The sequence below is a fragment of the Eptatretus burgeri genome, chromosome 17, assembly GCF_056783735.1.
Source record: "Eptatretus burgeri isolate ZD-2024b chromosome 17, Ebu_testis_v1, whole genome shotgun sequence".
NCBI classification, from domain to species: Eukaryota; Metazoa; Chordata; class Myxini; order Myxiniformes; family Myxinidae; genus Eptatretus; species Eptatretus burgeri.
In genome coordinates, this window is record NC_140977.1 from 18,199,552 (window position 1) to 18,343,730 (window position 144,179).

The 144,179-nt window shown below is 43.2% G+C and overlaps 2 protein-coding genes, 1 long non-coding RNA gene and 1 pseudogene across 8 annotated transcripts in view; 1 reads left to right on the top strand and 3 right to left on the bottom strand.

Moving 5' to 3' along the window:
* Nucleotides 1–4,974: 4,974 nt before the first annotated feature.
* Nucleotides 4,975–47,908, bottom strand: LOC147009453 (uncharacterized). Of its 5 annotated transcripts, XM_085861704.1 has the most exons (5): nucleotides 47,605–47,908; nucleotides 38,667–38,743; nucleotides 37,427–37,565; nucleotides 34,240–34,350; nucleotides 4,975–9,326 (listed from the first exon to the last, which is right to left on the bottom strand). In XM_085861704.1, the coding sequence occupies exons 2-5, from the start codon at nucleotides 38,694–38,696 to the stop codon at nucleotides 6,430–6,432; spliced, it is 3,177 nt and encodes a 1,058-aa protein (XP_085717830.1). In that variant the 5' UTR covers nucleotides 38,697–38,743; nucleotides 47,605–47,908; the 3' UTR covers nucleotides 4,975–6,429. The 5 variants fall into 5 exon arrangements, with proteins under 5 accessions (XP_085717830.1, XP_085717832.1, XP_085717831.1 ...); XM_085861706.1 differs by lacking the exon at nucleotides 38,667–38,743 and having other exon boundaries at nucleotides 37,427–37,621; XM_085861705.1 differs by lacking the exon at nucleotides 38,667–38,743 and having other exon boundaries at nucleotides 47,605–47,907.
* Nucleotides 47,909–63,073: 15,165 nt separating this feature from the next.
* On the top strand, nucleotides 63,074–64,730 carry LOC147009454 (uncharacterized). Its single transcript, XR_015052877.1, has 3 exons — nucleotides 63,074–63,456; nucleotides 63,552–63,738; nucleotides 64,309–64,730. It is a non-coding gene; the product is annotated as an uncharacterized LOC147009454 (long non-coding RNA).
* A 21,791-nt stretch (nucleotides 64,731–86,521) lies between these two features.
* On the bottom strand, nucleotides 86,522–125,655 carry LOC147009455 (uncharacterized). Its single transcript, XM_085861974.1, has 5 exons — nucleotides 125,424–125,655; nucleotides 120,360–121,539; nucleotides 119,811–119,979; nucleotides 115,013–115,123; nucleotides 86,522–88,950 (listed from the first exon to the last, which is right to left on the bottom strand). Exons 2-5 carry the CDS (start codon nucleotides 120,459–120,461, stop codon nucleotides 87,677–87,679), a joined length of 1,656 nt encoding a protein of 551 aa, XP_085718100.1. The 5' UTR covers nucleotides 120,462–121,539; nucleotides 125,424–125,655; the 3' UTR covers nucleotides 86,522–87,676.
* Nucleotides 125,656–136,827: 11,172 nt separating this feature from the next.
* Nucleotides 136,828–144,179, bottom strand: part of LOC147009456 (uncharacterized) — a 30,493-nt pseudogene continuing 23,141 nt past the window's right edge. Inside the window, exons 6-7 of the transcript XR_015052865.1 lie at nucleotides 137,405–138,613; nucleotides 136,828–137,241 (exon numbers count right to left, since the gene is read on the bottom strand). The product of XR_015052865.1 is annotated as an uncharacterized LOC147009456 (transcript). The remainder of the gene's footprint in view (nucleotides 137,242–137,404; nucleotides 138,614–144,179) is intronic.

The window sequence follows — 144,179 nt, forward strand, 5'->3', positions numbered from 1 at the left end:
TTGAGATTTAGGTTGGAAAAATGGGACATTTTGAGGACAGTGACAGACTGTGAGTGTGTAGTGGGGACGTTGCTTAGCTACGTAGATTAAAAGGGACATGCTGTAGTTTAAGGGACAACGTGGGAGCACGAGGAAGTTAGGGGATGTAGTGAGAAGGATGGCCGAGTTCAGCGATGTGTGTAAAGAGAGTGGAAACTGTACTTGATGGGTGAGTGAGGCCAGCGACCCTGTGTGAATGGAGTGAATGTGGAATGCATGGTGCGATGAGTGATTGGGGGGAGAAGTGATTCCCGCCCAAGGGACCCCAGGGTCAGAGTAATGTGAGCTAGTGAGTTAGACAAATTGGAAAATGGAGGTCGTTTTGCTGTTGGTGGGGAAGTAGGCTGAAAACCTGTTTTGGACGGGTGCAGGAGCCCTGTTGACAGGCTGGGAGCGTGGCTACGAACGGTGAGTATCGCTGAGTGGGTACCCAGGGCACCGGGCTAGTCGGCAGTGGTAGGCCAAGGGTCCATGGGGGGCCGGGATAGCGTAGTGGGCACGGGTGCGCCCGCATGATGCGAGGGCCCGGGGCGCCATTGGCCGCGTGGGCAGTGTCGTGGGCACGGGTGACCCTCGGAAAGGGGCCCGGGAAGCCAGCCTGCCACGTGAGAGTTTCAGGGGAGTCGCCATGGAGGGCACTCCCCTGTGTTTTGGGAGCTGGTAGGCTCGGAGGCAGTGTAGTGCCCGGGGGTGCCATTGTTGGGGAATCGGCAGAGGGTAGTTCCTGCCAAGGGAGCCATGCGTCCCAGCCGTGAGACCGTGTGAGGGCACGGGAAGAAAATTGGAGGGCATGGCCCGGAACTTGCGAGGACACCAACACAGGCGACGGGAATTTTGGTTGTTAGAACTGATAGTTTAAGCGAGACGCGCTTGTTGAAAGCCCCTGGGTATTTTAAGAGTTAATGGTTAGGGTAGATAGGAAGTGAACCCCTCCGCACCATCCATCCCTTCGCTCTCGTTGTGGGTCGCTGGACCCACTTTGGGTAAAGAGCGCCGAGCTCCGAGGAGGCCATCCTGAGTCTTGAGTTGGGCCTCGACACAGGACGCGAGCTCTCCCTTATTCCCCTTCAGGAAGGGAACGTAGGGGTTGGGAGTAGGCTAGGTGACAGGATAGGTTAGCTGAACAAAGACGATAAAGGGGGTTAGGGGACGAGTTATAGTAGTGGGGAAGTGAAAGTAAAAATAAAAACAAAACAAAATAGGTTGGGGCGAAATTGGTTTTTGACAAATTAAGGGAGTGGGTATGGACCGAGACAGGCAAAGGCGATATGTTGGGAGGGAGACAGTAGGTCTGAGCCCGCCTTCCGATTGGCCAGCACCACCGCACTCCCTCCGCCAACCTCCATCTCAAGGCAAGGTGCCAGCCCAATTTCGTCTGCCAGCTGTTTTTGCTGCAAGGCCTGTGCCGGCCACTTCATTGGCTGGCTGTTTGATGCAAGGCCTGTGCCGGTCGGATCGTCTGACCGCTGTTTGCTTCAAGACCTGTGCCGGTCGACCGTCTGCCGGCTGTTTTACTGCAAGGCCTGTGCCAGCTGCGTTTGCTACAGCGGCCCTGTTTTGCCATGCCTTGCCTGCTACCTTTGCCATCCATGCCTACTGCCGTTGTCATCTTTTGCCCCCGTTCTGTTTTGCATTCCCCCCCCCCTTGTTCAATGCCATGTGCGCTAGGATCGTCGCGCAGTTTGCGAGGACCACCCTGTTGGCAGCTACAACATGGGCCTGCAGTGGCGGCCCGTGCACTGTGTTTGCGTCCATCCATCCATCCATTCATCCATCCATCCATCCATCCGTTGTGTTCATTGCGTGTGCCACTTGAGCTGGCACGGAAACCGCGTTGTGCAGCTCATGTGCGGTTGCGTTCATTGCGTGTGCCACTTGAGCTGGCATGGAGACTGCGATTGCGCAGCTCATGCACCGTTATGTGATTCATTTGGGCTGCGACGCTTTAGTTAGCCGTTTTTCTTTATCTATCGTTATTTTGAGCCACCATTGCCACAAACCTCCACGCAAACAACAACTGCCACCAACTACGCCACAACGCCCACCACGCTCACACTACCCCCACAACAATCACCACCATCTTCGCCACTACGCCCGCTTACGAACGCCATCCTCCGCGGACCACGGTAAGACGGTTTCCACACCACGGAAACCGTCCGAAAAGGATTGGCAGAACAAAACCACTTGTGAAGCCTGTGGGTTTTTTTCCCACCATTTTTCCCCAAGCTTGGTGTGAAGGGGAAGGGTGGGACAGCTCGCTCCCGATTGGTAGACGCACGGTGTGACGTGGATGGGAGTGAGGAACATCCCTTTTTGGGAGACTCTCAGAAGGGGGTGGAGCCCGAAACGGGGCGGAGCGAAGGGCGGAGCCCCGCTCCAATAAGGACGGACACGGACAGGGCGCGCTCTCTTCTCTTCTCTTCTTCGCCCCTTGGTGAATGCGTTCCTTCCTCTTGGATATCTCTATGGTCCTCCCGTATGCTCTCTCCTCGTGACGGTTGATCCGCAAACCAACTCGCGTTCCCTTCCTCCTCATTCGTTCCCGCGCTCGTGGCCCGGCGAGGCGTATTGGTGGGAGACGCGGACGGAGGGCGCCGTAGGCGGCCTGAGGTGGACCTGCGAGAGTGGACACGGAGAGTGCCGGAGATGGTTCACCGGCCGCAACAAGCGAGGTTCTTCTTTTCTTTGGGCTTTTGTATGTGTTTGTGGCGCCAGTCCGACAAGTTAAACTGACTACCAAGGACCCCAAAAACCGCAGACTCAAAGGACCTAAAACATCCAGAAGACCACATAGACCACATAGTTGAGGAGTTATCAGAATTACATGTGTAAATTTACTTAGTAAAAATGTCATTGACCAAAGTATGTGTGTGTGTTTCTCACTGTCAGGGAGTTGGGGTATGGGGTATGGGGAAAGAGAGGGGGGTGGACCCTGAGCACCTAAAGACCCTGAGGAACCAAAAGACCAAGAGGACCCAAAAGACCCAAGCCCTGAGAACCCAAAATACCCAAAACATCCAGAAGACCCAGATGACCCAAAAGTCCTGGAGGACCCAAAAGACCCCTAAAACCTAAAAAGACCGAGAGGACCCAAAAGTCCCAACACATCCAGAAGACCCTGAAGACCCAAAAAACCTAAGGACCCAAAAGACCCCAAGCTCCAAAAATACCAAGATAACCCACAAGTCCCTGAGGTTCCAAAAGACCCCCCAAAGATTCAAAAGAACGAAAAGACCCAGAGGACCCAAAAGAACATGATGACCCAAAAGAACCAGAAGATCCAAAAGTCCTCAAGGACACAAAATATCCAGATGACCCAAAAGACCTCGACAATCTAAAAGACCCAGTACACCCTTTAAGACTCTACATTCTACAAAAATGGAGGTGTGTGTGTGTGTGTTTTCTTCATAAAGCAGAAAATATTCTCTTTGCTAACTCACATACCCCCACCCCTCTCTCTTTGTCCCATCCTTGCTCTACTCCCTCCCAATACAGTGCAGAACCCTCCTCCCACACCTCTCTCTGTCTGTCTGGACGTATCCGGATGGTGGTCATCTCCTTACGTGTCTGGACGGTGGTTAGTCCGGGAGGTGTTTGTCTCCTCATGTATCCGAATGGTATTTATCTCTGGACATGTCCGGATTGGAGTTTGTCTCTGGACATGTCCGGGCGGTATTTATGTCTGTAAAGGAGTTTGTCTCCGAATGTGTCAAAGTGGTGTTTGTCTCTGGACAACTCGGCTCCAGACGGCGTTTTTCTCTGGACGGGTCCAGGCGGTGTTTGTCTTCAGATGTGTCCGGGCAGTGTTTATGTCTGGATGGGAGTTTGTCTACAGACATGTCCAGATGGGAGTTTGTCTCCGGACGTGTCTGGATGGGAGTTTGTCTCTGGATGTTTCCGTTTGGAAGTTTGGCTCTGGACGTGTCCGGACGGGAGTTTGTTGCCGGACGTGTGCGAGTAGTGTTTGTCTCCGGACAGCTTGGCTCTGGACGTGTCCGGGTGGTGTTTGTGTCCAGACACGTCTGGGAGGTGTTTGTGTCTGGAAACGTCCAGGAGGTGTTTGTGTCCGGACGCGTCCAAGCGGTGTTTGTGTCTGGACGCGTCCAGGCGGTGTTTGTTTCAGGAAGCGTCTGGGCGGTGTGTGTCTCCGGATGCGTCTGGACGCATCCCGGTGGTGTTTGTCTCAGGAAGCATCCAGGCAGTGTTTGTCTCCAGACGTGTCTGGGCGGTGTTTGTGTCCTGAAGGGAGTTTGTCTCTGGATGTGTCAGGACGCAAAGGTTTCTTTGTTAAAAACAATATGGCTGCCGAACCACACGACTGATGACATCATCAATTTTTCCCCTCATACAATTTAGCCCGAGATGACCCTCAAAAAATTTCATACAGATTGGATAAAGCATTTGACATATGCAATTATGATGTCATAACGAAGCCACCTATGACATCAAAAAATCGTACTTGTGTGGTGATTATTCTTTCAGTATGCTGGTTAGGATGATGCTGCTAAACCAGAACAAAATTAATTTCACTCACATTTAAAATGCAATGATGTGTTGTAAATGAAGTCTGGCTGATTACTTCTTTGTCGTCTCTCCAGCGGTTGGTGAAGAAGGAAGGATTTATTGGTGTTGAGCCCCTGCAGCTTTAAAATAGCATCGAAGATGGCAAGCAGAAGAGACTTGTTAGTTGTCGTCATGGTTGTTTAGCCAAACAAACAAAATCCACTTGACTCAATAGTCTTGGTTCTGACGAACAAAAAAGTCACTATTAAATATTGACGTGTTGTGTGACGAGTGAATAGGGATGAAAAAAATGCTTGTGAGTAAAGGCGCACAAGCTTCTAACATGTCGTGATGACGAGCTCTCATTTGCACTCGCCTTCCAGCATCCCCTACGTTGATTGGCCCTCTTGAAGGATGCAACTGATTGGCTACTAGAGTTCACATGTTCGCTTTATTACAAATCTACGCAAAATAAAATATAAAAATTAATGAATGAGAGTAAATAAAAATTCATGAGCCACTACACTTGTTTCACATGAGCCAAGTTTCAATTTTTTTCCATGCATCAGTTTCAAAGATAAAGAGGTCCAAAGTTTTCCTTTTTTCCAACATGGCTGCCACACCACGTTATCTATGACATCATAATTATCATTACTATATTCCATGAGTTGTCACACCTATGATGAAAATTTTGTATCAATTGGATAGGCGGTTGCAGAGAAAACAGAAAATTAGCATGGACAGATAGACATACATATGTACGGACGGACAACCCGAAAACATAATGCCACCGGCGACTTTGTCATCTGAGGCATAACAATGTGTTCCCGGTTTTGGAGGAGGGAGCCACGTTTGAAAGTTCATTCGTGATGTTGGACAGATGTTTTCTGGCTCTCCTGAGAATGGACACACTTGGTGCAGGCTTTGCGGAATGCACCGAGATTGCCTCTTGATTGGATTTGTCTTCCAGGAAAAGGCAGATTGTTTCAAAGAAACTTCCTCACAAAAGGATTATTTTGTGCATGGGAGAGAGCGAGAGCAGGTTTCTGTGGAAGAATTCAAAGGCTGAGTTAACATCAGTTGAGGAGTTATCAGAATTGCATGTGTAAATTTACTCAGTAAAAATGTCATTGACCAAAGTATGTGTGTGTGTTTGTCACTGTCAGTGAGTTGGGGTATAGGGTATGAGTAAAGAGAGGGGGGTGGTAATGTGCTAGTGTGTTTTAATACGAAATGATTGAGTGAAAGATTTTTCACAAGTTGTGCATTGCTGTGGACATTGTTTCTGGTGACTTTTCAAATGAATTTTCATGTGCTGTTTATGTGGGATTCCTGATTGAAAGATTTTCTTCAAGTGGTGTTCTGGGCCCAGTTATATTCTTGATCTTCATAAATCACTCTGGCTCTCCCTAACTGGAAAATCCTCTTTATCCAATTCCTCTTCCTTCCAAATTTCCATTTTTTCCTCCTGAGATTTTCTTCCGATATCCACCTTATCCACCCGATGCATCCACTTGCCTCTTATTCCTCCCCACAGACATTACTTATCCAAGTCTACCTTGATGGTTGCCTTCAAATCTGTTGTTGGTGTTTCCCTCCTCTATTAACTGCTCCTTTTGTACTGTTCTGTCCTGATCCTATCAGAGTACAAATACTAGCTCGTTCAAGAGGCTCGACTACACATAAAAAAGTAAAATATTAAAGTGTTTCATCAGCTCGCACAATTTAATGAAAGATTTTCCAACAATTTTGCATTTGTATAGACATTCTCTTTTTGACAATCTTTTTCTTGTCCATTGTGAATTTTCACGTGCTTTTTCAGGTTAGTTAAACAATTAAAATATTCTCTAAAACTGTGCATTTATAGTCATTCTCTTTTGCGTATTGTCATGTGTGTTTTAAGGGTGGATGGCTGATTACAAGATTTTCCACAAAAGCTGCATTGGTTTGGGCATTCACGTTGGTTGTTATTTCCATTTGCGGGTTTCTTTCGATGCGTTCTTCATCATTGTGAATTTTCAAGTGTGACTTTAGGTGATATGACTGATTAAAAGATTTTTCACAACTTATACATTTGTATGGGCGTTCACCATTGTGAATTCTCACGTGTCTTTTCAGGGCGGATGACTGATTAAAAGATTTTACACAAACAGTGCATTTGTATGGGCGTTCTCCATTATGAATTAGCAAGTGCGACTTTAGGTGAGATGACCAATGAAAAGATTTCCCACAAACTGTGCATTTGTATGGGCGTTCACCATTATGAATCAACATGTGCTTTTTAAGGGTGGATGACTCATGAAAAGATTTTCCACAAACTGTGCATTTGTATGGGCGCTCACCGCTGTGTATTTTCATGTGTGATTTTAGGTGAGATGACCGATTAAAAGATTTTCCACAAATTGTGCATTTGTATGGGCGTTCACCATTGTGAATTCTCATGTGTGATTTCAGGGTGCCTGACTGATTGAAAGATGTTCCGCAAACTGTACATTTGTATGGGCGTTCACCATTGTGAATTCTCATGTGTGTTTTAAGAGTGCCTGCCTGATTAAAAGATTTTCCACAAACTGTACATTTGTATGGACGTTCTCCATTGTGAATTGTCATGTGTGTTTTACGATTGGATGATGGATCAAAACATTTTCCACAACTTGTGCATTCGTATGGACGTTCATCATTGTCAAATGCATTGTGTGTTTTAAGGGTGGAACACCATTTAAAAGATTCTCCACAATTTGTGCATTTCTCCGGGCATCCTCCATTGTGTATTCTCATGTGCCTTTTAAGGTTGGATGACCGATTAAAAGATTTTACACAAACTGTACATTTGTATGGGCATTCTCCATTGTGAATTCTCATGTGTGTCGCAAGAGCGAATTGCTGATTGAAGGATTTTCCACAACTTGTGCATTCGTGTTGGCGTTCTACATTATGAATTGTCATGTGCCTTTTCAGGGTGGCTGATTGATTAAAACATTTTCCACAAACTGTGCATTCGTGTGGGAGCTCTCCACTGTGAATTGTCATATGCATTTTGAGGGCGAATGACCGAGTAAAAGATTTTACACAACATGTACATTTGTATGGCCGTTCTCCACTGTGTATTATCATGTGTGTTTTTAGGGCGAACGACCAATGAAAAGATTTTCCACAACTTGTACATTTGTATGGGCGCTCTCCATTGTGAATTCTCATGTGTGTTTTAAGGGCGGATGACCAATGAAAAGATCTTTTGCAACTTGTGCATTTGTATGGGCGTTCTCCATTGTGATTTCTCATGTGTATTTTAAAGCTGGATGAACGGATGAAGGATTCTCCACAATCTGTGCATTTGTATGGGCGTTCACCGTTGTGAATTCTCATATGCGTTTTAAGGTTGGATGACTGATTAAAAGATTTTCCACAATCTGTGCATTTGTATGGGCATTTACCATTGTGAATTTTCAGGTGTGATTTAAGGGTGGATAAATGATTAAAGGATTTTCCACAAACTGTACATTTGTATGGGCGTTCACCATTGTGAATTCTCATGTGCTTTTTCAGAGTTAATGGCTCATTGAAAGATTTTACACAAATTGTACATTTGTATGGGTGCTCACTGTTGTGTGTTCTCAAGTGTGATTTTAGGTGAGGTGACCGAATAAAAGATTTTCCACAAACTGTGCATTTGTATGGGCGTTCTCCATTGTGAATTCTCATGTGTGTTTTCAGGGTTGCTGACTGATTAAAAGATTTTCCACAAACTGTGCATTTGTATGGGCATTCACCATTGTGAATTCTCAAGTGTGTTTTGAGGGTGCCTGACTGATTAAAAGATTTTCCACAAACTGTGCAGTTGTATGGTCGTTCACCATTGTGAATTATCATGTGTGTTTTACGGGTGGATGACTGATTAAAGGATTTTCCACAAACTGTACATTTGTATGGGCGTTCACCATTGTGAATTCTGATGTGCGTTTTAAGGGTGGATAAATGATTAAAAGATTTTGCACAAACTGTGCAGTTGTATGGGCGTTCACCATTGTGTATTCTCAAGTGTGATTTGAGTTGAGGTGACCGATGAAAAGATTTTCCACAAACTGTGCATTTGTATGAGCGCTCAACATTGTGGATTATCATGTGTCTTTTCAGGGTGGATGACTGATTAAAAGATTTTCCACAAACTGTGCATTTGTACGGGCATTCACCGTTGTGAATTCTCATGTGTGTTTTAAGGGTGGATGACTGATTAAAAGATTTTCCACAAACTGTACATTTGTATGGGCGCTCATTATTGTGAATTCTCACGTGTATTTTGAGGGCAGATGACTGATTAAAAGATTTTCCACAAACAGTACATTTGTGTGGGCGCTCACTGTTGTGTATTATCAAGTGTGATTTGAGGTGAGGTGACCGATTAAAAGATTTTCCACAAACTGTGCATTTGTATGGGCGTTTTCCTTTGTGAATTAACATGTGTGTTTTAAGGGCAGCTGACCGATTTAACAATTTTCCACAAACTGTGCATTTGTACGGGCGTTCACCATTGTGAATTAACATGTGTGTTTTAAGGGCAGCTGACCCATTTAACGATTTTCCACAAGTTTTGCCTGTGCATGGATGTTCAGCTTTCTTTCCTTTGTGAGTCTTATGAAAATTTTTCTCGAAAAACATTTCATCATTCGGTTTATCTTGTTTGTATAAAGTCCTCTTGCTCATTTCAGTTGGCGAGTCCTGCGGAGGCATGGTTGAACCATTCATAAAAGCAGTTGCAGTCTCTCTTGTAGATTCAATGGAACCACCTGTAAATACAACATCACATGACCTGTAAAAAAACAAATTTTTCATCAAATTCTGTTCAATACTCATATCACTCAGACAAACGGACCCAAAAATGTCCAAGTGGTGGAAAAAAACAAAACAAAACAATGTAAACACCTGGGTAAACGAGGGACACCAATCAAAGGCTTCAAACACAGGTGTGGCACATCTGTTAATTATGCAAATGATATTCCAACATAGTTTGGGTCATGTATAAAATGCTGCACAGGCGTTGTTGCTAATAATTATGGCTTGCATGGCTGCAAGAAGGAACCCCCTCCCCAACCTCCACAAATACAGAGCACGTGTGGTCACCCAATGGTTTAATGAGCATGACACCGATATTATACAAATGTCCTGGCCTCATCAGTCACCAGATCTGAACACAATTAAGCATTTATGGGTTATTCTGGAATGCTACCGGAGATTTACACTTCCGTCAAACAGGTGTGAGTTGATTGACTTTCTCAGGGAAAAAATGGTAACTCATCCGTCCTGCAGAATTCCAGATGCTGGTGGACTCAATACAACGTCCAATACAGGCTTCCACACTTAAACACTACCTTATAGTGGACTCCCACTCCCATACATACATACACATATGCACAGCACATGTATTTGCATATATACAGACAAGCCGGTAGGCGGACATGGGCAGTCGATCAAGTCGAATTTAGTCGTTTTTCAGCCGTTACTAGCCAACAAAAGCGTCCAGAGCAACGGTTCTTTCTCACACATAACTAGGACATACCATGAACCTACCATACCAGTTTCATGTAGATCTGACTCATCGTCTTTGAGATATAACGAACTTCGTTTTTTTATTATTTTCGACCAGGGTTCATTCAAAGTCTATCTTCTCCGACAGTTTTCATAGGATCCGGCTGGAAATTTTTGACAATATGGCTGAATGTACTGCCCCAGGTCAATCGTAGCCCGATTTTTGATTTTCGAAAAAAAAAAATTTGAGATTTTTTTGAAAACTTAAAAGGTCCGTTGTGTAGCAGCGGATGGGTCCATAGCAACGGTTCTCATTTGCACACAACCAAGTCATGGTATGAACCTACCGACCAAGATTCATCGAAATCGCCATTGTATTAACGGAGCACTGGACCGAACAGACATACAAACATATTGACGGAAATACTGATAATAAAGGTAGACTAGATCGACTACCCAATATATATATATATATATATATATATATATATATATATATATATATATATATATATATATATAAAAAATGCATATATCCATGTATATACATACATATAAAAACATATATACACACATATATATACATATACATATATAACTATATATCTACACATACATATATGTATTTATATCTAGTGTTACGGCTGTGGAAATTCCCAGAACACCATATAGGTTCCTTAGATCAGTTATCCCGGTAAGTCTGTGTTCAGTTAGATTTTCCCCACCATTGTTTAATGGGAATTATTCATGTTCACCGGGCTGTGGCCCTTTGAGATAGTGTTTTTCTTTATCTATTGTTATTTTGAACCACCATTGCAACAAACCTCCACGCCAACAACCACGACCACCAACTACGCCACAATGCCAACCACGCTACAATCACCATTACAACAACCACCACCATCTTCGCCACTACGCCCGCTTGCGAACGCCATCCTCTACGGACCACGCTACAACTCCCTTTCCGCGTCGGAAACCATCCGAGAACGCGAGGAGGGAAGCAAGGAGGATCTCCGATGATGACGCGCGGCTTCTCCCGCCTGATTTTCCCGCCTATTTTCCCCGTGCTTGGTGTGGGGGAAGTGTGATCCGAGCCGGGGGTCAAAGGTGAGAAAAGGTGGGGGCATCTTTTTGGGGGAATAATTCCTTGGACCGGAGCCAAAACCGACTTCCCCCGTCCCCCGCACGGCACGCGGGGAGGGGGTGAGAGGGCACGCCCCTTTTCGGGAGGCTTCTCGAAACGCCTCGAAGGGAGGTGGAGCCGGAAATGGGGTGGAGCGAAGGGCGGAGCCCCGCACTATGAAGGGCGGAGCCCCGTGCTATAAAGGGCGGACCGTAGGTGAGGCGAGGCCTCTCTGATAGATCTCCCTGTGGTTCATGAATCTCTCCCCCTGTCTCCCGGTGGTCCATGCACTGCTGCTTCTTACAGCTCGTGGTACACTCGCCTGCCTTTGGTGGTCCGGTGCTCGTGCTTCCTGTAGTTCAGCGCTCCTAGGGTGGTTCAGCTGTTGCTGTGGTCAGGATCCGGTGGAGGGCCCGTGCATCGGGGACGCGGACGGAAGGCGCAGCTCTGCTGGCTGTGTGGTGTGGACCTGCGCGTCCGGACGAGGAGTGCCGGAGAGAGTTCGCCGGCCACGCGGGAGGCCCGGAAACCAGGCGCGTCCACGCTATCTGTCGGGGGAGCGGGACGTCACAACTCGACGACCACTAAGGGGGGGCAGGTAACCTGCGTGGTCTCGTGGGCCCATTCGGTCAGCCAAAGCCTACGTTATAAAGGTCCCCGGACCCCGTCTACCTCCCTGCGTATGGGGAGGTCTTTCCTTTTGTTTTTGTGTACATGCTGTGGCGCAGTGTCCTGTTAAGTAACGAATGTACAAGTGACTGTGCTTGTAAATAATAATTATAATCAGTCGTATTGCTTTTGCATTCTATTTATTAATTGTATATTGCATGACTGCCCTTGCTTGTGTTGTGCTGTATAGTGAACAAATGTCCTTGTGTGCAATGTACCCCATTCGTCGTGTCCTATTTCCCTTTTGAAAAGCCATCTTGCATCGTTGAATGAGTAGTGGGTTTTGAACGCCCGGCAAAGAGAATCGGATCCGTCGAGGTCGGCGATAACGCCGCTCGGTTATCACTGTAGTACGGAACGGACCGCTTAAGCGGTTCGTGTCCCAGGCCGACCTGCGGCGCGGTGCAGCCCCTCAGTAGGTTACCCGCGCGGGTACTTAGGTATATCGACATTCGGCGATTCACCCTATTTCGCGCGGGTAGAATGCGGACTGGGCTGTGGTGAGGTTAAACCCCCACCTGTGACTGGTTCCTGGCGGTAGTTCCAGGAGGGTCACGACTGAATTGTCCGTCCGGTGGGCGACGCGGTTGCGATTGGAGTTACGCGGCCGATCGCACGCCGGCGGGCGCGAATTCGCAACACTGGTGTCAGGAGTGGGATTCGAATCCACCCCATCTCCAACTAAATTAACGGGAATCGGACCAGGGGTGTGCGAAGCAACCCCCCCCCCCCCACCATTCCAATTAAATTTCGAGCTTTTAAATTAAATTCCACAAAACAAGATGGCTTTTCAAGGCGAACGGGTGCCGGGGGTATTAGGAATGTGTTATAATGTAGAATGCATGGCCGGGGATGGTTCTTCTATTAATAAACTCGCTGCTGATGTTGATCCATGGGGGAGCTCACCCTCATACACTGAGCACGAACTTTGCCGACAAATGAACTTGAAGTCGCACAATGGCGGCGCGATCGCACCTCGGCGCGGCACAGAGTGGGCGGCTATTTTTAGCGCAATGACCGGCGCGCCACAAGGCGAGTGCCTTCAGTCACCGCTTCAAACCACATGGTCATAGCAGGCAAGGCAGGCGGACATTGGCGGGCTTCGGAAACAATTGGAGGAAGAATGGAAAACCGAGCTCGAAATGGAAAAATGGAAACACGATTTGGAATTAAACAAAACTAAAGGAAGAGGTAAGATCAGGCGAACAGATAAAAGAAAGCCTAGAACGGAGGGTAAAAAGAGAACAGGAATATCAGGAACAACAAAGGGAAGAAGCAAGGTTGAAGTATGCGGAGATGAGCAAGAAAAGGGATGAAATGAGTGAGGAGGAACAGAGACAGAGAAAGGAAAAATGGAAAAAAAACTTTTGAGTTACTGGAATACCAAAGCAAAGAGAGGGAATTACAAAACGAGCTGAGGACGTTGAAAGAGGAAAGAACGGAAACAGAGAATGAAACGTTGAGGGACCACACTGAGCAAATCAAACAGTTAGAAGCCAAAGCAGGGTCGGAGTGTGCAGAGATGAGAAAGGAATGAGAAAAAAAAGCTTCTGAGTTTCTGAAACACCAAAACAAAGAAACAGGATTACAAAACGAACTGAAGATGTTGAGTGAGGAAAGAACGAGAATGGAGAATGAAACGTTAAGGAACCACACTGTACAGATCGAACAACTGGAAGCGAAGGCCAGATTGCAGAATGAGGAACAAGAGAGACAGTGGAATAAAAAAAACACAAAGAACAAGGAATGAGACAGGAGAGAGAAATCAGTCAATTGAAGGAAATAACGACATTGCAGAATGAAGAACAAGAAAGACAGTGGAATAGAAAACAAAAAGAAGAACGAATGAGACAGGAGAAGGAAACCACGAGATTGCAGAATGAGGAACAAGAAAGACAGTGGAATAAAGAACACAAAGAACAAGGAATGAGACAGGAGAAGGAAATTAGCCAATTGAAGGAAATAACGAGATTGCAGAATGAGGAACAAGAGGGACAGTGGAATAGAAAACAAAAAGAGTATGAATTTGAAACTGAACGACAAAAGAAAAAAATAGGTTGGAGTACGAGGAGAAAGTGAAGGAGCAAGTAAGGAAGCGGGAAGGAGAAATCAGTCAATTGAAGGAGACGAGATTGGAGAGAGAAAAACGAGAGGAACAGTGGGATAGGAAACAAAAAGAACATGAATTTGAGGTTGACCAATTGAAAGAAAAGGCGAGGCTGGAGTGCGAGGAGATAGAGAAAGAACAGTGAATGAAACACAAAAGGGAGATTAACCAAATGAAGGAAACTAAGAGATTGGAGAAGGAAGGACAGGAGAGGAAACAAGGAAGAGTAGTGAGAGAACAGCGAATGAAACACAAAAAGGAGATTAACCAAATGAAGGAAACCACAAGATTGGAGAAGGAAGGACAGGAGAGGAAACAAGGAAGAGTAGTGAGAGAACAGTGAATGAAACACAAGAAGGAAATCAGCCAATTGAAAGAAACGATGAAATTGGAGAGTGAAGAGCATGAGGGACTGTGGAGTAGAAAGCAAAAGCAATACGAGTTTGAAATTGGTCAACTCAGAGAGAGAGAGAGAGAGCAAAATTGGAGTCCACGGAGATCGAAAAACTCCGGAAAGAGAACGAACAACTCAAAAAGCTCCGAGAAAAAGAACGACTTAAAATAAGCCAGGAAGTAGAACAGCGCAATAAGGTGAGACGCATGATATCACCACAAGGAGTAATGTTAGGGGTGCAGGACTTGATCGACACCACTCGTCGGATGAAAGAACAATTATGACTAACCCTAATAAAAAAGACACAAATAAAACTGGACGAGAGAGAGGTATTGTCAGAGACACGGGAAATACACCGAATTGAGAATGAATTAAATGGAACGAAGGAGGAAACAGAGACGAGGATCCAGGAAGAAACTAATACACATGAGGTGACTGAGTTGGTAGAGACACGGGAGATAGAGGGTGAATTAGACGGGGTTAAGGAAGAGCACACACACATTGAGGTAGTGGAGGACAATGGGGGCTAGCTGGCGGACTGTTTCGCGACCCGGTGCGAGCATCTGGATAGCCTCCTTCAGGAACGGAGTGAGATGCTATGCTCCCTTGAAGCTGATCGCGACCAGGTGGGTCCGGTCGAGCTTTGCGAGTTAGAGGGGGCGAGTGCTGTGGACAGGTGCACGGGCAGCTTGGGGGGTATGGAGACCCCGGGACACCTAGTGGTGGCGCGAATCCCCAGTGTGATTGTTCAGGTGTGTGTTTGCGAGTGTGCGGGGATGCGTGCTTTCCAGCATGCATTGTGTGAGTGAAAGTCGATGTGTGACAGAAACCGTGTGTGTAAGAGAGCAGTACGTAAGGGAGATGGCAGTCGGCATGTGGGAACATGTAACTGCATGTCCCGGTGTGAGTGCCATCTCGAGGTGTGTGAGCCTCGTGGCACGGGGGAGTGTGTGTGCAAGGGTGCGACGACGACGGAGCCTGACGGTGGACAAAGGCCGAGTAGCGGCCGTAGATGCATTGGGGACGGTGCCGGGTATGCACGGCAGCGCGCACGGGGTCCGTGCTGTGCAACGCACGAGGCCGCAAAGTGCTCGGCTGCGGGAGTGAAACGCGGTCCAGAAAAGCCCGCGGTGGATGTTGCCGATCCCGCGACGGACAAAAGCTAGGCTGCGAAATGGATTCGGACCGAATGGGTTCTCCACACGGCGTGTGTTTGAAGCTCTGACGGGCAGAGCACATGTGTTCGTGTGGGGAACCCCTCGAAACGCGAGGCTTGCTTTTGAATGCGCAGGGTGACGTCATGGCTGCACGTAGGGTTGGAATCTGGCAGGAGGGGTATCCCTGCCGGATGGTACCGTCCAAGGAGGGACGAGGTGCACGAACAGCTGCCATGACGTCACAGGAGTAAAAGAGCGCAGGTTGCGAGTTGCCGCGCTTGTGTGCGCATTTATTTAAAAAAAAAAAAAAAAGCAAGACTCGCTTCGGGTGAACAGGATTACCGGGCAAGAGGTGGAAGACCCCCTTGGCCCAGGCACAGGATAGAACCAGTCAGGGGGAAGAGTTAGCTTAGCTAGAACGGCTCCATGGGGCAGGGATAAGTCCTCATGGGGCCCGTGGAATGGATTAGGTAGAGGCATGCAGTGAGATTTAGGATGGGAGATGGGAAATAATATTTGGAGACACTGACAGACTTTGAGTGTGTAGTGGGGACGTAGCTTAGCTACGTTGTGTTAAATGGAACGTGCTATCGTGTAATGGATGACGAGGGAGCACAAGGGAGTTAGGGGTTTTAGTGAGCAGAATGGCAGTGATCAGCGATGGAGTGAAATGGAATGGAAAAATGTACATGTGAGTGAGTGAGGCCAGCGGGTCTGTGTGCATGGGGTGAATGTGGTAGGCATGGTGCGATGAGTGATTGGGGGGAGGAGTGACTCCCGCCCAAGGGACCCCGGGGTCAGTGTAATGAGAGTTAGGGGGTTAGTCAAATTTACAAAATGGAGGTCGTTTTGCTGTTGTTGGGAGTGTAGGCTCGAAACCCATTTGGAGGGGTGCAGAAGCCCTGTTGAAGTGCTGGGAGCGTGGCTACGAATGGTGAGTATCGCTGAGTGGGAACTCCGGGCACCGGGCTAGTCGGCCGCGGTAGGCCAAGGGTCCATTGGGGGCCGGGATAGTGTAGTGGGCACGGGTGGCCCGCATGATGCGGGGCCTGGGGCGCCATATGCCACGGGGGCAGTGTACTGGGCACGGGCGACCCTCGAAAAGGGACCCGGGGCGCCAACACGCCACGTGGGCATCGAGGGGGAGTAGCCGAGGAAGGCACTCCCCAGTTTTTAGGGAGCTGGTAGGCTCGGAGGCAGTGTAGTGCCCGGGGGTGCCATTGTTGGGGAATCGGCAGAGGGTAGTTCCTGCCAAGGGAGCCACGCGTCCCAGCCGTGAGACCGTGTGAGGGCACGGAAATAAAATTGGGGGGCATGGCCCAAAATTTGAGAGGACACCAACACAGGCGACGGGAATCTTGGTTGTTAGAACCAATAGTTTAAGCGAGAGGCGCTTGTTGAAAGCCCCGGGGTAGTTTAAGGAATAAATGGTTTGGGTAGATTCGGAAGTGTACCCCTCCGCACCATCCATCCCTTCGTTCTTGTTGTGGCCCGCTGGACTCACTTTTGGTAAAGATCGCTGAAATCTGAGGAGGCCATTCTGAGGCTTTATTTGGCCGACACAGGATGCAAGCTCTCCCTTATTCCCTCCAGGAAGGGAACGTAGGGGTTGGGAGTAAGCTAGGAGACAGGATAGGTTAGCCGGACAGAGACAGTAAAAGGGGTTAGGAGACGATTTATAGTGGGGGAAGTAAAAATAAAAATAAAAACAAAAAAAAAATAAGTGGGGGCTAAATTGGTTTTTGACAAATTAAGTGAGTGGGTATAGGCCGAGACAGGCTAAGGCGATAGGTTGGGAGGGAGACAGTAGGGTAGGTCCGAGCCCGCCTTCCGAGTGGCCAGCATCACTGCACTCCCTCGACCAACCTCCATTTCCAGGCAAAAGGCTGGCCAACTTCGTCTGCCGGCTGTTTTACTGCAAGGCCTGTGCCGGCCACTTCATCTGCTGGCTGTTTTGTTTACTACGAGGCCTGTGCCGGGCCCTTCACCTGCTGGCTGTTTTTGCTTCAAGGCCTGTGCCAGCCACGTCATCTGCTGGCTGTTGCTGCAAAGCCTGTGCCGGTCGGATCGTCTGCCGGCTGTTTTTGCCTCAAGGCCTGTGCCGGTCACTTCATCTGCCGGCTGTTTGCTACAACGGCCTTGCCATGCCATGCCTTGCCTGCTTGCCTTTGCCTTGGCCCCATTCCCACCAGCCCCCGTTCTGTTTTGCATTACCCCCCCCCCCCTGTTCATTACCATGTGCGCCAGGATCATCGCGCAAGCCGCAAGGACTGCCCTGTTGGCAGCCGCAACATGGGACTGCACTGGCGACCCGTGCACCGCATTTGGTCACTGCATTCATTTCAAAAGGGGGAGGCCTTGGACTGCGTATGAGCAGCCGGCCACATGCCCTGTCACCTGCAATGGTTGTGACTTGTTTTTCTTCACAGAGTCCATCGATCCTGGGCCATGGTTTAGTGTAAATTTATATGTTAAGTTGTAATTGAACATGAGTGCACCCCCGGCATGTGTGTCTTAACGCCGGCAATGTATTTAAGTCGTCTGTATGAGTGGGTTTGTTTAGTTAGTTACTCAGCCCGTAGGTTATTTATTTTGGGGACACGAATACACTGAATGTCACACTCAGGGATCCGAAGGTAAATCGTACCAGGGGAGAACTTAGACATGATGGCACACGAAAATTCGATGACTCGGGATGAGTCTGTAAAAAGGGGAGGGGATAGTGTTACGGCTGTGGAAATTCGCAGAACACCATATAGGTTCCTGAGATCAGTTATCCCGGTAAGTCTGTGTTCAGTTAGATTTCCCCACCGTTGTTTAATGGGAATTATTCATGTTCACCGAGCTGTGACCCTTTAAGATAGTGTTTTTCTTTATCTATCGTTATTTTGAACCACCATTGCAACAAACCTCCACGCCAACAACCGCCACCCCCAACTACGCCACAACGCCAACCACGCTACAATCACCATTAAAACAACCACCACCATCTTCGCCACGATGGCCGCTTGCGAACGCCATCCTCTACGTACCACGCTACAACCCCCTTTCCGCGTCGGAAACCGTCCGAGAACACGAGGAGGGAAGCAAGCGCACGGCTTCTCCTGCCTGATTTTCCCACCTATTTTCCCCGCGCTTGGTGTGGGGGAAGTGCGATCCGAGCCGGGGGTCAAAGGTGAGAAAAGGTGGGGGCCTCTTTTTGTATACCTTGGTCGAGGCTCGTATGAGAGCTAACACACAACTCACAGCAAGGAGGCATGAGACAAGAGGGGCGGGAGTGGAAGGGACAAAACAGTGGGGAACAGACACATTAGGTGAACTGTGGAAGGGAGAGGGATGGGGATGGGACAGGGAACATGGCGAAGAGAAGATGGACATTTCAGGGACTTTCAGGAAGGAAAGCAGGAGAAATGAAGGAAGTGGGCTTGGGTGGATTATTGGGGGTAGAAAAGATCGAGGATTTGGATGGGGAAAGATAAGAGGTGGTGGTGAACAGCTGTTTTGAAAGCCTGCAGGGAAGAATGGGAAAGAATAGAGTGAGGAAGTTTATTCCAAAGGCGGGAAAAAGAGGAATGAAAGAGTGAAGATGAGCAGTGATTCGTGATTTTGGTAGTTTTACCAGAAGGGGGTTGTTGGCGGACCTTGAGCGCCCTGTGGAAATGTGGTGGGGACAAATTGCAGAGAGAGCAGGGGGGGCAAGGCTGGAGAGGAGTCGGTAGAAGACAGAAAGACCACCGACCAACCTGCGGTGATTGAGTGAGAGGCCCAAAGACTCAGCTTCATTGCGGGAGATGCCGATGATCTTAAATGCCCTGGTTTCGACAGCGTGAAGCCGAGAAAGGTGGGAGGCAGGAGCACCAGCCCAGAGGGGAGAGCAGTACTCCATCAGGCTACGGACAAAAGCTTTGTAAGTGGTCAGGAGCTCAAGAGGGCCCAGGAAGGACTTAGCACGACGGAGGATTCCCAGTCGGCGACTGGCTTTTGAGGCGAGGTTGGAAATGTGACTTTCCCAGGAAAGGTCATGGCAGATAGTGAGACCGAGAAGCTTGAAGGAAAAGACTTCTTCCAGAGGATTGTTGAGAAAGTGGATGGGGGGGTTTTGTAAACGGTCCTTTCGAAGAGACATAGTGAGAGTGTGAGATTTGTCTGGATTGAAAGACATGTTCCACGTGTTGGACCAGTTTGTGAATTTATCCAGATCTGCAGTGAGTGAAGAAGCTGCTGCTTGCCAGTCTGAGGGATGACAGATGGTACGGCAGAGGGTGGAGTCGTCGGCAAAGAGAAATAGAGGATTTTCCAGAGAGTCCGAGAGATCATTGATGAAAACCAGAAAAAGAACAGGGCCCAGAACGCTACCTTGAGGAACTCCAGCCTGCACAGGAAGAGGGGATGAAAGAACTCCATTTAGGGCCACACGTTGACTGCGACAGGAGAGGAAGTCTGCGAGCCATGAGTGGAGATGGCCTTGAATACCATGGGAAGAGAGTTTGGTGAGTAGGGCAGGGTGCCAGACTGTGTCAAAAGCACGTGATATGTCCAGGGATACGGCTCGGATTTCCTGTCTGGCATTGAGAACCTCCATCCATTGATTGGAGAGCAGAAGCAGCATATCCAGGGTAGAGTGACCTGGTCTGAAACCAAATTGATGATTGGAAATCAAGCCATTGGAGAAGAGGAAGGATTTCATGTCTGAAGCGATGATGGATTCCATCACCTTGCTGATGATTGGGAGAAGGCTGATTGGTCTGTAGTTACAGGGATCTGTTTTTGCACCTTTTTTATGCAGGGCAGTGATGTTAGCAGATTTCCAAGCAGATGGCAGATGACCTTGGGCAAATGAGAGGGTGAATAGAACAGAGAGAGGGTGAGCAAGAGCAGAAGAGCAGGCTTTGAGGACACGTGGGCTGATGCCGTCTGGACCGGTTGCAGAATCTGACTCGAGGTTTGAAAGCAAGCTCTCCACCTTGTCAGGAGAAAAGGATACAGAGTCCAGCGACAGTTGGGTGCGACTGGGTAAAGTGGGTAGAGATAGTGATGGGTTTAGGACACAAGATTTAGCTGCAAACACCGAGTTTAGACATTCAGCTTTATCACGTGTGGAATCAGCAGTGCGGCCATTTGAGGTAAGGGAGGGGATGGAGGGGGAACATACACCAGAAACAGATTTGATTAAACGCCACCAGGATTTTGAGGAGGGAGAGAGGTTTGAGAGTTCAGACTTGAGATGAGAAAGATGTTGTTTTCTGGCTCTCCTGAGGGTAGATACACACTTGTTCCGAGCTTTGTGGAAAGAACTGAGATTGCCCTCAGTTGGGTTTGCTTTCCATGAGGCAAAGGCAAGTTGTTTCAGGACAACTGCCTCGCCACAAGCTTCAGTAAACCAAGGGCGGGAGGAAGGGTAAGACAACTGAACACGAGAGGGGATAAATCTGTGCATGAGGGAGAGCAAGTTTCTTTGAAAGAATTCCCAGGATGAGTTGATGTTTGAGAAAGTAGTAATAGGAGACCAGTCTGTAAGTTTGATGGCTGCTCGGAGACCCTGCCAGTCGGCTTGAGTGAAATGCCAGACTCGACGGCGGTGAGGTGGTTCTCTGATAACAGCCAGAGAGATGTCCACTTTGACAAGGACGTGGTCAGAAGAACCAATTGGAGCGAAGGAAGAGCAGCAGATATTGTCAGGGAAATTTGTCAAAATCAGATCCAGAAGAGATGGAGTACCATTGGTTGAGATCCGGGTCGGGAAGTTGACCGATTGAGTCAGTCCCAATGAGTCGCAGAAAGCTTTTGCTGAGGTGCCATGGCAGGTGAGAGAGGTACCCACACCTAGCCAACTGGCGTGATGACAATTGAAGTCACCACACAAGAGGAAGAGAGAGTTTGGATGAGAAGATAGAAGATGGTCCATGTTTTCGGATAGTGAGGTGTAGATGGAGTCATCACTGTTCGGTGGACGGTACAGTACACATATAAACATGAGGTGGGAGTGGAGGGGAAGCCGAAGCCAGAGGTATTCCTGGGGGTGTGGGGGAGTGAGAGCAGTGCATGGAGAGTGAGGAATAGAGTCTTTGATGAAGAGAGCAACACCTCCACCAGGACGAGGCTCAGGTCTGTCATACCGTAAGAGGGAGTAACCAGGGAGAGATACTTGGGAGTCAGACACGTCTTGGGAGAGGAAAGTTTCTGTTAGGCAGATAATGTCTGGTTTGTCAGTGGCAACCTGTATGGAAAGATCTGAAAGGTTTGAGCGAAGGCCCCGGATATTTGAGGTCCACACTTTTAATGAAGAGGAAGGGGAGGAGGCTTTGGGTGCAGGAGGTGGAGGGGGAGGGGAGGGTAGGACAAGGGACGAGGGGGCAGGTAAGGAGGGTTGCTGAAGGAGTGTGGGGTATTGCAGAATAGCGAGGGGAGGGGGCCGAATGAGGAGGAGAAAAGGCTCTGTGGTGCTGGGGGAGAGGGGGGACAAGAGACAAGGAAGAAGGCAGTTGAGGATTTGAGGAGGTGGAGTGAAGAGATGGAGGTGAGAGGGCAGTGGAGGGAGGCAGGTTGGTGGATGAGAGGGGGACAACTTTGCGAAGGAACACTGAGGGGGATGAAAGGTGGGAGAAAGGTGAGGGGGGAATTTTTGTGAGAGGTGAGAGGGAGGCTTGGAGGGAGAAGAGTGGGATGGTTGCTTTGAGAGTGAGAGTGAGGGGTGAGGGGGGTGAGTTGGCACTGAAGTTGGAAAAAAAGAATGGTTGATGGAAAGCGAGCATCCATGGCAAACTGTGGTTTTTAAAAGTTTTAGGTCAGAGATGCGATTTAACACAATTCTTGATGGATGCAATGAAGGCGAATTCAGAGCATGGAGAGAAGAAGCGCTGTAATAGTTGGATTTTTTAGGCAAGGAATGAAGGAGAGGTCGAAATGAGAGCAGTCTGTTAAAATAGCAGAAGAGTAGTGCATTGTGAAACAGTAAAGAGTACCACATGTGTGAGAGAGGAAGATGAAGCATTATAAGATCGTTTTTGTTGTTAAAAATAATGTATGAGAGAGTTCAACAGATTAGGTCATGGAAGTGTAAAAAAAAAAAGAAGAAGACGAGGAGAGAGTTAAGAGGAAGAAGAAGAAGCAGAATCGGGAGAAGGTGAGCGTGTTGTTGTTGTTGTTGGGTGTATATATATATATATTTTTTGTTGTTGTTGTTGTTAATATTAATGTATGAGAGAGTTCAACAGATTAGGTCATGGAAGTGTAAAAAAAAAAAAAATCGAGGAAGAAGACGAGGAGGAAGTTAAGAGGAAGAAGATGAAGCAGAATCGGGAGAAGGTGAGCGTGTTGTTGTTGTTGTTGTGGGGTATTTTATTTTATTTTATTTTATTTTATTTTATTTTATTTTTTTTTTTGAGATAAGAAAGAGTTTAGTTGGGAGAATGGGGGATGTTTGGAAAGTGGGGAGGATCAAAATTGAAGGTAATGGGGAGGATAGAAATTGAAGGTAATGGGGAGAAAAAATAAACAACAAAAAAAAAACGATCGAACACTGAGTGGAAACGGTAGGCCTCAAGCCTAGGCCTCAAGCACCAGGTAAGAACGTCGACAAAAATACTCACAAAATAGCACGATTTTTGAAACAAAACCGAACTAGCAACACACAGTAACATGTAGGTGAGAAAATTAAACAGTTAAAACGGGACAAATAACAACCGGAAACTTAGCTTTGAGAACATCAGCAGGGAGCCCCGAAGGAGACTTCTCGCTGCTCCAAAACCGGAACCGGAAGTTGGGGGAATAATTCCTTGGATCTGAGCCAAAACCGACTTTCCCGGTCCCCAGCACGGCGCGCGGGGAGGGGGCGAGAGGGCACACGCCTTTTCGGGAGGCTTCTCAAAACGCCTCGAAGGGAGGTGGAGCCGAAAATGCGGTGGAGTGAAGGGCGGAGCCCCGCGCTATAAAGGGCGGACCGTATGTGAGGCGAGGCTCTCTCTGAGAGATCTCCCTGTGGTTCATGACTCTCTTCCCCTGTCTCACAGTCGTCCATGCCTTGCTGCTTCTTCCGGCTCGTGGTACACTCGCCTGCCTTTGGTGGTCCGGTGCTCGTGCTTCCTGTGGTTCAGCGCCCCTCGGGTGGTTCAGCTGTTCCTGTGGTCGGGGTCTGGTGGAGGGCCCGTGCATCGGGGACGCGGACGGAACGTGCAGCTCTGCCGGCTGTGTGGTGTGGAACTGCGCGTCCGGACGAGGAGTGCCGGAGAGAGTTCGCCGGCCATGCGGGAGGCCCGGAAACCAGGCGCGTCCACGCTAGCTGTCGGGGGAGTGGGACGTCACGACTCGACGATCACTAAGGGGGAGGCAGGTAACCTGCACGGTCTCGTGGGCCCATTCGGTCAGCCAAGGCCTACGTTATAAAGGTCCCCGGACCCCGTCTACCTTCCTGCCTATGGGGAGGTCTTTCCTTTTGCTTTTGTATGCATGCTGTGGTGTCGTGTCCTGTTAAGTAACGACTGTATAAGTGACTGTGCTTGTAAATAACAATTATAGTCGGTCGTATTGCTTTTGCATTCTATTTGTTACTTGTATATTGCATGACTGCCCTTGCTTGTGTTGTGCTGTAGAGTGAATAAATGTCCTTGTGTGCCATGTACCCCATTCGTCGTGTCCTATTTCCCTTTTGAAAAGCCATCTTGCATCGTTGAATGAGTAGTGGGTTTTGAACGCCCGGTAAAGAGAATCGGATCCATCGAGGTCGGCGATAACGCCGCTCGGTTATCACTGTAGTACGGAACGGAACGCTTAAGCGGTTCGTGTCCCAGGCCGACCTGCGGCGTGGTGCGGTGCAGCCCCTCGGTAGGTTACCCGCGTGGGTACTTAGGTATTTCGACATTCGGCAATTCACCCTATTTTGCGCGGGTAGAATGCGGACTGAGCTGTGGTGAGGTTAAACCCCCAACCGTGACTGGTTCCTGGCGGTAGTTCCAGGAGGGTCACGACTTAATTGTCTGTCCGGTGGGCGACGCAGTTGCGATTGGAGTTACGCGGCTGATCGCACGCCGGCGGGCGCGAATTCGCAACAATATATATATATATATATATATATATATATATATATATATATATATATCTTCTTTTTTTCATCTTTCATCATCATTTAGAACCATCTTATTTTTTTCCAGAGAGATATATATATATATATATATATATATATATATATATATATATATATATATATATATATATATGTATATATATATATTGTTGCAGCCATGGGTACCGAGACACCAGCTTGTCACTCAGGGGGATTAATCCCCGGTTGTCCTCGGTCGAGCCGGACCACTCACAATGAACGTTTTGGTACGGTGGGTTGTTTTAGAACCATGAACGCCACCCAGTCAACCACGAGTTCTTGTGTCCACCGTCAAATTATTCCGTTTAACTGGAGGTCACGTGGTACTTGAACAGGGAGCGCGCCCTCAACAAAGCACCAATGTTTTCTCGATTAGATTTTAATTAGGGCGGCCGAGCATTTTAACCGCTGGTGTGTGCCGACTATTTTTGGTCAAATCTGTGGTAATTACCTCCCAGTATATCTCGGTTCGGACAATGCTAGACCAATGGAAGGAAAGGACAAACACGGGCAGGTTGGAAATCGACAAATGATTTGTTAATAACAAAATAAATGAATAAAAAGAACTTTCTGGGGTAAATAAAGAATAAATTTCAAAGCAAAATCAATGAAAATGCTCACCCCGCTCCACTTGCTCACAGTTACCATGACGACCCGTGTGCTCTCAAAAAATGCGGCGTCGGAGCTCACAAAAGAATGTTGCTGAGGGAAAATGAGGGCGGGCTTCAGAGCTCGCGAAAGAACGTTACTGAGGAAAAATAAGGGCGGGCTTCAGAGCTCGTGAAAGAAATGTGTGTGAACGTGTTTGTTGTAAAGAAAAAAAGCTTCCCATAAGAGAGGGGTTCTATTCTTTACCCTTCTTAATGCATTCTATTTGTTACATATATATATATATATATATATATATATATATATACATATATATATATATATATATATATATATATATATATATATATATATATATATATATATATATATATATATATATATACATATATATGCTGGTGTTGGCGCAGTGGTTAGGGCAACGGCTTGGGATCCAAAAGGTCCTGAGTTCAAGCCCCGTTGGGCCACTGAATTAATACACCAGGGGGTTGACTCAGCCTGTCATCCTTCCGAAGTCGGCGAAATGGGTACCAGTATACTGGGCCGGTGTATACCCCGGTTAAAATTGGTGTACCATATCCCTGTGTCGTAAGAGGCGACCAGGGTTGCGTCAGGAAGGGCATCCGGCGTAAAACATGTGCCAAATCACAATGCGGATCATACGGATGATCTGCTGTGGCGACCCCAAACGGGAGCAGCCGAAAGAAGAAGAAGATATATATATATATATATATATATATATATATATATATATATATATATATATATATATATATATATATATATATATATATATATATATATTGTAATGGTTGTAGAAATTCACAGAACATCATTCAGGCTTCCCAGAGATCAGTTATATCGATAAGTGAGTGTTCAGATTAGATTTCCCCACCGATGTCTAAAGGGTATTATTCGTGTAACCGGGCTTTGATCTTTGAGTCAGCCATTATTCTTTTGCTATCTTTATTTTGGAACAACCATATCTGAACAACCGCCTCACAACAACCACGCCATCCCCACCACAGCGCCAACCACGACATCTCCTCAACAACATCTCCACAAACGCACAATATCGCCTCACCTTCATCTCCATTGCGCCGCAATCTTTTCGCCAGCCACGGCGAATCCCATGGACGAGCAACATCGCCGCTGACAGATGCGAGGGTTCCCTGTTAGAGCGGGAGCCAATGATTCCAGCAACGTCTGCATGGTTGATGATTTCACCCAAGTCCGCGCATGTCCGAGCTTCGCGAAGAGATCGGATCAGAATCACAAAAGGGGCGGAGCCAGCGGGGGGTGAGAGGTGAGTAATCAAACGCACACCCGACCCGATAAAAAGGCGCCAGAACGCCAGTCGCGCGGTGGAAGTCTGGAGTCGAGCTGGCGTCGAGTCGGAGGAAGCCAGCAGTCTGCCAAGATTTGACTCCAGTGGAGGGCAATCGGGGTCATCGGAGCGCAGCCAAGCCTGCCGTGCCGCGCAGAACTGCGGGAAGGTGGAGAAAGCCGGAGAGAGGTCGCCAGCCAGCGACAGAACGGTCCGGGCCAACGCTGAGGAACGGGCGGGCTCTTAAAAGAGCATCAACTCTTGAAAGAGCAAAGGCCCGATCGTTCCTCTGAGGCGTTGTCGGGTAGGCCGATCCACCAGGCCGCACAGCGGGGCCTGGACCAACCGAGCTGTCGTGTTTACGACGAAACGTCGAGGGTCGCTTAGCGAGTCACCACGAGGGTGACAGGTAACCAGCCAGTCCTCTCGGAGCTCTTGCGGTCTCCACAGCTCCGTGGATATTAAAGGCCTACGGGTCCAGTTCTGCCCCTCCCTTTCCTGGGGTTTCTTTGTATGAAAGTTGTGGCGCCATGTCCATAAGTAGAACTGTTAAGTGAATGTACAGTAATAAATTGAACGGTTGTAGTTCCTTGTCTTGCTCATGTTTTGTCCCTTACCTGCATTGCTTTACTGACTGCATGACTGCATATGTGTTTGCATGCATACGTGTTACAAATCAATGTCATTGTGTGAATGTTCACCTGTTCGTTGCGTCCTTTCCCTCAATTGAGCTGCCGTATTGCGTCCGGGATATTAGCTGGCTTTTAAATAGCCGATAAAGTAATCGGATCCGGCGAGGCTTGGCGATATACACTGCTTGGCAAATCGCAAACGGAGCGAGCTGCTAAAGCGGCTCGTTTCCAAGCAGGTCCCATTGAGGTGTAAATCCCTGGCATTTCTGTCTGCGCGCATACTTAGGTAAATCGACAATTCAGCGATCGGACCCTGTCGCACGTGGACAGAATAGTTGGCTGATTTACGGTGTAATTAAAAACACACCCGTAGCTGGATTTCGGCGTTGATCCGAAAGCTGCGACTAGGTTTGCCACGTCCGGTGGGCGCGCGGCCGCGATTAGCGAAAAGCGGTCGCTCACACGCCGGAGTGGTGAGAAGCCACAACAATATATATGCATATAAGTAAATTTTTTAAAATACAAAAACGAAACACAAGAACCCCCCCCCACCAAAAAAACCACTTTATTTAAAAAGAAAATCATTATTTAAAAAAAAAAAACATTTTGCATTTTCTTTGTTTGATTTTGTGTTGAAAAATTAGTGTGGTGTTGATGTGGCACAGGCATGATGGGCTGAATGGCCTCCATCTGTGTCTGATTTCATGTATTTCCTTGATGTATGCAACATTACAACTTTTTTTTTTGCAACTATTTTTTTTATTTGCAACTAAAATGGCCACCAGTTCGCCATCTTGGATCTGATGTCAAAAAAAAAGATGACATGCATATGTATACCATCATGTGTTGTCTTTGTGCCAAGTACGAATAAAATCTGTCCAGACATTTCCGAGATATGGTTGCGGACGCACGCACTCACACGAAAATAGAGACCAAATCCATGAACCCCCGTTTTGTACTGATTCTTAAGGGGGCTCAAAAATTCCTTTGGACTGGTATGGGAAAAATTATAAAAGCAAAAAGTGTGCTATCTTAATATTCGACAGTAGTGGGACTTCAAAATCCTAAATTCGGATTCTCTGCCAACAATATTGCTCATATGCTGCCAATATTATGTCTGGTTTGAGAAGTGCTCCAAAAGTAGATGTACTGAAATACGAACAAGAAGCTAGAACAGCCAGTGGAAGCAATAAATATCAGTGGTTGATGGAAAAATATATCCAACTGTTGAACTGGTCAAAGAGCATGCGGCTGGAGCAATAGTTCACCTTCGGATGAGTACAATTCAACATGAGACTCCAAACAAGGAATTCTTCAACCTCGAGAAGGTGGCCAAGACCTCTCAGCAGATTCACAGTCTACGCTCTTCTGACTTGTCAAAGAGACATTAAACAGTCATTGCAAGATTTTGACTCAAACCTGTTTACGCCAAGAACTGTGAATAAAATGATGGCACATGAAGTGATTTTACTTCTCCCATCTCCTTCTGAAGAGCACCAACAGCAACTTCAATGTGCCATTTCTCTTGAAGAGCTCACTGCAACATGAAAACAACTCGAAGAAGCCAAAGCCACCGGATGTGATAGACTCCCTGCTGAATTTTACAAAGCATTTTGGAATATTCTGGGTTCTGCTCTTATTGAGATTCTGCTTGAGAGCCCAGATCAGTGTGAATTACCCTTGAGCTGCAAGAGCTGCATTGCGTCTCCTTCCCAGGAAAGGGGAAAATGGTGGCTTGTGCCATTGCTAAATACTGATAATAATATTGCAGCGGGAAGCATTTTTTGACGTCTGGGGGTATCGCATCCCACTCCTGACACCAAAATGTACCAGGCCAGCATCGTGGGGGAACCACGAGGGAGGGGCTATTTTGGGTTCCTCTCCAGATTCACCAGAATCGCATGCCGTCGCATACAAACAACTTTGTGATGGGGCGGGTCGCTAATCGACTGCGAACGCCAATAACTCGACCACGTGACTTAAGATCCTCCGTCTAACAAGCCGTTTACCTCTGGGTCACGTGACCACCTTGCCGGGGAACGCGCTCTCAGTATATATTTGTGTTAACCAGATTACCTAACGGATCAGGTGCAGCGAAGCGGAACTGCCAAGTACGTACCGGCTACGAAGCAAGTCTTTGGGGAATAACGTCCCCGCGAAGCTAGGGTGTGGACCATGCTGGACCAATGAATGAAAAGACGAAAACAAGCTGGGAACATTTCCAAACCAAATGGTTATTTACAACCAGAATGCGAGAAAAGTTAAGTGGCATAGCAAATGTGGCTTAATGAATGCACAGCAGGGAAAGCAAGGAATTCATGGGGTGCGGAAAAAGGCAAACAATCTTACAAAAGCAGACACAGAGCACAGTTATCCCGTTAGATCTTATAAAGTCATAACTTATGTTATGACAGGCGCCATCACATACAAGTACACACACACACACACACACACACACACACACACACACACACACACACACACACACACACACACACACACACACGATTACAGATAGCCAAGAGAGAAAAAAGTAGGTGAGGGTAAATGACCTCTCAATACCTGATGTGATTGGCAGACCAATGCAACACAGAATGCTTAGGGAGAATCAGGTGGAAGGACGACTGGATGTGTTTAAGATGTGGGAGTGGGAGGCGCAATCTTCGTGCAATGTGGGGGTGCAGCGTAGTGCGAGAGGAAAATGTGAAATGCGAGTTCATTTCGCTCCTTCAGTTTCTGCCCTTAAAAAAGCAGTCGGGCTTCGCCCGCGTTAATGCTCTTTTATGCGTCCACAGTGGACAAGAGAGAGAAAGAGAGAAAGATGGTAGAAAAAGATGCGGAAGAAAAAAGTCCCTATCCTACGCGTGGGAGAATCTGTTTGTGTAAATGTCTGTACCAAAGGAAGATTGCTTGAAACGGAACGGCCCCACCTCGTGGCAGCAGTGTGTGACGCCCTCCACTCCCCAACCCCCACTTTGACAAGGCGACCCGCGGCACCTTTCGCTCTGCACCGACGTTCACCAGCTCGTCGATTGCCTGCTTGCCGATCCTGTCTGGCTCCGCATTCCTTCTGCAGCACCATCAACAGCCCCGAGCACGAAAGGCGAATAGCAGCAGCGACCAACAGGTGAAAAGGACAAACTCTCTGGATGAGCAAGGCGAACTGAACTGACCCAAGAGCAGACTGACTCTGATCGGCTCCGCTTTGCTCTGTTTATGGGCCCGGATGAAGGGAGGGGCCAAGAATCGGATCAAAACGAGGTGAATGCGAAATCACGCTCCTCTATTGGGCCATAGTAGCCGTAGCCATGTGCCGTCTGGCCCCGAAGATGAAAAATGGGTCAGTTGCTCACTGACCTTGCCACGAGTTGGAGCTCCAGGCTTTACATGGGGCCACGGTCTTTGGACGCATTATCCAGCCCCGAACGTGCGCTGATCTTCATTCCAACATGGAATTGTAGAGAAATCCTTGTGCTACCCATAGGTCCCTTCACGAGCCACAGTGCACATTCGCGCCTCTCGTTATGCCTTGAAAGAGCTCGACCTGTGTCTCCTCCAGATTCCTTGATGATATGGTGCGGATTTGGCGACCATGGGCAGTTGCGGCGGTTATAGAGTAGGGCGCTCTTGTTATGACACTCGTAGTGAGAGATGGTCATGTGGCATTTGTAGCGAGTGATAACTGCCACGTGGCATCTTTGGTGAGGGGTGAGTGCCACGTGGCATTCATAGTGGAATTGGTGAATAAAGGTCAAGTGTAAGCATGAGTTGTTGCGGGGATATTTTTACCAGTTATATGAAGCGGTTAAAGTGAACGTGGTAAGGTTTGGTGAGCAGAATGAAGTCTGAGGTGGCATTTGGGAAGTGGCATGCATATATTAATGGAGAACGGGTGCGCAAACTCCAAAGGAATGATGATGTATCCATGTGCTGTTGGCAGGATGCGTTCGCAGCGCGAACATGCTGGAGACACTCATAGCATGTTTGCTTATTCTTATTCCTTGGCGTGCGTGCTTGTTTATATGTTTCGTGTGACATAAAACAAAAGTAAAGACAAAGTAAAGGTTAAGGAAGATAGAAGAGGCTGAACTACAAGAGTCCCACGCAACGCATCTTTCCCCTTTTACCCACTAGACAAATGGAAAGGACTAACTAATACATATAATATTTAAATAACTGCCTTGGGATAACGGTATGTTGTGTGCCATTGCCTTGTAGGCATGCGGATTAACAGAACCACAACAATATGTCAAAAACATTTGCAATGAGTCTTAAAAAGTCACCTCTCTCCTCAATGGAAATGACCAAGCGTATTCCATACCTTCACAATCCATTTATAACACTATTGTTTTGGTTTGAGACTAAATTACCATCGGACAAACCGTGCCTCATGGTTTTGGGTGATTACTCCTGGATCAGGAAAAAAGCTTTTGACAGTGTGGATCATTCCTTCTTATTTGCAGTTTTTACTAGAGCAGGATATTGGCAAAAATTCATATCTCGCATAAAACTTTTATATAAAAATGCATCATGCCTGCTAAAAGTAAGCAATAGTGTGTCATCTTTTCCCCGTTCAGCATGGCATCTGTCAGGGTTGTCCACTGTCAGGCATGTTGTACACACTTTCCACTGAACCCTTACTGGCTTTCCTTCATCCTTCCTTAACTGTGTCGTCTTTGTCAAACAATTCTGAAATTGCTAAATCAGCTTATGCAGATGACTTGTGTGTTGTGTATAAAAACCAAAAAGACGTTTTTTAGCTATATCGTTGTCTTACCAAATTTGAACTTCCCTCATCAGCAAGAGTACATTGAAATATGAGTGCAGCTCTTTGGCTGTACCCAGATACCCTTTCCTTGTCACAGTCTTCATATGTGCTTCTCCAAACTCTTCCAGGAGGAATGTTATGGGAAACAGATTGGTTTAAATCCTTAGGGATCCATTTGGGAACTACAATCTGCATGCAAAAGGTTTAAGATGGGTTTAGATGACGTCAAGCAAAAACTATCAAGGTGGAAAGGAATGCTCCATTTCTTGTCACTTAAGGCACCTGGTTAAACAACAATAAATAACCTGGTGTTTCCAACATATGGCACAAGGTCATTGCACTCCAGCCTCCCCAAGCTGTGATCACCAATATTCAGAAGGATCTAAATGATTTTTTTCTGGGGTGGACACCACTGGCTTAAGCCAGAGGTGTTGTGCAGGCCACGCAATTCAGGTGGCCAAAACTTGGTGCACGCCCCAAGTCAAATAATGGCTTTTTGACTAATGACAATAAAACATCTACTATACAGCAAAGTTGTGTCATGGCTTGCTCTTATGAATACCTTGCTCAGGCAAACAGGTGGATTGGACTACGACCGGGAGATCTTCCTCAGACCTGAAGCAGGTCGGTAGTGCTCGGTTCCCTGCTTTTCATTAATCTCTTTTGAATGCCTGTCAAGATTTTTCAAGTGCAGCAATTAGGGATGTCAGACGATGCCAAGAAGTAGAGAGCCACTTTTCCAAAATTCATTATTCGCTGGAATAGCCATCCACCACCCAATCATTTCTGGAATACTTTACGAATAAGGAAATAAATAAAGTGCGAGATCTCATGGAGATTTCCTTGAAGCAATTGTTGCCTGCCAGTTGGGTTTCCGAAAAAAAATTGGCGAACATTCAATTAGAATGGTGAGCAAGTTCATGAGGATAGTAACCCAGACTTTTTTTTTTACATTTGAATATTTGGTGGAATGGGGTAAATGAAGAAGCAGATTTTCACCTCAGCTAACCTGAAATTTCAATCATTGTCCAAAAACAACATGATGTGTTCTCTTCAGTGACCGGTCCGGTGTGTTCCACGTCTTCGGGAAAATTTGGCTGGAAGTGTGTGTACTGGGCTGTACGGCACCTTTTTAATGTTTAAGGAGTTCTTCTGTGGCAGGGGAAAGAGTGTTTCTCTGAGACACTGAATTTTGTAAATACTTGTGCTTGTAAATACACAACTTTAATTGTGATATAAACTTTCCAAACCTGCTCAATTGTCTGTTTCCATTGGTTAGAAATAACATCTAATAAATAGACGGAAGGTTGTACCCCATCGATTCACTGCAACGGATTAACCGACATCCCACCTACGGTTTTGCTTGGCCGGACTAATAAAGGTGGGAAGTCAAAAGCACGGCCCCCATCTGGAAGAGGATAAATCACCGGGAAGGTAATACAAAATTTGGTGTGGGGACCATTCCAGATTTGGTCACCTCAGACGGCATTCGTGGTCGCTTCGCAACCCGTCGGGTCGTGGAGTTATCCATGGCTTGTCACATTCAGCGTTGGAGGATGGGAAGCAAGTCTGATTCACCCCCTCAGGAGCCCCATGCTCCCCCGAACCTGTAACAATATGTGTGCATGTGTATGTGTGTGTCTTTAGAAATGGTGGTCTCATAAGGCCGAATATGATTGAATTGTACTCTCCCGACAGGGATTCAAATTTCACCACTACCTCATGCCATGCACTTCCACACCGACAATATTTTCCACACCATTGAGCCACAACTAAGCCTGGTGTTGGCTTAACGGTTAAAGTGGCTGGCTTAAGATCTTAGGGTCTCGAGTTCAAATCCCTCTCTCCTGTTGAATTAACACCAGGGGGTTCGACTCAGCCTTCCATGCTTCAGGGAGCATCGCATCAGCAGCACAAGCACGCCCCCAGAAAATGATGCAGCCACAGGATGTGCATGAATAAATAAGCCACAACCAACCCAACCCTGTTATTACCAGATTACCGTTTCTCCCCTCTCTCCTCTTCCTGCTCCTCCTTCCTTACTTGTGTCCCACTGTGGCCTCACTGCCCAATTGTCAATTTGTTGCCTTTCTTCAGGATATAACAAGGTACATTATTGTTGGTTAAAATATTTCACCAAAGGATGAAGGAGATAATGGATGTTTGAGACATTTATCCAACATTGCCATTATTACTTAAAGCAATGAAATTGAAATGTAGGGTTGTTTTTCGAAACACCAGGGTTTATCATTAAAATGTCCAAAACAAAATGTAGAGGCATTGATAGAAACCTTCATGGGGATGGCTCTTGAAGAACGAAGCTTCAGAGTCATTTTGTTCAGGTCGATCCAGGTGGACATCAATGTCGTGCTCAGTTTTTACTTCCACTTTCACAAATAAATCTGGAAAAAGTAACATTTATTAAATGAAGGCAGTCTTGTGTTGCATACATTGCAGTCTTGTGTCACATTCCATACTCTTAAAATACCTAAATAAATGTTGCATTCATATTATTGAATTGAGGTCTTCCTTGAAGAGAGAAAACAAAACATTTCCCCACAGGAATAGCATCATGTCAAACAATTGTGATGTCAAAGCACTACATTCTGTACAAACTGCCTCAATGATAAGAAATGCTTGTGACCCGACCAGAACTTCAGTGGAAATTTCACCACCACCAAAAATCACCACCGTTCAAAATAGAGAAGGCAAGAAAAACATAGAGAACCCAACATAGAGAAGGCAAGAAAAACATAGAGAACCCAACATAGAGAAGGCAAGAAAAAAGTAGAGAAGCCAAAATAGAGAAGCTTTTCTCCCAAACCTGCATCGATTGGCAAATCACAAAAAATTGCAATCCAACATATGACAAGTTGGTTGTTTTGTGTTTTTTTGTCTCGAAAGTCAACCCTTATGGAAAACTAAATGACAGAGTGTGGCACTTTAACAGAATGACCAGTGCAGAAAAGGGAATGAAGATGGCAAGACATGTGACCATGTGATGAGTGGAGTAGAAAGGAGTAAAATAGTCAGCAAGTGGAAAAAAGCTCAGGAATGGGTTTGGAAAAAATGTGTTGATGAGCAATTGCATTGAAGGACTGGACTGGCAAGATACGGAATAAGAATGCACAGATGACTGAGCTCGTGAGCTAGCCTGAGTTCAAATCTCGACCCACTTTTTACTGCCATCCTGGTTTCTCACATGCAGTGAATTCATCCATGCATCTATCGCCGTTCCTCGGATGAATATTAACCTGTGTGCCATCTGTTAGCATTCGTTGGTGGACATTCATGATCCCACGTTGTCTTTCACGAAGAGTAGACGTGTTGATCCTGGAACCCTGAACTAATTTTTTTTAATCCTGCTCTAACCTGCATCAGCAGCAATCTCAGACTTACAACAATGCTGCAAACGAAGAGCGAAGTGCTGCACACAAAATGGAGATTGAAAGACCCGAGTTACCCCACAGAACAGTGTTCCGTCTATGCTGTCACTGACGATTCACCAATAAGTAACAAAACCAGTCCAGCAGCTGATGTCGGCTTGTGGCATTGCGGTTTTCATACTTGTGCTCCTTCAAAATGCCTGCACCTGTGGAAGAACTGGGGTGGAGCTTGAGACAGCAAAGGACTTATCTTGTGTAGTTTTTCTTCATCGTTTATTCAGCCTTCTTTGACTGGGAAGGGCTGAGTGTTGACCAACTATCTAGTCCTAGTCACAGCAGGGAATGATTGATGAAGTGAGAACCAAATGGTTCTTTCCTCAAATTTTAACAAACAGTATGTGAATTGTAACGGATATGGACTCCCAAACTGGCAGCATGAGGCCGCTGGAAAATAATTATCCACTACGATGCTATGGTTTTACTATTTCCATTAGGTAGCTGTTTCAGTGAGTGCAAGTGGCCTAACTGGGGGAATTTTTTCTAACTAACTGTTAACTGTACTAATTCCTAACTGGGGGAATTCCTGTGGAATTTTACCACAGGACGTAACAAGGGCTCAAAATACAAAGCAACTCATTTAAAAGTTCAGATTCAGACCAGGTCACTCGAACTTGAGACATGCTGCTTCTGCTCTCCCAACAAAGGATAGAGGTCCTCAATATCACATGTGAGACTTGGGCCATCTCTCAATACATACCTCGAGCTTTCTATCCAGTCTGGCACCCCACCTTGCTCTTCAAACTCTCTGCCTGTGGCATCCAAGGCCACCTCCACACAGGGCTTACCAGACTTCCTCCCACTCCCAGAGGTGACTCCACTCTTAACAATGGCATCCCTCATCATTCAGATAGACAGGCCTTGATAGAATCACAAGCTGCTCAAACACTTGGAATAAATCTTTCAAATCAGAAAAATCTCCATACATATATATATATATATATATATATATATATATATATATATATATATATATATATATATATATATATATATATATATATATATATATATATATATATCTGTCAGCAAAGACCAGCATCTGGCAAACCCTCCCATCGCCTCTCAACAATCCTCAGGAAGCAGTTCAGAGAGTGAAATATTTGGGTCTCACCATCAGCCCTGATCTTTCTTGGGGAAACCACATTTCTGTGTTGGCCTCCAAAGCCAGAGTGGGCATCCTCCATTTTGGAAAGTACTTACTTCGTACACCTGACCCGTTATCCAGCAACAAGGTCTTCATTGGCAGCATGATGGAGCACTGCTCTCCCCTCTGGGCTGCCACCCCTGCCTCACATCATGCTCAGCTTGATGCTGTGGAAACCAAGGCCTTTGAGATGATTGGAATCTCCCGCAATGAAGCTGAGTCAATGGGCTGATCACTTTCACACCGCAGAAAGGTCAGTGGCACATCTTTCTTCTACTGTTTCCCTTCTGGTTTTGCAACCTCTGATCTTTCCAAGGTTTGTTCCAACATCCCCTCCCCCTTCAACCCCCGTCTGGCAAAACTGACAAAAATCTAGAATCACTGCTTGCCTCCACACTTTCATTCCTCTTTTTTTCCCAGCTATGAAAACAACTTCCACATTCTCTTCAAACTCATTATTCCCTCCAGGTGTTCAAGATATCTGTTCACCACAATCAGAGATCATCCCCCATCCAATCATGATATTTTCCGACCCCAATGACCCCTTTCTAAGACACTCACTTTTTCCAGGTCATTGTGATTTCCTGCCTCTCCCTCACCTCAACGTTTGTTCGTGAGTTGTTGGTTGATTTGTTATTTTTCTCTTTCATCCCTGCTTTCCTTTTCCTTTCTTCATATGTTTCATTCAACTTGTGTGCAGCTTGTTCAATCTGATGTGTCGTTCTTCCCTCTTCTTCATATCATTCTCACTTCCAATCTACTATTGTGGTTTCTCCCTTTTCATTCTGCTCTTGTTCTTCCACAAGCCTCTACAATATACACAAAAAATAAAACTCGGCACAAACAAACACAGATCTCATCAGAAGTGATCTAAATCAAACAACTCACCATTCAGCTGGTTACTTTGCTCCTCTTCCAGCCCAACGGAGTTCACATCCTCTATTTTTATCTGCAGAATCTCATAAGATCCTTCCAGCTCCTCAACCTTCATTTCACACCCGAGCACAGTCTGCTGTTCCGATTCCGGCTGCACACGACAGGAATCCTTCCATGAGCCAACTTCAGCGTATATGATGGGTGAAGCTTGAAAGAGGCAATAAACATACCACTCTTCATGATGTTTGCTCCACCCTGAGTCCCTTGTTCCCATACAGCACCTACATGTGAAGTATCTCTGAACTTGAGATCTTACCCTCTGCCCAAATCAGTTACAACACCTTAAACCAGTGTTTCTCAACCTTTTTTGTTCCACGCACCACTTTGATTTTCAAAAAAAAATCGTACGCCCCACCATGATTGGAGACACTACAGAGTATATACTACATATGTATTCAAAAGGCTTTATTAAAACTTGATTGCAAATTTTATTCAATTGCTACTCACTTCAATGGGAGCCCTGCCCTTGACGCTGGCTGCAGATTTGTTTGATTCGAGGAATCAATTTTGAGCTTCGCCTTAAATCACCATGTTTCGTGATTTCCAGTCGATTTCTCTTAGCTTGCAGCAAATCGGAAACAACACTAAATCCACATTCGACTAAATAAGATGATGGAAAATTTATCAAAACTTCCCTTGCCAAAGTAGTCGAGTTTGGGTATTTCTTTTCACTCTCCTCAGACAGCCACATCATGGTTCCTTTGATCTTGAAAAGAGTTTTTCACAGACTCATCTTGTTGCAACTTGCATAACTCCTCTTGGTATTGCTCTGGTACTCAGATAAATCCACCAGAAATGGCTGAGTCAACCAAGAAGGGAACTCATAGCAAAGCTATGAAAGCGATCATATATTGATTCATTAATTCTGAATCCTTATGCCCCACCAAAATATTGCCACGCCCCACCTTGAGAAACACTGCCTTAAACATTCACCACACACATACGTGCACCCATCGACACCCTGAAAAAATAAATTGTACATGTTGCAGGTTCTTAACACAATACTTTAATTGTATAACTATAACACGTTGATGTAAATTTTGATTTGGCCACATTCGCATCATTCAAAAGTTGACATTACTTTCAAATCTTAACCCGTTCAGCAATTTTAGGATGAAGACAATGTTGAGAAAGCCTTACACCCAAGCACAAGGGATGACCACTAGCTTTCAGGTAAACATAAGGAACCCACTTTTGAGAAAATTGGATGGCACATGTCCATGGTAATTCAGTTCAAGTTGTTCACACTGGCAAGCAGTACTGGGTCATCTGTATGAAAGATTTAAAGGCAAGACCATTTGTATCATTCAATAGTTTGAACAACAGCAGAAAGGTAATTTTCTTTGTTAATTCAATGAGTATATTTGCATAGGAAAGAGCAAGAAAGAATCATCAAATTCCAAATGTTCAGCAACAGACAAATGGGCAGGATTGTGGGGTTTTACCATTCTCCTGTACAGCAGGCCCATCTCAAACACGAGTTTCCGCATCACGGTTTCGCTCTATCGCAGTTGAATTATTGTGGTAAAATGTGGCAATCGTGGCATGGGTCCCTCGCTCTATCGCGGTACGGTGTGGAGGAATACACAACCCTGGATCTTCGTCTCACCTTACAGCCCCACGCTGTCCTCCATCGCACACTCAGTTGCTGTTTCAATATCGTGCCACACAAGCTGTTATCATAGCCTGGTGTTGGCGCAGTGGTTAGGGCAGCGGCTTGGGATCCAAAAGGTCCTGAGTTCAAGCCCCGTTGTGCCACTGAATTAATACACCAGGGGGTTGACTCAGCCTGTCATCCTTCCGAGGTCGGCGAAATGAGTACCAGTATACTGGGCCGGTGTATACCCCGGTTAAAATAGGTGTACCATATCCCTGTGTCGTAAGAGGTGACCAGGGTTGCGTCAGGAAGGGCATCCGGCGTAAAACATGTGCCAAATCACTATGCGGATCATACGGATGATCCGCTGTGGCGACCCCTAACGGGAGCAGCCGAAAGAAGAAGAAGAAGAAGAAGACAAGCTGTTATCATGTGATATCGCTTCATTTTGTTTTCGCTCGTCTTTTAATTACATCGTGGGGTGTTTGTGACAGGAAATAGTTATGAAGAAGAACATGTGGGGTTTCAGTGAAATAAGCAAAATGAAACATTATAAAATGTTATAAAAAGCTTTTAAAGTAAAAAGCAAATTAATTAAGTTATGAGGAATGTTGGTTGAATTGATTTGAGAATATTTGTTTGTTTGTTTGTTTTGAAATGAGGAGGGGGAAATAAGATAAAGTCGAGGAGTGTGAAAGAGAACACTTGGGATAAAGCAGAACGAGGCACATATCTTGAGAGGTTTTCGAGAGTCTTCATGGAGAGGTGTTTGAAATTCAAGTGCGAGATGGGCGCTCTCACAGCGTCTTATACGGAAATTGAAATGACATGCAGAAGAAAGGCGCTCGGTAGAGCACATATCTCCACCACATAATGCCTGATCCACGACAACATATCGGGCCCAATACATTTTTGAAATATCATGCCATGAAGTACGATATCGTTTTTGGCTCTCTCTCAATGGTGAGGAATCACTTAAAAAAATCAAATAATTCTCGTATCCAGATCCAGATCTTCACTAAAATCGAATCGATTCGTCCTTGCCACACACCCAACCTGCCTACCAAGTTTCGTCCGAATCCGTCCACAACTTTTTGAGATATCGTGCTAAATATAATTTTAGGTCGAATCTCTCAATGGTGAAGAATCACTTAAAACATTCTAGTAGCCAGATCCGGATCTTCACCAAAATCAAATTGATTCGTCCTTGTCACACACCGAACCTATATAAAATTTCATCTGGATCCATCCACAACTTTTTTGATATCCTGCACACAAACAAACAAGAAGACGACGTGGTGCAGAGCAAAACACTTGCAAAATCCATAAAATAAATTTGACCTTAAAATAATAATTGGCGATTGAATTCAATGACCAAATAAGCAGCAACTCTTCAAATTTCAAGTGAATCGGATGAAAATTGACAGTTTTAGAAATTCGTCCTATGTTGACTTTTTGGCCTATGTAGACCTCCAAAATAATTGGCTGGTTGAATTCATTGACCTGAAATTTCAAGTCAATCGGATGAAAAATGAGGATTTTAGAAATCTCACCTAAGTTGTTGACCTTTGTCCTATATTGACCTTTTGACCTCAAAAACAATAGGCTTTTTCCTCATGACAAACTATCATGTGGTGAACTTTTGTGAAGATCGGTTTAAAATTGTGATCTGTAGGTGACAGATAGACAGACAGAATAACAAAATCGACTAACCAATTAACTTCCAAAATCAAAGCTTTGCATGTAAGAAACACAGACAAACAAACAAACAAAAGACAGACAGACAGAAAGGGGTGAAAACATAACCACCTTCACCTTCGTTGGTGGAGGTAACAAAGCAAAGCAAAGATCGCCTTCTTCTTCACAAAGTTTGATGACCCTGACGACCCAAAGTCAGGAACGTCGACATAATCTCAATAACCTCCAAAGCCAGACATCATCATCATCATCATCATCATCATCAACAAAAGTAAGTACAATTTTAATTCCTATCATTTTTTACTCGTTTAGGCAAAAAGAAGTTGATAGATTTTAAAGTTGGTTCCCATAACCCTATTTTTCCCATAAAGTCTTAACTTTGAGCATCTTGGTTTTCCCAATGCAGGGTTTTTCAATAACGTAAAACCCGCAAGCGACAGGGTCTGATGTGCACTCAAATATCCCGAAGATCCCAAAACCTTCTTGACACACATGTATGCCTCAAAACCCTCATATCCCTTCTTCAAACAAGCAAAACATGGCACACTTAAAGGCCCAGTCACACCTTGACGTTTTAGCCAGCTTATGCCGATTTTTGGAAAATTTGTCTAAAACGCTGGTACACGTCGAATACGTTATGGGTAAGTTTTGATAGCATTGAGAGTACGCTGAAAAACACTGCCATACGTCGTTGTACGCTGGCTTTAAACGTTGTACTTTTCGGTTGTCCTCAAATTTTTCATGCTTGAAATTTTAAGACTTATGCCAGCGTATGACTCACACGTTCCGCATAACGCTGGCCATAAGTTGTAGGCACGTCACGCGATCGTTGACACACGTTACTTGTGAGTTACTCATAAGTCGAAACACGTCGAGGTAATGTTTAGCGTACCTGAAACTTATTTCTAACCTATGAGTTACGTGTGGTACTCACGTTACGCGATCGGTGACACACATCGACACACGTTACTTGTAAGGTGCTCATAAGTCGAAACACATCAAGGTAATGGTTAGCGTCAGTGTTCCAGACTCCCTGTTTTTTTTTTTTGTTTTTGTTTTTTTCTTCCTTCCTTCGGTATGATGGTGATTTTGACATTTCGATTTCGAGTGCGGTTATGATATAATATAATTAATAGGCTGCCGCTCAACGATTTAAATCATAACCGCACTGTACACTGAACACCGTCATACCGAAGAAAAAAAAACCGGGAGTCTGGAACACTGACGCTAACCATTACCTTGACGTGTTTCGACTTATGAGCGCCTTACAAGTAACGTGTGTCGATGTGTGTCAACGATCGCATATCGTGCGTACAACTTATTCCCATCGCATGCGGAGCGTGTGTCATACGGCAAGTACGTCGTAAAATTTTCAACATGTTCAAAATTACAAGACGTACTCCACTTACTACGACGTACTCCACTTACTACGACGTATGATAGCGTACTTTAGCGTTCTCTTCACGCATACCAAACTTACCCATACCGTATTCGACGTGCGCCAGCATTTTAGACGCATTTTTCAGAGGTCGGCATACGCTGGCAAGATCGCCAAGGTGTGACTGCGATGTTGACACTTCCATTTCTGCGGCGGTTATGATTTGAATCGTTGTGCGGCAGCCTTTTCATAACCTACGCCACGAGTTCGTCGGCGATACGTGCAGCGCTATGCATAAGTTAGACTATCGTTGGGCATAGGTTGTGAAGGCCGACAACAGGTTCAGCATTCGTTGGTATAAGTTATCTATAACACAACGAAACGTTCTGTGTCCGTTACTAACACGTTATGCATAAGACCAAGTCGTTATGAATACGTCCGAATCTTTAAAAAAAAAACATCAAAAGTTCAACGTAAGCCAGCGTTTTACATACATTTTAATACGTTGCCATTGCTGGCTAAAACGTCAAGGTGTGACTGAGCCTTAAGCACCTGAGCTTGACACACATGAAAAAAAACAAAAACTTCCTTGGCACATCTGAGCTCCTGACCACAAACAAAGCTTTTGTCCAAAGCCTGATGCAGTACTACTGTCCCCTCTGGGCTGGTGCTCCCACCTCTCTTGACTCCACGCTGTGGAAACCAAGGCATTAACCATAATTGGAATCTCCCACGATGAGGCTGTCTTTGGGTCTCTCACTCTCTCACCGCAAGCAGGTCAGTGGTCTTTGTCTTCTACCATCTCCTCTCTGGCCTCGCCCCCCCTTGCTCTGTCTGCAATATGTCCCCCCCCCCATATCTCTGCAGAGTGCTCAAGGTCCACCAGCATCCACCTTCTGGTAAAACAACCAAAATCAAGAATGCCTGCTCACCTTCACCTTTCATTCCTCTTTTCCTACCTTTGGAACAAACCTCCACACTCTCTTTAATCCCACTCTTCCCTCCAGGTCTTCAAAACAGCTGTTCACCACCATCTCATATCTTCTTCCATCCAAAACCACGAACATTTCTACCCCCGTTAATCCACCCCAAACCTACCTCCTTCAAATTCCCTGCAGTGTCCATCTCGTTTATCCTGTGTACCCTGCCCCTTCCCTCTTCCTTTCACAGATCTCCTCATGTCTCTGTTCCCCACTGTTTTTTCCTTCCCTCTCCCACCCCTCTTGTCTCATGCTCCCCTGTTGTACGTTCTGTGTGCTAGCTCTCATGCAAGCCTTGACATTGCATTAAAAAAGAAAAAAACATCTTGCAGACATCCGTGGATCATTATTATATTAATACGCTAAGCTATATTTGTGGATGTACCTCCTCCGAAACTGCCAAACGGATTGTCGCCACTTTTGGCATGCGGGAGCTCTGTGGTCCAATATACAGCATAGGCCATGTGAGATCGCGCCAGACGGACAGGTTTGGGAATTGCTGGCGATTTTCTAATTTTTACATTCGTTTGCATGGCGACGTGTGACGTCACCTCTGAGAGGCGTAATGATGTCATGATATCATCCGTCATTCGCTGACGTCATTACGTCTGTCGTCGACAGACCGTCACTGCTGAGAGGCGTAATGCCACTCCCAGAAAACAGTGTCTGCAATGTAAAACCCTCTTCTGCACATGCTGACTCCCTCAGAAGGTGCATTCGATACAAAAAAATGTAACAAGAAACATTGTATCTTGTTGCGGGCCGGCGGGGTCAGGTGAGAAGACCACGAGGTGGGGGAAGCTACGTCGATTCCCACCAGACTCTCCAGAATTGTAGGGCGTCGCTCACGGATAATTCCATGACGCGGCGGGTCGCATAACCGACCGTGGACGCCAATAACTCAACCTCGTGACCTAGAGTCCTCCCGTCTATAATCGGGTTACCTAATTAATCACGTGGTTTAACTACCGGGGAACCACGCCATCGGTACGCCTTGTCTGAACCGGATCACTCTACCGGATTGGATCACCTTTCCGGATCGGATGCAGCCGAGCGACAACTGCCAAGGACATACTGGATAAAGTAGGAACGGATCGTTGGGTATAAAGACCCGGCTACACTTAGATTCGAACCATGGTGGAACAATGAGAGAAAAGACAAAGGCGAGCTGGGAACATGCCTAATAACAATGATTTATTAACAAGGAAGCGAGGAAAAGCATGTGGCACAGTAAAGATTGATTGGGTATGTAATGCAGGGAAAGAGGAGAGGGGTGTGGCGTGCGGCAATAATACAAGCAACTTACTAAAGCAGACAGTGCAGACTTGACGCGAGATTAATAAGAGTAACAACAACAATGTTCGTCTACAGGCTTACTTAACAGACAGGCGTCAGCACACTCAGACACACACACAGAAAAAGAAACCCCAATGAAAAGGGACTTTTGCAGCCAGGGAGGGAGGGGAGTTGAGGTTATAGCTTTCGGTACCTGGGCGTTTCGGGGGGGGGGAGGGGTGAGAGGATGCTCCATGGTGCGGTACCCGACAATAGTCGCGTTGTTCTGGCCATAGCCGCACGTGTGGAGATCGTGTTCTGAAGAAGGAGCTTGAGTGGAGAAGGGCGGAGTCCTGAGGGCGAGGGTGGAGACTAGGAGGAGGCTTGGAGCAGGAGGCGAGGTCGACGTCGTGTGGGCGGAGACGAGGCACAGGAGGCGGGCCGTCAAGGCGAGACGTGGGCAGAGTCGAGAAGCAGGAACACACTGCGTGAAAACGCCACTAAACATCGACACACACTGAGGACTTCTTCGTCTTTTATAGAGCTCGAGGCTTGGGGGAGGGCTATGCTGAATCCGACGTCATCGCCCGAGTCGGGCGTTCTGACAGGCCCTGACCCCTCACGTGGTCCGCCAGCCTGGGCCGGGTTTCGGGTAGACGTCGGTGCACACCGCCCATCTTGCTGCCAAAGCGTACGTGACTTGCCGCACATGTCTGGTTTCGGGCAGACGTTGGTGCACCCCGCCCAAAGCGTACGTGACTTGCCGCACATGTCTGGTTTCGAATAGACATTGATGCACGGTTAGGGTAGGCGAGATGAGACGAGGGGCAAGCAGGCAGATTCACCTCAGAAAAGAAAAGAAAAAGAGTGGAGATAAAATAAAAGGGGAAAATGATTCAATAATCCTAACAATTAGACCATCGCAACGCACTCCCAGTTGTCCAGCTAAACAAAAGGAAGGGAACTATCTACACATATATTAATGGCATAACTATCTTGGGACACCTCTCTGTTGTATGCATGCGGTTCCGAGAACCGCAACAATATAAAGAAATTCTATAAATCACATTGTGAACACTGGATATATTGACATCCTAACGAACCCTCACTCTAGAAACCGTGCTCCGCACGGGTTTGGCTGGTTGGGTATTATGCGTCCAAGGGCTTTCTTTTTATCCATGTGCACCACTGACATAAATTACAAAACAACAATGGCCCGAGTGATCTGTGAGAAACTCCATAACTTTTATCTCCCCTTTCTGATGTCCTCTGACCACCAACCACCGTTTTATTCCTATCCGCAAGCCAGTTCTTGCTCCATTTTGCCATGTACTGAAGTCTCTTCCAGAGCCAACCTGAACGTTAGCTTCTTATGTCGTAATTTATAAAATGCCTTCTGGAAGTCTCAGTATGCTACACCCACTGCTCTTGCTTCATCTACCCAATCCGAAATTGCCTCAAAGAATTCCCAAAAAAATTTAAAACATGATTTTCCTCCAGCACCTCCATAACGGCAGTCTTAAATTATTATTTTTTCGAAACGATTCCTCCAATTCCTTCCCCCATGGTGAGGAAAGGTCAACAGTTCTCCAATGTTTCCCTTTAGCCCCTACACAAGGATAGTTTATACAAGGTTATAAAGAAACGGGAGCAATTTTTTAAAAATGGATTGCACCATTTGTGAGTCGAGGGAGATCAGTTGTCCCGGGTTGGACAAAGAACATGCACAGAGACCAGGAAAATGACAACCAAGGAGTGAATCATATGGACTTAAACGTATCATACCTGAGTCTCTTCAGGTATGATGCGTTGAGTGGTTTCTTCGAGTTAAGTCTTCGATCCAACATCTCTTGTTTTAAGATTGCGTCCGTCCGTCCTTCTTTCCTTCCGTCACTCCCTCCGTGTGACTATATGTCTATTCTTTACATCCTATTGGAATGTACCTTTTGACCGTTTCGACTGCTGGTACCCTTTAGACCATTGAAGACCCTGAGGACCCTTAAGACACCAAGCACCCAAAAGACCCCAAAACTGTAACATGTGCAGCATAATAATATAAGAATATATTGAAGGTAATAATATAAGATTATAGAAGTTATACTGTTATGAATCTGGAACCCATCGCACACAACAGCCAGAGTCCCCGTAGCTCAGTTATTTCGTTAAGTATATGTGTATAGTTATAATCCATACGTGGATACGTTACGTTACGTCCGTATAATCCATACGTTACATGCTCCCCTCATACCCAAATTATTGTTGTAAATAAATTCCCCTTTTGTTGAATGTACCAGCTCGTCCTTCTCCTTTCTGCCATTGGTTTGCCACGGTGCGTATTGGGAATTAGGAAGGCCGTTGCCGTAGTTGAACGTTTCGACTGGAGCGGCTCTGGTAACTCCGCTCGGTAACGCCGGTTCCGAGTCGTTACCTGCGACTCTGATCGGACAGTCGGCCGAGGGTGTGGTTCCCCTGTAGTGAGACTGCGTGGGTATTTAGGTACATTGAAATTAGGCAATTAACCCTACCCCACGCAGTCGAAGTATTGGCGACCACGGTCCTTTAAGTGACCCGTCGGCTCCAGAGTTATCCGGGGTGACGACCTATAAATTCTGGGTGTTCGGTGGAGCCGACTCTACTGCTCCCTCTGGCGGCCGTGTTCCCAACCGGGACCCCGACCCACAACAATACAGCAGGTTAACTCGACTCTGTGTGCTCTTCATTTTTGTGCATATTTGCATTTCTTTGTCCCATTCGTGAAAGGCAAGCTCATGTTCATGTTCATGTTCATGTTTATGCTCAAGCAGTGCAGCACGTGGGTCACAAGGCTGCGAAGACCAATGAAAATTTGGTCCATCGGACCAATGGTCCCACTCGTACACAGAACGTTTATTGTCATAAAACCAGTGTAATATATATATATATATATATATATATATATATATATATATATATATATATATATATAATATTTTTCATGTAAGAGTAAATCTGTAAATATAAATGCAGAGCTTTGATTAATACAGATACACAATATTTATTTTCGAAAGTTAAGTGGGAATGCGGGAGGGGACGCCCAATACCCTTGTACCAAAAACTGCTGATATCTCGTGAAGAAACATGTTATAATCTGTATCACTTCGTTTAGTGCTACTCAGGAAGAAGTTTAAAAAAAACCAGAAATCCTCACAACACTTCTACTCACAACTCGCTTCAGGAAATGTTTCTGTCGCTCTGCGTGTCCCGGGAACACAGATCCCCGCTTGAAACTCGCACGACTCTTATTCTCCTTCGTTAAATCTTCTTCTTCTTCTTATCTGTCGAATTATATACTATTACATCTCCCGAATCCCTCTCGATCGTTATCTCATTCCCACTGTGACGTGTATAACACCAGAACATTTCTTCAAGCCGACAATCCCATTAGACATCGTTCTTCACAAAAAATATCCAACGGTGAAAAAAAAAAAACGAGGAAAAAGAGGTTCTGACACGCCAAGCTGGACGATGCACCCCGAACCGTTGGTATTTCCCACAGACTTCCGTTCACCAACGAGACTGCACTGCCCCCAGTCAGCGCGTGCAAATCAGATGGTCACGTGACGAGGTTTGTCCGCTTTCACCATTCCGAGGAACCGAGCTCATTTCTTTCTTTCTTGTTTGTCCGGGCGATATCTCAAACATCCTTGGAGCTTGGAAGCTGAAATTTGGGGACAAAAGAAGATGTACTTTGGCAAAAACGTTTTTTTTTAACCTCCGCCACCGAGGGTGAAGGAGGTTATGTTTTCACCTCTTTCCGTCTGTCTGTCTGTCACACGATTTTTGGCCACAGTTTTCAAGCAATCGTTGTGAATTTTTTTTTGTGTGTGTGTGGGTCACCGGACAAGGCCAGCAACGCTTAATTTCGGTGAAAATCCGAATCCGAATCCAGATCTCAGAATTTTTTTTCGTGATTCTTCACCATTAAGAGATCAGGCCAAAACCGATGGAGAGCACGATATCTGTAAAAGTTGTGGACGGATTCGGGTGAAACTTGGTGGACCGGTTGTTAGTGTGACAAGGTCGAATTGATTCAATTTTGGTGAAGATCCGAATCAGGATCTGAATATGAGAGTTATTTAATTTCTAAAGTGATTCTTCACCATTAAGAGATGGGGCTCAAAAACGATATAGTACTGTTTGGCATGATATTTAACTTCTGCCATCTTCGAAGATGGATGGAGGTTACTGTTTTCACCCCCTTTCTGTTTGTTTGTTTGTTTGTTTGTGAACAGTATTCCGGAAAAACTCCTCGACGGATGTCGACGAAACTTGGTGGAGGGGGGGGGGGTTAGGTATGGTCCAAGGATCATGCCATTAAATTTTGGACTTGGTCCCCCCCTCCCAAAAAAATAATTGTTAGAGAATTTTTTTTTTTGTTTGCATTTCTGCATATTTTAAATGATTTCCAACCCCCTCCCCAAAAGAAAATTTACCCCCCCCCACCAAAAAAGAGAAATTTTTTTTTTGCATTTATACATGTTTTAAGTGATTTCCACCCCCCCCCCCCCAAAAAAAAAAGTTGGAGAAAAGAACACTAACTGTCAGCACTGTTGACATATTTAATGAATAAGATATAAAGGTTCACTTGAGTGACCCAGCAGTATTGGCGGCGGAGGTTTTGCACTCTCCCGAGTGCTCCCCCTCTAGTTCAAACATGTTTTAGGCCAGATATGTTCGCGTGGATCAGGGGCGCAGGTGTGCGCTCTACCGAGTGCCCTTGTAGTTTGTTACTCGCAAAATCGAAGATTTTTCAAGTACATTGGTCAGTCGATTTTGTTATTGGGTCGCCGAAATAGGTGACCCTTATTGTCAGTAATTCTGTCTGTTTGTTCGTTTGTCATCAGCATAATTGGTAGTAAACGTGGGCCAATTTTGACCAAACTCGGGTGGTAGGTACATCTTATGACCTCGCGCTTTGGAAATTGTGATGGTTGCTAGGGATGCTTTGGTTCCCTAGCAACAACCGAAAAACCTTCAAAATGGGTACCGTTCACGCAAAATCAATTCTGAAAGCCATTATCCCACGTAGGGTTATGAAATTTGGCACGAATGATCTACAGGTGATGTTCTATCAAATATATTCCGGTTTTTGTGATATATGTAATACTTTACCCGCAGCGCCCCCTACAATTAGGGTATGCGCGAAAATTGGCGAAAATTGAAGGCCCCCTAGCGACCAGGTGAGTGCATCGATACGAATGAAACTTTGCAGGTTCATGGTACTCAATGAGTACTACAACTTTGCCTCAGGACATATTGACCGATTTCGCTTAGGTCAGGGGTCAAAGGTCAATTAGTGCAAAATTCGATAATATGCAAGAGCTGGAGGTGTCCGCGCCAAATGCCTCCTAAGGTTATGGTCGGATGGTCATGAAAATTCACAATAATCGTCTGGAATACATTGTGCACAAACGATCGAGCCGGATTTTCGATTTAGATCTTTGTTTACCCACAGCACCCCCTCGAATTTTGGGGATTTCCGATTTCAAACCTCATTTTCGGTACTTTTCATTCAATTGGATACCGAGTAGTTATCAGTAGATGGAACTGGATGAGATTTGATATGCATAATCTTAAGGTGATTCCCTATCCGCTATATGACATCCATTTTACTCTATATCTTATAGTTTCCATGCTCGGCGACCCATCGCCACTGACCGGCTTGTTCTGTCTGTTTGCCTGTCTGTTTATAGCCTGCAGGTCACAATTTCAAACCGATCGTCATGAAACTTTACCAAGATGTGGAGGTAGTCTCAGCTGAGAAGCCTATTGATTTTGAGGTCTCAGGTTAAAGGTAATTTTGAGGTCAAATTTCTGAAATCGTCAATTTACATCCTATTTAACTTGAAAGTTGAACAGGATTTGCATAGTCCATCACTGAATTGGGAAAACAACTATTTTAAGGTCAAAGGTCAACTCAAGGTCAAACTTCTAAAATCATAAAATTTCATCTGAAAAATCATCAATTTTCATCTGATTAACCTGAAAGTTAAGCAGCAATTACAGAGTACATTGCTGAATTTGGAAAACAATTATTTTTGAGGTCAAATGTCAACTCAAGGTCAAACTTCTAAAATGAACAATTTATATATGAAAAACAATCTATTTTCATCTGATTGACCTGAACTTTGATTAAGATTGTGGATTTTAATCTTGATGAAATGGACAATTTGACGTATCCATGGCAACTTTTGGAGAGGGGGGGTGGATTTTGCAAGTATCGTGCTCTGCACAACGTCTTTTTCTTGTTTGTTTGTCTGTGCACAGAATATCTCAAAAAGTTGTAGACGGATCCGGATGAAAGTTTGTGGACAGGTTCGGAGTGTGACAAGGGCGAACCGATTAGATTTTGGTGAAGATCTGGATCTGCATCCGACGACAAGAATTTTTAAGTGATTCTTCACCATTGAGAGATGGGGCTAAACTAATATATCACACAATATCTCAAAAAGTTGTGGACGGATTCAGATGAAACTTGGTGGACAGGTTGGGCTGCATGACCATGACGAATGGGTTCAATTTTGATGAAGATCTGAGTCTGGATCTGGAAAAGAAAATTATTTAATTTTCAAAGTTATTCTTCACCATTGAGAGATCAGGCTAAAAATGATAAGTAGCATGATATTTCAAAAATGTATTGGGCCTGATATGTTCTCATGGATCAGACATTGTGCGGCGGAGGTATGCAGTGCCCTTCTAGTTTCGCATGATGTTCCCTTAAATTGAGAGTTGAACAGGCGACCATGACTGGTTTCTGAAAAGTCGGTGATAGCGTGATCGGGGAACGGAAAGCTTCAAATATTCATGTTTTGGTGTGATGACGCTGTGGTGGAATTTATTTCTGCAGATCGAATAAACTCCTCAGGTTCAGAATTCAGATCATTTATTGCAAGGATAGCAAAAACAAAACACAGACAGAAGTCTATAGCTGTAAACTTGAATTTTCCTTGTCCCAGGAAAACTTTTTCAGCCGCACCAAATTCATATTTATACGTTTCGAAGTGATACCTTGTCAACATATTTTGTCAGAAATATATGTGGAAATTTCATTCAACATCTTGTTTTTACAAGTTGTTTTTTTCAAAACTCATGATGATTTTGCAAAATTTGATCATACAGGGATGAAACAAAACATCTCCAAGGAGGCTTGCTTGTGCAATAAACATTCCAAACCTTTTTTTTAGCAGATTATTCGAGACTTGTATTCATATTATAAAGAACTTATAATTCCACAGACAAATCTCAAATGGCAAGAAAAGGTTGAGACGTGTGGTTTGGGCGATCTAAATGTAATGCACGAGGCTTGACACGAGATTCCACCCTTACCGTACACAACTGCAAGACTCACAATTTTGCATTCATTAATCGCCTGGTTTTGGCTTAGTGGTTCGGGTGGCGGCTTGAGATCCTAGGGTCCTGAGTTCAAGCCCTGTTGGCCGCTAAATTAATACACCAGGGGGTTGACTCAGCCTGTCATCCTTCCAAGGTCGGCGAAGTGAGCACCAGTGTGTACTGGTAGAGGGGCACTGCATCAGCGACACAGTCACGCTTCCATGAAATGATAGCTACCCCGGCAGCTAAGCTGCCATACGCAAGAAGAAGAAGAAGATGTTTGAACCCAGTAACGAATCAACACCAGAATTATTTAATTAATTGCGCATGGAACCAGAGTGATTTACAAGCCATGAAAATGCAAATGAAAGATTATTATGGTAATCCAGAAGGGTTCGTGGAACAAATGCTGTATTAGATAAATTCAAACAAAGCTACTCATGACGATGTGATCGGGTTAATAACAACAGTATTGCCAGTCAAGATATGGCGCAAAACTAAAGAATTAGCAGCGTGGCCGGATGCCGCACCGGCAGGAGAAATTGAGAGAGCCTGAGTGCAACAATTACTTATTCATTTAAGAACAGCAATAAGCCCGTCTGAGATAAATTGGGGGAAAATGCAAGGATGTAAGCAAAAAAAAAAGATGAAGAACCAGAAGAGTTCATGAATAGATTGCGACAAGTTATTGTTCAACGTTCAGGGTTGGACGTGGCTGCAATACCGGATGATTTGCTGACTAACTTATTTGTAAAGGGATTGCTGCCACCGCTGTCAAAACAAATGCACAAAAAAAGAAACCATTAAAGTGGACAATTTGCAAATGTTGATGATGGAACGTTATAAAAGGAAATTGAGGAAAGAAAAGCGAGAAAAGGAAGATCGGTGGGATTCAGATGACTGCCCACAACACCAAAGGAAAGAGGAAGTACTAACATCCCCACATGTGAGTCCGGCAGAAGGATCTGAAGATGACGCGAGACCTTTCCCCATTGAGCCAAATTGGAACACAAAGCCGAAATGGAGATGTGAGAAAAATGGTACCTGAGCGCCCCATCGTGGGCCGTCTCCAAGCCCAAATGCTTGTTACATTTGCAGGAAAGCTGGACATTGGAAGAGAGACTGCCCGTGTAATCGATGTCCGAGCAGGGATTCTCAAGTACGGTACAGAGAGCGGGTTCACTTCCACACTACCGCAAATAACAGCGACCCCTTCAGACAAGCCGACCGTAAATATCAAGGTAAATGGGGAAAAAGTTTCATTTTTGATAGATAAGGGAGCTACCTGCTCGACATTTAGAAAGGATGTTCTGCCCTCCGTGCCTTTATCACACGAGTGTGCAAACGTGGCTGGAATAACTGGAACAATTGAAAAGATTCCTATAACACAAAACCTGACGATTGAATATGGACCTTTTGAAGCGCATCATGCCTTCTTACTAGCGGCAAATTCACCTGTAAATTTATTGGGACACGATTTGCTTTGTCGCTTGGGATGCGCGGTAAAATACTCAGAAAATGGAGTGTATGTAAATATTCCAGAGAACAAAGAAACCGAAACCTTAGAAATGCTATCACGATCAATCGGGCCTTCCTTGTATTGGTGGCAAGTACGTGGAGGAAATGTCCGAGAGATAACTGAGCAAAATTTGGCAGAGTTAAAAACAATCTCCGATATAAAACTTTGCTTGGAACCTCACGATGAAAATATGGGGGAAAATATGACAGGGTGGGTTGAACCCCTGCACTGCGCAGCATACTATGACGTTTCGGGAGAGTATGTGAATTATGCAAATTAAGTACAAAATGCGCTCAGTATGGAATTCAATATCAAAACTGCTGATTTTTGGATGGGTAAAGAGGGGATTGGGTTGGAGTTGAGATTTAAACAACAACAATGCGACTTGATGTACCAACCCATGAATATAATGCCGCATATTACATTAATTGTTGCAAAAGGACACAGAGCGAAGGAGATTGGACCAATGATCACGTGATTAAAGGGTTTGTCGAGACAATATGTATGTTAGGTACGGGGTAGAAATTTGATGATGGGGAGGAACATAATTGCGAGGAAGTCATGATGAAAACCGCTACTTCCCGGACAGACTTAAAGGACAACCCGCTGCAAAACCCCGAAATAAGTCTTTGTGGATGGCTCATCAACAAAAGCAGCAGACAGGTCATTACTGTCAGGATATGCAGTGTGCTCTGAAAGTGACATCTTGGAAAGTGGTAAACTCCCTCAACATTATTCCGCACAACAGGCAGAACTATGTGCACTAATTGCAGCATGCAATCTAGCCGAGGATAGAAGCATAACAATATATACAGATTCCCAATATGCGTACGGGGTGGCACACGATGTAGGGACACTGTGGAAAATAAGAGGGTATATAACATCGCAAGGTACGCCAGTCAAAAATGGTAAATTGATAGCAGAACTGTTATAAGCTATTCACTTACCAAAACAAATAGCGATAGTAAAATGCTGAGCACATACAAAGCAAAGAGATATGGTCTCAAAAGGAAATGCTTTCGCTGATTTAGCAGCAAAACAAGCAGCAAAATCACAACAAATAGCAAATATATGCTCATCAAAGAGAAAAATGAGGAAAAGGCGCCAACTACTGATGACATTGCAGCACTACAGGAGGCAACTGAGGCAAGTGAACGAGCCAAGTGGGAGAAAATAGCTTGCTGTTATAACGCAGAAACAAAACTTTGGGTCTCAAAGGAGGGGAAGGTGGTTGCCCCAAAGGCACTTTTACCATGGCTTGCTCGTTTGGCACACAGAAGTAGCCACACGAGCAAACGGGGTATGCAAAAGGAGGTGCTACGAACATGGCATGCTCCAGGATTTGCAGCTGTGGCAAAAATTTTTTGTAGAAGCTGTGTGTATGGTCAACACCATAATGTTGGTAAAGTGTTTAAGCAACCGGAAGGAGCTCATCCTCTATCCTGGGGGCCTTTCGGCCATATTCAAATGGACTTAGTAACCATGCCAAAATGCTGTAATTACACTACATTGAGTAGTGGTCAATATGTTCACCAAATGGGTTGAGGCATATCCATGTAGAACAGGTGATGCAAGGACGGTGGCAAAGCTTTTGCTCAAAGAGTACATTTGCAAGTTTGGGATACCTTACAAAATATCCAGTGATAAAGGGTCACATTTCACATCGGATATTACCAAGGAACTCTGCAGAGCTTTGCAAATAAAACATCGCTTCCACTGTCCATACCATCCTGAGTCTGCAGGGCAAGTAGAACGGCAGAATGGCATACTTAAGAATAAACTTGCCAAAATATGTGCCGAAACAGGTTTGAAATGGCCAGAGGCTATTCCTCTGGCACTGATGTCAATGAGGTCAACGGTAAACAGGTACAGCAGATTGTCCCCACATGAAATATTGATGGGGAGACCAATGCGGGTACCGGTAACTGTCTCATTAACCCTGAAACAGATGGACATACACATGATGGATGAGACAATGATTAACTTTTGTGTTGCCTTTACAAAAGTTGTCAAATAATTTCACTCGCAGGTCAAACAAGCACTACCAGAACCGGCTGCGGAGGAACCGCCCGGCAACTGGGTGTACATCAAGGTGTTCAAGTGGAAAAATGCACTGAAGACACGTTGGACATCAGGTATTATTGGTCACAAACACAGCTGTCAAGTGTGAAGGTAAGCAATCATGGACTCACGCATCTCACTGCAAAAGAGCATTCAGGAAGTCGTAAAGAGAAGAAAGGAAATCCACAAGTGGGAAGAAGGTTACCGGGGGTTCAGGTTCATGACATGTGTATATATATATATATTTATTTATTTCAGTGCCTTTGATTAGCACATGCATAATTGTGATAATATGGATGATTACGGACAGTGAGGGCATTATGGGAATGCCATGGAGAGCAGAATGTTTGGTAGGTCAAGAGCAGGGTAACAAGGAATGGTTCGTGACTGGGAACACAGGGCAGAAGAAGGTAAACATCGGGACCAATTGCATGAAAAGCGTGTATTAGACAAGCACAGATTTGACCCTTCCATATAATTATGCACCCTGTGTCACACGGGATGAAGGGGACGTAGGCACTGTATGCCTGAAACGAGGCATAGTGTTACATGAAGGGATAACTGGACATCCACTGAACACCTTTTTAGCAATATCTTTACAACATGCTCACAGTATGAACAGGAGCAAGTGTTGGGTTTGCTCACAGCTCACCCACTTATCCAAGCATGGACTGCCCTTCTCGGTAATCCCATTTTCAGGGGAAAAAGGTGACCACACTCCTCGATATAGGACAAATTTTGCCTCACTATCTAAGTGGGAGGGATTGGATAAATACCCACCGCATTTTGAGGTGATGAATAGAGAAGTAGGAATACTTTGCCGAGGAAGTAGAAAAGGAAATGGACCTTACTTGGGTAACTCAACATGCCAATACTATGCCAAAGATGAAGAAAAGGTAACCATTGAGGGACGAATTACTGGGACAAGGATAGATATAATGATACGAATGAATAATCTCGTGAAACACCAGGCACCATTAAACGGTACATATTTCGTACGTGGGCCTGGGGCATATTCGTGGTTACCAGCCAGGTGGATGGGATCTTGTTATTTTGGATATGTAATACCCCAAATTTGTATTCTTGACCAATCACCTTTCATGTCACAGAATAAACAAAAAAGAATGATTTCAGAAACTGAACAATTTTTCATGATAGCCTTTCCCTTTTATGGCGTTGGGAAAGCTGCGAGAGAAATCATTAACCTGGCAGCCTCTTTAGAGAAGTGTGCGAATGAAACTGCTGAGGTTTTTACCAAAGTAAATGCTGAAATGGTTGCCATACGGACGGTAACTATGCAGAATCGTATCGCCTTTGATGTCCTATTGGCTGCACAGGGAGGCACATGTGCAGTAGTAGGGTCGGAATGTTGCACCTATATCCCCGATAACTCGAGGAGATTGACGATCTGGCTGGAAAAATTAAAGCAGAAGGTGCCAAATATCATGATTATTAATAGGGGATGGAACTTCGGGTCATGGTTGGAAAAGATGCTTGGTGGATGGGGGAGCATGGATACTCCACATATTGTTCATTGGACTTATGATATTCGTCGCTATTGTTGTCATTATAGTGTGCATAAGAGTAATAATCAGTGTGTGTGTGAGAGAAAATTTGCCATAGTGACAACGATGGTGGCGCATGAAGTTTCCCTGGACCAACCATCTCTGAGCAACTATGGCGATCCAGAAGATCCAGAAAACCCAGAAAATGAAGAACCTAGTATAAAATTGGGTCGAGACACCATGTCGGTGGGATTTTATGGAAAATATGAAAGTACAGACACTCATGCCTTTGGGACTAACAAAAACCCTTTTGAAAGAATTCAACAATTGTTGCTAAACAAACAAAAACAGATGGATGATTGTGATGAAGAGATGTGGGGTAATAAAGATATCTTTAAAACTGAAGGTGAAAAAGAATTTGAGCGGCTTGCTCAAACAAAAATTGATTAGTATAATTGAAAAAGGTAATTGCCTATTGGATGTATATGTTCGGTGTGCACAGGGTTCTTTTCTTCCAGATCTCATGGGCGCCCAAACTCTGTGGGGATGGGGAGGTGGTGGCCCCCGGGGGTTGCATCCACTTGCTAGTGTGTTTACCCACCACAGAGCATAAGTCTGGGTGACACAGTTAAAAACGAGTTTGCCGTGAGCCGATGAAAATTTAGATTTTCAGTAGGTTTAACCTTACAGAATAAACCCTTAGGTTGTTCTGTATGAACAAAATGGGGGACTGTGCAAACTGGATTATTAATTGAATTTATAACAATGTAAAAATGCAAATTAACTTAGTTTAGTGCTTTGAGAAAGAATTTAATAAATATATGCTGGGAAAACTTGGAGAAGGCAGAATACACACATCCCTTCGAATCTTAAACAACCTTGTAAAACCTTATCGGTCTAATGACCTTAGAGGTTGGTGCTGCCGAAGCAGTCTCCTTGACTATTGGACACAATCCTGGATGGGTCACCACTCTGAAACAGGATACTAGCAAGCTGGTACTCATTTTGCCAACCTCAGAAGGATGACAGGCTGAGTCATCCCCACCTGGCATTAATTCAACAGACAAGTCGGATTTGAACTCAGGATCCTCAGACCTCAAGCCCACTACCCTGACCATTAAGCCAACACCAGGTATAATGTTTTTATATGTTTTAGGGTAAATCCAATAAGGCTGCCAAACCATGTGATCTATGATGTCATATGTGAACCTTTTATTCCTCATGGATAGGCGATCATATGTGTAAACTTTTGCCTCAATTTGTTCATCAATTTCAGAGAAGACGATTTTTGAAGGTTTAAAAAATTTTTTTTTAACAATATGGCTGCCGAATAACGTGACCGATCACATCAAAACATTTTGTGCACCATTTTTTCTCCAGCTGATCCTCAAAAATTTTCATACTGATGGGATGTAGCGTTCTACATATGCAAGGATGAGGTCAAAACGAAGGCACCTATGATGTCATAAAAAACCACACATTCCCCATGAGTACTTGCTACGTGCCAAGTTTCAATTTTTTCCTTGGTGCGGTTTCAGAGATACCTGAGGTCCAAAGTTTTTCCAACATGGCTGCCATACCACGTGACGTGTGACGTCATAATTGTCATGAAAACATTCTACATGAGTAGTTGTACAAATGGTGAAAATTTTGTGTCCATCCGCCAAGCGGTTGCGGATATAAACACAAGTAGGGTGAATATACTGATTCTGGCTCACTTTTCCCCATGTAAATGAATGGGGGATTTTCAGCGATTCATATTTTTTTCCCCGAAAAAGTAAACCCCCTTTTTATCCCAAGGTATATTTATTTGTCTCCCCTTTTAACCTCGGGACACCTTTTTTCAAATAACCAATGCAATAAGATAAAGATTTGTTCAAGTAGTAAAGTAGTAATGTGATTTGTTAAATGTGATTCTAATGAAATATCTGAAACATGTAAGCCAAGGGACACTCTTTTTCAAATAACCAATGCATATTGTTTAGCTCACTCATTGAACCTATAAAGATTTGTTCATTCTCAAATTCCTTCAATAGTTTAATTTTCTTTGCACAATAATCCCCATCTAAAATATTTAAAAATAAAACATTTGAATCTTTATATTTTTTTAAGATACCCCTTTTGTGCCATTACGAAATGATAAACTTCTCTTAATGCTCTTGTTTGACCACCTCCTGAGCCACAGGTTATTTTTTAAGCCACGCCCACTTTTCATAAGCCCCGCCCACACTCCAATGATTTTATAAGCCCCGCCCACTTTTCTTTATGCCCCGCCCACTTTAAGCCCCGCCCACTTTCCGTGAGGCGTTCCCCATAAGCCCCGCCCACTTTTGCTAAGCCCCGCCCACTTTTCCCTAAACCCCGCCCACTTTCCATGGGGCATTTTCGTAAGCCACGCCCACTTTTACTAAGCCCTACCCACTTTATCTACGCTCTGCCCACTTTTTATGAGGTATTTTGTAAGCCACGCCCACTTTTTAAGCCCCGCCCACTTTTGATAAGCCCCGCCTACTCTTACATCATTTCCAGTTCATCTCTGACTCACAAAGAAATCACTAGAAAATTCTGGAATGTTATGGTTTTGAAAAATTTCCTAACGAAGGCTTGCCTAGGCTTGCCCAGGGAATTTCCAAAGGAAACCACACCCACCAGTCTTTCCCTATAAAAGCCTCAAGCCCAGGCTCCATTTTAAACATTTTTTTTGCTGGCAATGGTACGCTGCGTCAGGTCAGGTCAGGTATGGGAGCATGTGCCAGAACAGCGCGTCGCTGCGTCCACTTTCCGCCGGTACTCCAGGGGCCTCCGTCTGGCCATCCCCCAGGCAGATGCCAGGCCCATCCCCATCTCCTTGAGATGATGGTCAACCTGCTGCAACCATGAGGCACGTGGTCGGCCCACTGGCCTCCTCCACTCATGAGACTCCCTCGCTGAGAGAATCTGGTGAGCAGGATCAGCGTCAGGAAAACGAGCCACATGTCCATACAGCCGCAGCTGACGCTCACGGACTATGCAGGTAACAAATCTCATCCGAGTCTCTCTCAGCAACCGCTCGTTGGACACAAAATCCGACCAGCGATAGCCAAGGATTCTCCGAAGAGACCTGGTACCAAAGGAATTAAGTCTCCGTCTCAGATCCTTGGTCAAAGTCCAAGTCTCGCACCCATAGAGCAAGACTGGAAGTACCAAGGACCTGAAGACTCGGACTTTCGTCCTCCCGCACAGGTACCGGCAGCGCCACACCCCATGATCCAGTGAATCCATGACTCCCCAGGCCCGACCCAGACGTCTATTGACCTCCGGCTCACAACCTGCGGAGACATGAATATCACTGCCAAGGTAAGTGAATCTATCCACGACCTCAACATCCTCACCACAAACAGACACAGACAGGACAGCAGCATCCAAGATGTCACCGAAAGCCTGGATCTTTGTTTTGACCCAAGAAATCCGTAATCCCAACGGCTCCGACTCCTCATTCAGCACCTCGAGGGCCCCCAAGAGGATGTCTAAAGTCTCCGCAAAAGATGACTGCATCATCTGCAAAATCAAGGTCCGAGATCTTGACATTGCCAAACGATGCACCGCCTTGCAGTCTCTCCGACATCCTCCCAAAAATCCAGTCCATACAAGTGCTGAAAAGTGTGGGGGCAAGTACACATCCCTGACGAACTCCAGTAACAACTGGAAATAAGTCAGAGGCGGTACCACCACACTTCACAGCACTCTCAGTACCAGAGTAGAGTTCAGACATCAGATCGATCAGTTTCGGTGGCACCCCACGAAGACCAAGAATCCTCCAGAGGACATCCCGATTCACTGAATCGAACGCTTTACAGAGATCAACATAGGCTGCAAGCAGGCCCTGCCGAAACTCTCGTCTGCGTTCAGTGAGGACACGAAGAGCAAGGATACGGTCAATCGTTGACCTCTTTGGTGTAAAGCCTGACTGCTCTGGACGCTGGTGCTCAAGCAGATGGTGGCGAACCCTATCAAGAATTATCCGAGCAAAGACCTTGCCCGGCACTGAGAGCAGCGTCACCCCTCGGTAGTTGTTGCAGTCTTGGCGATCACCCTTCCCTTTCCAGAGAGGGACAACAAGGCCCCTCTTCCAGTCAGTTGGGATGATGCCTGTGTTCCAGGCAGAGCACAAAACTGCATGCAACGACGCGAGTGCAGCATTTCCACCAGCCTTGAGAAGTTCAGCATGGATGCCACAGATCCCTGGAGCTTTGCCCCGTTTCAACTGGTTCACCGCAGCCCGTGTTTCCACAAGCGATGGTGGACCACAGTTGATTCGAGGGTCAGCAACAGGGATTGTAACACCCTTGACGTCCAACTCGACAGCTGGGGGATCAGCCTGGTACAACCGCTCAAAGTAACCGGCCCAGCGGGCCTTTTACTTCAGACTCCTCTGTCAAGAGCCTACCACTCTCTGCTCGAACTGCAGTGCTCCGAGGGATGGGCTTGGATGAACGTAATGCGCGAATTCCCCTGTAAGCGGGACGAGAATCACCTGTCCACAGGTGATGCTCTACCCCCTCACAGATTCCTCGCACATAGGCCTCCTTGTCCACCCTCAGTGCACGTACAGTTTTACGCCTCAGCTCCCTGAACAGCTCAGCTCTGCCATTCAGCCTGGCCCTGCGACTCTGGTCAATGGTATCCAGTGTCCCTTGAGAGACAAAAATTCTTCTTTGCCCTGCGGTGAACTCCAAGGCATCCACCGGCAACATCAAGGACGGTGGTCTTGAAGGTTAACTCCACAACTCTTCAGGACCCCACACAGCACCCAGACGCCCGAAGTGTCCACTCAGCCTGTTCGCAAACTCCTCAGCTACTCTCTCATCCCTGAGCTTGGCAGCATCCAGCCTAGGCTGGGATGGTACCATTCTCCAGGATTTAAGGTGCAGCTTTAGAGTTGCTACAACAAGCCTGTGGTCAGTATTGAGGAACTGAGCACTCCGGTAGACCCTGCAGTTCTGGATCATCCTCCAACGACCGTCAATGAGGACATGGTCAATCTCCTTTGCCACACCGCCAGCGTTGGAATACCAAGTCCAGCGATGAGCTTGCGGGCGCTGAAACCATGAACCAGCCACCCTAAGTCCATGACTTCTTGCAAAGTCAAGGAACTTAGTGCTATTCTGGTTCATAGTTCCTGACCCATAGGGGACCAACACACACCTCATAACCATCCCTATCAGTTCCAGTCGATGCATTGAAATCCCCCAAGACTAGAAGTGTATCTCGTCTGGGGCACTGATCAACCACAGACTCGAGTGTGGCGTAGAATGCATCCTTCACGGTAAGATCACTCGCCTCAGTCGGAGCATAAATAGAGACCAGGGAAATGACACCTAAGGAGTGACGAATCCTTAATCTCATAATACGCTCGTTGACCGGTGTTACCTCAATTATCATTGGGGTCAGCTTATTGGCCACAGCTACAGCAACTCCTTGGGTATGGTAACCATCAGAGCGACCAGACCAATAGTAGGTGTAACCACCCACCATTATCTCGCCGCAATCCGGTCTCCGAACCTCAGAGAGAGCTGCAATCCCGATGTCCAAACGCTTGAGCTCAGATGATAACAGAGACAGGTGATCATCCTCTCTTAGGGATAGGACATTCCAGGCACCCACCCGAAGGGACCGCCTCAGGTTAACCCAAGGAGACCGCCGTCTGGTGGACGACACCTCAGCACCACTCCGACACACTCTCCCGCAATCTGACCCAGGGATGTTACCCCGTGGTTTCCCTCCTATCAAAGATTGGGGGTCCCGAAGGCTTTGCCCCAATCCCATCATCCGGTGAGCTGCCCTGCGAATGGGAGCTGCACAGAAGGTACTCCCACGGAGGGGGTTTTCAGATTTTTTTTGCTTTTTTGCGTTTTGCGGAATGAAGCGTTTTACGGTGGCTGGAGTGCAAATCCTGCCACCAACCTCCTAATAAGAAGTAACCCAACTGCAGGAGGACGTCCGCAGACACAGTTGGGCACTAGATATGGATGGCCGTTGGCTCACAAGGAGCTCCTCCGCCCTTTGACAGGTTTTGTTTTTAATCCTGCTGGGTGTCCATATCCAAACACCCTCCTCACCAGAAAACCTGGTGGGGGAGACGGTTTAGTCGCCGACAACCCGACCATGGAACAGGTTAGTACAGGTTTACATGGTACCTGTAGCAGGTCACAGATCGAACCTGACCTGACATCGTACGCTGCGTGCTTGCCTGGAACTCTCAGACTTGTATGGAACTAAACCTTCAAGTTGATTAACTGGATTCAAACCTCTTATCCATTGAGGTAAGATTCTATTTCCCTATTTTCAGTTTGATTTAAGCATCGACTCATTTAATAATTAAATAACTTAATTAATACATTGTTGTTTTCTCTCACAAGAAATTGTATCTGAAAATACCAATTTTGCCACAACTTTGGGTGAAATTGTTGGCTTGGTTGAAGACCTTGTGAGCGACCAAGACCCACAGAACGAGCGAGACCTTGAGTGGGATGACTTTGGGGTTCCTTGGAGATTGACTACTTGTCTGGAACTAAACCTTCAAGTTGATGAACTGGATTCAAACCTCTTATCTGTTGCGGTAAGATTTTATTTTCCTATTTTCAAACTTTGATTGAAGCATACTCATTTAATAATTAAATCACTTGATTAATACATTATTATTTTCTCTCACAGGAAATTTATCTGAAATACGAAATGAAAATACTGCTTTTGCTACAACTTGGGGCGAAATTGTTGGTTTGGTTGAAGACCTTATGAGCGACCAAGACCCACAGAACGAGTTCGTCCTTGATGATCCAACCAAAGAGTTATACCTTGGAGACCAGCAAAGTCCTGAAAGAGTTTTGCAACAATACTCATTGTGAGTTATCAAGACAATACCCCCTGAACAAGTTATACCTTGATGAGCCAGAATACAAGTTTTACCTTGGAGACTCACAATTTTCAGACATTTTGAAAAATAGAGTTTTCCTTGATGATCCACAGTTATACTATGTGAGATCTATCACTGAAACCCATAAAAATTGGAAAAATGGAGATTTCCTTGATGATCCACAGTTATACAATGTGAGATCTAACACTGAAACCCATAAAAATTGGAAAAATGGAGATTTCCTTGATGATCCACAGTTATACTATGTGAGATCTATCACTGAAACCCATAAAAATTGGAAAAATGGAGATTTCCTTGATGATCCACAGTTATACTATGTGAGATCTATCACTGAAACCCATAAAAAATGGAAAAATGGGGTTGTCCTTGATGATCCACAGTTATACGATGTGAGATCTATCACCGAAACCCACTATATTTCTGGAAATTGTGACTCTACCTTGGAGTCTTAGATAGATGGTTATATTTTTGGAGACTTGAAATGTGGGTTCTAGCTTGATTACTCACAATATGATATGTATCTTGAAAATTCAACAGGAATGTGGTTATACCTTGGAGACTTGAAATGCTACCACTCTTTGGGATCTAAACCTATCAAGAAAGTTCTTACTCCCCCTTTCTTCGTCATCAAACCTGAAAGCCTTAAAAGACAGAATTGGAAGAAGAGAAAAAAACATAAAAATATATATTGTTAGTTCTGGGAAGAAAGTGCAGGCTTACTCCCCCTTTCTACATCATCAAACCTGAAAGCCTTAAAAGACAGAATTGGAAGAAGAGAAAAAAAAAAAAACGAGAAAATATATATAGGTGGAAATCTCATTTTGAAAAATACATTGTGTTGGGCGAGGGTTAGGGGGTTGGGGTTAAGATTTTGAATGTGAGGGTTGGGACACACACACACACACACACACACACACACACACACACACACACACACACACACACACCAACAAACAAAAGCTAAGCCTTGACCATTCAGTTGAGGATTCTGTGTTTGGGGTTCACAGATCTTAGAACGTCCCCCTTGACACACATTATATACTGTTATACACCTCGGACTTGGTCCTCAAGTGTCCACAACGGTGTATAGTAGGAGAGAGTGAAGCGCCAACCCATTGCTCCCATTGCACACACACACACACACACACATATCAACAAACAAAAGCTAAGCCTTGACCATTCAGTTGAGCATTCTGTGTTTGGGGTTCACAGATCTAAGAACGTCCCCCTTGACACACATTATATACTGTTATACACCTCGGAGTTGGCCCTCGAGTGTCCACAACGGTGTATAGTAGGAGGGAGTGAAGCGCCAACCCATTGCTCCCATTGCGCGCGCGCGCGCGCACACACACACACACACACACACACACACACACACACACACACACACACACACACACACACACACACACACACACACACACACACACACATCAACAAACAAAAGCTAAGCCTTGACCATTCAGTTGAGGATTCTGTGTTTGGGGTTCACAGATCGAAGAACGTCCCCCTTCACACACATTATATACTGTTATACACCTCGGACTTGGCCCTCGAGGGTCCACAACGGTTTATAGTAGGAGGGAGTGAAGGACCAACCCATTGCTCCCATGGGTATTATCTGCTTAGTTTTGTCTTTTGTAATTCCTGTGAATAAAATGAACCTAAAATCTCTTCCCCTTCCAAATCATATATCTTATAAGTCCAAGGAACTGTATCTATTACATAAACAATTTTAAAAAGTTCGTTCATCCATCGTTTATTATAACCTTTTTCAAAATGAGATTTCCACCTATATATTCTTATGACATCACCAACTTTGAACTTAGGTTTTCTGATATTAATCTCTTTTTCATATTTTAATTTCGTAAATGTTTCTGATGGTTTCATATTCGTTGACGTGTGAATCGTGTCATTATACTTATCCACAATATCCTGAATAAAAGATGACCATTGTTGTGAACTGAGTTCTGTGAATTTTTTATATAGTCTCTCTTTTAAGGTACGATTAAAGCGTTCAACAACAACGCCCTTCCCTTCATTAAAGGTACTGCATAATGTAATACTGTTATTTTTTAGAAAATTCATAAATGTCTTGTTATAAAACTCTCGACCCTCATCAGTCCACAATTTTTGAGGTTTTCTCTTACTTTTATTAAATATCTGTTGAAAGGCTAACATAAGAGTGTTACCTGTTTTGTTTTTTAAAGGGACAACCCATGCGTATCTACGACTCAAATCAATAATGGTTAAAGCATACTTGTACCCCTCATCATTATTGAGTTCAATCAAATCAGCGGACCATATATAATCAACTTCCTTGGAATAAATCTTCCTTCTACGAAACTTTGTGAATATTGGTTTATGTAATTCATCAGCTAATTGCTCTTCAATCTTAATGACGTCATAAGAGCCAATAAGTTTTTTGAATTTCCAAGTCCAAGTTTCAATTTAGCACTGATCATCTTCTTCACGATGAACCGATCAACTTTTTCTCTCAACGTTGGATTTTGTATCAGAGACAAATTATACAACATTTCTCTGTCGGCTTCATGCTTTTCTTCCAAAGTTGTAGTATTCCCATAATCAATATCGTGTCTCATGCACACTTCATCAACTCTATTGATGGGTTTACTCCATGATTTAGGATTGTCTGTCTCATTTAATCTTTTATCCAAGTTTGTGCCTAGACCATAGAAAGAATACCCTGGTAGATGTAATTCCCCTGGTATTCCAGGAGTTGTAAATTTACTTCCTGATAAAATACTTTTGTATATCTCCTCCGAGTTTGTGTTTGGAGATAAGTTGATTTTTTTTTTGAACCACAAACCGAACATATACCTTTTTGTATAACCCTGTTATTTTTACTTTTAATAGATGAAATATTTTTAGTTTTAGTTTTCTTTTTACATTGAGGACAATAACTCATTTATTTATGAGAAAAATTCCTGCAGAGTGCAAAAACCTTTTTAGTTTCCAACATGCACATTTGAATCTTAATTTTTAAAACATAAAGAATCCTTAGAAATGTTTTCACTCTCTCCTCCATTTATTTAAGAAAAAAATGAAAAACTTGAATTAAAATGAATATCTTGCCGATGTCAATAGTCTTGTCGAAAATATTGCAAATAGACTTGTCAATTCTTCGTTTTCCTTCTCGGTGGATTGAGTTATTTTTCTGTAATACCCCCAATCTTTTTTTAATCTCATCAGTTTCCATATTTTCATATTTATTTAGTCTCGCTCTTTCCTCCCTCTCCTCCCTCTCTTCTCTTTTTCCTCCTTCTCTTTCTTCTCTTTCTTCTCCCTCTCCTCCTTCTCTCTCTTCTCTCTTTCCTCCTTCTCTTTCTTCTCCCTCTCCTCCTTCTCTGTCTTCTCCTTTTCCTCCTCTTCTCTCTCTTCAACTCCTTCCTCGTCCCTAACTATCCTTGAATCGCTTACACCCCATGGAATATCACACATATATTCATCAGGATTTCTTGTTCTTCCTGTATCCAAAATAATTTTTTTACAACAGGAAACCAATACAATTTCTTTTGAATTTCTTAAAGAGCCTGACCTTTTCTTAATTTTATAATTTTTTCATTATTTAACATTCTAATTAAATCGAAAGTTGTCGGTTTATCAACATCAGCATAATGCCAATCTTTTATTTAAAATACCTCATTCTTACGTTGTAGAACATATTTATTAAAATACCGAAAACCCTTTTCTTAAAGGTATGCATGGACACAGAAATGATAATTTTCTTGAAGCCTTCTTGCTGTCATTTATGTATGAGAAATATATGTTAGAATACTATTATCGCACGAAACACTTCCCCATCTTCCCAGAGTTAAATCATTTTGTATTTCCTTACTTATTATATACAATCCTGTTTTTTCTGTTTTCATGATATAAACTCGGGCAAAACCATTATTATATTTACCCTTATTAAATTATTTTATTTGTTGTTTACCAATCGTGGCTCCACAAAACTCATTCTCTATACCAAGTGGATAATATTCTTCCTTACGAGACTGATTTAATTGTTCCAGGTCTTTGAGGTCAATTTTAAATGACCAATTATACCCCAAATCATTCATATCATACCCCCATTGTTCTATTCTCATACAAACGATACGCCCTTCTTTATAAAAATTTATCTTAATTCGAACTGTGAATTCTGTATGACCTGGAGATAAAAATCAACACTTCTGTATCTTTGGAATACACGGCCGTTTTATTTAAGGATATATATTGTGATAAATCGCTTAATCTCACCAAGTCATTCGCGTCAGTCGGGCTTGGATAATTTGTTAATTTATAAGCATTTTTCAAAGTAATACTTTTGGTTATATTATATTTATGTTGTTCAGCCTGTGCCTTTGTGTAATAATTTGATAAATAAATATCCAGTTCTTGGGATACACCAAAGATAGAACCATCTTTACCAACATAAGTCATTAATATTAGATTAAAAATAATGTCATAAAATTTTTAATTTTTGTTGAGTTGAAATAACACATATAGACATAATTGACCACAACACATGGAATTTAATTCTTGGACTTGAAATGTTTGATAAACACCATTCTGTAAGAATTTTATGACTTCAACTGGTGGTGGAAGACCAAAACTATCAAAATAATATTTATCTTAACTATTAAAAATACAAACCCAATGAGAACCGTTCCCATTATTATCTTCGAAGTTCATAATAATATTCTTTGTATGTGTAGGCACATTTGTTAATTCATCTCTCATACAAATAACCACATTATGAATTTTTAATTTCTTACAATATTTGACAAGTTGTAAATTTTATGTATTCTTTCCAAATTCTTTAAACCACTCATCAATGCTCATTTATTTATTATAAAGATATTGTGACGTCCACGGGACTTGAACAGTCCCGCCAACTTAGAATGAGCCGAAACGATGGAGGCGGTTTATTTATCTATAACCCAAACATGGCAGTTCTAATCGCTCTACCGCAAATGGGACGAGGAAGGTGGCACGAGTCACTTTTCACTGAGTTGATGATGTTTATTTGTTTTTTATTATTAACCAGAAATAACAAGACTCGGCAAGAAGAGGGATCCGGGGCGATTCGACGGGATGGTGTGGGATCGGGCGTGGGGAAAAAGAGACAATTCCAATGAATATACAATTCTCAAACCCTCCAAGGCGCCAAGTACACACACACACACACACACACACACACACACACACACACACACACACACACACACACACACACACACACACACACACACACACACACACACACACACACACAAAACGTAGCTACTTCTGGTGGTCAGGCTGGACCGTGGTGTGGACGCAACTGTCCCTGGATCAGCGTCGGACGAGCTGGCCTTGCTCTCGTCAGGGGGGGCAGGAGAAACCGTGATGCTGTTGACCTCCTGGTCCTGGCCCAAGTCCGCTCACAGCCACCAGGGAACCAGTTCTGGCGCCAAATTGCGAGCAGGAGAGGGAGGCAGGTCCGCCCGCCGTTCGACCCCGTACTCCGAGTCAGCAGAACCCCAGAGCCAACCAAGGTGAGGCACGAGGCTCAGCAAGGCTCCAAGACACGATGAAGAACACGATCGAATCAGCACAACAACAAGTACGCTTCCCGCGCAACAGCCTCCACACCAAAAAAACACGATCTTTTTGTCCCGATCTTCTTCCTCTTCCTTTTCGACCCCGAACAGAACCTTTTTATCCTCCCGTTCTCGTCACTTCCAATCGAGCCGTTTTATTGGCCCACCGCCGTCGCCTTCCGCCAATCGTGATCACGGGGCGGAGCCATCCGCAGCCCTGTCCTGTGACGTCACGGCCAGCCTCCAGGGACTACTAAAAGGGATTTACGCAGACACACTTACCCTATCCCGTGTCCCTATCTAATTACGTGACAATTATCATTCCCCCATTGAAGAAATGAACATTTACTAGACAACTTATCACCACTGAATTGCTACTTATTACATCGAGATCCTGGCAAACTTGAACAGCATGGCACACCCAACTAAACATCCCAACCACCCCCTGAATGCATACCCCCCCCCAAACGCAACACTGCCCCCTCCTCTGGCACCGTAGCCCCTGCAAGGCACATCACAGGCGCCACCGTACCAGCCTTAACACCTACTGACTCACACCTAATTAACCTAACGAAATAAAGTAGGAGGGGCAATGGGCAGCGAGTCGCAGCTAACTTACCTATCCTGCTTAATGTACTACCCCCTTATGGCCTTATCCTCGACTAAACAATCATTCGTTTTATTTTTTATTTTTTTATTTTATTTTATCACATGATAGCACTGAGCGAAGTTGCACTCCATCTTCTGGATCATCGCTCTTGCCCAACACTCTTCCAGTGATCTGGGGAGGGGAAACAAAAGGTTCCACAAAAACACAACACTTATACTTTACATTCCTACTCTAAGCCTTAACGACACTATTCACAGGATATTTACACTTGACCGCCTCCCCCAGTGGATGCTAATAGACCCAGCGTTACCTGGGGAGCCAATTTTCAAATTTGCTTGCCCCAAAATTATGCGGATATCATGCCCTTGCTGCACATGTCAAGTTGTGCGGGATCGAGTGGGACTCATACATCTTCACAACACTCACACCATGGTCATCATCACATTTCTAGGTCATGGTCCTCATTTTAATCATGCAGGCTGAATCCCGTCGTGGCCGTGGGGTGGGTTACCACAAGATGATGGGGGCATCTCAGGTTCAACCATGCCCACAGGTAAGCTTTAGTCCAACCCGGACGTTTCTCCGCCCCGCTCCCTTTGATTCCCTCCCCCCTGGTAGCCATCAGCTCTAATCCCGTACAACACTCTGGAAGGGGTCTCAATGGCTCCTCTGGCCTTCCTGGGTCGCCAAGGTCCTACCCGCCTTGGTCGCCCAACCAGACCCTCTCCCAGTTGCCTCCAGACACTGTCACCATTAGCCACCAGGTGGTGAATCTCCTTGAAGGGGGTCGCAATTCACGCTCACCGTGAGCTTCAGCAATCCCTGTGGACAAGCACATCATCCCCACCCACAAAACCCACATGACTCCCCCACCCCATCGGCCTTACATGTGACACCTGCATTTCTAACACTTCACCGACCATGACCTTCCCTGTTACCACACCATGCCCAATAAAAAAAAAACAATGTGTGCACCATACATTTCACTTCTTAACTTGAAACAACTCACACAGCACTTCTCACCCGATCCACGCACCAGCCATTGGACAGCCACTCGTGCCCGCTTTGTTTCCAATGACCCACTGTCCCGATTGTCACTCTAAAACCCAGCAGAACTAACAAACCCATGCCAATTTTCCCACAATTCATCTTTTTCCACCAAAGGAGGGCACTTCGCCACAATCTCAGCAGCCGAGCATGGCCCGAAATGTTCAGCCCAATCTAGTTTCCCCGACCCCCGACAGTGATCTCCGGACTCGACCAATGTAAGGGCACCTCGGATAGACCTGGCAGTTTCGCAGGAGGATTCATCCTCTGAAGCATTTGGGTAATGCCAATTTCTCCCAGCCCCCCTCCCTGATCCTGAATCTCCGCCTGTCGGATCGTCACCTACGGCCTCTCGGGCACCCGACCCAGCCGACTCCACGAGGCCAGCCTGGCCGCGCACTCGGCCGCTCAGTGCACGGTGGGTGGATCCTGTAGCTCCACTAGCGCTCGGACCTCAGGGTCAGGAAGAGCAGCTAAAAATTTCTCTAGTGCCAGTCTGTCCCACGCCTCCACTGTAAGGTCCCGATACGCGATCCTGACTGATTGGTAAATGTCCTGTGCCAGCTCCTGCACTGTCTCACCCGGCTTTAATCTGCGGTGCTGGAGCTGGGCCCGCACCAGATCACAGTTCGCTGCAAACCCAAACCGACGGCTCAACGCCTTGCAAATGTGGGAGCTGGTCAACATCCCCTCCGCGATCACGTTTAACACATCTGCGGCTGGTCCCCGCAACGTTGCCACCAAATTCCCTGTGCGTTCCCGCTCATTCCACCCGTTTAGTCGGGAAATACACTCAAATTGCGTCAGAAAAGCTTCAAGGCTCCCTGACCCGTCAAAATTTACTAGGGGGATCACTTTTACGGTGGCCCGCTTCTCAGTTTCTCCCCCGTCCGAATCCAGCCCAGGGATCAAACACCCTTGTGGCTGCGTATCCAATTTGGGAGCCCACTGTGGCCAAAGATGTTTTGTGGTGAGGGTCTCATGGGTCAATTTTGCCTCCTGTTCCAAACGTTGAATGGACCGATTCACCTCTTCCCGCAGGATCTTCTGGGCCCGCACAACCTCCTCCAAGGCTCCGTCGCGAGTTTGCAGCTGCTCTTCAACCAACCCGGACACTCCACTTACAAAAGACGGCTCTACCAGGCCTTTATCCAAGACTTCATCTTGGCTCATAATTTTATCTTGTTCGTCCAAACGAGCCTCCAATCCTTTTACCTCCTCCGCCAAATTCATCCCTTGCTTCCTCAGCTCTCCCCACTCTTCAACTTGCAGCTGCATACGAGCATCCACACAGGCACGATGACGTTCCAGGCTTTCATCCACTTTATCAACCCGAATGTTCATTGCATCAATTTTATCTACCAATTTTTTTCGTATATTTTCCCCCTCCAATGTAATTTCTACCTTTGTTTCCTCCAATCTATCCTCGAATTTACTTTGTATTTCTCCCAATTTAACATCCACACACTCCTGCATCTCAGTTTTCATTTTCTCCATCTTTTCCCCCAATTCATCCCTCATTAAATCAATCCGTGCACCCAACTGTTCCCCCATTACCCCCAATCGATCCGCCATCTCTGCCCCCTGTGCCGTCATGTCTGCCCTCTGTGTCACGAATTGATTTTCCATTTGTGCCGTCATTTCTGCCATTTGTGCCCCCTGTGCCGTCATTTTTGCCCCCTGTGCTGTAATTGCACTCATTAAACGTTCCAACATTGTCCAGATCGTCATGGTGCCGGTTTCCGGCGCTGCCGGCTCCGTTACGGGCGATGAAGCACGGTCCACACTCGGAATGGGGGAGGTTCCAACCCTACCCCCGTCTCTCCCTTCTTCCCCCGACTCGCTGCCAGACACGTGGCCTTCCTCCTCAAACATCTGCACATCTGCCATGGTGCAGAAGTCCCGTTTGCCGCCAATTAATTTAAATTTGAAAAATCCCACCAAAATTTTCCCGCGCTCGCGCGCTTTTCTGTAGTACTTTTATATTCCAATTCGTGGCGAGATTTTAATCTTGGTATATTCTCCCGATACCAAATATAATTTAGAGAGGTTCGAACATCCCACTCCTGACACCAATGTGACGTCCACGGGACTTGAACAGTCCCGCCAACGTAGAATGAGCCGAAACGATGGAGGCGGTTTATTTATCTATAACCCAAACATGGCGGTTCTAATCGCTCTACCGCAAACGGGCCGAGGAAGGTGGCACGAGTCACTTTTCACTGAGTTGATGATGTTTATTTGTTTTTTTATTATTAACCAGAAATAACAAGACTCGGCAAGAAGAGGGATCCGGGGCGATTCGACGGGATGGTGTGGGATCGGGCGTGGGGAAAAACACAGACAATTCCAATGAATATACAATTTTCAAACCCTCTAAGGTGCCAAGTACACACACACACACACACACACACACACACACACACACACACACACACACACACACACACACACACACACACACACACACACACACACACAAAACGTAGCTACTTCTGGTGGTCAGGCTGGACCGTGGTGTGGACGCAACTGTCCCTGGATCAGCGTCGGACGAGCTGGCCTTGCTCTCGTCAGGGGGGGGCAGGAGAAACCGTGGTGCTGTCGACCTCCTGGTCCTGGCCCAAGTCCGCTCACAGCCGCCAGGGAACCAGTTCTGGCGCCAAATTGCGAGCAGGAGAGGGAGGCAGGTCCGCCCGCCGTTCGAACCTGTACTGCTAGTCAGCAGAACCCCAGAGCCAACCAAGGTGAGGCACGAGGCTCAGCAAGGCTCCAAGACACGATGAAGAACACAATCGAATCAGCACAACAACAAGTACGCTTCCCGCGCAACAGCCTCCACACCAAAAAAACACGATCTTTTTGTCCCGATCTTCTTCCTCTTCCTTTTCGACCCCGAACAGAACCTTTTTATCCTCCCGTTCTCGTCACTTCCAATCGAGCCGTTTTATTGGCCCACCGCCGTCGCCTTCCGCCAATCGTGATCACGGGGCGGAGCCATCCGCAGCCCTGTCCTGTGACGTCACGGCCAGCCTCCAGGGACTACTAAAAGGGGTTTACGCAGACACACTTACCCTATCCCGTGTCCCTATCTAATTACGTGACAATTATCATTCCCCCCTTGAAGAAATGAACATTTACCAGACAACTTATCACCACTGAATTGCTACTTATTACATCGAGATCCTGGTAAACTCGAACAGCATGGCATACCTAATTAAACATCCTAATTACCCTTTGAATGCATACCCCCCCCTCAAACGTAACAATATAATCCATTACCTCTTTTAGTTAATTTTACACCTGCTTGTGCGATGGAAGAAAGCATATCTCCAACGAACAAACTCGCTTTATCAGGCAGACCTTCAAGTTTTTCAGCAAAATCTACAATTACACCACTTCCACTAATTTGTTTCTCCAACTCTTTGTGATGTCTTTCCAATTCTTTTTGAGCCTAGAGTTGAGCCTTCGTCTTGTTGGCAGTTTTCACCGCTGTTGAAATACCACCCGTCAATGCTCCAACCGCACTTAAACCAGCAAATAAAGGAATTAGAAATGGGAGAAATCCTCCACTCGTCTCTCTTATTGAATATTTTTTCAACATTGGTTTTGTCATTTTAATTTTAAGTGAGCCAGTATCATTCAAGATTTTAACCTGTTCTCTTGTGAGCAAAACATCAATTCTTAATGCTCCTTTTCTCTGAATTGTATTAACGTTAATCGTAGAAGGCTTTTGATTTTGAACACAAGATGATAGTTTCTGAAGATTGATTTGATTAACATATACCCCAGTTGGAACTTTGCCACTCATTTATTGAACAAAAAATTATGTGAGACTAAACAAAACACCATTATCTGTATTAATCTGTAATTCTGTTTCTTCCAAAAGCAAACAATATGCATCAACTTCTTCACTCTCTCCTCTTTCAATGTATAGGGAAGTATCCACTCGATTAGACTTAATAGTTTCCTTTTGAGCGCTCAGGTCAAACGCATAGATTGTATACAAACTTTTAAATGCTGTCATATCCAAAATAGGTTCTTTATTTCCATTACTTTCACACACCTTTTGGTAAGACTTGTATGCTTCAGCAAAATCATTTTTTTCCCAATTAATTTCCAATCTATCTCGTGGATAAAATGTTCCATGTTGAGAAACGCGAAGTTGTTTTTCCTTTGCATTATCACTCAATGCATTATTCTTATCAGTCGCAGTATCACCATCTGGCTTTTTAAAAATGATCCACAGATATCGTGGCTTTCCTTCCAGAACACCCAAATTCTATGTGTAAGTGGTTTGGTTGAGTTTAACGTGTTGACATCTTCTTTTGAGGTATGATACACTGAGTGGTTTCTTTGAGTTAAGTCTTCGATTCAACATCTCTTCTGTTTTAAGATTAGGAGTATATTCACTAATATACCAACTCATTTCATCAATTACAAATTTATTCTGCTCACCAAAAGCACGACCAACACCAAAAAGCAATCTATTTTCATTATCATTCCTTTGGAGTTGAAATCTAATTTTAAGACCATACAAAACTTTATCATGATCACAAAATCCAAATATACCTTTAAGAGGAACTGCCACAGTAAAACTATTCACTGCTTTTGTATCATCATTATCTGCTCCTTTCCTTTGAGTATATCCAGGGTCTGTGGTTGTTCCCGTTGACATATCAGGAATAAAACCTTCGACAGACCCCTTTCCCATTCTATCACTGAGTGTATAGAGTGTAAATTTCATCATTTCAGATACAGCAGAGACATTATCAACCGCTTCAACTTCTTGTGTTCCAATGTAGAAACGCACACTATCAAACATTTTCCAGAAGAAATCATTTACGAATGCAGCGTTTGTGTTATTCCCAGTCTTAGTGAATTTAAATTTACACAACAAGAAACTTTCAGATAGATTCAAATAGGTTTGTTGATTATTTATTTCAAAACTTTTTGTACCATTTGCATTCCAGTCTGTTCCAGTTATTGCATTTACCTTGAAGTAATCTTCTTTTTTAGTGGAGTTTGAGATAATAATAGTATCATCCAAATCATAGATACTATCAATTGCTTCCATACTTGTATTTATTTAGGAAAAAAGATGTTAAAACTTTTGAAACCCTGATCCAAGTATTCGAATTATTTTCTGTCGTTCTTGGGGGGACAACTGAGTTTTGCCTTTCTTAATTTCTTTAATTGCTTGTAATTTATGAGATTCCTTCTGGGCATCTTTAATGCTCTTTACAGCACCTGCTACATTTCCCACAGCAGAAGCAGTTGAACCAATTAGGTCTTTATGTTTAAGAATAGTTGAACCAATACCCATGAGAGTATCAATTATCCCATCTCCTCTAAATTGATGTCTGACACCCCTTTCTCTCTTAGGTTTATGGTATCCTCTTCCAAGATACATCCCTTCATGCTTGTAGTATGGGGAAAGGAACATCCCTTCCCCAGTAATTATTTTAAATTTTCCCAACTCGTGTTTCCTCACAATAACCATCGTATTTATTTCTTGGAAAACTTCATGGAGGTGAATTCTGATGGATATAATTTCCCCATTGAAAGAAATCATACGATTATCTTGGTCGGTTATCCGAAAATGTACTCTGTGTATGTTTTTTCCTGACACAGGGAGATAAACCAAATTTTTGGGTTCCATATTGAATTTATAACCAATTGGGGTTGAGTATGCACTGAATGAAAATATTGCATTTGTTTTTTTTTCCATCATTATAAGCACCATCAATCAAATCACAGTGAATTAATACCGAGTTTATTCCTGAGAATATTTGAATGACATTATCACTGTAAAACGTCCCATTAGTTTCAATCTTTTTTGAGGAGAAACCCAATAACTCTCTAAATGAATTATCAATTGTGACATCAACCTTGTAGTTATTTTTAACTTTAATCGTTGATTTTGAAGTTTGTTTTTGAATGTCTATAACAATATTTTTTGGTTCATCACCCTGTTCTTTCATAAGACGAGCAATTTCGGAAGATATTTGAGAAATCTCATATGCTCTGGGTGAGACATCATTTTGTATCCACTTCCCGGATTATCACTAAACTTGTCATTTTTATCAGTTATATTAAATAAGGTATTATAAGTTTCCATGGACAATAAAGATGCCTCGTATTCTTTTGTTGGGTCAAGTTGTAGTGGGTATGGGAATGAGGATGTGTGGTCGCTTGTTGTGAAATTAAAACTCAGGATTGTGCTTCTCATCTTATTTAATATGAGATAAAATGTCTTTATATTAAGATTTATTAATTATTTTCATGTTCATCAACTGGTTTAAAATGGCTGATGCTTCATTAAAACAATTGTTATTTCCAGCCTTCTTACTACCAAACACAATAAGCCTATTAACTAGTTGCGATGGGTCATTTGGAAGAAAACTAATACCTGAACCAAGGATACTTAAAGCCTGAATAATGTGTTTCTCCTCATTTTTCCTACTTTTATCAGAAATACAAACCCTATAATTTCATGTTCAGCAGATCAATATATACTCTATCATCATTATTTTTCATATCCAATGGTTTATCAATAAACTTTGATTCATCCCTCACAGTTGAACCTTGTCTTCCATCTTTTGTGAGAAGAAACATTAATATCGGAGTTAGTTTAACAGGGGGTTGAGCAGAACCCAAGAACTTTAATTCATCATTAAATATCAATACCTTTTCTTGAACAAGATGAAATATTGCTGGTTGTTCTGTTGGAATGAGTCCTGCTTTGGTTTTTGAATCCGCTGAATATTCATTGTTTTGAAGAGCATTCACAATATAATTAGGGGGTCGATTAATCTCTTCCAGTTGTTGAAATAAACCTTCATCATCATATTCTAATTTTCCTAAATGCTCTAATTCTTCCTCCGTCATTTGACTGAAATCTTTTAACATTTGAAGCTTTTTAGGACTATATTCTATTGTGGGAACTGTGGAAACATCTATAATTTTTTCTTGGGAAGTTTTTAAAAGTGGTTTTAAAAATTTCTCTTGTTTTCTTTCAAATGCTTCTTCACCTGTTAGTTTTTGTCTGCGTTTCTTCTTTATGTCTTCCTGTTGTTTTACAACTTTTGAAACCAACTCTTGATGTTCCCTAAATCTTCCTGCTCTTTCTTTCGCATCCATTTATTTATTGGAAAATATCATTTAATGTATTGTAAAGATCAACAGGGAAATTTTCCTTTTCTTCATCATCCAAGTTCAAATAAATCCTTTTCTTTAAATATTTCATCAAATTCTTCATTAACATTAATACGAGTTGTAATTTCTTCTTCACTAAGACTTGCATCTCTGCTTTTCATACGTTTGCGTTGAGTTTCTTCATCAACATCAAAACTGAATGATAAAATCTTCACTCTGCTCAGATGTTTAATAATTTGTCTCGGTCCTTCTGGATTAGTTTCTAATATCCCAAGACCACCAGATTTTAGTTTCCTGAACTCACTCTTACAATGTGAATATTTTGTTGTACCAAGAGAAACCTCCTCAAATATTTGACCTTCATTCCTCAATCGCATATGTTCCTCCACGAAAATATAGTGATAATCTTCACATTTTACTTCTCCATGTCTTATTGCTCTAGTTGTTGTTGATACAATGCGTATCACGGGGTGTTTTTAAAGTAAATTTACAATATTCTCATTTGTATTACACAAGAACCTTGATTTATGAAAGTTTTTTCCAGAAGCAGATTTACCCACAAGATATATAATAATAGTTGTCATTTATACATGTAATTGTTTATGAAACAAAAAATATATCCCTCAATATCTCATCTTGTTTCACAACAATATATTTATATTTATCAGTCGTGTGCTTCATGTAATCCCCAAATTCCTTTACTTTTTACTACAGAATGTAGAACAATTATCTCTCCAAAAATTATTTATATCTATTGAATTTAACTTGAATAAAATAAAAGTATTAGCATTGTTTCTGATGTAACGACGAGGAAGTTGAAAGTACGATTGACAAAGATAAATACAATTACAAGAAGAATGTCTCCCTCTTGTATGGTAGCTGTCCATTACCGTTTGGTTTCTCTCATTAACACAATCATCGAAGATAACGAGGTTATTTTTTGATTTAGCCAAATCTTGGGGAGACGGTATATCATCCGTATTATCACAAAGAATACAAGTTATCGGTTTTGATTTCTTTTTACATCTCTGTGCATCACAAAATAGTTGAATTATATCTTCAATGTTATAATCATTTAGGTTTTTTTGAAGTTTAAATAAACCGATTATATCTTCTTTTTGAAGACCAGTATTAAAACCTTTTGAGAGAAGTTGATACTCTGGTTGAAAACTCGACTTTGTGAAAATTATTAAATTATCATAATCTAAAAAGTTGGGAGTCAGGAGCATCTTCAAAAGTAAGCAGGTTTTTCCACATCCGCTTGAACCAACTATGAGACATCTTCATGAATTTGGAAGATTTTTATGATTGTTAAATTTTATCTTATTTTCCCAAATGGTGAAAAAAATCTTTCATTTATATATTTGGAAAACAGGTTATTTAATTTATTATTGGCTTTTTTAGAAACTCTATATTTTATCCTAAGTTCAGGTTTAATTTCAAGATAATCCATTATTTTATTTATGCAATATCTTGTGTTGATATTTCCCTGAAAATCACATCCAGAATAATGTATAACAACAATCCTTTGAATATTGCTCGAATACGTTCAAGTTTCTTCCCTTGTAAGGAAAGGTGTGTTATCACCCTCATACTTTACATTCATTTCTCTAATCAATCTTGTAAAGTAATTCATTTTTGGTGTAAATCTAAAAGAATTATTTTCCTTTTCAAATTTTTTCTTATCATTAATTCGAAGATAATCACAGAATATACATTGTTTATAGGCTTTTGACTCTGTGTTTAATCCCCGTCTTTCACACGCAGGACAATTCTCAAATTTGTCATATGGAGAATCAGGAAAGTCTAGCATATTTATAAAGTAAAGCTTTACTTAAACTGAAATTCATCTCTACTTTCAGTTGCATATTGACTCATATTTAATAATATTACCATCGATATCTATATACTTTTTTTCATTACCAGATTCAACTACAACATTTTTTATATTAAAGGTGATTTTAAAATGATCCTTCACTACCATTGAACGAAATGTCATTTCACCTGATATATTAACATCCTTTATTTCATCAGGATTTACATCTTTAGGGTTGTTGAAAAAAAATACAAATTTCTCCTTGCATATTACAGATGGTCTTATCTTTTCTTTCTGAAGCTTCATCCACAAGGTTTTTGTTTTTTGATACTTTTTTTGTTTCATTGCTTTTTCTCGTTTTGAATATATTACCAGAAGGTGAGGAGAAACTTTTGTTGGAGATACTTTAATTGATGTTCTACCAGGTATACTAAAAGCCCTTCCACTGAAGGAAATTGAAGAACTCATCTTATCCACCATAATTGTTTTTATCCAATAGTTGTTATATATATATATATATATATATATATATATATATATATATATATATATATATATATATATATATATATATATATATATATATATATATATATCTTTGTTCAATTTTCCATCCTTGACATATTTCTCAGTATCTTTTACAAATGAAGAAATTGATTGAAACTTGTCTTTTATGTCTTGAAACATTGTATTTTTTAAGTGATAAAAGTTGGAGGATAAAATGGTTTTAAGCACAGATTCACCAATAAATTAAACGAAATTTTCATCAAGAAAATTTTAGTTGAAGCAAAGTTTTATTGTATAAATATGGCGAATACAACGCACTGCGATGTTTGTAATCACGAATATAAACATTATAAAAAAACACCTTCGAACCAACAAACACACATTTAATTTATTTCATCAAATATCTCCTTTTGAGTTGGAAAGAAAACATTGTGATATCTGCTCAAAGGATGTTTTGAAGAGTAGTTATAATAGACATCTTCAATCAAAAAACACAAGAAAAATGAGTTTAAAGTAAAGAGAGACTATTATATTGAAAACACTGATGGGGCATTTAAAAATAAGGATTTTTCAATTTGGAGAACCCGGTCCATCATCAATGGCTGAATCAATTGAAATAGTGAAACCTGATGTTGAAAAAGTTATTAGAAAGACATTAAAAGAAATGAAACTTTAAAGTTTTATATGGGAGTGAAAATGAATATGAAAAGACAAGATTAAGAACAAACTCCTTGTATGAGAACAGATCTTCAGTTTATAACATCATTTCAAGATTTTTTGAATAGTGGGGTTAATGAAGAACTATCAAGACAAGAGGAGGATGTTGATAATACAGTGGTAGGAAGTGGATTTCATATTTAAAAAAATCATCTTTTTAGATATACACATTCTAAAATCAAACCCTCTTTAAGCTTCTTCTTATATTGAATTACCAAAAGAAATAAAACTAAAGAAGGCAGTTGTTAATATTAAGAACAATGATAATAAATGTTTTCTCTGGTCTGTTCTTGCTCACTTACATCCACCAAAATGTAATTCAGAAAGAGTAAAACAATATATGAAATATGAGAATACCTTGGACATTAAAGATTTTAAATTCCCAATGCCACTCACAGATATACCTAAATTTGAGAAAAAGAATAATCTTTCTATTAATGTATATGGATTCACGGATACAAACAAAGTTCAAATATTAAAAATTTCAAACAACTCTAAAAATGAAGAAACACACATTGATCTTTTATATTTTAGTGTTGGAAAGAATTCACATTATACATACATCAATAATTTATCAAGATTAATCTCTTCTCAGGTATTCAAAACAGCAAACAAAATATATCCTTGTAAGCGATGTCTTAAGTCATTTCATACAAAAGAACGATTAGAACAACATTCAAAATATTGTAGTAATCATAAATCAGCTGTAATTACAATGCCTAAACCTGGTGAAAAGATTTCTTTTGAAGATTATAATAAATCTATCATGCACCCATTTGTGATATACACTGATTTTGAATGTATCCTAAAAAAGATAAATACTGCTTCTCCTAATCCAAAAGAATCACATACAAATAAATATCAAAAACATATTCCGTGTGGTTTCTGTTATATCAAATCATCTGTTGGAGAAAAGTATAATAAACTTGAACATTATAGTGGAAAAAAAGCTTCACAAGAGTTTGTAAAACGATTAGAAAAGGATTGTATCAGACTAACTAAATTAATGAAAGAAACAAATAAACCGATGAAATTATCCGAAGAAGAAAAATTTGAATTTAGAAAGAACAATATCTGTCATATTTGTGAGGAGGAAATTGAGGAGTCTAAAGTTAGGGATCATTGTCATCTTACTGGTAAATATAGAGGTCCCGCTCATTCCTGTTGTAATCTTAATTATAAATTTCGTTCTTTTATTCCAGTCTTTCTTCACAACAGTGCCAACTATGATACACATCTATTTATAAATGAACTTTCAAAAACACCAGGGAATATTTCTGCCATAACAAACACAAGTCAAAAGTATATTTCATTTACAAAAATTATATTCACAAAACCTTAAACTCGTATTAGGTTTCTAGATTCTTACAAGTTAATGGGAACACCACTAGCCGACCTAGCATCAAATCTAAGCTCCACGGGGTCTTTTCCAAATCTTAATTCATTCTTTCCAAAAGAGGAAATTCGAACTAAAGAGAGAATCCAAAGTAAAGAGGAAATTCCAATTAATGAGGAAATTAATGAAGAAATTCTAACTGAAGATGAAATTCTATTTATAAAGAAAATTCAAACAATGAATGAAATTCAAACTAAAGAGGAAATTCTGATTAAAGATGAAATTCTGATTAAAGAGGGAATTCTAACGAGAGAGGAAATTCAAACAAGGAATGAAATTCAAAGTAAAGAGAAAATTCTTACAAGTCAGGGAATTTATCCTTATGATTATATGGATTCATTTATGAGATTTAAAGAAACACAACTTCCTTCAAAAGAAAGTTTCTATAATAACCTTTATGAAGAGATAAGTGATAAGGAATATAAACACGCACAAGAAATTTGGAAAATATTTAAGATAAAGAACCTTGGAGAATATCATGATTTGTATCTAAAAACAGATGTTTTATTGTTAGCTGATGTGTTTGAAGCTTTTAGATCACTCTGTCATCATAAAAATTGTTATGGATTAGATCCTGCCCACTATTTCACAGCTCCTGGTTTAGCTTGGAGTGCAATGTTGAAAATGACAAAACAGGATATAGATTTAATCAGTGATGTAGATATGCTTTTGATGATTGAGAAGTCTAAGAGAGGTGGAATATCACAAGTATGTTCAAAAAGATATGCTAAAGCAAATAATAAATATCTTCCAAATTATGATAGTGAAAAAGATCGCAGTTATTTGATGTATTTTGATGCTAATAATTTGTATGGATGGGCAATGTCTCAATCTCTGCCTTATGGTAAATTAGAGTGGGTGGAAGAAAAGGATTATGAAAAGGCTTTGATGAATATTGTTATTTCTTCTCAAGAGGAATTGAATGAGGAAGAAGAAGGTTATTATTTTGAAGTTGATTTGAGGTACCCGAGTGATCTTCATAATAAGCATAAAGACCTTCCTTTTGCATGTGAGAAAGAAACCCCAAAGAAAGAATGGTTAAGTGATTACCATAAAAGTTTTAATATTAAAGGCAAATCAACAGAAAAGTTATTAACAACATTCTATGATAAAGAGGGATATGTTTTGCATCAGAGAAGCTAAAAACACTTTTTGAGAGAAGGATTGAGAGTTGCTAAAATTCATAGAGTTTTAAAATTTAAACAAAGTCCTTGGATGAAAAAGTATATTAAATTCAATACAGATATGAGAACAAATACAAAAGTAAAATTTGAAGGGGATTTCTATAAATTGATGAATAATGCTGTCTTTCGAAAGACAATGGAGAATGTTAGAAACAGGCAAAACATTAAATTTACAACATCTTGGAAAGAAGCTTCGAGATTGATAAATAAACCAAGTTTTAAGAGAGAAGAGGTTTTTTTCAGAGAACTTTTCTGCTATTCATATGGAAAAGGAAAGTATTGTAATGGATAAACCAATTTATATTGGAACAGCAGTTCTTGATTTATCAAAGATATTGATGTATGATTATTTGTATAATGACTTAAAGAAAGAGTATGGTGAAAATGTTTCATTGTTGTATATGGACACTGATAGTTTTATCCTAGATACAAAATCTGATGATGTTTTTAAAGATATGAAGAAAAATATTGGAGTATATGATACAAGTAATTTTAGTGAGAAGAGTGAGTTATTTTCCAAAAAGAATGAAAAGGTGTTTTATTCCAAAAAGAATGAAAAGGTATTGTTTTATTATGACATCATTGGTCACGTGGTATTGGTAAATTTAAGGATGAGTTGGGTGTTAAAGTAATGAGTGAGTTTATTGGATTGAGAGCAAAGGCATATGCTTGAAAGTATGGTGATCAGATTGATAAGAGGTTAAAGGGAATAAAGAAATATGTAATTAAGAAAGCAATAGCGTTTACAAATTATTATAATTGGTTGATGAATAAGAAAGAAGAATATAGGAAAATGAATACAATAAGAAGTTATAAACATAACATATATTGTGAAGAAGTAAATAAAAAGGCATTAGGAGCCTTTGATGATAAGAGATTTATTTTAGATAATGGAATAGATTGTGTTCCATATGGATATTGTATGATAGAGTGTATAGAATAGATTGTGTTTTAACGATGGAAGATGGGTTAGGGTTTTTAAGGGCGACCGCCGCATTTTTTCACAATATATAAATGGTCAAACCAAGTATTAATCAAACTAAAGAGTGGAGAAAATCTCAGTCTTGGTATATAAATGGAAAACATAATGAATGTGAAAAATATCAAATCAGTCTTATTGAAAAAATAACGAAAACAAAGATAAATAAAACAAATAAGTGAATCAATTTAAAAACTAGTAAGTTCGAGGATGTAAAGAAAAAATAAAAAATATCCTTGAATGGACTGAAAACTTTTATGGTTATCAATTGAACAATGAAAAAACAATTTACTATAATCTCAAAATGATATGTGGCTCAGGAGGTGGTCAAACAAGAGCATTAAGAGAAGTTTATCATTTCGTAATGGCACAAAAGGGGTATCTTAAAAAATATAAAGATTCAAATGTTTTATTTTTAAATATTTTAGATGGGGATTATTGTGCAAAGAAAATTAAACTAGTGAAGGAATTTGAGAATGAACAAATCTTTATCGGTTCAATGAGTGAGCTTAACAATATGCATTGGTTATTTGAAAAAGAGTGTCCCTAGGCTTACATGCTTCAGATATTTCTTTAGAATCACATTTAACAAATCACATTACTATTTTACTACTTGAACAAATCTTTATCTTATTGCATTGGTTATTTGAAAAAAAGTGTCCCGAGGTTAAAAGGGGAGACAAATAAATATACCTTGGGCTAAAAAGGGGGTTTACTTTTTATGGAAAAAAATATGAATCGCTGAAAATCCCCCATTCATTTACATGGGGAAAAGTGAGCCAGAATCAGTATATTCACCCTACTAACACAAAAGTTCTGTGCGGACTAACAAACAAATTAAATTGCTCGTTGAGCAAGGAATTGCCAGAATAACTGTCATATCTCCATGATCTCCGAAAAAACAAAAACCTGGAAATCAATTTTGTTCTTATAAGTCAATCATCAATGTTTAATGAGTTTTTGCACTTAGTTTGGTCATGATCATAACTTGGAAGTCAATCGGACTTGAAATGGCGTTTTTTTAAATCTCAATTTGAATTTTTTGACCTGACCCCCCTGACATTTGATCCCCGACCGCTTTGAAGGGTGTTGGTGTGACTCCCCAATGAGACATATGGTTGGATGCAGAATTGGAAGATGCACATTTTGGATTTGGTTTGAAGTCGATACGACCATTTTAACGGACATTATTGCGAAAATAAGAATTTCGGTTTTTTGGTGACCTTGACCTTTGACCTAGATTCACCACAAACGACAAGTGTCTAAGTTGGACCATGGCTGACGTCTGTACCCAGTTTGGTCATGATCGCTGAAACGGTGTGGCTGCTACAGGGTAAACAAACACACAAACAAACAGACAGACAGACACAGAATCACACACACAACCGACCAACACAATTGCCGAAATCCGAAGAATTCCGGCAATTAACAAAGACAGACAAATGAAAAATCACTCATAGAGCGACACTTTAGAAAAAGGAACGGCACTCGGTGGAGCGCATACCTCCGCCAGGCTGAACAGTTTACATTTTGTATCCAACTGATGGGTCAGATCAAAATCATTCTTATCTGACAAGTATGAAAGTTCATTCTTAAAATAAATATTCCCCATGACCTTTACCAAAATAGAACTGGCTTGTTCTCGTCACCTAACCAACTCATCTACCTAGTTTTGTCATAACTCGTCCACAACTTTTTGAGATATCATGCTATACATACAGAGACATGACAGAAGTAAATAGACACCATGATTTTAAAATAATTTATTTATTTAACATTTGAAGAACATTTGATCCATTTTAATGCATACACTAGTATTTAGTTGACTTGCTATTTTCAGATTTCAACGCTTTTACTCTTTCAGGCATAGAACTAATGAGTTCTGAAATTTTCTCTTGTGGGATTTCTGCCCAGGCTTCACACAAAAGGTTTAGCAATTCTGCCCATGATGTTGGTTTCCTGGACTTTTTCCGCACAGCTCGATCCAATATGGCCCAGATAGTGGGGCAACTTAGCATAACAATTGTGCATTTTGTGAGGAAAGCACCAAATTTGGCACACTGGCAGCCTATCATATTATGAACAGATTTGGATATTGGGCAATCTCAAAATTTTTGATGGCAGTGGAAAATGGCTGCCACAGTCATCAGCGGCTGAATTTGAGATGGCCCAATATCCAAATCTGTTCATAATATGATAGGCTACTTGTGTGCCAAATTTGGTGCTTTCCTCACAAAATGCACAATTGTTATGCTATATTTAGCTAAGTTGCCCCACTAAGAAGTGTTCAATGGGATTCATGTCAGGAGACTGACTTGGCCATGGAAGTCGCTTGATCCCATTTCTGTCCTGCCATTCTTTGGTCTTTTGGAAGGTACTGCACACGGCAGTTCTTGAGCTAACTTGGACCTCCTCTGCAACATCTGCTGCCTTGCAATGAGGAGTTTTCTCAATGGACCACTTGACAGCTCGAAGACACCTTTCTGAGGGCCCAGGTCGACCAGAACGGGAAGCTGTGGATTCTTGCCTTCGCTGGTGAATTGCACAATCATCCGATTGACTGTAGAAAGCGGAATGCTAAGGTTCTGAGCTATCTGTCGCTGGCCAACTCCACCTTCCGAATGGCCAACAATTCGTCCTCTTTGAAAAGCAGAAAGTTTGCCGAAATCCTATCAGTGTACGACCACTATCTCTTCCATGAGCCTCAACGACGCATAAAAAAGTAAAATAAAAAAGCGTTTCATGAGCTCGCATGATTTAATAAAGGATTTTCCACAAACTTTGCTTTCGTATGGACATGCTCTTTGTTGCTAATCTCACTGTTCTCGATTGTAAATTTTCACGTGCTTTTTCAGGTGGGTTAACCAATTGAAAGATTCTCCACAAATTGTGCATTTGTACGGTCATTCTCTATTGTGAATTGTCATGTGTGATTTCAGGTGACATGACCGATTAAAAGATTTTACACAAACTGTGCATTTGTATGGGCGTTTACCATTGTGAATTAGCATGTGCCTTTTAAGGGTGTATGACTGATTAAAAGATTTTCTACAAACGGTACATTCATATGGGCGTTCACCGTTGTGAATTATCACGTGTGTTTTAAGGGTTGATGAATGTTTAAACGATTTTCCACAAACGGTGCATTTGTATGGGCGTTCACCGTTGTGTATTTTCAAGTGTGATTGCAGGTGAGATGACTGAAGAAAAGATTTTCCACAAACTGTGCATTTGTGTGGGCGTTCACCATTGTGAATGAACATGTGTGTTTTCAGGGTGTATGACTGATTAAAAGTTTTTCCGCAAATTGCACATTTATATGGGCATTCACCATTGTGTATTCTCATGTGCGTTTTAAGGGTGCCTGCCCGTTTAAAAGATTTTCCACAAACTGTACATTTGTATGGGCATTCACCGTTGTGAATTCCCATGTGCGTTTTAAGATTGGATGACCGATTAAAAGATTTTCCACAAACTGTACATTTGTATGGGTGTTCACCATGGTGAATTGTCATGTGCGATTTAAGGGTGGATGACCAAGTAAAAGATTTTGCACAAACTGTGCATTTGTATGGGCGTTCACAGTTGTGAATTCTCAAGTGTGTTTTAAGGGTGGTTGAATGTTTAAACGATTTTCCACAAACTGTACATTTGTATGGGCGTTCGCCATTGTGTATTCTCAAGTGTGATTGTAGGTGAGATGACTGAATAAAAGATTTTCCACAACCTGTGCATTTGTATGGGCGTTCACCATTGTGAATTAACACATGCGATTTAAGGGTTGATGAATGATTAAAAGATTTTCCACAAACTGTGCATTTGTATGGGCGTTCACCGTTGTGAGTTATCATGTGCCTTTTAAGGTGGGATGACTGGTTAAAAGATTTTCCACAAACTGTGCATTTGTATGGGCGTTCACCATTGTGAATTATCTTGTGCGTTTTGAGGTTGGTTGACCGATTCAACGATTTTCCACAAGTTTTGCATTTGTATGGATGTTCACCTTTCTTTCCTTTGTGACACTTGTGAAAATTATCCTCTGCAACCATTTCATTGTTCGGTTTGTCCTGTTTGTAAAAAGTCCTCTTGCTCCTTTCAGTTGACGAGTCCTGCGGCTGCATGGCTGAGCCGTTCATATAAGTAGAGGCAGTCTCCCTTTTCAATTCAATGGATCCATCTGTAAATACAATATAATATCACGACATGTAAAAAAAAAATTAAAAAATCTCATTCTGTTCAATACTCATCATATCATTGTAAAAAAAATGTACACAAGCATGGTCAGGTTATAGATTAAAAAAAAATGTACACAAGCATGGTCAGGTTATAGATTTAAAAAAAAAAAAGTTAACACCTGAGTAAATGAGAGACACGAAGCAAAGGCTTCCACAAAAGTGTGGCCCATCTGTTAATTAAATAAATAATATCCCAGCATGCTTAGAGTCATGTGGAGAAATGATGCACAAGTCTGGTTGCTTAAAATTATGGCTCCAAGAAGGGACGGCCCTCCCCAACCACAGAGCACATGTAGTTGCCCAATGGTTTAATGAGCATGACACTGACGTTATCCATATGTCATGGCCTTCTCAGCCACCAGATCTGAACCCAATCAAGAATTTATGGGTTATTCTGGAACGATGACTGAAACAGCGTTTTCCACCTCCATCAAACTGGTGTGAGTTGATCGACTTTCTCGTGGAAAAATGGTGCCACATCCCTCCGACAGAATTCCAGACCCTGGTGGACTCGATGCCACAGCCCATACAGGCTCCCCCTCATTTAACACTAGCAAAGATACCTGATATCTTGCTGAGCAATGTTGGGTCTCTTCTCCCACCCTTTCCCCTCCATCCTCCCACCCCCTCCCTATGGATACCAACCCACCCCTTCCCCTCCCTCCTGACTCCCACGCTTCCCCTTCCTCTCATCACCCCATCCCCCTTCCTCTGGACTCACACCCCATCCCTCCTCTCATATTACTCCTCCCCTGCCTCCTCCCATTCCAAAAAGGACCAAGGGGGCCACATGGCTAGGTTCAAGGACCACTCATTGCTGGCCCTGCTTGTGGCCGTTTGACTGTCTGGTCACCAGCGTTACTGGCTCTCGTCTTGTACCTGGTTTCTTAAAACGGGCTGCATTGTGTTGAACTGCATCCACCCTGTGGATCAGAGAAAACAGAAGTCCCGCCTGCATTATTACCCTCACCAAAGGCAAGGGTATTGCGTTTGGGTCCGTTTGTTTGTTTGTGTCCGTCCGTCCGTCCACACAGAACTTTCGTGTTTTTTTCCGCAACTGCTTGTCGGATGAAGACAAAATTTTCACCATAGGTTTAACTCCTCATGCAGAATGTTTTAATCATAATTATGACATCATTGGTCACGTGGTATGGCAAACGCGCTGGAAAAATGGAAACCCTTTGGACCTCTGTACCTCTGAAACCGCACCAAGGGAAAAAATTAAAACTTGGCACATAGCAAGTACTCCTCATGTGGAATAAGTGTGAATTTTTGATGATGTCAAAGGTGCCTTTGTTATGACATCATAATTGCATCTGTAAAACTACATCTGATCAGTATGAAAAGCTGGGGGTTATCTATAGATAAAATGGTGCACAGAATTTTTTTTTTTTATATCATTGGTCACGTGATTCAGCAGCCATATTGTTTGCAAAAAACAAACAAACAAACAAACAAAAAAAACCTTTAAAATCTTCTTCTCTGAAGTGGCTTAACAGATCGAGCGAAAACTTTAGATGTGTGACCGCCTATCCGCAAGGAACAAAAGGCTCACACATATGATGTCATAGGTCACATAGTTTGGCAGCCATATTGGATTGAAGAAAAATATTAAATAATGACTTCTCTGGAACCACTTAATCAATCAATGTGAAACTTCACATTAATGATCTAGTAGTAATGTGGAATACTTTTTTTTTTAATTTCCACTTGATCAGCCACATGGTCTGGTAAACAGAATTATTAATTTTTTTGATATGGATCCTTTTCATTCTATTATCCTTGTGTCGTAAGAGGCGACCAGGGTTGTGTCAGGAAGGGCATCCGGCGTAAAACATGTGCCAAATCACTATGTGTGATCGCTGTGGCGACCCCTAACGGGAGCAGCCGAAAGAAGAAGAAGAAGAAGGATCCTTTTCATTCTTTTGATTTTTTTTGGAATAAGGCTCACTTGGCTGTGCCTGAGTGTGTTTGGGGGTAGAGGAGAAGCAGCTGAAATGTGAATCCGGTCCAGGTTCCTCCTGATGATTAATCTTTGCTTTTTTCTTTTTCGGGTTCCTTCTGATTACTCCAATGCAGGACTGTACCTATTTGGTCTTTCATTTGATATGAATTGATTTTAATCTCATTCTAAATTCAATTCAATAACCTGTACTAATAAAAGGCAATGTGTATGTGTATGTGTCTCCTCCATAACTCCAAAACTATAAAACCTAGCAGCCTGAAACTTTGCATTCATACTAAGAAAACTCCAAGGAAGAGCAAGAGTAAAAATTGGATGTTTGGGTTAATTAAAACACCTCTTTTGAAGATAATTAACAGCCTTATTTAATTATATCCTTCATCAGGTTATCCTTGGCCACCTCGCTGTCTGGGGTCTTAAGGAGTTTCCTGGGTAACCTTGTTGGGGTCTGAAGCCACCATGTTTTTTGGCCTGCTCAACCTTACCCTGACTTAAGGCGTTTCCTGGGTAACGATTTTTTAACGATAAAGTTGTTGTTTTCATTTTCCTCACTCACATTATCAAATGCCTGTTCATCATAGCTACAAATTGCTGGGTATATTGCAATGCTTATAAACATCCAGAGATGTCAGCATTCGTGGCTTTACATTTCGGGCATCTCTGGGAGGTGTATGTTTAATGTGCTGCTAATCGTGTGTCAAACTAGCCGTTTCTTAATCGTTTCGTTGGAGTGCTTCCTCACTCATATTATTGAATGACTGTTCAGAGCTATGAATCGCTGGGTACATTACGACGCTTATAAACATCCGGAGATGTCAGCGTTCGTGGCTTGACATTCCGGGCATCTTCGGGAGGTGTATGTTTAACATGTTGGTAATTGTGAGCCAAACTAGCTGTTTCTTAACAACTGTTTCGTTGGAGTGCTTGTTTGAGTGCTTCAGCCACTTGGCAAGCGCTCTCCAAGCTGCTTGGTTGTTGGTGTCTCAGGAGGTGCAAATTTATTTTTACAGGATATCGACTTGTTTAACGTTTTGTGTGATCTCCTAATATAATCCACCCTTCACTTCGACATCGATACGTATATAAAAACAATTAGGTCCATCCAACCACATGTTTGCCATGATCTAGCTGTGAAGGCAGAGAGGAGAGATTGACATTTTGTGTTCTGTGCCTTGATATATTTTTCAGTTGAAGTTTGCTAATTTCCCACTTGAATTGCTCTTTCAAAGAACTCTGTTTAAAAGTACATTTTGAGTTTGTCGTTTTTATGTATTTTATTTGTGTGTACGTATATAAACTGTATTCCCAAGAATAGGTGTGTGTGTGTGTGTGTGTGTGTGTGTGTGTGTGTGTGTGTGTGTGTTTCATGAGGTGCAACAGGCAACAGAACCCTCCCAGGTCTCGAAGTATCCATCATTGTGAGTCGTGTCAAAAGGGAGGGTTTGACGCAGTAATGTGTCCCATTTCTCAAAGTCACAATATTCGCTCGCTTATGCTCACTAATATTTCTCCTTTTCAAACTGGAACACATTACTTCATTAAATACCTCCCTTTTGACACTACTTCCTTGCAGGGCTGGGCTTTGCCTTCCTTTCACATGATAATTTAACCAAATTGGATGGTCACATCGAGATCCTATAAATATTTGTGTTAAATTTTCAGGAGTAATTTAATTTATTCATCAATTTTAAAAAAGGCGGCGGTAGCCCGTTAAAACCCCCCAACCCCTATTTTGTTATTACGCTTTATATAGGGTATCCCAAAAGTCACCTCGGGATTTAGAAATTAAATAACATTTCTGTTTTTCAATAATTTGTTTTTCTTTTCTTTTCAGAATTTAGATTAACATTTGGAAATTACCCATGGAAAAATTCACAAATGAACAAAGAAACAAAATCGTGGAAATTTATTTTCAATTTCATCGATAAATTATTCTCACCCAAAGAGCATGGACACCGAATAATTTTGCGAAATTCAGAAATTTCTTGGCCATCACGTTCTCCTGATTTTATGCCTCCCGATTATTTTCTTTGGGGTTACCTAAAGAAGCATGTATACATCAATAAGCCCCATCCAATTCAGCAGCTCAAGGACAACATCTGTGCAGAAATTTGAGAGCTGCAGCCAGAGTTATTATCCGCTGTTATGGAAAATGCTGTCGAAAGAGCCTGTCTCTGCGAACCCGAAAATGGAGGACATCTAAGCTGCATCATTTTTCATAAATAAAACAAATTTATCTCCGTTTTGTAAATTTTCCTTTTGGTATAAAAATAATCATAAGTTAATAAAAAACAGAAATGGTATTTAATCTCTAAATCCCGAAGTGACTTTTGGGACACCCTATATATCCGTAAGGGAGGCTGACAATCCTATTTTCTAAAATAAACCTCTTATCAAAATCCTCCATTGCCTTCTTATTTACCTCCTCTGAATATAAATAATGTTTATAACTTCTTACTGTATTCATTTTTCAAAACTCTTTGAAAACTTGGTTTATTAATTAATTTGGAGGTTTGTTTACAAGATGTAGCAGGTCCTATGTTGTGTCTATTCTGAAAATTTTCCAGTCTTTCCAAATATAGCATTATTCATAAATTTATAAAAGTTCTTCTCAAAATCATTTGGAGCGAGTCTTATCTTTTCTGTTAAAATTTACCAGCCTGCCCGAGAGACGAGTTTTACAGAAGTCTACCCTTGCCTGAGACAAAAATACTGGTCAAGAGATGGAAAATGTTCATTTCTTAGAGTGACACGCCCAAAAAAACCCATTGTTTTCTCATTTCCGTGATGTCATCAACTTGTCTTATTTATTGTCGAACCCAAAATTAGCTTGTTTCATTCAGAGGATGTCAGTTGAGTATTCCGACCTTGCAGATGAATCTTTTTCACAAGAGGAAAGGTGAGTTATGTTTAAACCGATTCATTATTTGTTGTTTTATACAGAACCAAATCACTTTACGATTAATAATTATTGGGTTTGTTTCTGACAGGCTGTCCCCAATAACAAAGTTGATAACTGATGTTGAGAATGAAGCCAATGAATGTCATGAAGAATGGCAGAATATGAATGAAATCCTTACTGAAGTTCAATCAGTTTGAAGGGAATTACATGATGAAATGATGAAGTGTTTAGAAGATTTTTCACACCCTTTAACTTTGGATGAGAAGTCAAATGAAAGGTAAGATAAATGAGAGACTTATACACAACCTTTTAAAAGCATGAAAGACAACTTGGTGATAATTTTTCCCTGCTTGTTTTTTATTTCCAGCATTAAAAATGAACCAAACATCATGATGATTGGTTATGAAACTAATGAATTTCACAACCTTGAATGGGCCGATTTTGAAATTCCATGGAGTGCTGACTCGTTCCAAACCTGTTCCAGTTTAAACCTCCATCTGCATGTGCCTGACACAAAACTCAATTTTCTGGAGGTAAATGTTTTATTGTGATTTTTTATTAACATCATTATAGAATCATCTTTACATACTCTAATGGTTCTTCCCTTTGTTTTTAACAGAATATAGTGTCCGAGTTTCAAAATTGCAAGCCATCTGAAGCAGACTTCTGGGAAAAAAAAATTGTTTTACAATTGAATATTTATTCCCACCCAAAGAAAAATGTTTAATGTTTTCAATGTTGTATAATTATATCTGCTTTGCTTACAATTATTAAATTATTAATTACAAAAAATAAGGATAAAGGAGGGGTCAAAAAGAAAGTGGGGGAAGGGGGAGGAGGAGTGGGGGGGGGAGGTGCGCTCCCCCCAATGACCCACCACCCCCCTCATCCCACCTCTCCTTTGTTAAAGCAGTGCTATCTTTGTTAGAGCAGGCTCTGTCATCGAAGTCACCTCAAAATCAGAAGAACGTTACATCGAAGTTCTTCCTGTTGAGTTGAGCAGTGTTGTGATAACATCAGTTTACAAACCACCAGTAGAAGACTTCAGTTTCCCAGGTCCTGTCCCACAAGTTAACAACAAAGCACAGATCATCATCAGAGTCTTCAACAGCCATAGTACCCAATGGGGGTCCATGGATACCGACAAGGATGGAAAAGCAGTAGAAGAATGGATGGACGCCAATCAACTTGGTCTCATTCATGATGCCAAACTACCTCCTTCATTCCATAGTGCCTGTTGGAGATGTGGATATAATCCAGACTTGGCTGCTGTTACCAATGATATTGCAGGTCTGTGCAAGAAGATTGTGATGGACCCTGTACCACAGACTTAACACTGTCCTATTGGTATCCAAGTCAATGCAGCAGTAATACCTACTATCATGCCTTTTAAAAGGCGTTTTCGCTTCAAGAAAGCTGAGGGGAATGGGTTCAGACTTGAACTGGAACAGAAGATCAAAAACATCAAACCAACATCAGGAAACTTTGACAAGTTCATCGAACTTGTTAAGAAACAACATGAAGGCACATTCCACGAGGCTGCAGGGTGGACATACCTGGTTTCTCAAAGAAGACAGCTGCCCTCCAAGATGACTGTCACCATGTTTGAAACAGATCCCTTTTCAGAGGAAACTACATCAACCGGTGAGAAGATGATGGAAAGTATCCCCAAAGAGTGCCAAAAACACCTGGAATGCACTGGTTGAGTCTACAGACATGTCAAAAAACAGCAAGAAGGCATGGTCTCTAATCCACAAGCTTCGTGGTGACCCTAAATTTGCTCCTCAACAACCCAAGGTCACTGCAAATCAAGTTGCTCACCAATTGCTCTTGATTGATAAAAGTGGAAAGAGGCAAGAGCTAGACTGTAGCAAATACAGCGAAGACCCAGGCTTTACAAGACCATTTATCATGGAAGAGCTGGAAAATGCTCCTTCAAGTCTTAAACCAGGAGAAGCAATTGGCTTGGATAACATCGCAACTGAGCAGATCAAATACTTCGGACCTGAGACAAGGAAGTGGTTATTACAACTATACAATCACTGCCTGGCAACCCATAAGCTACCCTAGATCTATAAGAAAGCACATGTGATAGCACTGTTTAAACCAGGGAAGGATCCATCAATCCCAAAGAGCTTCAGGCTGATCTCACTTCTTAGTCACACTTACAAGCTGTTTGAATGCCTGATCCTAAAGAGACTAGCTCTAACAATAGATGAATGCCTAATCCCCGAGCAAGCAGGATTCCGCTCTGGAAAGTCAACAACAAGCCAAGTTCTCAACCTCACACAACACATTGAAGATGGATTTGAGAAAGGAATGGTGACAGGCATCATCTTTGTTGACTTATCTGCAGCATATAACACAGTCAACCACAGATGTCTGCTTAGCAAGATCTTGGATCTGACGAAGGACATTCGCCTTACAGAGCTGATTGAAAGTATGCTGGAGAACAGGATGTTCTTTGTGGAGTTGGGTGGCAAACGAAGCAGATGGCGAAGGCTGAATAATGGTTTCTCCTCAAGGGAGCATGCTTGCTCCCTCACTATTCAACATCTACACTAATGACAAACCAAGAAGTGATGGAACTCGTCGCTTTGCATATGCTGATGACCTGGGTGTTGCCACCCAAGATACTGATTTTTCAGTAGTGGAGGAAAGGCTGACCAATGCTCTTTATCAACTAACACCATATTATGAGGAGAACCACCTCTGTGCAAATCTATCGAAGACACAGGTGTGTGCTTTCCACTTGAGAAACCGAGAAGCCTGGTCTGGAACAACAATAGAGCACTGTGAGCATAAGGTTTATCTTGGTGTAACCCTTGACGATGTCTTACCTTCAAGACCCATATTGAGAAGACAAAGGCGAAAGTGAGCGCATGTAACAATGTTGTTAATAAGCTCACCGATACAAGATGGGGTGCTAGCCCACGGACACTACGTTCCACTGCCTTAGCCCTCTGCTATTCTACTGCTGAGTATGCATGCCCAGTATGGGAAAGATCCACCCATGCCAAGAAGCTGGAGTCAGCCCTCAATGCTTCCTGCAGGCTTATCACAGGTTGTCTAAAGCCATATTGAAGAGAAATAAGAAGAAAATTGGATTCGAGGGAGATGTCACTGAGCCAAAACTATTTGAAACTAGAACGGGCACTCGGTAGAGTGCATACCTTCGCCGCCGCAACTTTTTTCCGGGCACATTTGAAAAACGTCATTTTAAAACGTCCATGACGTCACAACCGTCAGTCCGATTGACGTCAAATTTGGTGTGTAACCTCCTTGAAGGCAGTCCAACAAAATGGAATGATAAACACTGAAAAATTAAAAAGTTGAAAATTGACGTCATCTATTGACGTCATTTTGACGCACTTCCGGGGACATCACGTCCAATCGGGGACTACCATTCTGAAAGCTCGTAGTTCACTGAACGTTTTAACGTTGGTTTCATGTCAATAGCTCTATTAGATCTGAAGCTATGCCTCCAAGTATATTTTGACCTTGAGTGTGACCTTGACTACAGAGTTAATTGGCAAAACCTGTACATCAATAAACAGATATTTTGGTACTGATCCTAATGCCTGGATTTGGGAGACTTTGCTTTCTAAATTATATAGATATTTGAATGTAAAATATCAGGACATTTTTGCCACAATTGAAAAACATCATGTTCAAACGTCAATGACGTCATAACGGTCAGTCCGATCGAAGTCAAATTTGGTGTGTGACGTCCTTAAGGTAAGTCCTACAAAACGGTGTGATCAAAACTGATGAGATCGAAAATTGAAAATTTACGTTATCTTGTGACGTCATTTAGACGCACTTCCGATGATGTTACGTCAAATCTGACACTACATATCCGAAAAGTATCTCGTCATTGAACAATATGGCGGTGGTTGCATGTCGATAGCTGTATTATGAAGGAAGTTCTGCTCAAAAGAGTGTTTTTGACCTTTTCATGACCTTGACCTTTGACCCAATCGCTCCCAAAATCTAATCAAATCATCCTTGGATACTCACGAATCATCCCACCAAATTTCATGCAATTCGGTTTAATACTTTCTGAGTTATGCGCATAACAAACAAACACACATATTCACAAATAAATAAATACACAGCGACCAAAACATAACCTTTCGCAGAATGCGAAGGTAATAACAACTCTTCAAAGATGTTTTGAAGAGCGGATAGAGGTAAAACTTATAAGATTTAATATCCGTGTAAGAGCCATTTGGGAAGCGATTCATATCTCAAAGGATTCAATTATCAAGGTTGTTCGTAGAATGTTGAAAAAACATCAATCATTCAAAATATATCTTGGAGCCTCCTTAACCTTCTCAAGAGAAGATAATGTTATTGAAGAATAATATATGAGAACGAATCCACCACCTCTTATTACATCAAATGAAAGCTTCCTTAAATATCCTATCTTTGAAGAGATTATTAGATTTGAATTAGAATTTGAATGAAGAAAATGAGAGAGAGAGAAGGTTGGAAGAGGTGGAGATAGTGAATCTGGAAGTGGGATGGATCAGTAAGGATGAAGTGAGGACTGCTATGAAGAAGATTAAAAGTGGAAAGGCGGTTGGCCCAGATGGTATACCAGTGGAGGCATGGAAGTGCTTAGGAGAGATGGCAGTGGGGTTGTTAACCAGATTGTTTAATAAAGTCTTGGAAAGTGAGAGAATGCCAGAGGAGTGGAGATTAAGTGTACTGGTTCCGATTTTCAAGAATAAGGGTGATGTGCAGAGCTGTGGAAATTACAGAGGCATAAAGTTGTTAAGCCACACCATGAAGTTGTGGGAAAGAGTAGTGGAAGCTCGGTTGAGAGGAGAGGTGACGATCTGTGAGCAGCAATATGGGTTTATGCCAGGAAAGAGCACCACTGATGCGATGTTTGCTTTGAGAATGTTGATGGAGAAGTATAAGGAAGGCCAGAAGGAGTTACATTGTGTGTTTGTGGATTTAGAGAAAGCTTATGATAGGGTGCCAAGAGAGGAGCTGTGGTATTGTATGAGGAAGTCGGGAGTGGTGGAGAAGTATGTGAGGATCGTGCAGGATATGTATGAGGACAGTGTGACAGCGGTGAGGTGTGCGGTAGGAATGACGGACCGGTTTAAGGTTAAAGTGGGATTGCACCAAGGATCGACTCTGAGCCCTTTCCTGTTTGCAATGGTGATGGACAGGTTGACGGATGAGATCAGACTGGAGTCTCCATGGACTATGATGTTCGCGGATGACATCATGATCTGTAGGGAGAGTAGGGAGCAGGCTGAAGCGAGCCTTGAGAGGTGGAGGTACGCACTGGAAAGAAGGGGAATGATAGTCAGTCGGAGTAAGACGGAGTACATGTGCGTAAATGAGAGGGAGGGTGGTGGTATGGTGCGGTTGCAAGGAGTTGAGGTGGGGAAGGTGGATTGGTTTAAATACTTGGGATCAACTGTCCAAAGTAACGGAGAGTGTGGGAGAGAAGTGAAAAAGAGAGTGCAGGCAGGATGGAGTGGGTGGAGAAGAGTTGCAGGAGTGATTTGTGACAGAAGGGTAGCTGCAAGAGTGAAGGGGAAAGTATATAAGACGGTAGTGAGACCAGCTATGTTGTATGGTTTGGAGGCGGTGGCACTAACAATAAGACAGGAAGCGGAGCTGGAGGTGGCAGAGTTAAAGATGCTGCGATTCTCGTTGGGAGTGACGAGGATGGATAGGATAAGAAATGAGTATATTAGAGGGACAGCGCAGGTAGGACGGTTTGGATACAAAGTGAGAGAGGTGAGATTGAGATGGTTTGGACATGTGCACAGGAGGGAAACGGAGTATATCGGGAGAAGGATGTTGAAGATGGAGCCGCCAGGCAGGAGGAGAAGAGGAAGGCCAAAGAAGAGGTTCATGGATGCGGTGAGGGCGGACATGCGGGTGGTTGGACTGTCAATGGAAGATGTGGAGGATAGAGCGAAATGGAGACGGTTGATCCGCTGTGGCGACCCCTAACGGGAGCAAGCCGAAAGAGGAAGAAGATTAGATTTGAATTAGAAGAACAACAAGAAGGTGGTGGGTTCAACATTGGGAATGTTTCATATATCAATCTTAAGATTCTTTAATCTACTCCGCTAAAGACTTCTTCTTGTAGTGATTTACCTAAGGATACAAAGAACAGAAAGGCAATAATTAATATTATTTAAAATACTGATAATAAATGCTTCATCTGGAGTATATAAGCACATCTTTATCCACAGGAAAGGGACTGTGAAAGAGTTTCAAAGTATAATAAATATGAGAATAAATTAGAAAGTGTGTATCTAGGCATCTCCAGAGAAGAACCCATGAGCTTAGAAGATATAACAAAGTTTGAAAATATGAATAACCTATCAATAAATGTTTTTGGTTTAACTGATAAAAACAAAGTCCAAATTCTCAGAGTTAGTAAAGTTATATCCAATGATAATTGGTCAAATGACCAACATGTAGATCTCCTTTATTTCACCAATAAAGAAACCGCTCATTATGCTTATATCAAAAACTTTTCTAAATTGGTAAGTAGTCAAGTTTATAAATCAAAGCATAAATCATATCCTTGTAAGAGATGTCTAAATATTTTTCGATTACAAAGACGATATACATTTAAAGTATTGTTCTAGTTATAAAGCAGCAGTTGACGCGATGCCAGATTCAGGAGAGAAAGTTGTATTTAATGAAACAAACAAATGTACAAAACACCCATTTGTAATTTATGTTGATTTTGAGAGCATCTTGGAAAAGACTGATGATATTAAAAAAATATCAAAAGCATATCTCTTGCGGGTTTTGTTATTACATTAAATCATCTGTAGGAAGCAAATATGATAAGTTGGAGTTGCATAGAGGACTGATTCTGCTGCTGAAATTGTTAAAAAGGATTGAGGATGATTGTATAAAGCTAACTGAAATTATGTCAAGAACAAATAAACCCCTTGACTTATTTCCAAATGAAGAGAAAAAATTTGAAGAAGCAAGGATTTGTCATACATGCTCAGAGGCTTTGGTAAAAACTGATAAAAGGGGAAGAGCTCATTGCCATATAACAGGGAAATATAGAGAAGCTGCTCATAATAATTGTAATCTTAATTATAGAATCCCTACATTCATGCCTGTATTTCTTCATAATAATTGTCATGATACACATCTCTTTATAAAAGAACTAAGTAAGACTCCTGGAAAGATAATAGCAATTCCTAATACGGATCAAAATTACTTCTCATTTACAAAACAGATTTGTTCTCATAAAATGGATAAATACAAATATTAGATTTCTTGACTGTTATAAATTTATGACAAGTTCTTTGGTTTCAAACCAAATTTATAAATTCAAATTTATCAAAGCAGGACTACAATTTAAAAAGGAACATAGGGCATTAAAGTTTTGTCAAAGTCATTTGTGAGGTAAATATTGTTGTGGATCTCCGCTGACCGGCGTGCGAGCGACCGCGTTTAGCCAATGGCAGCCGTCTCGCCCACCGAACGGACAATCCAGTAGCGACTTTCCGGATCAACGCCGGAAAACAGCCACGGGTGTGTTTTTAAGCACACCACAGCCGAGTCAATATTCTACCCACGCGCGACAGGGTCAATCGCCGAATTGTCGATATACCTAATTATTCACGCGGGCAGACTACCGAGAGACTGTACCTCAACGGGGACGCTGGGAAATGAGCCGCTTAAGCAGCTCGCTCCGTTTTGGGATAACCGAGCGGGGTGTTATCGCGACTCCCATTGGACCCGATCACTTTATCGGCTATTTAAAAAACCAACTATATTCCGAGTGCAATATGGCAGTTCAATTAGGGAAAGAGGACGCAACGAACGGGTTACATTTAAACAAGCACATTTATTCCACACAACACATATGCAGTCATGTATCAATCAATGCAAAACACGCATGCAGTTATGCAGTTATTTAAAGCAAATGCGGGTAAGAGACAAGACGTGAGCACAACAAAGAGCTACCACCGTCTATTTATTATGTACACACTTATGCAGTTCAACTTGAAGACATGGTGCCACAACGTTCATACAAAGCAAAGAAAAACCCCAGGACAGACGAGGGGCAGACTGGACCTCTTGGGTCTTTATAACATGGAGTCGTGTAGACCGCAAAGGCTCCGCGAGACCGGGCTGGCTACCTTCACCTCGCTGGGGCGACCCGCGACGTCTCGTCTCCACGACCCACGGTAAGGTACGGCACGGCAGGCCACGTGCCTTGGCTACGCTACGCTCCGCTCTCTGCCCACCACTCCGATACGACACCCTCCTCTCATTTCCACACTCCTCCACAACCTCCAGCACCGACTCAGAGAGAAAGAGAGAAAGAGAGAAAGAGAGAAAGAGAGAAAGAGAGAAAGAGAGAAAGAGAGAAAGAGAGAAAGAGAGAAAGAGAGAAAGAGAGAAAGAGAGAAAGAGAGAGAGAGAGAAAGAGAGAGAGAGAGAGAGAGAGAGAGAGAGAGAGAGAGAGAGAGAGAGAGAGAGAGAGAGAGAGAGAGAGAGAGAGAGAGAGAGAGAGAGCCTCAGAGAGAGAGAGAGCCTCAGAGAGAGACCGAATCAGAGAGCGACCACGACCTGCAGACCTCAACCGCGCGTTCAGCGCGCTCTTATATAACCACGGCGCCTCGCCCCCCCCCCCTTCTCGGCGCGCGGGGTAAAATTCCAGGAGAGTTTGGCTCAGCTCTTTTGGTGTGATAACCGACATTCTTTTTCTTCCTCCCCGCGTCTCTTCCGCACGTGTTTTTCGTTGGGGGGGGAGGGGGAGGGGTGAGGCCGTCGCCCGTTCTCTCTCGACGAATGCCAGGCTTCTCACAACCGTGCTGAGGTGGCAACATGGTGGTGGTTACGGTGGTCGTTGTAATGGTCGCGTGGCTGGCGTTTTGTGGTGGTTGTGAGGGTGGTGTGGTTGTTACTCGTGGTTAAGGTGGTTGTGTGAAGGCGGTGGTGGAGAAGGTGGTGGTGGTGGTTGTTGTGAAGTGGTTGATGAGAGCGATGTTGGTGGTGGAGGTGGTGGTTGTGAAGTGGTTGGTCCAAAATAACGATAGTAAAAGAAAAATGGCTAACTCAAAGATCACAGCCCGGGTGAGACGAATAAGTCCCATTAGACAACGGTGGGGGAAATCTATCTGAACACAGACTTCTCGGCATAACTGACTAAGGACCTATATGGTGTTCTGCGAACTTCCACAGCCGTAACACTACCCCCCCCTTTTTACAGACTCGACCCAAGTCGTCGAATTTTCGTGTGCCTTCATGTTTAAGTTTCCCCAAGTACATTTTTTCTTCAGATCCCTGATTGCGACATTTAGTGTATTCGTGTCCCAAAAATAAATAACCTACGGGCTGAGTAACTAACTAAACAAACCCACTCATGCAGACGACTTAAATAAAATTGCCGGCGCTAAGACAGACATGCCGGGGGCGCACTCATATGTACAGTACATCTTAACCTTAACTTACAAATTTTACACTAAACCATGGCCCAGGACTGATGGACTCTGTGGGGAAAAAGGGCACATAGCAAAGTCAGTCATAGTTTGTGAGGGTGAGCGCCCCCGCAGCTGAAGGTCGGATGTCTTCGGGGCCTGTTCAAAAGGCCCCGTTGTCTGTCACAAAAACCTTTTCAAGTCTTCAGCTGCTGAAGGCAACTCACCCCAACCCAGCGGCTATGCGCCATCCCACAGGCCATTTTTGAAGCAGGGAGCCAGGCTGCTCACACGCAGTCTCTGGCTCGTGAAACAAATGCAGGTGACAGGTAATATGGCCGGCTGCACCAATGCAGTCCTAGGCCTCCCCCTTGAAATGAGCGCAGTGAACACAAACGGTGCACAGGCTGCACCAATGCAGTCCCCGTGTGTGGCTGCCTGCAAGGCAGTCCCTGCAGAACACTGGATGGTACTGACGCAAGCAAACACAAGCATATGAGTGGATGGTTGGATGGATGGAACACACGGTGCATGGGCTGCTCAATGCAGTCCCGTGATGCGGCTGCCTACAGAGCAGTCCCTGCAACTCGCGCGATGATCCTGGCGCACATGGTGATGGAGAAATGGAGAAAATGCAACAAAGGGGTAGCAGGCATGGGGTCAAGGCAAAGGCAGGCAAACAAGGCATGGCAAGGCCGGCACAGGCCGTTGTAACAAAAACAGGCCGGCAGGTGAAGCTGACCGGCTCAGGCCTTGTAGTAAAATAGGCCGGCAGGTGAAGCTGACCGGCACAGGCCTTGGAGCAAAAACAGGTCGGCAAGTGAAGCTGGCCGGCACAGTCCTTGTTCTGGAGGTTCGTGGAGGGAGTGCGGTGGTGCTGGCCACTTGGAAGGCGGGCTCAGACCTACCCTACTGTCTCCCTCCCAACCTATCGCCTTTGCCTGTCTCTGTCCATACCCACTCCCTTAATTTGCAAAAAATCCACCCAATTTAGCCCCATCTTATTTTTTTATTATTATTTTTTTTCCTTTCCTTTTATAAATCATCTCCCTTTATCGTCTTTGTCCGGCTAACCTACCATGTCACCTAGCCTACTCCCAACCCCTATGTTCCCTTCCTGGAGGGGAATAAGGGAGAGCTAGCATCCTGTCCCGAAGCCCACTCAAGCCTCAGAATAGCCTCCTCAGATTTCAGTGATATTTTTACCGAAAGTGGGTCCAGCGGCCCGCAACGAGAGCGAAAGGATGGTTGGTGCGGAGGGGTACACTTTTCTATCTACCCTAAAATTATTAACTTTAAACAACCCCGGGGCTTTCCAAAAGCGCCTCTCGCTTAATCTACTGGTTCTATCAACCAAGATTCCCATCGCCTGTATTGGTGTCCTCACAATTTTGGGCCTCGTCCTCAAATTTTCACTTTGTGCCCTTGCACGGTCTCATGGCTGGGACGCGTGGCTCCCTTGGCAGGAACTACCCTCTGCCGATTCTCCAACTATGTCACCCCCGGGCCCTGAAACTGTCTCCGAGCCTACCAGCTCCCTAAAACTGGGGAGTGCCCTCCTCGGCTACTCCCCCTCGACGCTCACGTGGCAGGCTGGCGCCCTGGGCCCCTTCCCTGGGTGCCCATGCCAATGCACTGCCCACACGGCCAATGGTGCCCTGGGCCCCGCATCATGCGGGCCCACCCGTACCCACGACGCTATCCCAGCCCCCCATGGACCCTTGGCCTACCGCGGCCGACTAGCCCGGTGCCCGGGGTACCCATTAAGCAATACTCACCGTTCGCAGCCACGCTCCCAGCCCGTCAACAGGACTCCTGCACCCCTCCAAATGGGTTTCGAGCCTACATTCGCACCAACAGCAAAACGACCTCCATTTTGTCAATTTGTCTAACCCACTAACTCACTTTACACTGACCCCGGGGTCCCTTGGGTGGGAATCACTCCTCCCCCCAATCACTCATCGCACCATGCATACCACATTCGCTCAATACACAATCAGGCCCGCTGGCCCTCACTCATTCACCAAGTACATTTTCCACTTCTTTTCACTCCATCGCTGATCACTGCCATTCCTCTCACTAAATCCCATAACTATCTCGTGCTCCCTCGTCATTTCTTACAATACAGCACGTTCCTTTTAACATTACGTAGCTAAGCTATGTCCCCACTACACACTCAAAGTATGTCCTTGTCTCCAAATATTATTTCCCATATTCCATCCTAAATCTGACTAAAATCCCTCTAACTAATCCATTCCACGGGCTCCATGAGGACTTATCCCTGCCCCATGAAGCCGGTCTAACTAAACTAACCCTTCCCCCCAACTAGTTGTATCCTGTGCCCCGGACAGGGGGGTCTCCCACCGCTTGCCCAGGGAATCCTGTTCAGCCAAAGTGAGGCTTGCTTTTTTTTTCTATGCGTGCACCAGCGCGGCAACTCACAACCTGCGCTTTCTCCCCGTGACGTCATGGCAGCTGTTCGCGCACCTCGTCCTTTCTCGAACGGCAACATCCGGAAAGGATTCCCCTCCTGCTGGATTCCAACCATGCAGCCACGACGTCACCCTGCGCATTAAAAACAAGCCTCGCGTTCTGAGGGGTTCCCCACGCTAGCACATGTGCTCTGCTCATCAGAGCTTTGCAAACACGCTCGCGTGGAGAACCCGTCCGGTCCAAATTCGTAATCCAGCCTACCTTCTGGCCTTCCGCGGGATTGGCTAACATCCACCGCGTGCGTTTACGGACCAGATATCACTTGCGCAAGCGCACATGCGGCGGCCTCGTGCGTAGCACAGCACAGACCCCATGTGCGCTGCTGTGCAAATCCAGCACGGTCCCCAAAACAGCAAGGGCCGCTACTCGGCCTTTGTCCATTGTCGGGCACCGTCTTCGTCACACTCTCGCGCACAAACTCCCCCGTGCCACGACGCTCACACACCGCACCATGACAATAGGACATGCGGTTGCGTGTTCCCGCATGCCGACCGTCATCTTCCTCACATACAGCGACCTCACACACGCTGTCTCTCCTCTCACCCACGGCCTTTTACTAAGGCACTCCTTTTCACCCACGCACACCATATTACTCACACACAACGCCTTTCACTCTCGCTATGCGCGCTTTTCAGCACACATTTCGCCACACTCGTAAACACACATACCGAAACGATCACGCTGGGGATTCGCGCTACCTCAAGCTCTCCTGGGGTCTCCATACTCCCCAAGCTCCACGTGCACCCTTCCACAGCACTCGCCCCCTCTACCTCGTTCGGCATGACCGGACCCACCTGGTCGTGATCCGCTTCAAGGGAGCATAGCGTCTCCCTCCATTCCTGATGGAGGCTATCCGGCTACTTGCACCGGGTCACGACACATTCCGCCAGCTCCCCCTCATTGTCCCTCGCTAACTCCATGGGTGTGTGCTCGTCTTTCACCCCGTCTTTATCGTGTAGTCTCTCCTCTACTTTTTCTATCTCCCACATATGTTATTTATTCTCCTTCCCACGTCTCCCTTGGCGTCACCTCTACCTCCTTTATTATTCGTTTTTCTTCCTGGCTCCATTTTCCTTTCCATTTGAGTCGTTCTTCCTCCCTGAGCCTCTTTAGTTGTTTGTTTTCTTTCCGGAGCTTTTCCACCTCCGTGGACTCAAATTTTGCTGTTTACTTGAGTTGGTTAATTTCAAAGTCATTTTTATCTTGCCAAAACGAAGTTTTTGCAAGATATGTTAGTCAGCTTGTATGGTTTTTTTGGGGTTTTTTTGTCTGCAATCACGTATAAAAAATTCTGCAGAGCACAGTTATCATCGGAAATTTTTGTAACTTCGCATATCAGAGGCCTATAGAGGTCCCTTTCAGTGCACAAAATTTTGAAGGTCAAGGTCAAAGGTCAAGGTCACTTTGGCGCAAATCAGGGGAGTCGACAAAACCATTATTTTTTGAGTAATTTTGATCGGATCGTCTTCAAACTTCATGGGAATATAGTTCATGGTCTGGCGCTCAGCTGATTGATTTTTGGCGGCGATTGGCCTTGACCTTCATGGTTAGCGCCTGAGGTCAAACATATTTGACCCCAAGGTCAAATTTTCAAGTTTTAGGAACCATATCGTGTAGTACCTCAAATTGAACACCTCGATGAGTGCTTTATAGATATGTCAAGCTTGAGACATTATGACGTCATTTGGTGACGTTATGAGGCAAACGCATATTTTTCATGGTTACTCTGTAGAACGATTCTCATCGGAATCTCTCGTAGGCATATATTCCTCAAGGAGTCGCTCCTAGTGGATAGCAGCTCTGTTCACCTCAGTGTGACCTTAAAGAAGTCACACGTGGTCACTTTTTGGCAAGATACGGGTCACCCTGCGGGTGACATTGGTTTTTTATCTTTTTGTTTTCTACTCCACAGTCTCTCATGTTCTTCATTCTACAATCTCATAGTTTCTTTCAATTGGTTGATTTCCTTTTCCTGTTTCATTCGTCATCTTTCACGATCTCCGCGTACTTCAACCTTGCTCTCTCCTTTAGTCATTCTTGTCCTTTTTGTTTCTTCCTCCACCGTCTCTCATGCTCTTCATTCTCCAATCTCATATTTTCCTTCAATTGGCCGATCTCCTTTTCCCGTTTCATTCACCATTCTTTCACAACCTCCGCGTACTTCAACCTTGCTTTCTCCTTTAGTCGTTCTTCTCCTTTTTGTTTCTTATCCCACTGTCTCTTGTTCTTCCTTCTCCAATCTCATTGTTTCCCTCAATTGGTTGATCTCCCTTTCCTGCTTCATTCCTTGTTCTTTTGTTTCTTCACCCACTGTCTCTCTTGTTCCTCATTCCCCAATTTCATCGTTTCCTTCATTTTGTTGATTTCCTTTTCCTGTTTCATTCATTGTTCTTTCACTATCTCCTTGTACTCCAACCTTGCTTTTTCCTTTTGCTGTTCAGTTTCAAATTCATACTCTTTTTGTTTTCTATTCCACTGTCTCTCCTGTTCCTCCTTCTCCAATCTCGTTGTTTCCTTCGATTGGGTAATCTCTCTTTCCTGCCTCATTCGTTGTTCTTTCACTACTCTTTCTTGCATCTCATTCTTTAGTCTCGCTTTGGCTTTTAATTGTTTGATCTGCACAGTGTGGTTCCTTAACGTTTCATTCTCCGTTCTCTTCCTTTCCTCACTCAACATCCTCAGCTCGTTTTGTAATCCCATCTCTTCCGTAACTCAGAAGCTTTCTTTTCTCATTCCTTTCTCGTCTCCAGACCTCTTTCACATTCTTCCTTCCTCATTTCGTCCATTGTCTTCCCGTATTCCTTTAGTTTTTTTAGATATTTCTCTCTTCTTTTTATCTTCTGTTCTAAGCTTCCTCTTATCTGATCGCCTGATCTTATCTTTTTCTTCAGTTGTTGCAATTTCAAATCGTGTTTCCGTTTTTCCTTTTTTAGCTTTGTTTTCCATTCTTCTTCCAAGTTCTCTCTATCCTGGGAGTTACTAGTTTGCTCTTCCTCTATTCTTTCGTTCAGTTCGCTCTTCTCATGTTCCAACCTTCGGGTAAACCCTTCCTTCAGTTGTTTCAATTTCAAATCGTGTTCACATTTTTTCTTTTCTCGCCTTTTTTCCATTTTCCTCCAAGTTCTCTCTATTCCAGGAATTACTAATTTGCTCCTCCTCTATTCTTTTGTTCAGTTTGTTCTTCTGATGTTCCAACTCATGGGTACTCCCCTCTACTTTCCTCATTTCTCCCTGTAGTTCTTTGAACTGTCTTGAATTTTCCAACAATTCTTCCTTCCTTTGCTCCAGAGATTTCTCACCTCTTTCTATCTCCTGTTCCAGGCTCTCCCTTATCTGATTGCCTGATCTTACCTCTTCCTTCAGTAGTTTCAATTCCCGTTCGTGTTCACATTTTTCTTTTTCTAGCTTTTTTTTCCATTCTTCCTCCAAGTTCTTCCTATCCCGAGAATTACTAATTTGCTCCTCCTCTTTTTTTATTCAGTTTGCCCACCTTTTGTAACAAAAACCCATGCAACCAATCTACTTGCGTCATTTCCCCACGTAGTTCCTCAACTGTGCTGGCTAATTCCTCATTCAGCTCCCAAATTCGTTCCTGTGCATCGGCCAATTCAGTTTGCAATGTACTGCCGTCGCCCTGCCTCGCCTGTCATGCCCCCGAGGTTTGAACCGGTGGGTGGGAGCGCTTCCCCCGCCGTGCAGTGCAGCTCGTTGCACTATTAATAGCGGCCCGCTCACGCCTCGTGCCATGCTGAGGTGCGGCCGCGCCGCCATCTTGCGACTCTGAGTTTGTTTGCCGGAAAAGTTCCTGCACAGGCCGCTCCCACTGACTACTATTCGTGGTGCGGTTATAATAATAAAACGGAGAACCAGATACATTGGATCGCCGTATTTCCCAACCTTCTGGTACAGGTCTAACCCGTATGGCGATGGCGTCCTCGACCATGGTTTCTAACATTTCTAAATCTATATCTAATACCCCCTGTTCCCGTTCGCCTTGAAATGCCATTTTGCGCAGCGGAATTAATTTTAAAAAACTCGTAATTTGGGGGAACAGGGGGGTCGCTCTACACACCCTTGGTCTGATTCCCATTCATTTGGTTGGAGGCGGGATGGTTTGTTTCCCGCTCGCTGACACCAGTGTTGTGGATCTCCGCCCGCCGGCGTGTGAGCGACCGCGTTTAGCCAATTGCGGCCGTCTCGCCCACCGAACGGACAATCCAGTCGCGGCTTTCCGGATCAACGCCGAAAACCAGCCACGGGTGTGTTTTTAAGCACACCACAGCCTAGTCAATATTCTACACGCGCGCGACAGGGTCAATCGCCGAATTGTCGATATACCTAATTATTCGCGCGGGCAGACTACCGAGAGACTGTACCTCAACGGGGCCGCTGGGAAACGAGCCGCTTAAGCAGCTTGCTCCGTTTTGGGATAACCGAGCGGGGTGTTATCGCGTTTCCCATTGGACCCAATCACTTTATCGGCTATTTAAAAAACCAACTATATTCCGAGTGCAATATGGCAGTTCAATTAGGGAAAGAGGACGCAACAAACGGGTTACATTTAAACAAGCACATTTATTCCACACACAACACATATGCAGTCATGTATCAATCAATGCAAAACACGCATGCAGTTACACAGTTATTTAAAGTAAATGCGGGTATAAGGGACAAGGCGCGAGCAAGACAAAGAGCTACCACCGTCTATTTATTATGTACACACTTATACAGTTCTACTTGAAGACATGGCGCCACAATGTTCATACAAAGCAAAGAAAAACCCCAGGACAGACGAGGGGCAGACTGGACCTCTTGGGTCTTTATAACACGGAGCCATGCAGACCGCAAAGGCTCCGCGAGACCGGGCTGGCTACCTTCACCTCGTTGGGGCGACCCGCGACGTCCCGTCTCCATGAACCATGGTAAGGCACGGCTTGGCAGGCCACACGCCTTGGCTCCGCTGCGCTCCGCTCTCTGCCCACCACTCCGATACGACACCCTCCTCTCTTTTCCACACTCCTCCACAACCTCCAGCGCCGACTCAGAGAGCGACCGACAGAGAGAGAGGGAGACTGCCTCAGAGAGAGACAGACTCAGAGAGCGACCACAAACTGCAGACCTCGACCACGCATTCAGCGCGCTCTTTTATAACCACGGCACCTCCCCCCCCCCCACTTCTCGGCACGCAGGGGAAAATTACAGGAGAGTTCGGCTCTGCTCTTTTGGTGTGATAACCGACATTCTTTTTCTTCCTCCCCGCGTCTCTTCCGCACATGTTTTTCGTTGGGGGGGGGGGGGAGAGGTGAGGCCGTCGTCCGTTCTCTCCCGACGAATGCCAGGCTTCTCGCAACCGTGCTGAGGTGGCAACGTGGTGGTGGTTACGGTGGTCGTTGTAATGGTCGCGTGGTTGGCGTTTTGTGGTGGTCGTGAGGGTGGTGTGGTTGGGCGCTTGTGGTTAAGGTGGTTGTGTGAAGGCGGTGGTGGAGAAGGTGTTGGTGGTGGTGGTGGTTGTTGTGAAGTGGTTGATGAGAGCGATGTTGGTGGTGGAGGTGGTGGTTGTGAAGCGGTTGGTCCAAAATAACAATAGTAAAAGAAAAACGGCGAACTCAAAGATCACAGCCCTGATCACATGAAAAATTCCCATTTGACAATGGTGGGGAAATCTATCTGAACACAGACTTATTGGCATAACTGATCTAAGGACCTATATGGTGCTCTGCGAATTTCCACAGCCGCAACAATATATTGATTACCAGATGACCCATGAACCCATTGGGTTTCCGTTGCGACAGCGGTTGATGAAAAAAATCATTTCAAGAAAAGAAAAAAAAGATAGCTCCAGCGAACTATGCCACTGAGGTTGTTTGCATTGATCAAATACTCCCGAAGAGTACTTGGCTGAATCGGGAATTTATTTTTTCATAATTTTTTTCATTGCCCGATTTGAACGAAACTTGATCATGTGCGTCAATGTGAAAAAAAAAACGGAAAAAAGAAAGTCGAAGAAATTATTGTGCGTAATCTTCTAAACACCATTTTATTTATGAATGAACACGGAATTATTAGATCAAAATGGTGATGTTTATTTTATGCTTACAAATAAATAATTCTTTGTCTGTACTAAATGTTTGAGATTTTAAAATAAATCATTTCAAGAAAAAAAAGATAGCTCCATTGAACTATACCACTGAGGTTGTTTGCATTGATCAAATTCTCCCGAAGAGTACTCGACTGAAACGAGAATTGATTTTTTTTTTTCATTGCCCGGTTTGAATGAAACTTGATACTGCACACCACAGGAGAATGGTGAGTAACGTGGCCCTAAAAATGTTGGGCTATCATGTACCATTTTGGCTGTATTTCGGGAACATACATACAAGATGAGAATTTTAGTAATATGTCTAGATAATATGAGGATGAGAACAAAGGCAAATCACGATTTTGAGAAGGACTTTCACAAGATGATGAATTATTCTGTATTTGGTAACACAATAGAAAATATAAGGAATAGACAAAATGTAAGACTTGCTTCAACTTGGGAGCAGGCAGAGAAGTTGATAAATAAACCAAACTTTCAAAGAGTAAAAATATTTCCAAATAATTTTTGTGATGTTCATTTGAATAAAGAGAGTACAAAGATGGATAACCCGATTTATGTGGGAACATCTGTTTTAGATCTTTCAAAATATTTAATGTATGATTACTTTTTTAATAATCTAAAGAGGAGATATGATGAGAATATTGCATTGCTGCTATATATGGATATGGATAGCTTCATCCTAGAGATAACTACAGGTGATGTTTACAAGGATATGAAAGAAGATGAAGATATTTATGATGCAAGTAATTATGATCTTAATAACCTGCTCTTTTCGAATAAGCATTAAAAGGTTATTTGTAAATATAAAGATGAATGAGGTGAAAAGATACTAAGTGAATTTGTTGGTGTTCGATCAAAGACATATGCTTATTAATACTTAACTAGAGGGTGAAATGAATTTCACTGACAGGTCAAAAGAAGAGAGTATTAAAAGAGACCATGAACTTTCACCATTGCCTTGAAAGTTCATGGAAGAGAAAATATGTTTATTGAGAGATGAATCTTATTAGAAATTATAAACATGAAATATTCTCAGAGGAGGAGAAGGAGGAGATTGGGACCATACTCTGTGCAGAGCGTTGGTGCTGCTTAAGCAGTCTCCTTGGCTAATGAGCACAATCCTGGATGGGTTGCCACTCCGATGCAGTATACCAGCATGCTGGCACTCATTTTGCCGATCTTGGAAGGATGATAGGCTGAGTTAACCCCACCTGGTATTAATTCAACAGTGAGTGGGATTTTAACTCAGGACCCTAGGATCCAAAGACAACCACCCTAACCATTAAGCCAACACCAGGCATACATTCTCAGAGACTGTTAGTAAGAAAGCTCGAACAGCATGTGAACCTCTAACATCACAGAAAGCTGTGAACCTGTTCCTCATGGATAGGCATTCATACATGTAAAGTTTCACCTCGATCTGTTCAGCCACTTCAGAGAAGAAGATTTTTGAAGGTTAAAAAACAAACAAACAATAAGGCTGTGGAATCACATGACCGATGACATCAAAAAAATTTCTGTGGACTATTTTATCCCTAGATGACCCTCAAAACTTTTCATACTGATCAGATGGAGCATTCCACATATGCAACTATGATGTCATAATGAAGGCACGTATGACATCAATAATAAATTTTAAAAATCACACTTATTCCCCATGAGGGGGAATTGGCATGTGCCAAGTTTCGAGTTTTTCCTTGGTGTGGTTTCAGAGATAGAGGTCCAATTTTTTTCCAACATGGCTGCCACACCATGTGACCTATGATGTCATAATTATTATTAAAACATTCTACGTGAGTTGTCACTCCAATGGTGAAAATTTTGTCTCCATCTGACAAGCAGTTGCGGAGAAAAATACGAGAGTTCTGTGCGGACAGACAGACACAAATGCAATACCCTCTCTTTCGGCGATTGTAATGTTTACATTTGCATGTAAAGTTGAAACCCGTAACAATACAATTCACCTTTAGAACTTCGTTTCTCAGATCCAGCTTGAGTACCTTTATTTTAGAAATGAAATACTCGATTATTATTTATTGATGGTTTTCATGAACCTCATGCAAATGTTTCCTTAAATATCGTATTTTATTTATTTATTACATCTGCATTATAAAAATTTTTTAATCGTTTTTTTAATTAAAGGACTGAAATGTCAAGTCTGTCTGTCTCTGTGTCTGTCTCTCCCATCTCTCGCTCCTGAGTAACTGAGCCGTATCTGTCTTGTGTTTAGAGTTAAGATAACAATGTGTAAGGGGTTCTTCTGTGGTAGGGGAAAGAGTGTTTCTTTGTGACACTACATTTTATAAATATGTGTCATTAATCACTGTATAAACTTTCCAATCCTGCTCAATTATGTTTCCTTTCTTGTCGTTGGTGAGACAAAACATGCAATAAAATGAAATAACCCCATTGATTTCCTTCGCGAGATTAACCAACATCCAACCTGCAGTTTTGCTCGGCCGAAAGGTGTGAAGTCAAAAGCATGGCCAGCATTTGGGAGGGGCGAAATCACCGGGAAGGTAATGCGAGATTTGGTGTGGGGGCCAGACCAGATTTGGTCACCTCAACGGCGTCCGTGGTTGCATCGCAACCCGTCAGATCATGGAGTTACCCATGCTTGTCAGATTCAGTGTCAAAGGATCCGCAACAATGTGTGTGTATATGTCTTTAAAAAATGTGATCTCATAAGGCCGAATTTGGTTGAATTGTACTCGCCCGACAAGGCATCAAATTTCACAATCACCTCATGCCATCCACTCCCCCACCCATAATATTGTCCACACCATTGAGCCACAACTAAGCCTGGTTCCCTTCCCTCTCCTCTTCCTGCCCCTCCTTCCTTGCTTGTGTCCAACTGTGGCCTCAATGCCAAATTGTTAATTTGTTGCCTCTTTTCAGAACACAACAAGGTGCATAATTATTGGTTAAAATATTTCACCGAATGATGAAAGGGATAATGGATGTTTGAGACATTTATCTAACATCGTGGCAATTTCTTAAAGCAATGACATCAAAACTTAGGGTATTTTTCTCAACATCATTAAAATGGCATTGTCTCAACATAATCGTCAAAATGTCCAAAGGAAAATGTAGAGGCATTGATAGAAACCTTTATGAGGATAGCTCTTGAAGAAAGAAGATTCAGAGTCATTTTGTTCTTGTTGATCCAGGTGGACATCAATGTCGTGTTCAGTTTTCACTTCCACTTTCACAAATGAATCTGGAAAAGGTAACTTTTATTCAATGAAGGCAGTCATGTCACATTCCATACTGTTAAAATAGCTAAATACATATTGCATTAAAATCATTGATTTGAGGTCTTCCTTGAAGAGAGAAAATAAAACATTTCCCCACGTGCATAGCGTAGTGTCAAAGCATTACATTCTGTACAAAATGCTTGTGACCCAACCACAACTTCATTGGGAATTTCACCACCACCCAAAATCACAACCATCAAAACAGTCAAGAAAAATGTGGAGAACCCAAAATAGAGAAGGTAATCTCCCAAACCTGCATCGATTGGCAAATCACATCCAACTGTGATCCAACATGTGATGAGTTGTTTGTTTGTTTTTTTTGTCTCCAAAGTCAACCCTCATGGAAAACTAAATGACAGAGTGTCAGCTTAACAGAATGACTAATGCAGAGAATGGAATGAAGATGGCAAGACATATGACCGAGGGAAGTGGAAAGGATCAAAATAGTCAGCAATTGGAGGAAAGCTCAAGAATGGGTTTGGAAAAAATGTGTTGATGAGCAATTGCATTGAAGCACTGGACTGGCAAGATACCGAAGAAGAATGCACAGATGACTGAGCTAGCGAGCTAGCCCGAGTTCAAATCTCGACCCACTTTTTACTGCCATCCTGGTTTCTCACATGCAGTGAATTCATCCATGCATCCATTGCTGTCCCTCAGATGAATATTAACCTGTGTGCCGTCTGCTAACATTCATTGGTGGACATTTATGATCCCATGTTGTCTTTCAGGAAGAGTAGGCGAGTTGATCCTGTACCCCTGAACAATTACTTTTTAAAATCCTGTTCCAACCTGCATCAGCAACAAACTCAGACTTACAACAATGCTGCAAACCAAAAGCGAAGTGTTGCATTCGAAATGAAGATTGAAGGACCTGAGTTCCTCCACAGAACAGTGTTCCCTCTACACTGGCGCTGACGATTCACCAATAAGTAACAAAACCAGTCCATCAGCTGATGTCAATCTGTGGGATTGGGGTTTTCATACTTGTGCTCCTTCAAAATGCCTGCACCTGTGGAAGAACTTGGGTGGAGCTTGAAACAGAAAAGGTGATATATTGTGGAGCTTTTCTTCATTAGTTTATTCAGTCTTCTTTGACTCGAAGGGAAGATTGCTGACTATCTATCTAATCCTGTCTCAGCAGTGGGGAGGATTGATGAAGTGAGAACCATTTGGTTCTTTCCTCCAATGAGAGGTGAGATATGTTATTTGAGCTTTTAATATACAGTCTGTGAATTGTAATGGACTTGGACTCCCAAACAGCCAGCATTAGACTGCTGGAGAATAAATATCAACTCCGATGCTATGGTATTACTATTTCCACCGCACGGCTGTTTCAATGAATGCAGTTGGCCTAACTTGGGGAATGTTTCAGATTCAGACTGGTCACTTCAGCTTTAACATGCTGCTTCTGCTCTCCCAACAATGGAGGGAGGTCCTCAATGTCACAAGTGAGATCAGGGCCATCTCTCGAGACATACATCGAGCTTCCTATTCAGTTTGACACCCCACGTTTTTCTTCAAACTCTCTGCCTGTGGCATCCAAGGCCACCTCCACACAGGGCTTTCTGACTTCCTCTACTCTCCTAACAAATGCGTGCATCTCGACAGAATCCTTTCATTTCCTGTTCCTGTCAAGGCTGGAGTGCCCCAAGGCAATGTGTTACGCCCACTCCTATACCTTTTCAACAACCTCTCTGACTCACTGGAAAATCCTCATGATCTCTTTGCTGACAACTCCACCCAAAACCACGGCATCTCTCAGCCTTCAGAGAGACAGGACTTGATAGAATCACAAGCTGTTGAAACACTTGGAATATGTCTTTCAAATGAGATAAATCTCACACTCCTACTCTCTCTCACTCTCTCTGTCCGTCTGGCTGTCTGTCCACAAGGAACATCTGGCAAACCCTCTCATCTCCTTTCTTAACAATCCTCACTAAGAAGTTCAGACATGGAAACTTTTGGGACTTACTATCAGTCATGATCTTTATTGGGGAAACCACATTTCTCTGTTGGCTTCCAAAGCCAGAGTGGGCATCATCCATTTTCAAGGTTCTTCCTTAATACATCTGAACTGTTATCCAGCAACATGGCCTTCATTGGCAGCATGATGGAGCACTGCTCTCCCCTCTCGGCTGGCACCCCAACCTCATCATGCTCACCTTGATGCTGTGGAAACCAAGGCATTCAAGATTATAGGAATCTCCCACAATGAAGCCGAGTCAATGGGCCGATCACGTTCACATCGAAGAAAGGTCAGAGGTACATCTTTCTTCGACTGTCTCCTTTCTGGTTTTGCATCTACTGCTCTTTCCATGCTTTGTCCCCCCACCTCCCTCCCCAAAGTTTCTGCAGGACACACCAGCAACCCCTTTCTGTTGAAACTGCCAAAAATCCAGAATAATGCTTGCCTTCCCACTTTTGTTCCTCTTTTTTCCCACCTATGGAAAAAACTTCCACATTCTCTTCAATTTCATTCTTCCCTCCAAGTGTTCAAGATATCTGGTCACCACAATCTGAGATCATCCCACATCCAACCATGATATTTTCCACCACAAATGACCCCATTGCAAATCACTCACTTAATCCAGGTCATTGTGATTTCCTGCCTCTCCCTCACCTCAACATTTGTTCGTGAGTTGTTGGTTGATTTGTTATTTTTCTCTTTCATCCCTGCTTTCCTTTTCCTTTCTTCATATGTTTCATTCAACTTGTGTGCAGCTTGTTCACTCTGATGTGTCATTCTTCCCTCTTCTTCATATCATTCTCACTTCCAATCTACTATTGTGGTTTCTCCCTTTTCATTCTGCTCTTGTTCTTCCACAAGCCTCTACAATATTGTTGCGGTATTCGCGCCCGCCGGCGTGCGACGGCCACGTAACTCGAATCGCGGCACGTCGCCCACCGGACGGACAATCCAGTCGTGACCCTCTCGGACTAACGCCGGGAACCAGTCACGGGTGGACCTTTCGGTCTCACCGCGATCGAGCCAATCAGCCCCCGCGTGGGATAGGGTTGCTCGCCAAATTCGACCTACCTAAGTACCCACGCGGAGGGTAGACCGGGCGATCGCACCTCGCCGCAGGTCGACTTCGGACACGGGCCACTTAAGCGACCCGTTCCGTACTATCGGGATAACCGAGCGGTGTTATTCGTCGACCTCGACGGTTCGATTAATTATCGGGCGTATTCAGCCCACTACCAACCCTTTACGTGAAGCAAGATGAGGATTCAATGAAAGAAATGACGAAGCGAAGCGGGAAACAGTTCAACACAAAGCACATTTATTCGCGGCACACGGGAAGCACACATTCAATTCCACCAAATGCACACAGAAAAGACACAATGTAATTTACACAAAAAGCAAATGTAAAAGCGAAAACACAATGCAGAGCTAATACCGACTACCGAGCACACGGCAACACTTATACAATTCTACTTCACAGACGGCGCCGACAACACATACCCAAAACCAAGGAAAGAATACCCTCAAGGATGAGGCGGGCCTGAGGCCGAGACCGGGTCGCGCCTACCCGTCTGGTGATGAGACGCGGAGCGGCGATGGTGCCTCAACTCCGCGGGCCTCGCGGACAGTGTCTGGTAGGGGGTGGGAAAGGGGCCCCCTTGGTCGCACTATCTCAGCGCGGGGGGAAACAGGAGGGGGTTGCTGATGCTCGGGGTATAGAGGATTTTTATTATCCCGCGACGAGCGTCTCCACCTCGGCCAGGTCGCGCTGTCGGCCTCCCTGGGGTGCAGCTCCCGACGCGAGCACCCCCTCGTCTGGTGTCGCTGCCTTTCCACAGCTCCGTCCCCTCCGTTCTGACTCCAACGCACACGACGACCAGCTCCTTCTTGCCAACTCCACCGCCCGCGAAGTCTTGACTCTCTGTTTCCGACTCTCCTACTCTCCTACTCTCCGCCTCTGGACTCTCCTACTCTCCGCCTCTCCTACTCTCCGCCTCTCGACTCTACTGGACTGACGAACACGGTCCTTTTATCAGCCCCGTAGCTTCGCCCTCTCGTCTTTGACCCCCTCCCTTCGACCTTTCACCTCGCTCCCCATTGGCCCGAGAAAAAGTGGGCGTGAAGGCTTTTTGATCCATAAATTTGCATATATCGATCGCCCTGGGGGCAGGGCCAATTCGCCCCTCGCTCACCGATTGGACGGCAAAAAGTGGGCGTGTGTCGTTTTTGATCCGTTTTTGAAGCACAAAATCCGTGATTTTGTACACGCTGTTCGGCGCGCGCCCTGCACGAGTCCAACACCGGTACCCACAGCGGGGCAAGAACGGTGGCGATGCGACGGTTGCGAGGTGTGACGGGAAGGTCGTGGCGGTTGTGGTGAAGCGGCGTTGTGGTTGGTGGTTGATGTTGTGGTTGTGGTGGTAATCATGGCGGTTGGTCCAAAATAAAGATAGCAAAAGAAAAACGGCTATCCTGAAGAGTCGCAGCACGCATAAATGACATGTATTCCCACTAGACAACGGGTTTGGGCCTAACTACACATGTACTTACCGAGATACCTCACCTAAGGGACCTGAATGGTGGTTTGCGAATTTGGTAACCACAACAATATACACAAAAAATAAAACTCGGCACAAACAAACACAGATCTCATCAGAAGTGATGTAAATCAAACAACTCACCATTCAGCTGGTTGCTTTGCTCCTCTTCCAGGCCAAAGGAATTAACATCCTCAACTTTTATGTGCAGAATCTCATAAGATTCTTTCAGCTCCTCAATCTTCATTTCACACGCGAGCAATTTGCTGTTCCGATTCCGGCTGCACACGACAGGAATCCTTCCACGAACCAACTTGAGCACAAATGGTGGGTGAAGATTGAAAGAGGCAGTAAAAATATCACTCTTCTTGATGTTTGTTCCACCCTGATGTCGCTTGTTCCCATTCAGTACCTACATGTAAAGTACCTGTGCACTTGAAATCTTATCCTCTGCCCAAATCAGTTAAAACACCTTAAACATTCATCACACAAAAATGCACATTCTTTGAAACCACGAAAAAATAAATTGGACATGTTGCAGATTCTTAAGACAAGACTGTAATTGCAATACATATTAATGTAAATTTTAATTTGGCCACATATGAATCATAAAAAGTTTTCATATTCACTTAAAATCTGAGCCTGTTCAACAATTTTAGGATGAAGACAGTCATTGTTGAGAAAGCTACACACCCAAGCAGTTGAGGATGAAGGCTCAGAAGATGAAATGGATGCTGATTCACTTGGGATTTCTTTGAAGAACTTCATAATGGAGACTTGAGTGGCTCCCTTCATTTTTCTGTTTGTTGACTTCCTTGTAACATTTCAGGACATTCTCCATCTTCCTCGGCATCTTAGAAATTATAATGCAGTGGGGATATTGTTCATCAAAGATGGCCATGCCTTCGACAAATTTGGAACCTTTAGCCATGACCTTCATCGTGAGGGTTTTAACAGGCTCAACTTCCGACTTGATTCCAGTTCCTCTCTGATGCGCTCCTCCTCCAGAGCCAGAATATATTCATTACCCAGCTCCTCCCTGTGCTCGTGAAGCAAATCCTCAACATCATCTTTGTCGACCTCCTCAAATCCCACTTGCAGGGCCATGTCCACAACCTGTTGCCTTGCTTTGCTGACTTCAGCCTCCATCAAACCTCTAAACTCAATCACTGCCTCAGGCCAGAGTTGATGGAGATTAAGATGATGGAGATGAAAATGTGGCTGGCCATGCATTTCCAATTAAAGTCCAGTTTCATCGGAGTTAAACACCTGGCATTGTGTGTGACCTCCATCCGCAATCACTGATTTGAAGACAGCTGGAAATTGTTTGGCAGCAGCTTCCCCAGTCAACTTGAGAGTGTGGAATGCATGGTGACTCTTGAAGCGCTCGAACCACACATGAATGGAAGCAAAAGGCATTGGATCATTGGTTAGATGACCATACAAACTCCTCGCCTTCTCTCGAATGATCATTCCAGAAGTGGGCATATTCCACTAGTTCTGCGCTCTCTCCACGTGATCAGCATCTTAGCAATTTTCTCAATAGCATCAGGTCAAGATCTTGCAGTTCTGGTAACACTGAGATTTGTTGTTGTCCGAGCGCTCTTCCGGATTTTATGACGATCGTCATGAATGGTTATTCATCAATGAATTGCTCACCTCCATCAAACCAATCACAAAATGTTAATTTCACCTCCAATGAATGAGACTATCCTTCTTCTTCACTTGATCATTATCTCCATTGCAATTTGTTACATGCTTTGCAGCCAAAGTTTTGGCCGCTATGAGCGAACGACTCCCTTGGAATGAAGGGGCACGAACGACTCGCACAGAATGGCAGCGCGCTTGTTGATGTAGATGAATTAAATCCATGCTGCAGCAAAAACACGTTATCAGAACACATGTTATAAGAGGGTCACCCGTTAGGGTTAGGGTTTGATTCCATGATTTCGTTTTTATCTGCAATTGTTTATTTGTTCTCTTCTTCAATTTCAGAGTAGAGTATATTGAAACTTTAAACTGCTTCAATTTCAATAAAAACTGGAAAAATGGGGGTTTCTAAAACTCCGGACCGGTAGTGCGTGTGTGTGTGTATATATTATATATATATATATATATATATATATATATATATATATATATATATATATATATATATATATATATATATATATTAGGGTGTGTCTAAATTTTGAAGTTTTGAAATTAATACTGGCCAGGTTGCCATTGTGTGCCGCTTGAGAAAAAAATGATATATGCCAATTTATACGAAAATCAGAGTATATTTAGAATTTGCTCAAAGCCCAGAAAGATTTACTACATATAGCAAAATGCGCGATATTGTAGCTTATTTTAATTCAATGCTAAAACATCCAAACAATGATATAAAACACACAAACAGAACAGTCACTGTATAAAATGATCTAAAAACAAATAAAAAACAATCACTGATTAAAGTTATCAATTCCCTTCACTTCAGTGGCCTTCACTGATTTCAGGAATTTGTTTCTGTGGTACTCGAGCATTTGTAGTACAAATTGTTTTTCTTCCTCATTGCGGACCAGGGCTTCATTGAAGGACTGCCATAGAGCGACTCCTCTCTCTCTGCCAAATAATTTGTCACTCGTAGGGCAGAAATGATGTTTGTTGCCTCATTGTATGATTTGTTTGCCTCCCATTGTTGTGGGTCTTCTTCAAGAAAGGTTTCATCCAGTCCCAGGATCTGGAGCAGCTTGATGGTGGAAGTGGTAAGGAAGTCGGGTAGTGCCATAGTAGATGGATCTTTTATGGGAGGAAGCCTTTTTGGGGGTTCATCAGATCCCTGGTTATTGTGCATGTTGTGGACCATGCAGCGCTTTTCATCGACAGTGACAGAGTCACAGAAAAGGCTGAGGCCAATCAAGGTCTCCGACAAATACCACAGGTGTCTGGAAAATGCAGTCAAATCAGCATTTGAGACTTCCTTGTCTGGGTAGCTATGCAGTGCCTTCAAGAATTGAAGATCATTCCTTGGGGCTTCGCCGGCTGATGGACAGGTGAACCAGTGTTTAACATAGGTAGTGGTCACAAAAAGTGACACTTGAAGTAAGTGCTTCCACACCATGCGAGAGTGGGATTGTACAGATGCCCTCGTTGTGCTCTGGCGCTGTTGGATGTGGAACTGATGTCTGAAAAGCCACATCTTGATGGCATAAATGGCACGTGCCATCCAACGCGCACGGTGAACTGCCCCTGGGTACCTGAACCTAATTCCCTTTGGTTGAGTAGCTCCTAGGAAGATGACTGTTAACTGCAAGAGCTCTTCGTAGTCATCTCTGGGGTGCTTAGTATTCAGTTGCTGCATGGCAAAGGTGATGATACTTTCTCGAATATCATCTACATGCTCTGATACATCTACATCATCCAAAGCTGTGCGATACTTTGATTGATCAATGTTTGGCCAGAAATCACGGAAATGACTGAAGATTTCGATTTTTGGAGACCGAAAAACATCATACAGTGAAAAAACCTTTTCCAAAACAATTTCAGACATGTGATGTCGACAGGCAAGGTTCAGAAGATCCTTTCCTAACTCTGTTTCGAGTTTTATGCAAACGCCGCCCTTTATACCTGTATTACTTGCAGTTGTGTCGAAACATCAGGCCACAATTCTTTTCTCCAGTTCCCAGCTCATCTCAGCCATACAGGCCTCTGCCATAATGGCAGCAGTGCCGGAATATAGCTTGGGGGTGGCAAGAAGCTTGGTTACCTCCTTGCCAGACACCATAATAGGAAGTCGATCCACAGACAGTTGTTCAGTTCCTGTGTAATTGGGCATTATCTTGCCATCCCAGTGCAATGTTAGTGGAACGAGTGGATGAAAAGATTCACGAATCTCGGCTGCTAGAGCTGCACGTTGAAATTTTCTTGCTCGTTGGACTGAAGAAGGACTGATCATCAGTTCACTAACTGGTGCTGTAAACTGATCGGACATAGCCATGGCAGAAAAAATATAAGTAGCATTCGTGCTGCTGGTTTTGGTGTGATCTAGCGCTGCTGCAACTTCACGTGTAACTACAGAGATTTTTCCCCTTTTCCGCCGCCGTGATCCAGAAGATGTTGAAGGTTTCTTTGGTTCTTCTTCTGAGCTATCTGCAGATAATGCTGTTTCCTCAGATGATGAATCAAGCACTACAACATCTGTCACTGCTGCTGAGCTTGCATGATGTTGTTCCTCACACACTGCAACTGCTGCTGATCTCGCCAGTGCTCTCTCTTCTTGCTTTGCAAGTTTCACGTCAATTCCTGCAATCGAACCATGTCATCCTTTTTCACGCTGAGCCTTCAAAAACTGCCAATCCTCTTCTATCTTGATCATCGTCATGGCCTGTTCATGTGCAATATCAAAGACATTGTCCAAAGAATCCCTGAAAGCATCACGCTTTCCCTCTTCTGTCGCTGACTTCCTTGTGATATTTTTTTTCAGGCCCTGCCATTCCTTGTGAAGACGTCGTAGCTGATCCCAGAGATGATTCTTAGCCCTAGTTGGTATCCGTGCTCGTTCCCAAATTTGTAGGATCATTGTGACCGTTTCCTTCACACTGTCATTTAGACTATGTTCTTTCTGTATATGAAAATCAAACAGCACCTTGAGCACCTCTCCTCGTGAAGGTAGCTAAGCACAACTGAAGTGATTTTGTGCCACCAATAAACCAAATCTCAGTCTTTTTCTAGTTAACTTCGCCATTTCACCTGCAAACAGCCAAACATTGAATGGAATAAGCATCACAAAGATTACATCAACAGGCAGTCGAGATAAATAATACAAAGCTGTATGCTGCAGCCAATGCCCTGCGATATAAAATTTTGTTACAATTTATTGTGAGCTGTCGGTCGAATGTGTGGTGCTGCTTTGCACTGTCAGGCTTCGCAGGCTCGATGTGCTGTGCATTGTGCAGAACTGTCTTTGGAGAGGGTAACTCAAAAACAAAACTTAAAATTAATAATATTTATGTTTTATCTATTTTGCTTTGGTGTGTCACTAAAAAAAAATATTATGGGTGGCCACTGGCCACAATGCCAGTAAACACAGCAGTGACCGGCTTTGAGCGCAACTGTGTATACCTTTGGTCTCGTTGAGCAAGTCGTAAATATTGTGCTATCATGTTTTAATTCTGGATATGGTGTTTTTGTATAAAGTGGCACAAAAATTTTACCTGGCCGATATAAAATATCAAACTTAAATTTTTTATGTAGTCATTAGACACACCCTCATCTATATATATATATATATATATATATATATATATATATATATATATATATATATATATATATATATATATATATTCCCACTTAACTTTCGAAAATAAATATTGTGTATCTGTATTAATCAAAGCTCTGCCTTTATATTTACAGATTTATTCTTACATGAAAAATTATGTATATAATACATACATAATAATATATACATAAATATTATATATATATATATATATATATATATATATATATACATAATACATACATAATAATATATACATAATTTTTCATGCAAGAGTAAATCTGTAAATATAAATGCAGAGCTTTGATTAATACAGATACACAATATTTATTTTCGAAAGTTAAGTGGGAATGCGGGAGGGGACGCCCAATACCCTTGTACCAAAAACTGCTGATATCTCGTGAAGAAACATGTTATAATCTGTATCACTTCGTTTAGTGCTACTCACGAAGATGTTTAAAAAAACGAGAAATCTTCACAACACTTCTACTCACAACTCGCTTCAGGAAATGTTTCTGTCGCTCTGCGTGTCCTAGCAACACGGATCCCCGCTTGAAACTCGCACGACTCGTATTCTTCTTCCTTAATTCTTCTTCTTCTTATATGTCGAATTATATACTATTACATCTCCCGAATCCCTCTCGATCGTTATCTCATTCCCACTGTGACGTGTATAACACCAGAACATTTCTTCAAGCCGACAATCCCATTAGACATCGTTCTTCACAAAAAATATCCAACGGTGAAAAAAAAAAAACGAGGAAAAAGAGGTTCTGACACGCCAAGCTGGACGATGCACCCCGAACCGTTGGTATTTCCCACAGACTTCCGTTCACCAACGAGACTGCACTGCCCCCAGTCAGCGCGTGCAAATCAGATGGTCACGTGACGAGGTTTGTCCGCTTTCACCATTCCGAGGAACCGAGCTCATTTCTTTCTTTCTTGTTTGTCCGGGCGATATCTCAAACATCCTTGGAGCTTGGAAGCTGAAATTTGGGGACAAAAGAAGATGTACTTTGGCAAAAACGTTTTTTTTTAACCTCCGCCACCGAGGGTGAAGGAGGTTATGTTTTCACCCCTTTCTGTCTGTTTGTTTGTCACCCACATGTCACAATTTTAAACCAATCTTCAAGAAACTTCACCATATGGTAGGGTTTGTAATAAGGAGGAAGCCTATTCATTTTGAGATCAAAAGGTCAACATAGGCCAAAGGTCAACTTCGGTGGGATTTCTAAAATCCTCAATTTTCCTCCGATTGACTTGAAATTTGAAGAGGATATATATTTCAGGTCACTGAATTCAATCACCAATTATTTTGGAGGTCCATATCAGCCAAAAGGTCAACATAGGCCGAATTTCTAAAATTGTCAATTTTCATCCGATTGCCGTGAAATTTGAAGAGGAGTTGCATATTTGGTCATTGAATTGAACCACCAATTATTTTGAGGTCAAATTTGGTTTATGCATTTTGCAAGTATCGTGCTCTGCACAACGTCTTCTTGTTTGTTTGTTTGTTTGTTGCTTGAAAATCGAAGATTTTTCAAATATATTGGTCAATTGATTTTGTTATTCTGTCTGTTTGTCTGTCTGTCTTTGTTCTCTCCGCTGTCTTGGCAATATCTCAGGCACGTTTTGAGCGAGGAAACTGATATTTGGACACGATTGTGAACAAGTGGTTTGGCTGCAAAGGGTATTTTGATTTATTGATTAATCAATTAATCATTGAATTACTTCATTTTCAAAAAGTTACAGATTCGGACCCATATTGACCCCGAAGACTCAGAAGACCGCAAGGACCCAAAGTCCCCGAGAACTCAAAAGAACCTGAAGACCTAAAAGTTTCCTACTACCCCAAATACCCAGACTACCTAAAATAACCAAAACATCCAGAAGATCCTGAAGACCCAGAAGACCCAAAAGACCACGAACACTCAAAAGACCCTGAGGACCGAAAAGACCCTGAGCACCCAAAATATGCAAAACATCCAGAAGACCCAAAAAACCCAGAGGACCCAAAAGACCCAGATGATCCAAAAATTCCCGAGCACCCAAATGATCCCGAAGACCCGAAAGAACAAAAAGAACAAAAAGTTCCCAAGGACACAAAAGACACAGAGGACCTCCAAGAGCCAAAATACCCTGACAACCCAAAATACCCAGATGACCCCAAATTCTCTGAGGACCCAAATACTCGAAAGACCCCAAAGATCCAGATTACCCAAAAGTCGCAGAGGACCCAAAAGAACCAGAACACCCAAAAGACCCAGTTGACCCAAAAGACTGAAAATACACTGAGGAACCAAAAGACTGAAAAGACCACGTAGACTCAAAAATTCCCCAAAACACAGAAGACCCAAAATACCCAGATGACCCAAAAGACCCCATAGACCCAAAAGACCCAAATAACACAAAAGTCACCGAGGACCTAAAAGATTCAGATGACCCAAAAGACTCAAAATACCCTGAGGACTCAAAAGACCCCGAGGACCCAAAAGAGCGTGAAGACGCAAAAATTTCCAAGGACCCAAAATACCCAGATGAACCAAAGTACACAAAAGACCCCGAGGACCCAAAATTCTCTGACAACCCAAAAGTTTCTGAGGACCCAGAAGACTCAAAATACCCTGATGACCCAAAAGAGCATGAAGACCCAAAAGAGCCTCAGGACCCAAAATACCCAGATGACCCAAAAGGACCTACAAGAGCCAAAATACCCTGACAAAAAGATACAAACTACCCCAACAGCCCAAAAGTTTCCAAGGACCCAGAAGACGCAAAAGTTCTCAAGGACCTAAAATACCAGGTCAGGTCAGGTATAGGAGCATGCGCCAGAGTAGCGCGTCGCTGCGTCCACTTTCTGCCAGTACTTCATGGGCCTCCGTCTGGCCACCCCCCAGGTAGATGCCTGGCCCATCCCCATCTCCTTGAGATGCTGATCAACGTGCTGCCACCATGAGGCACATGGTCGGCCGATTGGCCTCCTCCACTTACAAGGCTCCCTTGCTGAGAGAATCTGTTGAGCAGGATCAGCGTCAGGATAACGAGCCACATGTCCATACAGCCGCAGCTGATGCTCACAGACTATGCAGATAATAAATCTCATTTGAGTCTCTCTCAGCAACCGCTCGTTGGATACAGAGTCCGACGAGCGATTGGCAAGGATTCTCCGAAGAGACCTGGTACCAAAGGAATTAAGTCTCCATCTCAGATCTCTGGACAGAGTCCAAGTCTCACATCCATAGAGTAAGACTGGAAGCACAAAGGACCTGAAGACTCGGACTTTCGTCCTCCCACACAGATACCGGCAGTGCCACACCCCATGACACTGTGAATCCAAAACTCCCTTGGCCCGACCTAGACGTCTGTTGACCTCTGGCTCACAGCCAGCAGAGACATGAATATCACTGCCAGGGTAAGTGAATCTTTCCGTGACCTCAACATTCTCGCCACAAACAGGTACAGACAAATAGCAGTATCCAAGATGTCATTGAAAGCCTGAATCTTAGTTTTGACCCAGGAAGCCCATAATCCCAGCAGCTCCGACTCCTCAATCAGCACCTCGAGGGCCCCCAAAAGGATATCTAGAGTCTCCGCAATGATGACTGCATCATCTGCGAAATCAAGGTCAGAGATCTTGACATTCCCAAACGATGCATCACAGCTTGATCTCTCCGACATCCTCCCCAGAATCCAGTCCATACAAGCGCTGAAAAACGTGGGGGGCCAGTACACACCCCTGAAGAACTCCAATAACAACTGGAAATAAGTCAGAGATGGTATCACCACATCTCACAGCACTCTCAGTTCCAGAGAGTAGTTCAGACATCAAATTGATCAGTTTTGGTGGCACCCCACGAGGACCAAGAATCCTCCAGAAGGCATCCTGATTCACTGAATCAAACGCTTTACAGAGATCAACATCGGCTGCAAGCAGCCCCTGCCGAAACTCTCATCTGCATTCTGTGAGGACCCGAAGAGCAAGGATGCGGTCAATCGTTGACCTCTTTGGTATAAAGCCTGGCTGCTCTGGATGCTGGTGCTCAAGCAGATGGTGGCAAACCCTATCAAGAATTATCCGAGCAAGGACCTTGCCCAGCACTGAGAGCAGCGTCACCCCTCAGTGGTTGTTGCAGTCTTGGTGATCACCCTTCCCTTTCCAGAGAGGGACAACAAGGCCCCTCTTCTAGTCAATTGGGATGATGCCTGTGTTCCAAGCAGGGTGCAGAACTGCATGCAATGACACTAGAACTGCATGCATTTCCACCAGCCTTGAGAAGTTCAGCACAGATGCCACAGACCCCGGGAGCTTCACCCCATTTCAACAGGTTCACCACTTTCTGTGTTTCCACAAAAAGGTGGACCACAGTTGATTGGAGGGTCAGCAATAAGGTTGTAACACACCTGACATCCAACTCGACAGCTGGTGGATCAGCCTGGTACAGCCGCTCAAAGTAACGGCTCCAGCCGGCCTTCACTTCGGACTCCTCTGTCAAGAGCCTACCACCCTCTTCTCTCATTGCAGTACACTGAGGTACGGGCTTGGACGAACGCAATGCGCGAATTCCCCTGTAAGCAGGACAAGAATCACTTGACCATAGATGATGCTCGAAAGTCTCCCAGATTCCTCGCACATCGGCCTCCTTGTCAACTCTTAGCGCACGTGCAGTTTTGCGCCTCATTTCCGTGAACAGCTCAGCTCTGCCATTCAGCCTGGTCCTGCGAATCTGGCCTATGGTATCCAGTGTCCCTTGAGAGACAAAATTCTACTTCACCCTTCGGTGAGTTCCAAGACATCCACCGGCAACATCAAGGACGGTGGTCTTGAAGGCACTCCACAACTCTTCAAGATCCCCTAAAGCACCCAGACCCCACAAATCTCCACTAAGCCTGTTCACAAACTCCTCAGCTACCCTCTTATCCTTGAGCTTGCCTACATCCAGCTTAGGCTGGGATGCTACCATTCTCCTGGATTTGAGCGGCAACTTCAGAGTTGCTACAACATGCCTGTGGTCAGTACTGAGGAACTGAGCACTCCTGTAGACCCTGCAGTTCTGGATCATCCTATCCAGAACTGCAGGGTCTACTCGAGTGGACCTAAAAGACTAAAATACAGGGTCTAAAAGACCCCAAGGACCCAAAATACCCAAAAATCCCCGAGGACTCAAAATACACCGAAGACCCAAAAGACCCAGATGACCTAAAATATGAAGAAAACCCAAAAGACCCAGATGCCCCAAAAGTCCCCGAGGCCCCACAAGTGAGACATTGTCATTGCAAATACCTCTTTTTATGATTGATCTGTGAAGCCAGTACATAAAGTACTTGCAAGTACATTAAGTGAAGAAAATTTGGGTTAAAATAGTGATATTTCTTAAATGTAAGACATCCAAGAACCAGGACAAAGACGTGTAGCAAGCTACACACAGCAAAATAAAAATGCTTTTGGGGGGGGAATTACAGGCGGGGCTGGTGCTTCTCGGACCCACAGCCTTTGAATATTTATCACAGCAACATTCTGGGGGCTTGCAGCCAAGCCAAGGTCAACTTACTCATGCAGAAAGTAAAATAAACATCTTTCTTTTTCTGCATTTTGTTTTATGAGCCTATATTTGTCAGGAATCAAATTTAATTGGACTACAATTTTGTCTAACCATCACACTGATAGACCATAAATCTGGTTTTAGAGAATGGTTATGTAAATGAGAAAGGTTAGAAATTAATTAAACAATGTTAGCATTTCGTATTGTTAAACTGTTTGGAGAAATTTGGTATCTTTTAACAATGTTGTCAAAGTTCTTGTTTCCAAATGAACACCCTGCAACCAGAGTGGTCTGGGAGCAATGTAAAATTCTGCAGCTCGACACATCACACTGCTGGAATGTGAGGACCCTCACCATGGGGAGAGTTCGCAGAGTTGGCAGTCCCGAGAAAGACTCCTGTATGGCCGCCCTGTGACAACAATGACAGACTTTCTTGTTTAATTACTCCTGTTAATTAATATAACAATGTGAAACTGAGCAACAGCACACCAGTGTGCTTTGATCTGTGTTGTACTGATGAACAAGTGATACTCGTGATAATGTTTGCATGTGATATTAATCAGAAAAGTGATTTCCACACATCTGTTTACCGAGTTGGTTGTCAAATACATAAACATGGGGAAGAGTTGGTAACTAGTGGACGTTATGTACACAGTAACTGAGTTAATTACTTTCAGACTCAGCTTATCAAAAATTATGGTATTCTCCATTACAATTCATTATGGTTTTCGAACCTTCATGTTTCTTTTGGGTTGATTATAGACAAGGTTCCTTTGGTCTTTGAGTTGTATTGAGAGGTTTTTCTTTGTGATGATTTTATTTTGCTTATCTTGTCAACAGATTAAATTTGTTTTGAAATTGTTTGAATTTGGATTCGTATTGGGGTCTTCAAGTGACAGAGTATTCTTCCAATTTGTTTTTCTTCTAACATCTTCCTGAATGGATCGAAATTTGCAATGAAGTAAGTGAGGTATTTCTAACACTGACTTGACCTTATGACTATCTTTCCTCAGTATGGAAGTGCTATGTTAGCTGAAAAATAAATCAATAAAAAAATGGCAGTTGCTCTGGAACTGCTTGTGAATGAAACTAGATTGTTTAGCAGATATGAATGTTAAAATGATTGCAATGTTAAAATGGTAACTTTTCAAAATCGAATCGCTTTGAATTTGGTACATGCTCCAAAAGGGGGGAGTCTGTCCTTTTGTTGGGTTTCAATGTTGTATTTATAGCTGAGACAAATTAAAATACACTGAAAAGTAAGAAGAAGGAGAACCTAACTTTCATGAATATAAAATGGATAATGGTATATTTTTGGTGACTAAAAGGGATTTTTGGAGGTGATGGACAAAATTATTGATTTTTGTTGGACATGTTATTTGTTGTCACAATACTTTTCAATTGTGCTACCACAACATTGCCCCCACTAAAACCACCATTACGGATTGCCTCATGCTTAAAGAGGGGGTAATTTTCCTCTCAAAGCATTCCTCTTTAATGGTATAAACTGAAGAGACCTTTCTAGAATTGCGCAAATTGGAACCCGAAAAAATACTGCTGCCCTTTCTACATGCAAATAGCAAATGAGATGATTGTTTTTGAGTACACATATAACTGAGATTTCTTTAGATGTTAGCATATCGTTTAGGTGTGAAAAGGGAAAGAAAATTAAAAAAAAGAAAGATAAAATTTTGATATAACATGCAATGCAAGTTAAATGCTTCTATAAGAACCTTTGTCAGTCTTATTGAAATACATGAGCCCACGACGTTTTATTGATTGGTGTTGAATCAGTGTTTAACCTTGATTTTGTTTGTTTTGGAGTGTTGAGAGTAGTTGAATGATGCAGTGTACAATTTCGTCTAATGAAGCTTTGGAAAAACTTCCACTGAAAGATTGGATGATGGGGAGCACACAGATTGGGGTGATTGGGCATTCAACACGTGATCACGACATGACCCTCTTCCTGAGAAGATGAGATGAGCACGTAAAAAACTCACTGAAGAGAAGGTTGGACAAGTCAAACTCCAAGAAGGCAAACACTTAACATCGTCATGACATGGTGCCTGCCTGGGGGAACGACCCTGACCACACTCGTAAACCCTTGCTCTGCAGATACATCGTGAACTTGCCATGGCCGCACAATGCACAATGAAGGCCCTGAGGGTCCATGCAGCGAGTCATTGCCACACCTGCTGATTATTGCTGCTCCTACTCCTGCTGACGCAACGTGTGGCCAATGGTGCGAAGGCCATTGCGTCATGAAGTCATCGCAACTGGGGCCATTGCTGCTGGAGCCAACGCTGTTGCCTCTGCCATGCATAGCTCGTTTTGGTGAAACGAACTTGATTGCCCGAAATGCCGCTCCGAGGCCCCAAGTTCTAAGTTCTGCTGAGGCTGGACCTCTGAGTTGCGTCTCAAGCTCCCTCCGTTTCTTCAAGGATCATCTGCAACAAAATGCCAGGCTCAAGCTCGTACCTACCAGGGCCTACCTTCTATGCTGTGTAGGGAGCGTTTAAACTGTGTTTCCCATTAGGTGCTGCTCTATCTACACCCTGAACCACTTATCATCTGGCCTCAGGTAGCACGCCTTCACAACTCATGACAGTTGGTGACAAACAGGCCATAAGCTAGGCAGAAACACGCTCATTAACCCACCTAGGGTGTGATCAAAATGGCCGTCATTCAACATTCTTCTCCTGTGAATGCTCGTTGCCGTTAATGTGGGTGAACTTGTGAAACACATGTCTTCTCTCTTTTAGGAATGGGGTAGGGTGATTATGTGTAATATAATTTTGTAAATTTGTTCGAATAGGTCAAAAGTGGGAGATGTGGAAGAAACAAAATTAATTGCATTCATGTATTCTCAATTTCGTTCTTTTGTTTTAACAGTAGAGCAGTGTTTCTCAACCTTTTTACCCTTGTGAAACCCTTGAAATAGTTTTCATGTCTCAGGGAACCCCTGCATAAAAATTATTATATACCATTATTAATATCGAGCTCTTTTATATTTTTATCGTAGTTCACGTGGTAAATATAGTATTTTTTTTCGGATACCTGGTTTAAGGAAAAAAATGACACCCTTTTTGTCAAATTTATTGGCAATGAGACAGACGACGTCATCATTGGTGACGTCATCATGTACAGGCCGTGTGCCGTGTTCAATGACGAGTCGTTATTCCGGGTGTCCATCGCACTTCGTGGTTGTTATGGTTGTTATAATACAACATTCCCTATGGTTGTTATAATTGTAAATAATATGAGGTTGAAGCCTCTATTATAATAACCAAGGAGTTTCCAACAATATGCCGTACGTGTATAGTAAAATTACGAATATTAAATCAAACAAAAACTACTCAAAAATACATTAGCCTATTTATTACTGTTTCTCGCGGAACCCCTAGTGACCTCTTGCGGAACCCTAGGGTTCAGGGGAACCCCGGTTGAGAAACACTGGTACAGAGTAAGGTGTTACTTTTGTACTGGAGTCAAAGTGATTGTCAGTAAAATCTGTTTTTAGAGTCTTTTGATCTCCATTGTGATGTAGATGATATACAAGCAACATGAAATGGTATCTTATGTGCTTTATCTCATTGAAATATATATCCAAATTAGTATTTCCAATGTTTAAATGAAACTGCTCTGCTGCTCAAGAGAAGGATGTTTTGCTGCTGGTGCATATTGCCTGATGGTAATTAAATAACTCCCAAAAGGTGATTGCAATAGATGCCTTGTTGTCCAAGGATAATTATATGACAGCATAAGACGGAATGTCATATTTTTAGAATTTGGTTACTCAATGGTGAACGGAAGGTATGATCAAAGTAATAGGCTTGTGTCTCCATTCACTCAGCCTCTTCATATTTTGTCTTAACTTTGTTGTCACCCTCTCCTTCTCACGGGCGGCCTCGTATTCCCAAACTGCAATCATGATCTGAGCATGTCAATCACCCCTTCCATCCCAAAGTGGCCACGTCTGCAGTTCCCTTTCTCACACTTGCCGGCTCCCCCCCCTCCCCCTCCCAAAATTCACCCTTGCCAGATGTTTAGCTCTCTCATGTCTTTTGCTGTCCAGAATAGTATAAAGACAAATGTTCTAAGAATTTTGAGCAGAAAGAGGATCGTTTTTGTTATTGCTTGTTTTGTTATCCTTTTTCCCATGCACATGTTGGTTATTATCCCCTGCCAACCAACGAAGTTAGCGGCGGATATAGAAATGGGTTCCGTTCGTCTGTCTGTCCGTCCGTCCGTCCGTCACATTTCGTTTCCGGAGCTTAACTACAAATCCCCTCAATATATATTTACGAAATTTGGAACATACATCAAACAAGTGGTGAGCTGGTGCCTTTTGATATTTTCTAGTTTGGCAGCCATGTTGGATTCAAGAAAAATATTAAATAATATTTTCTCTGGATTCACAAAACCTAACGAAGCGAAAATTGCAACTATCATCATCCATCATGTCTGCATACATAGTAAAAATTATGATGTCACAAGTCACATGGTTTGGCGGCCATCTTGGATAGAAAAACAAACCTCATCCGATTAACACGAAACTTCACAAACGTCTTCCACTGGAGGACTGGAGGCAGAATGTAAATTTATGATGTCATAGGTCACATGGTTCATCAGCCAACTTGCATTGAAAATTAATAAATTTTAAGAATCTTCTTCTGCAGAACGGCTGGACAGATTGAGGCAAAATTTCACATACACTTTCCCCAAGACATCCTTTCAGAAGTTTGTTAATTTCTAATTGATAGGTCACATGGTTTGGTGGCCATATTGAATTTACCCTAAAACCTTCAAACATCTTCTTCCCCAGAACGGCTGGTCAGATCAAGGGGAAACTTCACATACATATTGCACACACTTAGGGAATATAAGTTTGTTAATCCTCATTTACAATGGCGGGGGATATCGAAGACTTTGTCTTCAACAAATGCTAGTTTGTATTTGATGTGTGCTGATAATAGATGCTTTCAGACTTCAAAAGAGAAGAACTGAATTTCTTGCACACTCTTCTCCTATGGCTTGATTTCCGATCATCACTTTGGATTCAGACCAGGTCACTCTACCCTGGATATGCTGCTTCTGCTCTCCCAACAATGGATAGAGATCCTCAATGCCAGACATGGAATCAGAGCCATCTCCCTAGACATATCACGTGCCTTCAATACGATCTGGCACCCTGTCTTGCTCACCAAACTCTCTTCCTCTGGTATCCAAGGACATCTCCACTCATGGCTCGCATACTTTTCTCTCCTGTCGCAGCCAATGTGTGGCCCTTAATGGAGTTCTGTCATCCCCTCTTCCTGTCCAGGCTGGAGTTCCTCAAGGCAGTGCTCTGGGCTTTGTTCTGGGGCCATCTACTTTCTCAACAATCCTCTTGAAGAAGTCCTTTCATTCAAGCTTCTGTGTCTCACTATCTGCCATGATATTTCCTGGGAAAGCCACATTTCCAAGCTGGCCTCCAAAGCCAGTTGCTGACTGGGCATCCTCCATCGTGCAAAGTCCTTCCTTGGCACACCTGAGCTCCTGACCACATACAAAGCTTTCATCTTCAGCCTGATGAAGTATTGCTCTCCCCTCTGGGCTGGTGATCTCGCCTCTCACCTCTCTCGGCTTCACGCTGTAGATGCCAAGGCATTTAGGATCATTGGTATCTTTGGGGATGAGGCCGAGTCTTTGGGTCTCTCAATCTCTCACCACAGGCAGGTCGGTGGTCTGTCTTGTATCGTCTCTTCTCCGGCCTTGCCCGTCCCCTCCCCCCCCCCGCTCTGTCTGAGATATATATCCCCCTTATTTCTGCAAGGCACTCAAGGTCCAACAGGAACCCTCCTCTGGTAAAACTACCAAAATCAAGAATCACTGGTCACCTTCATTCTTTCATTCCTTTCTCCCCATCTTTGGAACAAACTTCCACACTCTGCTCAATCCCACTCTTCCCTCCAGGGCTTCAAAAAAGCTGTTCACCATTATCTCTTATTATCTCCCCCGTCCAAAACCATGATCTTTTCTACGCCTGCTCAATTACCGCAAACCCCCGTCCTTCAAACGCCCTATTTTCCTTCCTGAAAGTCCCTGTCGTGTAAAGACCTGAAAGTCCCTGTACATACGTCGTATGTGTCTGCATTTTGTTAAGAGCGTCTGTCGAAAACCATTCAGCAGAGGACGCTATGCATCCAATTGCCTCTCATTCCTCCCCACATCCATTGCTTGTCCTAGTCTGCGTCGATGGTGGCCATCAACTCTGCTGTTGGTGTTTCCCCCTTCCCTCAATTGGTCCTTTTGTCCTGATCATATTAGTGTACAAATACTAGTTCTTCCATGAGCCTCAACTATGCAAAAAAAAGTAAAATAAAAAAGCGTTTCATGAGCTCACACGATTGAATGAAGGATTTTCCACATATTTTGCATTCGTATGGACATTCTCTTTGTTGGTCATCTCATTGTTCTCCATTGTGAATTTTCACGTGCTTTTTCAGGTGGGTTGACCAATTAAAAGATTCTCGACAAACTGTGCATTTGTACGAACATCGTCTATTGTGAATTGTCATGTGTGATTTCAGGTGACATGACCGATTAAAATATTTTCCACAAACGGTGCATTTGTATGGGTGTTCACCATTGTGAATTATCATGTACCTTTTAAGGGTGGATAAATGATTAATGGATTTTACAGAAACTGTGCATTTGTGTGAGCGTTCACCGTTGTGTATTCTCAAGTGTGATTCGAGGTGAGATGAGTGAATAAAAGATTCTCCACAAACTGCATTTGTACGATCATTCTCTTGTGAATTCTCATGTGTGATTTCATGTGACATGACCGATTAAAAGATTTTACACAAAATGTGCATTTATATGGGTGTTCATCATTGTGAATTATCATGTGCTTTTTTTAAGGGTGGATGAATGTTTGAAAGATTTTACACAAATTGTACATTTGTATGGGTGTTTACCATTGTGTATTCTCATGTGTGCTTTCAGGGTGGATGAATTATTGAAAGATATTCCACAAACTGTACATTTTGATGTGCGTTCTCCATTGTGAGTTATCATGTGTCTTTTAAGGGTGGATGAATTCTTGAAAGATGTTCCACAAACTGTACATTTTTATGGGCGTTCTCCATTGTGTATTCTCATGTGCCTTTTAAGGTGAGATGACTGAATAAAAGATTTTACACAAACTGTACATTTGTATGGGCATTCACCATTGTGAATTCTCAAGTGTAATTTGAGGTGAGGTGACCGATTAAACGATTTTCCACAAACTGTGCATTTGTATGGGCGTTCACCATGGTGAATTGTCATGTGCGTTTTAAGATTGGATGACCGATTAAAAGATTTTCCACAAACTGCACATTTGTATGGGCGTTCACCATGGTGAATTGTCACATGCGATTTAAGGGTGGATGACCAAGTAAAAGATTTTCCACAAACGGTACATTTGTATGGGCATTCACCATTATGAATTCTCAAGTGTGTTTTAAGGGTGGATGAATGTTTAAACGATTTTTCACAAACCGTACATTTGTATGGGCGTTCACCATTGTGTATTCGCAAGTGTGATTGTAGGTGAGATGACTGAATAAAAGATTTTCCACAAACTGTGCATTTGTATGAGCGTTCACCGTTGTGAATTAACATGTGCCTTTTAAGGGTGGATGAATGATTAAAAGATTTTCCGCAAACTGTGCATTTGTATGGGCGTTCACTGTTGTGTATTACCATGTGCTTTTTCAGGGTGCCTGACCGTTTGAAAGATTTTCCACAAACTGTGCATTTGTATGGGCATTCACCATTGTGAATTATCATGTGCCTTTTAAGGTGGGATGACTGATTAAAAGATTTTCCACAAACTGTGCATTTGTATGGGCGTTCACCATTGTGAATTCTCTTGTGCGTTTTAAGGTTGGTTGACCGATTAAACGATTTTCCACAAGTTTTGCATTTGTATGGATGTTCACCTTTCTTTGCTTTGTGAGACTTATGAAAATTATTCTCTGCAACCATTTCATTATTCGGTTTGTCCTGTTTGTAAAAAGTCCTCTTGCTCGTTTCAGTTGATGAATCATGCAGGTGCATGGCTGAGCCGTCCATAAAAGTTGGTGCAACCTCCCTTGTTGATTCAATGGTTCTACCTGTAAATACAATAACACATGACCTGTAAAAAAAAATTCTGATTCTGTTCAATACTCATCATATCATTGTAAAACTAGAGGGGGAGCACTCGGGAGAGTGCAAAACCTCAGCCGCCAATACTGCTGGGTCACTCAAGTGAACCTTATATCTTATTCATTAAATATGATGTCAACAGTGCTGACAGAGTTATAGTTCTTTTCTCCAACATTTTTTTTTGGGGGGGGGGGGTTGGAAATCACTTAAAACATGTAAAAATGCAAAAAAAATAAAAAACGAAATTTTGTTGAAAAAAAAGTTGCAAAATTTTTTTTTCTCGAACAATTTTTTTTTGGTGGGGGAGTTGGAAATCACTTAAAATATGTAGAAGTGCAAAAAAAATAAAAAATTTCCTCAAACAATTTTTTTTGGGGGGGTAGGAAATCACTTAAAAAATATAAAAATGAAAAAAAAAAAAAATTTTTCTCTATTTTTTTGGGGGGGGGGGTTGGAAATCACTTAAAACATGTAGAAGTGAAAGAAAAAAATTTTCTCTATTTTTTTTGGGTGGGGGTAACAATTTTTTGGGGGGGGGTTGGAAATCACTTAAAACATGTAGAAATGCAAAAAATATATATTTTCTCGAAAAAAATTTTTGGGGGGTTGGAAATCACTTAAAAAAAATGTAGAAATGCAAAAAAAAAATTCTCTATTTTTTTTGGCGGGAGGGGGGGGGGTAAAAAAAAAATTTTGGGGGGGGGGTTGGAAATCACTTAAAACATGTAGAAATGCAAAAAAAAATTTTCTCAAACAATTTTTTTTGGGGGGGGGGACCAAGTCCAATATTTAATGGCATGATCCTTGGACCATACCTAACCCCCCCACCAAGTTTCGTCGAAATCCGTCGAGGAGTTTTTCCGTAATACTGTTCACACACAAACAAACAGAAAGGGGTGAAAACAGTAACCTCCATCCATCTTCGAAGATGGCGGAGGTTAAAAAGGTACCCAAACATGGCCAGGTAATGATTTAAAAAGTAAATAAATAAATAGAAACACCTGGGTAAATTAGAGACAGAAGCAAAGGCTTCCACACAGGTGTGGCTCATCTGTTAATTAAGCAAGTAATATCCCAGCATGCTTAGAATCATGTACAGAAATGATGCACAAGCCTGGTTGCTTATAATTGTGTGTCGAGTATCGACTAAGCAGTGGGATGAGGGGCAAAATTTTGGTGTCCTGTCTGTCTACCCTACGTCACAGTCTCCTTTTCATTGTCCGTCTACCCTACGTCACAGCGTTACGTCGCATCTATGTTCGACTCACTCACATGCCACTCACCCTCTGATCTTAATTAATCCCACCACACTATTTTGTCAAAACCTTGTCTAAGATACGGATTCCTGTTTTCGCATATATGTTCCATCATAATTACACAATGGCTCGACACGCAATGCATGGACTTCCACTTGTTATGGCTCCAAGAAGGGACCGCCTTCCCCAACCACAAAGCACTTGTGGTCGCCCAATGGTTTAATGAGCATGACACTGATGTTATCCATATGTCATGGCCTTCTCAGCCACCAGATCTGAACCCAATCAAGCATTTATGGGTTATTCTGGAACGATGCCTCAGACAGCGTTTTCCACCTCCATCAAACTGGTGTGAGTTGATTGACTTTCTCATGGAAAAATGGTGCCACATCCCTCCTGCAGAATTCCAGATGCGGTAGATTCAGCCCATACAGGCTCCAACCTTCATTTAACACTAGCAAAGGTACCTGGTCTCGCTGAACAATGCTGGGTCCCTTCTCGCACCCTTTCCCTCCATCCTCCCACCCCCTCCATCCTCCCACCCCTCCCTCTGGGTACCCACCCACCCCATCCCCTCCCTCCTGACTTTCATGCTACACCCTTCGTCTACCTCTACCTTGCAGTAACTGTCGACTGTACATCCAGGCCGAGACAGGAACTGTACCACTATCGACTGGAGGGCGCTCAGCAAGTGGCTTAAGAAATCAAGCAAACTCCAATGAAACGCCTGGCTTGGCAAGCGATTACAAATTGCCATTGATAAAACCATGCACGTGGAAATGCCCAAGTAATGTCCGAATTGGACGAACAAACAGTCTTTTAGCAAGGAACTGCTGTTAAGTTCAATTATGGAGCTTAAATTTTGTAATTTGGCTTAGTTTAAGAGATCTGTGAGGTTATGCCATGTGCAGAAATGAAATAAAGCCACAAACACTGGTGTCTCCCTGCGTTTATAAACATTGCAATGTGCCCAGCGATTTGTAGCTATGATGAACAGGTATTCTATAAGAGCGAGGAAAGTTAAGAAAAAAACCTTTATTGCTTAGAAATCGTTACGGCCTGTTCTAAGTCAAGGTATGGTTGAGCAGGCCAAAAAATATGATGGCTTCAGACCCAAGCAAGGTAACCCAGGATACAACTTAAGACCCAAGAGATTGAGGGAGCCGAGGATTTGCCTGAAAAAGGATATAATTAAATAAGGCTGTTAATTATCCTCAAAAGGTGTGTTTTAATTAACCCAAACACCCAATTTTCAATCATGCACTTTCTTGGAGTTCCCTTAGAATGCATGCAAAGTTTCAGGCTGCTAAGTTTCATGGTTTTGGAGTTATGGGACACACACACAAACACACACACACACACACACACACACACACACACACACACACACACACACACACACACACGCACACACACGCACAAGGAGAGATAATTAAGAAAAGTAAATGAAGGTAACATCCCTCAACATAAATGGAGGCAACAGCTGTGTGCGTTTCCTCAAGATGTTACAAGTGTTTGAGATGGGAAAAAAAAAGACCACTCGACCTGCAGCTTATCTGGGCCCCAGCATAATGCTCTAACCCAAACTTGGTCGCATTCTGACTGGTGGGTCTGGAGAGGAAGGTTTTTGAAGGAATTCACACGATTTTCCCAAACATTTATCAAGTCCACCATTTTGACACACTTCCGGTCATCTGATCGGCATGACCTCTGCGATTTCACATCACGACCCTGTCGTAATGTCGTAACCTAAACTTGGTAGCATTCTCTGACTGGTGGGTCTGGAGAATGAGATTTTTAAATGAATTGATACCATTTTCCCAAAAGTTGACATTCCAGTCATGTTGACTCACACACTTCCAGTCATGTGATCAGCATGGCCACTACAATTTAACGTCAGGACCTTGTCCTAATGTCACCCAAATGTGTTCGCATTCTGACTGGTGGGTATGGAGAAGAAGATTTTTAAAGGAATTTACGCGATTTTCCCAAAAATTGACGAAGTCGGCCATTTTGGCACACTTCAGGTCATCTGATCAACATGGCCTCTGCAATTTAACATCCCTACCCTGGCCTAATGGTGTAACCGAAATTTTGGAGCATTCTGACTGGTGGGTCTGGAGAAGTTTTTTTGAAGAAATTTACTAAGGCAGCCATTTTGACTGACTTAAAAAGTCATGTGACTGGAACGAGCTTTGCAATTCCTGCTACCAGTCAGGAGAAGAATGTTGCTGCCAAATTTCAGCTGGATCGGCTCAGCAGTTTGGCTGGAGAAGTCGAAATAGGAGACGGACAGACGGTGCGCGATGACAATCCCTTTTCAGGAATTTAAATTTCAGATAAGCAACAAATTGATCTTTTCATGTTACAAGAAACACATGCCAACCAATCTTGCGGCGACTAGTGGCGTAGGATATTGAAAGGTTGCCACTTTCACCAGTGCCTTTGAAAATGTTCAGGCTGGTGTGGCAATAGTCTTGCATCCGAGACGCCAACCCTCAGATATTTTATGCAGAGACGTTTGCAAGGGCTTCTTGATTACTGTGGATTTTATTCGCAGTAATCAAAAGATACATGTTGTTAATGTGTATTGTCCCAGTGACAGTGATGAAAGGGCTCTATTTCTTCCAAAGTTAGCGTGTCTTTTTTTAAGAGCACTAAGTTTTTAAGACCACATATGCACTGTTGACTTGATTCGCTTAATTTGTATGGGGGGGGGGGTGGGGGAGGTTGAAAATAAACTTTAATTAATGTTAATGTACTGGTTAAAACATCAATTAGGCTTAGACAAGCTTATATGCCAGAGGGAATTTAATAGATATAATGGGAGAGCTTTAGCAGAGAGATTGTCTTATGCAAGTAAATTCCTTTGTGCCTTTATTATCTTATCGAAATTCCACTGGCCCATGCATGCCTTGACCAAAAGGTCAAGAATATTCTGGAGAAGATTTCGAGAAGAAGAAGAGGTTTTAAGTTAAATAAAATATGGCTGCGAAACCATATAACCAATGACATCATATGTGTGAAGCTTCTGTTCCTCATGGATAGGCATTTGTACGTGTAAAGTTTCACCTCGATCTGTTCAGCTACTTCCGAAAAGAAGATTTTTGAAGGTTTAAAAAAACAAAATAGGCTGCCGAATCACATCACTGATGACATCATCAAATATATTTCTGTAGACCATTTTATCCCGAGATAACCTCAAAACTTTTCACACTGATCAGATGTAGCGTTCCACATATGCAATTATGTCACAAAGAAGGCACCTATGACGTCATTTTTAAACAATATTTAATCGCACATTCCCATGAATCGCACATGAGGAGTACTTGCCATGTGCCAAGTTTCGATTTTTTTCCTTGGTGCAGTTTCAGAGATACAGAGGTCCACTTTTTTTCTAACGTGGCTGCCACACCATGTGTCCTATGATGTCATAATTATCATTAAAACATTCCACACGAGTTGTCACTCCAATGGTGAAAATTTTGTCTCAATCTGACAAGCAGTTGCAGAGAAAAAACACGAAAGTTCTGTGCGGACAAACAGACAGACAGACCCAAATGCAATACCCTATCCTTCTCCAATGAAGTTTACATTTGCATGTGAAGTTGAAACCCGTAACAATACTATTGACCTTTTGAACTTTGTTTCTCAGATCCAGCTTGAGTACCTTTATTTTAGAAATGAAATACTCCATTTTTATTTATTGATGGTTTTCATGAACCTCATGCAAATGTTTCCTTAAAAAATTGTTTGTTTGTTTTTGATGATATCTGCGTTATAAAATGTTTTTTATACTTATTAAATTGAAGGACATAAACGTCAAGTCTGTCTGTCTCTGTGTCTGTCTCTCACCTCTCTCGCTCCGGAGTAACTGAGCTGCATCTGTCTTGTGTTTCGAGTTAAGATCAGAAAGTGCAAGGGGTTCTTCTGTGGTTGGGGAAAGTGTTTCTTTGTGACACTACATTTTATACATATGTGTCATTAATCGTGATATAAACTTTCCAAACCTGCTCAAATGTTTCCTTTCTTTTCGTTGGTAAGACATAACATGCAATCAACCAACAGAACCCCATTGATTTCCTGCATGAGATTAACCAACGTCCAAGCTGCGGTTTTGCTCGGCAAGACTTAATAAATAGATAAAGGTGTGAAGTCAAAAGCATGGCCACCATTTGGGTGGGGCGAAATCACCAGGAAGGTAACGTGAGATTTGTTGTGGGGACCAGACCAGATTTGGTCACCTCAACGGCGTCCGTGGTTGCTACGCAATCTG

Excerpts from the sequence above, each read along its gene's own strand:
- LOC147009455 (XM_085861974.1), bottom strand. The coding sequence starts at position 120,461 with ATGAAGGGAGCCACTCAAGTCTCCATTATGAAGTTCTTCAAAGAAATC. Across the intron at positions 115,124-119,810 it reads GCAAAGCAACCAGCTGAATG|ATTCATTTGTGAAAGTGGAA; the intron begins GTGAGTTGTTTG and ends TACCTTTTCCAG. Across the intron at positions 88,951-115,012 it reads CAAGAGCTATCCTCATAAAG|ATGGATCCATTGAATTGAAA; the intron begins GTTTCTATCAAT and ends TTGTATTTACAG.
- LOC147009453 (XM_085861704.1), bottom strand. The coding sequence starts at position 38,696 with ATGGACATGTGCCATCCAATTTTCTCAAAA. Across the intron at positions 37,566-38,666 it reads GCCATCCAATTTTCTCAAAA|CCGGAATCGGAACAGCAGAC; the intron begins GTGGGTTCCTTA and ends TGTCGTGTGCAG. Across the intron at positions 34,351-37,426 it reads GCAAAGTAACCAGCTGAATG|ATTTATTTGTGAAAGTGGAA; the intron begins GTGAGTTGTTTG and ends TACTTTTTCCAG.